The 144,179-nt window shown below is 35.4% G+C and overlaps 3 protein-coding genes and 1 long non-coding RNA gene across 4 annotated transcripts; 2 read left to right on the top strand and 2 right to left on the bottom strand.

Moving 5' to 3' along the window:
- Window positions 1-26,040: 26,040 nt before the first annotated feature.
- Window positions 26,041-47,926, bottom strand: LOC142617449 (putative callose synthase 8). Its single transcript, XM_075790324.1, has 41 exons — window positions 47,402-47,926; window positions 46,449-46,549; window positions 45,382-45,500; window positions 45,185-45,272; window positions 44,923-45,021; window positions 44,667-44,786; window positions 44,394-44,486; window positions 44,227-44,318; window positions 43,796-43,922; window positions 42,226-42,363; window positions 42,036-42,112; window positions 41,797-41,956; window positions 40,780-40,905; window positions 40,571-40,688; window positions 39,102-39,430; window positions 38,420-38,472; window positions 38,273-38,333; window positions 37,330-37,411; window positions 37,184-37,233; window positions 36,875-36,961; window positions 36,680-36,811; window positions 36,499-36,593; window positions 36,327-36,411; window positions 36,085-36,245; window positions 35,720-35,843; window positions 35,526-35,617; window positions 35,274-35,409; window positions 34,730-34,881; window positions 33,151-33,257; window positions 32,866-33,057; window positions 32,689-32,757; window positions 32,339-32,507; window positions 32,120-32,231; window positions 31,870-31,989; window positions 31,684-31,799; window positions 30,183-30,266; window positions 29,384-29,496; window positions 29,076-29,305; window positions 27,708-28,556; window positions 26,687-26,872; window positions 26,041-26,593 (listed from the first exon to the last, which is right to left on the bottom strand). Exons 1-41 carry the CDS (start codon window positions 47,652-47,654, stop codon window positions 26,363-26,365), a joined length of 5,928 nt encoding a protein of 1,975 aa, XP_075646439.1. The 5' UTR covers window positions 47,655-47,926; the 3' UTR covers window positions 26,041-26,362.
- Window positions 47,927-58,254: 10,328 nt separating this feature from the next.
- LOC142616185 (uncharacterized) lies at window positions 58,255-60,452 on the top strand. The gene is made up of 2 exons (XM_075789051.1): window positions 58,255-59,120; window positions 60,179-60,452. Exons 1-2 carry the CDS (start codon window positions 58,255-58,257, stop codon window positions 60,450-60,452), a joined length of 1,140 nt encoding a protein of 379 aa, XP_075645166.1.
- Window positions 60,453-70,374: 9,922 nt separating this feature from the next.
- Window positions 70,375-75,111, bottom strand: LOC142614881 (uncharacterized). The gene is made up of 5 exons (XM_075787526.1): window positions 74,882-75,111; window positions 72,511-72,674; window positions 72,259-72,416; window positions 71,405-71,471; window positions 70,375-70,476 (listed from the first exon to the last, which is right to left on the bottom strand). The coding sequence occupies exons 2-5, from the start codon at window positions 72,643-72,645 to the stop codon at window positions 70,378-70,380; spliced, it is 459 nt and encodes a 152-aa protein (XP_075643641.1). The 5' UTR covers window positions 72,646-72,674; window positions 74,882-75,111; the 3' UTR covers window positions 70,375-70,377.
- A 2,054-nt stretch (window positions 75,112-77,165) lies between these two features.
- Window positions 77,166-79,460, top strand: LOC142618061 (uncharacterized). Its single transcript, XR_012841148.1, has 3 exons — window positions 77,166-77,848; window positions 79,087-79,174; window positions 79,268-79,460. It is a non-coding gene; the product is annotated as an uncharacterized LOC142618061 (long non-coding RNA).
- Window positions 79,461-144,179: the final 64,719 nt, after the last annotated feature.

The following is a 144,179-nucleotide window of genomic DNA, read 5'->3' as shown; positions in this document are numbered from 1 at the left end:
AATTTTCCTTCATGTACATGTTGATTGAATTCTTCTCATATGGATTTTTAGATAAAAGTTCTATTATCTTACTCTAATACCATAGGTCCAAAATAGAGCATGTAAGTAAAAAAAAAAAAAAAAAAATCATTTGTATTATATTCTTAACAACGTATGACCATAGCAGAGCTTGTACTAAACTACTAATCACTTTGTAGTCATCAGATATATCAAAGTACTGATGTTGGTTTGGGTCTTTATGAGTTTCTTAAGTTCTACCTTCGTTTTGAACCCGAAGTGTTAAATCCTTCTTTGAAACATTTTATATTTTAGTATTGGTTAGGCATAGCATTGATAGATTACTGTATAAATTGATTGACTTGATAATCTAGAAATCCTATGTTTAACTTTGGAATTTTTTTATGGTTTTAATTCATAGAAAGACTAGGATTTATTTACTAGCAGAATCTGTATTTATTTACTGGAAGAAAGACTAGGATTTAGAGGAAAATGAGCCACGTATTTAAGCTGCTCATGCTAAGAACCAATTTATTCAGTTAGGCTTAAATTGCTTTGTAAATAGGTTTTCTTGTCTTCTTCACTTAAGTTGAGTAGTTATTTAGAGATTCAAGTGGCCTATTCATAGAACTATTAATATACAAATATTTTAGCATATGCAATTGTGTTGGGAAATTTGTATTAGATGGCACAAGAAACTCAGGATGCTGACAACAAATTGTGGCCTTCCCACATTGAACAAATTTTCATTGACATTATGGTTGATGAATAACGAAAGGGGAATATGGAACATTGTGTCTTTAAGACCAAAGCTTGGCTATCAATTGCGAAAACCCTAAATGAGCAAACTGGGAAGAGTTTCCCCCTTAAGCAAGTGAAAGATAAGCATAATAGGCTTAGGAAAAAACAGAGAAAGTGGGGCCAGCTTTTGAGGCATACCGGGTTGGGGTGGGATGAGACAACCCAAACGGTTATTGCTTTTGAGGAGGTGTGGGCTAACGTGGTTGCGATATGTTATATTTAGTACCCTAATTCTTTTCATATTTGTTTGTAATTTTCTATTTCATATTAGTGGGATTTTGATGTATATATTGTCATTTCAAGAGGATTCTAAGGCAGCTGCATTATGGAAGAAAGGGTGTCCTAATTATGAGAAGCTGAAGCAACTTTTTGCCCCTAATATTGCAACTAGTTCCCTTCAAATTTCCTCAAACACGGCATCCCTAGATAGTGATGAAGGGTGTGCCTTGGAGGAGGAACTTGCCAATGAGGCACGTCATGCCCAGTTGGGTGATGATGACTGCTACAATCCTAGCATGGAGGGCATAACCCAAGACGATCCCCCTGTTGATGAGTGTGTGGGCCTTTTTTGCAAGTGTTGGGCTGGGCCGCCTGCCGCTACACCAGGCCTAGAGTTTTCTGGATCGAGGAGTTGGGACTGGTTCGGGAGAAAACCTTCCTGGTTCGGTTTGTGCACAAACAAAGCCTCTGTTGGTCAGGTCCTGGTCGTATGCTTTAGGCAGGCAAGACTGTTGCATTAACTATAGCAGGCAGATGTAATAAAACAATAATAGGGATCTAGTTAACACAGATAGTGGGCCCGTACGAGGGGTGCCCGCTTTGCACAATGATAACAGAAAGAATAAATATTGAACAGAGAAAATCAAGTGTATTTAAAGAAATAAAAGTCAGCTTGCCATGTCAAACCATCCTGCGGAATCAACATCAGGAAGGGGAACCACTCCTTCAACGCTACCAATCTCCCTAAGAAAGAGATTAGCCGCTTTGAAAGAACGGGCCTAAGTGACTTAGGTTGAGTAGAGTTCCCTTTTGTGGCCAGAGGGCATGGATTAGAAGGGGAGAGGGAGATTAACCCATTCAGTGCATGCCAATCATTCCCTTCTCTCTGCTTCTCTCTTGTTTCTTTTAATCCTTTTTCCTTCTTTTTCCTTTTTCTTTTGTTTTTACTCTCTTTTTGTTTCTCTCGCTCCCTTGTTTTTTGCAATATTAGTGATTATCTCACAGAGGTTTTGTTGTCCCCCCCTCCTTTTTGGTCTTGCACAGTAAGGCTCCTTATATAGGGCCATCCGTGCTTGAATTTTACCATTTTAGCCCTTAACCGTTTCTAGCGTGGGTTTTCTTTACCGACCATCACTGGCTGGTCAGTCACCCAGCTAGCACCACTCCGTTTCAGACAGAGAAGGCTTTTTTCGTTTTGCTTGCTCCTTGTGGCACTCTTACCTGCCATGGTGTGAATACTCTTCTTCTCTCTACCTCTCTCGGCATGCACCTGGTGGTTCCCACCCTGTTTTACCTCTTTTGGACAGTATGTCATCCCAGCAGGACAATACTTCCAAAAGGGCTTGAGTAGGAAAGATGAAAATGGGTTTTCCCCCCTCCCCACTGCCAGACCATACCCCCTTACCTCTGACCCATGACCTCACCATTTTCTGTATTGGCTGGGTACAGGCTGGTGGTACCTGAGCCTTGCGCGTGCCTTGCCTCCGTGCTTATTCAAACTCTGCCTGCTGCTCGTTTGTCTACCGCAATCTGATCATCAAATCGTCCAGTCTGCTGCTTGTTTTGGCTTGTTTTGGCGTGGGCTGTTTCGCCTGACTCCTCATTTATGGCTTGCATTCTCTATGGGCTGGGCTTTGCCAGATTGTGGGCGTCCCATGCCTTTATTCCTAACTCCTGTTACTTGCTTCCTGACGCACAATTTTTGTTGTGTCTGCTATGGAGTCAACTTGACTCAAGCCTGCTAGGCCACTTTAGACTTTTTTCTGTTCATTCTTTCTTTGAAGGCCCAATAGTCTCACTAGGCCCTTTACAACTCGCGGGCTCCCTTGTCCCACCTACTTTCATTTGGGCGTCCTTGGCCCACTTACTTTCCTGGGCATCCTCGGCCCTTTTTCAAATCTGTGTTTCCCATGAGCTTTTACTAACTTCTTGGGCTTCCTCGGCCCAAGTTCTTCTCACCTTTCCTTTGGGGCTCACGGGTTCTTCATAGCCCTTTACTTTCTTTATTTGCATTACTTTGGGCCTGCTGTAGCAGCCATGACCCATTCTCACCTTCCCACATCCATATAGCCCATGGGTTTATTGTTACTTTCTTTTGGGTCTTTTTAGGCCCATTTACTTCCTCAGGATCCATTTATTTGCTTTATAGACCCACTATTTGTCATTCCTGCCACTCAGCTCAATGGCATTTCCATACTACTTTCTTTTGCCCATTACTTTGGGCCTTCCTCCTAGCTAGGCTTGCAAAAAATGAGCGTCTACATTTATCCCCTTGAACATATGAAATGTTTCTGCAGTTCATATGTGAAGAAAGGCTTTTCTATCCTTTTGGCTTTCCTCTTCTTCTTTTCCTTCGCGGGCTTTTTTGAAAAGTGGACCCCAACCCATATATGTCTCTCCCCCCCATTTTTTTTTGCCGTGAACAGTGTTGTCTCTTTGAATTTCCCAGTTTAGCAATTATTCTGAACCATAGCCTCCACTTCATTAACTTCTTTCCTCATTTCTAACTGACCTATCGCATCCTTTCGCACCCTTCCCCATGGCGTGGGTATTTAAGGCCGAGTCCTTTCGAATTTTGGGCACGAAACTCCTTATTTTTTCTTTTCTTTTCTATGTTTTCCTTCCCAATCACCACAAATTTTCCTCTCCTACGAATCGATACACTATGACTCCGGTGAAAGGTCAATCATCTTCTCGCCGTAAAGGGAAGGAGATTGCTGACGATCCTGCTGTGCACGAAGAGGTCACCTATTCCGAGTCAGATCATTCCGATGAAGAAGCAGGACGACGCGATCCCAACAGCGAGTGCGCACCCCTTCTAGACTCTTGGTATGATGTTCACGGCCGCTTCCCTAAAGTTCCCGGTGACTACATGCCGCCGCTGCAGGGCCACGTATGGCTCGCTCTTTGCCGGCGCAACCCCGACGTCTCTTGGGCTCCCTTGCCTTCTTCGATCTCTAATCTCTCTATCTGCCAAGGCGTCTCACTCCCTGTATCCATCCATTTCGAGTTTGGGTCTGGTGCTGCCTCGGGTTGGAAGGAGTGGGTAGACCGAGAGTTGTTGGATACACACTTTATGGGTTTGCTCCAGCGGGCCAGCATATTGAAGGCCATCGTTCAATCCAGTTGTTTGGCCAACTTTAGGGACCTATTTAACCTCCGCCACCTGGTCTGCCGGTGGTGCACCACCACCCATACCTTCTTTCTCTCCTGCGGTGAGATTACCGTAACTTTGGAAAACGTTGCTAACCAATTGCTTATGCCCGTCCTCGGTGACGTCAATCCTGCCACCCTTGAGCTTTCTTCAGAAGAAGAGGCCATAGGGGCCAAATTGAAGAAGCGGATGAGCGATAACGCCAAATTATCGTTCTGGATTAGTTCTCCCTCAAAGCTTTTCGCCGCCGACAGCCGTGCAGCCTTTGTCGCATTCTGGTTATGTAAGTATGTTTTTGGTTCTCACCCCCATTACGCTGTGAAGCCCCTGTACTTTCGTTTGGCCATTAAGATTGCCGCTAGGGTGAGTCTGCCGCTGGCACCTATGTTCCTGGGGCATTTGTATGTCCAACTAGACATCCTGTGGAGTGACAAGAGTTAGGCAGGTTCTTGTCACTTGATCACTACTTCCGTTCATAGCACCATCTTGCAGCATATGTTGTACGAGCGCTACGCTAAGCATTTGACTAAGTGTAGGCCCTTGCGCTTTGCCAGAGGGAAATACAATTCGTGTCCGGAGGTTATTATGGACTTCTGTGGCAGGTTTGACTCCGATTTTCCTTTGGCTTTTCGTTGGGCCAGTTTAAAGCTGATTGGGCATCCTATCGTTGAGTTTTTTGATAAAGGAGTTGGGTTCTCTTGGAGGGCGTATAGGGATTTAGGTAGAGGTTATACATGTATGGATTTTGTTATGGGCACTTTCACTGATGTTGCTGGCACTACCACCCTACTAACTGAGTTTGATGAGAGGGGTATAACATATTTGATAGCCACCAACGCTGGGTGGTTACCTTATCTAGCTGATGAAGGTGTCAGGTATGTACATTATCCTGCCAACGGCGTGCAAAGGCAGTTTGGACTGGACCAAGACATTCCTGATGGCCCATCCTTTCTTGCGGAGTCTCCTACTTCTATTCGACCTTTCCTGCAGCATACTGCCTTTGAGTTCTGGAGCCAGCACTTCACAGCAGTTACTATCCCAGGCTCTCAGAGGGAAGGTATGTGTATTGTCGCTATGCATGGATACTGGCAAGCAGTGATGATCTCTTTTGAAAAAGAGTTGTTGGGTAGTCGTGGATTTTCCCTTACTCCGCCTAATGGACTTAGCATGGTTGTCTTCGCCAATCCCTGCCTGCTTTTGCCTTCTACATCTGTGCGGGCTTATGCTAGGAAGCAAAGCCGTTCTGCCATATTTGAGTGGGTCGAGGAGGAGAAAGGGTGGTATTGGCATGACGGTGATTACCTCACAGGCTGGGAAAAGAAGGCGAGAGTGATCAATGTCCCAGTACCGGCGAAGAAAAGTTCTGTTAAGTCTAAGCCTGTAAAGAAGAAGGTAGGTGATGATTCCTCTGAAACTTGCTTAGATATGGTCCTTTTCGAAAGCGATCTGCCTCCCATGAGCAATATAGTGTTAGAGAGCACCACTCCTCCCCCTGTTCGCACTCGTTCTAGCAAACGTTCCACTGTAGGCAAGACCAAGCCTGCCCTTCCTCGGCCATCCATTGACGCTCCTCCCTCCAGTAGGATACGAGGCAGTAAAAGGAGGACTTCTCCCTCCCAAGTGCCCACTACTACTGAGTAGAGGGTATGTCGTCTCTAACTCTCTCTTCCTTATTCTTTGTCATTCTTGTTTAGAATTTTTTTTTTTCTGCGGCTAACCCATGTTGGCTTCTTCCCTTCCCTTTGTTTCTTTTCTTGCAGTCGAAGTACAAGGAGGACTTGTCTGCTACCCATCCCATTCTGCTGGATGAGCCTGAGCTTGAAGTATGACTTCTTCCTTTTATTCCTTTATTATTATTATTATTATTATTTATTTGCGTCTCTGACCTTTGTCTTTTTTCTTTTCTCAGGCTGACCCTCAACCCATCTCCGTGTACCGTCCCATGTCCACAGAGATTTTTGCCTCCCAGGGCATTCCAATGAAGGGCTTCTTTGATAAGGCAGACACGGTGTTTCCTGCTGGAACCCCTGTTACTCCTGCTACTCCACAAAGAGCTCCTGCTGAGGGGGTCAGTCCGACCGTTCTCACTCCTGCTTCGATGCCCACTTCCTAGGTGAAGGATACTCTTGCTGCTGCTGTTCAGGCCGAGGCTGCTTCCCCAATCACCCCGCTCATTATCTCTATTAGTAACCCTTTTGCATCTCTATCCCAGGCCGCGAAGGATGGCTCTTCTTTAGTGGTCACCCCTTCCTCCATTCCTGATTCTGCCACACGTGGTCCTGTCGCGGACTTGTCCTCCGAGCAATCCGAAGATATTCTAGAGGATTCTGATGATGAACCGGCCAAGAAGAAGAGGGTCTCGGAATCTGAAGGAGAGGAGGAATATCCTGGGCATGAAGTTGAATACATGGGTATGTATCTGTATGTGTTGCCAAATTTCCCTCCTTCTTTTTTTTTTTTGTTATCTCCCTTCTGTGTATAACACTTTTCCTACTATGGTTTCCCCGTTATTTTGCATGCCCATTCCTCCTTATTGCAGAGACCTCCGAAGAGCCAGAAGTGGCAATAGACAGGGACATGCCCACCGTTACTTCTTCTACCACACTTGTAGCACCTGTTTCTGCCATTCCTACAGCCCCCACTCATGTAGGCCCTGGTGAGTCTCTCCTTTTCTCTTATCTCCATTCTTCATTCACTGTGTGTTTCAACTTGCTTAGTCGCATGTTCTTATATTACTTCTGGTGCTTTCTGCTAGGTTCGCTCCCTACTTTTCCTTCTTATTTTGAGGTGGGTAGTAGTTCTGCCGTGGCACCTGATCCGGCGAGTGAGGCTGTGGCCTACTTTACCTGATTTGATCAGCATGAGGTTAACGACCTCGGTCCTACAGATTTTTGGGGTTCCGGGCCTCCCTATGTTGATTTCCATGGCTTTAGGATTCCTTAGGATTGCGCTTCCTATCTCGAGGCAATTTACAATAGCTGCGGTGACTTCATGCGAGAGTTCAGGTTTGGCCGTTCTACCAAGGAGCACTTTCTGAAGTTGCTAGGGGGTGTGATGAACGATAATGAGCACAACTTTGTTGACACCGTCTCGACAGAGAGGATTCTCCAGTGAAGGGCAGCAATTCAGGAACTTGTCAGTGTGGGGTTTGCTGTGGAGTTTGTCTTGGACCATCTTCGTGAGATTGCCCGTGCTTATTTCATGAGGAAGATTCAGCCTGCCATTGAAGCTATTGATGCGCGCCTTGAGGTTTGAGGAAGGAGGTGGCAGACTTGGAGGGTCGTCGCGAGCTCCTTGTTTCTAGCACTAGTGGTTCTAGCCGCTTTGGTGACCAGATTCTTATCTCCGGCCTCCGTTGATGTGATTCCAGTTCCTTTTCTGTTTAATCCCTTTTATGTTTCCCTTGTCTTGTTCTCCTTTTTTTTTATTTTATTTTTTATTTTTTATATGTACTTATTTGGCGGGTTTGCCACAACTAGGGTTTTGTAACTATGAGATGTTACTGCTATCCTTTCTAGCTACTTATTATGACGTGAGATGTTTTTATAATGCTTCATAATTTTCCATTGCATATTCTTTTCATGAAAGCATATTACAATTCCTAGTTTTGTGGCATAGCCACTTGGAAGATAAGAGAAAACAAAGGAAAATATAAAAAAAGAGTAACGATATCCTAAAAAAGGAAAACGGAATAAAGGTGGTTTCGTGACCTTGCACCCTCCTTCCTTCTATGCATAATAACACTTCAGCCATTTCCCATTGATTGGGTCCATCAAGTCCTTGCCATCTGTCTGAGTTAGGTGGTAATACCCAGTGGGGTGTGCCTCCCTTATCACAAAGAATCCCTCCCATTTAGGTGTGAACTTAGATGGTCCTGCCATGCCTTTTCTGACATAATCTGCCACCTTCAGTACGAGTTGCCCTTCTGTGAATACCCTTTCTCTGGTCATCTTGCCGTAAGCTTCTGTCATCCTTCGCCTGTATCTGTATTTACGTTCCTAGGCTTCTTCTCTCTTCTCATCTAGCCCTTCTAGGTCCTCACATCTTTCTGCCACGAAGAACTCTTTCTCCTTTTCCTTTCCTTTCGTTTGCATAACCCGTAGAGAAGGGGTCATTATTTCTGCAGGGCCCATCACTTCCATTCCGTAGACTAGAGAGAGAGGTGAAAATCTTGTGGCTGACTTTGGCAAATTCCTATAAGCCCAAAGGGAGTCTGGCAGATGCGTTTCCTATCCTCCTGTATACTCTTGGCTCATTATACTGATGATTTTTATGAGGACTTTGTATGTCGCCTCTGCTTTCCCATTTCCCTGTGGATAATAAAGTGATGATCGATGATGTTTGACTTGGTAGAATTCCAGCATCTTTCTTACATCCCTGTTGACGAACGACGTGCCATTGTCGCTGATAATTCTATGGGGCACCCCAAACCTCACTATTATATTTTTCTTGATAAAGTTAGCCACCACTCCTCCCGTGGCTTTGTGAAGCGGCATTGCCTCTGCCCACTTGGTGAAGTATTTAGTAGCAACCAGGATCCATATGTATCCATGCGATGGCGGGTTAACTGGCCCCACCAAATCAAGCCCCCAAGTGTGGAATGGCCGCGGGGTGACCATACTGTGCAATTGCTGTAGGTGGGTGTGAATCAAGTTGGCTTGTACCTGGCAGCTGTGGCATCTTTTTACAAATTCTGCCGTGTCCTTTTTCATGGCAGACTAGTAATAGCCCATCTACAGCAGACACCTGTATAATTTCTTCTTTCCTTGGTGTTCTCCACATTCTCCTGCGTGTATCTCCTTTATCATACTTTTTGCTTTTTCGGGGCCTAGACAACGCAGTGGGTCTCCATCATAGCCCCTTTTGAAGAGGACCCCATTGTATAAAAAGTAGTGTGTTACTAGCCTTTTAAGCTTGTATCGCTCACTGCGCTTCTGCGGTAGGATACCTTTTGCTAGGTACTGAGTGAATGGCTCTCTCCAGTCCTTGCTGACAAACACAGTGTAGCTCTCCTCCCTGTTAGCCACAAGCTGGTAGATTCTGCATTGGACTTGGACTTGATCTGCGTCTTTTCCCATACTAGGCCAGTAAAAGCCTGCCCTTTGGAGCCTGTGGTAAAGGCTGATCTCCCCGCAGGATCCACAAGTCTTATCGTGTATCTCCTTCAGCTTTCTCTAGACCTCTTCCCGCCCCACACATCTTGACAGGATTCCTCCTGGCATCCTACGGGACAACTCTCCTCCTACTAGAGCATTATCTTTCGGCGCCTTTAATTCCATGTGCTCACCTCCCTTTATCAGTACCTCCCTTATGGGATTTCGCCAATCTTCTTCGCACTGTTCCTCCTGGAACTTTTCTTCCAAAATTTCTATAATCGACTCTTTCCTCTTACTGACTTCTATCTTGGCACTATTCCTTTCAAATACTATTTGCGAACCCAACGCGGCCAGCGCATCCGCGAACCGATTCTCGCCTTTTGGCGTGTGTTCTATTTCAAAGGTTAAAAACCTTTCCTCCATCTTCTAGGCCATCGCTCGGTAAGGGGCTAGGCTGGGTTCCTTCAAGGAGAAGCTCCCTTTGGTCTGGCAGATAGGTTCGAGTCTCCTATCACTTTCAAGTGTTTGACCCCCATCTCTAGGGCCATGGCCAACCCAGTTAGGTAGGCTTTATATTTTGCCGTGTTATTTGAACAGGGGAATTCCAGTTTAAATGATAGCGCTACAGCCTCGTTATCTTCATGATACAGAACCACTCCCACTCCCTTTGATTGGGAAGTAGAAGACTCGTCAAACTTCATTAACCACCGTTTCCCAACGTCCTCTACCGCAGCTACTTCCCCTGGGAATTCATCATCCAGCGGGAATTCCTCTTCTCCTAGCAACTGTGCCAACAAGTCCGCTATAGCCTGGCTCTTCATCGCTTTGGGCGTTCCCGCTTTCAAATCGTATTGTGATTATTGCAGCAACTATTGGGATATCTTGCCGGAGAGAATTGGCTGTTGCAACAAGGCTTTAATAGCATGGGACTTAGTCATCAGCCACACCTCATAGGCTAGGAAATAGTGTCGTAACCTTTACGAGGCATACACAATAGCCAAACATGCCCTTCTGCCCTTGGGTAGCGAGTTTCTACGTCTTTTAGGGCTCAACTGATGTAATATACTGGCTGTTCCACTCCGTTTCCATCTTCCTGAGCGATCAGCGCACCCACAGCGTATTGGTTGGTGGCTAAGTACAGCAATAGTGGCTTCCTGTGGACTGGAGCTTGCACGGTAGGGAGGTTCATCATGATCTGCTGTAACCTTTTAAAGGCTGCCTACTGTGCCTCCCCCCATTCGAAGCTTTGCCCCTTTTTTAGTAGTTTCCCGAGGGCAGAGGTGATTGACGCTAGCCCGGGGATGAATCTTCGAATGTATGAGACCTTTCCCAAGAAACTTTTTAACTCCTTCACTGTGGCTGGGGTTTTCATAGTGGCTATGGCTGTAGCCTTGCCTGGGTCCACATCTATTCCTCTGCTATGGACCAGAAAACCCAAAAATTTCCCTGAAGATACTCTGAATGCGCACTTGAGGGGATTCATTCTAAGCTTGAAGGTTCTACATCTTTTGAATACCTTTCTCAACACTTGAATGTGTTCTTCCCGCCCTTTTGACTTCACCACTATGTCGTCCACGTAGTCCTCTAGCTCTTGATGCATCATGTCATGGAATATGACCATCATTGACCTTTGATAAGTTGCACCTGCGTTCTTCAACCCAAATGGCATTACTGTATAGTAAAAGTTGCCTATAGGTGTTCTGAAGGCAGTCTTCTCCGCATCCTACGGCGCCATTCTGATCTGGTTGTATCCACTGAACCCGTCCATAAAGGAGAACATGGCGTTTCTTGCTGTAGAATCTATTAATAGGTCTATGTTTGGCAATGGGAACTTATCTTTTGGGCAGACCTTATTAAGATTTCTGAAATCTACACAACACCTTATCTGTCCATTCTTCTTCTTTACTAGCACGATGTTGGATAACCAACGTGGATGCTGAATAGGCTTGATAAACCCTGCGGTCAACAATTTCTGTACTTCCTTGACTATTTGCTCCTCTATTTCAGTATGGAAAATTCTGGCAGGCTGGGCTACTGGCTTGGCCTCCAGGTCCACGTTCAACGTGTGCACTACTAACCCAGGATCCAATCCTAGCATCTCATTGTAATTCCATGCAAAGACTTCTTTGTATTCTTTTAACAATAGTATAAACTCCAATTTTTCTTTTTCTGATAACTTTGAACTGATTAAGATGGGCCTTGGCTCGTGCGGGCTAGGTCCCAAGTCGACTTCCTCCATCTGTTCTTCTGTTGCAACTTGCACATCTTTATCTGCCGTAATTTCTTTGTCTCTTTCTTCACAACTTCCTCCTTTTGAGTTTTCCTAGGCTATGCAACACATCAGGCTTTTGCGCTGCTTCTCACGTCTGGGGCCTGCTTGTGTTTCACCCGTGGGCCCCATGCACCTTCATAATTTATACACAATCCTGCCGTCGGGTCCTCAGATCCTGACGCATTGTGGCGTATTGCCTAGTTCTGCAGTAGGCGCTTCCTTTCTCCTCTTCTTCTAAGAGAGTAACTCCCTTAGATCAGGCTCTAGGTCGTCTCGAACGTCCTCCCACCTGAGGACAAAAGTACCCTTCAGTTTTGATACTGAGTTTTCCCCAGAGGGTGCCCATTGGTCATAAAACATTATTTCCACTAAATGAGCCTCTGCCTGCTTAAATGGTGATGGGTTTGCCGCTATATGTATCATGCAGCCATTTAGTCTCCCTTTTATGCACTGGTGGTAAGCAGATGGTACCAGCCGGTGCTTGTACAACCATGGCCTCCCCAGGAGCACATGGTACAAAACCTTCATTTTCACCACATGGAATCTAGCCAAAGAGGCTATGGGACCTACTTTTAGCTACAGTTGGATATGGCCGTAGTGTATTCTCCGCTTCCACCAAACCCTGTTACTTCCATTGGGCACCCTTGGATTTTTCTTTCTGAGATTCCTGCCACTTGCAGGGTGCTTAATGGTACCAGGTTCACCGAGGCGTCAGTATCCACCAAGGCTCTCTTGATGGGGATCTGATTTATAGACGCAGCCAAGTAAAGGGGTCTCTTGTGGTCAGGACGACCCACTTCCATATCTCCATCACTGAAGGTGATTTCAGTTGACTTCTGTAGGAGAGCCTTATCCTCTACAACTTCTGCCGACAAGCATTCTATTCCTGCCCCAAAAGCAATGCTTACCAGAGCTTTTGTGGCCGTTTTTCGCTCCTTCCCTGTAAGACCTAGTTGGTGAAACAAATTTTTGAACTTAGAGCTTTTCTGCAAGGTGGTGATGGCCGTGGCAGGCAGAGTTGGGTTTTCCTCCTCGTCTTCCCCTAGGTCTACATAGATTACCACTGCTGCCATGCCTTTCCCTTTGTGGTTTGGGAGAGGGTTCCTCTGAACTTCTTGCTGCGTCAGCTTCAAGGTCCCTTCTTTAATCCTGCGATGCACCAGCCTGCGAAGCGCCTAACATTCTGTCGTAGGATGTTGCACATAATTGTGAAAGCGACAGAAGTATGGGTCCCTTCGTTCTTCCTCTGTGGGCTCCCTAGTAACTTGATTGGGCTTAAAAACTCCATTTGCTATCTACTTGTCTAAAAGAACGTTCAATTCCTTAGGAGTACATGGTATTGGCAGAGGGGTATTGTATTCCCTCCCGTCTGTCTTCCTCTTCCTTTCATTGGTGTACGCTACCATGGCCTGCGGGGTGTTCCTTTTGTTGGAACTTGGCTTCACCGATTGGGCGGTCTTCCTGGCTTTTTGCAATAGTTGTGCAAACTGGGAAATTTCCAAGTTCTCCAGAACAACTCTGTAGTCTCTGATCATATTTGTCATACACATCTCTATCAATGTCTTCTCCTCACAATGGTCATAGCAATCCAGCGCTATGTCCCTAAATCTCTTGATGTACTCTATCAAGTCTTCTCCGTTTCTCTGTTTAGTAGCTTGTAAGGTGGCAAACGTTAATGTTTCCTCTCCATGGAAGTACTTAGTACTAAATACATCCACCATATCATCCCAGGTTGGGATTGATCTTGGTTTTAGGCCTATGTACCATGTATAGGCACTGTCGCATAGCGATTTTGAAAACTCCCGCAGACACAAGTCCTCATCTGCCGCATATAGACCAAGAGTATCAATGAATTTGCTTACGTGCTCGACAGCGCTGCCCTTCTTGCCGTCGTATTGTGCAAAGGCGCGTGGTTCATATCTTTTTGGATATGGTTTGCTAAGCACCCTTAGCGGGTAGGGGGGCTTACGTGCGTAGAACCTTTCCTTGGGTGTTCTGGCCCTCTCTTGCTCCAAGAGAGCTGCCACCTCAGCCATGGTGATGTAGCACTGTCCTTCAGCCTATAGGATGCCTCCGACTGGCGTCTCTTCTTTGTTAGCCGCATGGTCAGGGTCATGCTAGCTTCCTCTCTTCTTAGTCTTTCTGTCTTTAACTGGCGTATTTCCTCCATCATTTGCTGCTATGAGTGCTGCAGTGCTTGTAGCACCTCAACAAAAGCATTGATCCCGTCAGTGGGATTCTTTGCCTGCGGTTGGGGCTTAGACCCCGGTTCATTGATGTTCTCTGCATGATTGGGCTGATGAGGCATTGCAGGCCTTAACTCAGCCTACGAGGGGATAGCGCTCATATTGCGTGTTGTTTTGGATCTTGGCGGCATTTGCTTGCGAGGATCTTTGTATCCGTCTGTTTCCCAATTCCCCAGGGAAGTCACCAATTTAAATGTGTGGCCTTTTTTGCAAATGTTGGGCTGGGCCGCCTGCCGCTACACCAGGCCTAGAGTTTTCTGGATCGAGGGGTTGGGATTGGTCCGGGAGCAAACCTTCCTAGTCCGGTTTGTGCACAAACAAAGCCTCTGTTGGTTAGGTCCTGGTCGTATGCTTTTGGCAGGCAAGACTGTTACATTAACTATAGTAGGCAGATGAAATAAAACAATAATAGGGATCTAGTTAACACAGACAGTGGGCCCGTACGAGGGGTGCCCGCTTTGCACAATGATAACAGAAAGAATAAGTATTGAACAGAGAAAATCAAGCGTATTTAAAGAAATAAAAGTTAGCCTGCCATGTCAAAATCCTGCAGAATCAACGTCAGGAAGGGGAACCATTCCTTCAACGTTACTAATCTCCCTGAGAAAGAGATTAGCCGCTTTAAAAGAACGAGCCTAAGTGACTTGGGTTGAGTAGAGTTCCCTTTTGTGGCCAAAGGGCATAGACTAGAAGGGGAGATGGAGATTAACCCATTCGGTGCATGCCAATCCTTCCCTTCTCTCTGCTTCTCTCTTGTTTCTTTTAATCCTTTTTCCTTCTTTTCCCTTTTTCTTTTGTTTTTACTCTCTTCTTCTTCTTACTCTCTTTTTTTTTCTCTTGCTCCCCTGTTTCTTGCAATATCAGTGATTATCTCATAGAGGTTTTGCTGTCCCCCCCCTCCTTTTTGGCCTTGCACAGTAAGACTCCTTATAGGGCCAACCATGCTTGGCTTTTTCCATTTTAGCCCTTAACCGTTTCTGGCGTGGGTTTTCTTTGCCGACCATCACTGACTGGTCAGTCACCCAGCCAGCGCCACTCCGTTTCAGACAGAGAAGGCTTTTTTCGTTTTGCTTGCTCCTTGTGGCACTCTTACCTGCCACGGTGTGAATACTCTTCTTCTCTCTACCTCTTTCGGCATGCACCTAGTGGTTCCTACCCAGCTTTACCTCTTTTGGGTAGTATGTCGTCCCAGCAGAACAGTACTTCCAAAAGGGCTTGAGCAGGAAACATGAAAATGAGTTTTCCTCCCTCTCCACCGCCAGACCATACCCCTTTACCTCTGACCCATGACCTTACCATTTCTTGTATTGGTTGGGTACAGGCTGGTGGTGCTTGAGCCTCGCGCGTGTCTTGCCTCCGTGCTTATTCAAACTCTGCCTGCTACGCGTCTGTCTGCCGCGGTCTGATCGTCAAATCGTCCAGTCTGCTGCTTGTTTTGGCTTCTTTTGGCGTGGGCTGTTTCACCTGACTCCTCATTTATGGCTTGCATCCTCTATGGGCTGGGCTTTGCCAGATTGTGGGCCGTCCCATGCCTTTATTCCCAACCCCTGTTACTTGCTTCCTGACGCACAATTTCTGTTGTGCCTGCCGTAGCAGCCACGGCCCATTCTCATCTTCCCACATCCATACAACCCATGGGTTTGTTGTTACTTTATTCTGGGCCTTTTTAGGCCCATTTACTTCCTCAGGATCCATTTATTTGCTTTATAGACCCACTTTCTGTCATTCTTGCCACTCAGTTCAATGGCATTTCCATACTACTTTCTTTTGCCCATTACTTTGGGCCTTCCTCCCTGCTGGGCTTGCATAAGATGAGCGTCTACAATGAGCAAACCCAACGTGCGGACAAACGTCCCATGGAAGAGCCTACTACCAAGGGGAAGAAGGTTGTCAAGAAAGTGGATGGGGCTAGTGAGATGACCATGGCTCTTCAAGAGTACACTGCCTTGGCAAGGGAAAGGTTTTCCAACAACAAAAAGGGAAAGTCTAGTGGTAGCTCTCATCATGTTGCACAATCCGCCAGTGGTGGCGATCCTTGCTTACTTGGGAAAGCTTTAGAAGTGCTGAACCAGTATGAAGATCTTAATGATGACACCTATGTTAACATCGCCGAGACTCTCCAAAAGAAAGAGAAAAAGGGTGTTGTTCATGGGCATGCTATAGAATAGGAGGAGGAGGTGGATGGAATGCCATGCTTAATAGCCAGCTAATTAATGGGGATTGCTTTTGTGATGTTTTGTTATGTGAATTCAATGTGAATCACTTGGTTTAGTTTTTAAGTACTATTTAATGACTTTATGTGTGTGTGCTTGGACAATGTTTGACGTTTGGTTTTATTTCTCTTATTCAGTTGAACACTTTTATTTAATGTAGTTTTATTGTAATGTTAAAGTGTTGTGAGCTATGTTTATGAATTTGATGTTATTTAAATTAGTGTGTAGGCTTTGTTATGTACTTGGTGTTTTTTTATAGGATTATATATTTGTTATAATATTTGTTATTTAGTTCATGTTACTTACATTGTAAGGTGAGTTTAGCTAACATTATTGCAATTAAACTAATACTTTATGTTAATTTTTCCGTTTATATATTGCAATATCTTTGGTTCTAATGCTTTGGTTTTTGCAGGGTTTTGAGTGATAATGGTCTCCCCCAGTGATCCTTTTTGGCAATATGATTTTGACGATGCTTATTTTAACTCCGACGATGATGACATGGACATTGGTGGTTGTGGTGATGACATGGACACTAGTTTCAGTGATGATGACATGGATATCAGTGACTGTGATGATGACATGACCACTGGTGCAAACACGGACTCAGAGTATGACAGTGAGGTGGAGGAGTTTTGGTTTGTATTTCCACTTATTGGCGAGATGGTGGCATATTTCCAACGGCATTACAACAAGCGCCCACAACGTACTAGCATTTTGAGTGGAAGCGATTATATGGCTGAAGTGAGAGATGGCAATCCTACCAATTGTCATGAAATGTTTCGCATGACACTAAATCTATTCTATCAATTGGTTGATGAGCTGAAACATTATGGGTACTTGAAGGAAGGGAAGTGGTGTGTTGACATGCAGGAGGCAGTGGCCATATTCTTGTACATCATTGGCCATAATATTTGTATGCGGCCTGTGGCAAACATATTTCAGCATTCCACTGAGTGGACCGCAAGTTCTGTAGGGTGTTGCGGGCTGTCCACACATATGACAACATTTAATCAAGCCCGATCCGAATGTGGTAGGCCTTCTAGAGCATTTGTAGGGGAACAACAAGTATGACCCTTGGTTTGAGGTAAATGATTTCATAATATTAGCTCTTCCAAAATTGTTGTTCACATGTTACTGTATAGTTTTTCAACTAATCAGCACTATTCATTGTAGAGAAGCATAGGAGCTATCGATGGAACACATATTAGTGCTCGACCTTTAGCGGCAAGACTCTAGCCTCACAGGAGTTGCAAGAACACTGTTACAACCAACGTCATGTATGCATGTGACCATGACATGCGGTTTACGTATGTCTATGGTGGTTGGGAGGGAAGCGCCAATGACTCCAGGGTGTTTGAAGAAGCTATTAAAGATTCGAAGCATGGCTTCCCATGGCCACCGGAAGGTATGTGTCTTTAACTTAAATTCTACCTCATATGTATTGCAGCCTTTAAATTTTCACTGCTACAAGCAAGCAGCAACTAGTCCTTTGTTTCTGTGACCAAGCTGTGCCCTTGGGCTTTAAACCTTAATGGCAAACCAGCAATGAAAGAAAGTGTTCCTTGAATTGACCCAACTTGCCAAACCTGCTGTTCTTGTAATTTGACATTGATTTCCTCTTTAACCTTATGAGAAACTGAATTTGTGATTGAAAATGAGAATTGTATATTGATTGAAGTAATCTGTACATACATATACTAAAGGACCCAAAACAGAGCTGTAACTCTTCATATCTGCTGCACTGTGTTGCAGCTTGGGCTGCACTGGTGTGGCAAGTCTGGTGCACCATCTGCTGCACTGTGTTGTAGCTTGGGTTGTACTAAGCTGCACTGGTGTGGCAGCTCTGGTGCATGATTTGTTGCACTGTGTTGCAGCTTAGGCTGCACTGGTGTAAAGTAAAGTAAATCCTGAAGAATGAAGTAGCATTTAAATAAAAAAATCACTCACTTTATTTATTCTGCCTGTCTTTTTAAGCTCATCATGTTCAAGTTTGTATTACCTTTTTGTTTATAGCTATCAGCTGGCTATAATACTTGATTAGTGTGATGGGTATTGTATTGTGACAGTGTTGTATTATACACTATTGTGTTTGTATCACATAATAAAACTCCAAAGCCACAGACACCCCCCCCTAAGTCTAAACAATGGGATTAACTTAATTACATGTAAGAGTGTTGAGAAACTATTTGTTGTAAGCTGTCTTGTGGCTGAACAAGTACAAGATCATGTTGCTAGTACCTGAATTAGAATATAGAGGCTGTGGTGATTATTTTACTAATTTAATCCCTTTATTATTACTGATTTAGATATGCTATTCTTGTAGGTTCCTATTACTTGGTTGATTTGGGGTACCCCATTGCTGCATCGTTTCTTCTACCACATAAGGCCACTCGATATTATGCCCAAGAATTTAGGAGGAGGAGTACTAGGCAACCGAAATCGGGGAAAGAGTTGTTTAACTATAGACACTCTTCATTGCGCATGGTGATTGAGAGGGTTTTTGGAGTCCTGAAGGCTCGCTTTCCCATCTTGAGTTGCATGCCAAAGTATTTGCAATATCGTCAACGCTTGGTTGTTTCCACGTGTTGTGCGTTACATAATTTTATAAGTATTAATAATCGAAGAGATGTAATGTTTAACACGTGGGAGAACCTTGACGTTGATAGGGATGATATACAAATTGGAAACAATGAGAATTCTCCTGAGTCGAGTGCAAGTGGCAAAAGGAGGCATGTGAGGGAGACGTCTAATGCGGCAAAGAGAGCAATTGATGAATTCAGGGATGATATGACTAATTGCATGTGGGAGAAGTACGTGTGATGTCGAGGTTAATGGTTGGCATGTCTAAGGATTCACCCTTTTTGTTGGGACTTTTGTATAGAGCTAGTACCCATTCCTATGACTTTTTGTTGGGACTTTTGTATAGGTCTAGGTATTGTGACTAGGAGTCACTTAGCATGATACATGATGCTTTTGGACATTATGATGCATTTTTTTGTAAATTTAGATTAACTGTGGACAAGCTTACATGTAATGGCTAATGTCAATAACCTATTGACATTTCTAATGTAATTCCTTTCGGCAATTTTAAAGTAGGTGTATGTAATACCTATTGGTAATGTAAGTGCAGGTGGACATGCTTATATGCATTTGTATGTAATACCTTTTCGCAATGGAGTATTTTTCAAGGACCATATATTGTGTATGTGATATGGTTATAGGTGGATAATTATGTATGCGATATGTATGCGATATGTGTATGTGATATGGCTACATTCAGTTTTATTAGTCTTTTGTGAGGGGCTTGGACTCATGAGCTTCCTCTTGTTCATGTTTACTTGAGAGTTGTCAAAGAGATATGACAACAATTTGATAATTGGGTTGGCAGCTTATTGGTGTGACACTATCAGTAAATTTTAGTGGATAAAGATAATGGATACAAGTTTTTAGGTGGTATTAGAGTTCTGCACAACTTCACAGTAATGGATGCTTGAACTTGCAATTTGTTACTTGTTGGTAAACTAAGAAAAACTACAGCAGATTGTTGGATACTCTTATATATGGGGCTTGATAGCTATGATACCTTTTTTAACCAAGTTGAAATTAACAGGGAGAAAGATATTCATCAAAGAGTCATTATATTGAATTAAAATGTCAAGTGTTACAACTGATTGTTGGAGTTATGTGTCCAAACTCAATGGGTTACATATTGCCTGTTACATACACCACTTTCATGGCAGACACAATTGACTCCTTCCAACATCCCTAAACCTAGTACTAAATAAGTAGAATACAATAAACAATACCCATGAGATAACTAGAACTTGTTTATACGTGTTCATCTTCTCTTCAACAATCCTTTGTGCAACCTTACATTTTTCTGCCTTTTGCTTTGCAACTCTTTCCCTTTCTCGTGCTTCTTCAAGCGATGCACATGCTTCTTTCTCACCCTCAGTAGCAAGCATTGCCTCATTCTCTAGCCTCTTGAACTTTGCTATCATGATAGGCGTTGTTTCCGTGCCACGCTTGCAGGTGTTGCTGTCTAACCATGTAAAAAATGTACAATGTCAGTCATCATCCTGTAGCATACATGACAATATCAATTAAGGAAAAATGAAGGAATTTATTAAAAATTTACAAACAATGTAACTAAACACAAATGTAAACTCATCGGTGTCCATTCCCTACAACCATAAAACCTCCTACCAAAGTTATGGAGCTTCAATGATGTCCTAACCACACAGCAATCCATGTCGCATAGATAGCCATTATAACTGGAGTAGTAGTTACTTCCTTCCGACATTAGTTCAAACACCACAGCCTCTACACATAGCACAAAATAAACAATTATAGTAAAAAGAAACAAATACCACAGAGGCAGCAAAAGAATGATTGACCAGGCCATTCTTGAAGTGGGACCTCAACTCAACAAACAAATTCGTCATCAAAAAGGGAAAATCGTTTGGCAAATTCCTGCTGTAATATGTATTGGTTAGGCATAGCATGTCTGATAAATATATGCATAATCAAATCCATGACAATAAGCTCCTACATATAACTGAAATCCACATATAATTCCAGCCATTTTTATAGATTATGAAACTCAAGTATACTACCAACAACTATTGACAATACCAAATTCTTCAGACTTCCACCTTTACTAAAGTAGGGATGGCATTAGCAGAAGGCCAGGCATGGTGAACCTTATATTTTACTTTCACTACACATTGCAATATTTCTGTGATGATAGTATGGAGATTAATCATGATGCGGAGGCAAAATCCAATTCACTCAACAATTGCAGACCAACAACAACCATTTCACCAACAAATAGTTCCCAACAAAATCACAAACAAATGAACAATTTGTCACATTTTTAAGAGTAAGGTTGGGCACCAAGTAAATCAATCTATTAAGCACTAATCATAATGCGTACATCCCTTATTGAGTATTAATCACTGAGTATACAAAGTACTAATGTCTTAAGTACAAATTACAAAGTGTGCATCCCAAACAAAAATGAACAATCTCACTCTCCAGTTTCTAGCAATCTAGGTTCCAATATTAGTTATTTTTGCATGACATGGTTGAAGCACCAAAATATTAGTATTAGATTAAATAATCTTGCACTTCAAGAAAAACCCAATATTTTTCATATTCCCAATTTCCAATAATGGAGAAAATGAAATGCCAACCACTACAAATACATTTGTAAATGCCCATAATCAGTGAAGATTCCACCACCACTTCAACAACAAAAAATTCCAAACAGACACTCAAACAGAGCATGATGATAGTTTTGACCAAGTTGTAAAAATCAGATGAAACAGAGTTTTTTTTTTAATAGCAAAGAGACCGATCATAGTCTATGTTTTCCCGGAGAGTGTGGAAAATAAAACAACATTGTATGCCGACCAAACTGGTTTTTAGATTCGGCGATATGTTTAGTGAAAACTGGTTTTTAGATTCGGTGATATGTTTAGTGAGAAACGAAAACAAAAACTCACCGATATGGGTCTTCGACTTTTGCTAGAGATGGTCTTCTACTTATTCTGGAGAAGTCAAGTAATGGATTAAGGTCAAATCTCAATAATCCTTTTGGTTTTGGGCTTGTTCAAGTCTCTTTACTTGAATCAAAGCTTGTTTATGATTCTAAGTAAATTATTTTTGGGGTCATGGGCTGTGATTATTGCTTTTGAGGTGGGTGTGTGATATATGGTATTATGGTGTTCAACCTTGGGGTTTGGACGCCATGGTCAAATAGAGGAAGGAACAAACCCTTTTAAAGTGTGTTTTAGGTGTGTTGAGATGAATTTGTTGTTTTGATGTTAACTATGGAATTGTTTAAATGATGTAAGCATGTATTTTTTGCATGTAAAGTGTTTGATAAATTCCCTCTATAAGTTTTGAGTTTCAAAAGCTTGACTTGTGGTTATTATGATTGGGTTCTTCTACTGAACCAATTTGTGCACGATTAAAACTCCAGACAAACACAAGGCACATAAGTGTATGATACCTTTTCAACATTTTTTTAAAGCGATTTAAGCACTTTGGAGTTGTGATTAGTTTCGAATTATTGAGAACTCTTTAATTACTCTTAGTTGATGTATGTCAGGCTCATCCTTAATTACTCTTGGTATCGTCAAACCATGTCAAATTATGTGTCTTTTATTGAGTTTTAATGTGTCTTAAAGTTGTAATTGAAGATTAAGTTGAAGACACAAAGTCTACTCAATAAAAGTTCAAGAAACATGCATTTTTAGCATGTGCCTCTCTACTTCCATAATCTATCGAGCCCTTCTAGGCCACCTTTTGTAAATCTCGAAAACTAGCTCGATACATCCTCGATATCTTTTAATTTATTGACTTCACGTTTCAGCAAAAAATAGCAATGTAAAAAGGCTCATAAGTTGTCTGTTTTATGCCCGATTTGAGATCTATTTGAACTTGTATTTAAAGGATGTTATAAGCCATCTATTAGAAGGCTTTTGAGAGAGAGAGAGAGAGAGAGAGAGAGAGAGAGAGAGAGAGAGAGAGAGAGAGAGAGAGAGAGAGAGAGAGAGAGAGATAACTTCATTTGTGTGGCTAGGGTTTTTGTAACTAAGTAAATCTGAAGATGCTTATAAAAAAAAAGTAAATCTGAAGATCGTTTGGTGAAGAAGCAATAAAGCCATAGCAACAATCACAAACTTGCTTCTATAGAAAAAACCTTCAAGAAGTTCTTAGAGTCAATCAGAGGTTCTAGTTGTGATTGTAGGTGCATCGTCTATCAAGACATTCATATATTGAAGAGTTCAAAGATTCTAATAAAGTAGAAGGTTTCTACTATAAGTTCATTTACTAGTAATATATGGTTTAGGGGCAAAGGTTTTTTACTAAATCTTAAATTTCTCTTTACTATAGTGGATTGTTACTAGATCTCCCAATTTTTTTTACTATGAACTAATTTTTTTAATTGGTTTTCATGTATTATCATATCTTGTATTATTTTCTATTCCATTGTGCTTGATATTGATTTTGATTTTTTTTTTAAACAATGGAATATTCACAATATATTTAATTAACAAATTGGCTTTAAAACTTGTTAATACTATGAACGGGGGTCTAAATTTCCCAACAATGTACATTGCTAAATCCTCCCAAGATTTTCACACCCCTCTCATGAAATGATGCTTCTCTCTACAATTTACAAGAGAATAAACTCAAGAATACCTCAATTTTTTTCGGTAATCCATGAAACAGCCACTTGCAGTTCGAACCCAATGGAGACCACAATAATGAAAAGAGTTGGTCCAAATAAGTCAACAAGCTCGGCTTTGTTACTGTGAAAATCACATGCACACGTATGAACAATGGCAACGTCGGCTTTCTCACGTGCATACGTATGAACAATAACTGACTTAATACGCATTACTCAAAACGACACCGTTTAAGTCTTACAAACTAGTTTTTTTTTTTAAAATATATATTTATGATTTAGTTTATTTTTACTATTATTCATGAGTTTTATTGCACTTTTTGGTATTATTCATGAGTTTTACTTTACTATTACAATTACTTTTTAACCTTATTTATAGTTTTTTTAGCTTTATCTAACAAAAAATTTTCAGTTTCAACTAAATAAGCCGTTCCAAACAGACTCTTAAACTAACCAAAAATGGGCAGCGTTTTATTGAGAGACGGCATCTTTTCTCTTTAAGCGAGACACAGTTCGGGCTATTTGTTTAAACGACACATTTTTGGTGTTACCATTGGAACAATGTCTTCTTCTTCAAGCTCTGCAATTCTGCTACTTGGGCTTTCATACCCATTGATTTGGGATTCAATTACTTGGTGAGGCTCCATTTCTGTGAAACAAACCCCCAAATAAACTTCCTAGGCAAAAGGTGATTCATTATCTATATAGACTATCTGTTAGCAGAAGTGAGCGCTGATGTAGGGGTGGAGCTAGGATTTTTTGTTTGGGGTGGCCAAATTTTGCTACTAATATATTAGTCTCGAGTTAAGTAAACTATCACATACATGCGTAAACGCATACACACAGATATAAACATTAATATTTTTTGATACTAGAGTAAATCATAATTTATAAATATATTGTATATAAAATTAACAACTTTCACACACACATATATTCACAAGATAATTTCTTAGGGGAACTTATCATTTTTTAAACTCTAATACTATACAAAAATTGTCTAGTTTGATATTAAATATGTACAAAAAATTAAAGAAAACAAAAACTATATTGTCTCAATAACTACCGGACCAATTGACAAATTCTATTGGCTTTTAAGAGCATCATTGGATTAACTCAAACATTTGGGGGGTCAATTTCTATTTTTGTAGCTAAATATTTAAAGTTTTTAATACTTACACATATTATAAAATAATTTTTTAAAATTTTGGGGGGCCATGCCTTGCTATAGCTCCGCCCCTGCCGGCTGATGTAATATTGTGGACTGACAAAAAGGGTACGCCATGTTACAAGGACTACGTAGTAATGATCTGAAAGAAGGGAGTTGAGGACAAGAAGCATAATCTTTTCATTGATCTACACCCTCGTTATTCAGAGTCTTCAGGCTCTCACTTTGATGCCATTTTAAACGGTGTGGAAGTGTTCAAACTGAGTAACGCAGATGGTAACCTTGCTGTATCCAAGTCCTGAAATGGTGCCTTTTCTACCTGCAACCTCGTCCAAAACAAAGAAAACAATAATCATTGCCATCGGAGGCTGCGTGTGCTTCTTAGTCGTACTCACTTCAGTGTGTTGCATGGTTCTGGTGCTGGCCTTATTCATACAAAGGAAAGTTAGAATGGGCAAAGCTCGTTGCCTGAAGAACTATGCCTCCACTTCTCACTAGAAAAAAATCAGTACAGCAATCAACAACTTCCAAGAAGAACTTATTGTCGGCCGAGGCAGGGCCGGTCCAAGCATTTCGGAGGCCTAAGGCGAAATCTTCAAATGGGGCCTTTATGACTTAAATAATATTTAACTAGAATTTTATATAATAATTTCTTAAAAATCCATTCTTTTTACTTTCTAATATGATTTTTTTTTTTGTTGAGAAAATGCTGAAGTTATGACAAATTTTATTACAAACTGGTATTGTAATAAATGTGATCAATGACATGAGGCTTATAAAAATACTAGAAATATTATAAAATTTACAATATGAGAATTACAAAGATATATCACCAATCACAAATATTAATTCAAAAATGCACTCAATAGTTTATTAAAATCTACTTATCATTTTCATTGTCACATAAAATTATAAAAGTTATGGAGACCACCATGCACCCTTGGTGTAGTGATCACTCTACAAGTATAAGTTCTTGCGAGGTGTGGGGTGTGGGGGGCAATTGCCGAGATTTAAGTCTCTAGAAGAGAATTTCGCACACATATATACTTAAATTAAGTTAGAGTAGAATTTTTATCTTGTATAAAAATAATTAAATAAATAAAATTTATGCAGTAAAATTTATAGTATTTTTAACATTTTCCTATTTGAATTATTTGTGATTAGTAACACGTCTATTTGTAAGACCTATTTATTTAAATTTGTCTTATCTCTATCTCTAGCATTACTTAATTCTGTAAGCCTTCATAATAGTGAAAAAAAAAGGTAAACTAAAATATTTTAATATCTTTCAAAAATATTTATATATAAAAAATAAAAAAAATTTGCCTCCAAATTTGGGGCCTTCTCTAGTAAGGGGGCCCTATGCAATGGCCTAATTGGCCTAAGCCTAGGGCCGGCCCTAGGCCGAGGTGGTTTTGGGAATGTGTATGAGGGTGTCATTGACAATGGCACCATCATTGTGGCCATAGACAAGAACTTTGTTTTAATCTGTTTAAACTAGCATCTAGCAATGTAGTGATACATATGGTTGTTTAGATACAGCAATACAGGTATATTATGACGCCAATATATATAGCTATCCTGTACTTATTTCTCACTTTTTTTTTTTCATAACTGAATTGACGAAGTGTAAAATTTTGATAACCAAGAAAACAAACATTTTACTATTCCTTTTGATTGGGTGCAACGGCAGAGTCAAGAATATTTTCCAAGGAGGGCCAAGTTAAATATAATAAATGCTTAAGTAAAAAAAAAAAATTATGACTAAAAAATGCTTTATTTTGTAACTTTACTTTAATTCAATATCTTCTAAAAATAAAAATAAGGTTTTCGACATTTGAACTCATATTTCTATCAGGTGAATTGTTAATTTTGAGTGATTACATATTTTGTAATACTTCTTACACATGTTAAATGTCTATGGGGGTTTGTTAGTATTAACATGACTTTACATATATACTATAAACTCAGCATCAGCTTCCAATTCCAAAAAAATTATTTTTGCTTCTTTTTCCCTGCAAGAATTGGTTTGATTTGCAAGTGCCTTCTGTATGCTTCATTGAAAAGGAAACGAGTCTGGAATGCAGATATGATTGGGAGCCACGCCAAAATAGCTATTGGTGCTAAAAGAACGACACCCATTCCATAGTCAAAAGCTTTAGCAAGTACACGGATGAAGTACCACAATACAGTATTCTCTATCTTGGGCCTCACAGCTTGTGCAATCTGAAAAAAAAAAAAAATGAAACTATCAGTTGACAAATGACCAATCAAGAACAAATGTGCCCAGAAAAAAGTTTCCTTCCAACACAAGCTTACCAATATCAAACCCCATCCGGTCGGAAAAAATGCTAGACAACACACAATTAAATCCATCAAAGATAGATCACAGATGTTGGAAAGAGTAAATATTATGGACAGAACACCCAAGAAGAGGAATGCTTTGAATAGTCTAAACCACAGGTGATGATCAGCACTGAACAGTTGTCTTCCCAGGTTGACTGCCTGCATTGTATATTCCCAATTATGTTACTGACTCGAGAAAATCATGCACTGATGTTATAGCAACTATTGTATAAGAAAACAAGTATACCTAAAGGGTTGTATCACAAAATTTTTATTGCCAACTGGATGTTGCCAAAAAGAATTATTTTACAAAAAAGTAGTGCACTCTTACAGGAATGCTCTATGTCAAATATGGTCGTTATTGTAATAGATAACATGAGTCCTGGGTTAATATGCAAGAAAATTTTAATTTCTTGACCTTTTGGTGCACTGGAGAACATCATTACAAGGATGCGGTCAGAATAAAGACTATAAGTTGGGTTTAGACAGTGTCTGCAGATAAGTTTTGAAACTAGGTCTGCAGAATGATGTTGTCATCATACATTCACGCCATAAATAGGTGGTTCTTCAGATATTAAAGAAGAGTTCCCAGAATCAGGATCTAAAAAATATATATGTTATTTGGTAAACTGTGGTAATTAAAACATAAAATTCCAATTGCATCTGAAGACAAAAGAGCATGCATGTTTGTTTGTGACTTTGTGTCAAATCACCAAAAAGATTATCTAAGACATGCACTAATCTCAAATGCCGCCAATATCTCATAGGTCAGAAATGATTTCAAGTAAATAATCTAATTATAAAATTTTAAAACTATTAACTTTTCATGTTTTCTTCATGAAGTAATTTCTGCTAATCAAATAATTTCAATAAGTTCAACCAAAATAGCTACTGAGACTATGAGATGAATTTCATGTACACAACATATTATGCAAGAAGATTAAGTAAAGCATATAGACTAATTCTCTGGTTAAAGGCCAAGGCAAGAGTTTACCTTGAATAGTAGGAAAACTGCAAGAATCACAACCCATGAAAGCACATACACCAGAAAATTTTTGCTCTGTTGGGATATGTCAAGGTGATAGACCAGACCATATTGATATATGAAAAACCGAAAAGAGAGAAGTATTTCTATCAACCTAGAACCCAGCCCTGATCGTCGAAGATGAGATTGTTCATCATCCCACCAAGATTGCCAACTTTTATCTTGTTGAACTCCTATACCACCCTGCTGCCTGATCCACTTATTCCAATCTTTCCAGTCATCAACTATCTTGTCCCAACTGAACCCTGAGGGATTAAAAAGAAATGGTGCAAACAACCAAGTGATTGACATGAACCAAATAGAATAAGTGATTAACACATAAGCCATGCTGCTCTCGTAAGACCTCCTAAACAAATCATAGACAATCAACAAGAGCAATATTTCAAATCCTTTGACAAAGTGGCTTCTTGAATACAATCTGTAGTTTTCAGTGAAGCTAGTGTGAAATACCACGACCTTACGCCCAGTGGGTCTGTACTTAGCACCCCCATGCAGAATTGTTCGACCATAATAATGAGTTTTTGTTCCAAGGGAGAAAGTAAAGAAAACAGAAGCCAGCTGCAATTGCATAAGTATAAAATCTTTAATGGCTGTAAGAAACCCTTTCTCAAGTCCAATCTCCATCACCATTGGTAAGCCTGTTAGGAGCCCAAGCTGAATAAATGATTGGGAGGCAAGAGCTGTATTTAAGGATTGTATGTTCCGCACTTTAGCCTCAATAAGAAGTGCTTTCTCCAACCCACTAAGAACAAGGTACAGCTGTCCGTAGAGGAACACATAAATTCCAATTACTGATATCTGTGGATTTGTAAAGCAAATTTCAAGTCAACCACAGAATGACATCAACAGTGAACAGAAAAGCAACGTATAAGAATGTTGTATCAACCCCTCAAAAGGCACACTCACATTTTCACATATAATGAAGGGAAAAAAAAAACATGGACTTCAATAGAACACACAACTTGGATATTACAATACATCATTTCCCCTTTACACAATGCATCTGCATATGTAGAAAACCAAAGCACTGACGAACATCAAGGATGTTGGCAACTCAATATTAATATAAGTATTCTCTGATTACATAATTAGTATCTTTTCAAATTTTCACTCCAGCTATCATATTCCTAGCCAAATCTATTTTCCTTGTAAAGCCAGATATGTTAGTAGATACATAATTTTAGGGAGTGAAGTTCTGCATGATAAGAAATTTAATAAGTAATCTTCTCAGGGGGGTGGAAAGGAAACTTTAAAAGTAATCAGTTAACTAATGCTAATAGAAATAAAGGGATGCTTTTGCAGTGTGAAATGGTTTACCAGGCTACTGAAGTAAAACCCAACAGTTGTGAAATAACAAGATAGCATCCGGAAGAAATCAAACTGCCGTCCAAGGCGGTGTACATCACGACTTATAGTTTGTTCACTGTTTCCATTAGCTACCTTGGCTTCAAACTTTGAGATCTGATTTAGGCCTACATCACGACCTTTCCCAACTTGCATGTACTCATGATATGTAATACATCCCCGTCGTAAAGTAGAATTAAATCCTACACGAGATCAGATGCATGTAACTGTGAATCAATTTTGACTATATGCTGGGAATGTAATATTACAGTAATTCTTACCTGCAAAAACATCTTCACTTAAGTTAATTGTTTTGGATGCTTTACTTATACCACCTCTTGTGATGTGAAATATCCTATCAAATACATCTGGATGTCCATAGTGGAATCGTACCCTGATATTAGAACAAAATTATAAGAATGAGAACTAAGCAGGAGCACATAGGTAAGCGCAGTTGAGTTAAAAAATACAACCAAAGGATCTAAGAATACTTAAAAAGAATATATAATGGTTGCAAATATATAACCAGTAAATGTTTATGCTGTTTTGAGATTACCAAGTCAACCAAACTTGTTTGAGGTTACAAAGATAACTAAAAATTAAACCACTTAGATTCTATTGGATTGTTGGGCTTGCAATTTCAGGCATCATCACAATATAGTGATTTGGAGGATGGTGCCGCACTGTTTGATGTGGTGTATCTGGCGGGAACGGAATTCTAGAAGTTTTGAGGGTCGCGATCGGTCCATTCTTGAGATTAAGTCTTTTTTCTTTTTTACTCTTCTGGAATGGTGTTTAGTTTTACCATCTTTTTCTTGTCTTTCCCTTCCTATTTTGCTTGATCATTGTAATTTGGTTTCTTGATGTTTTTGCCTCTTTAGTACATTTCCTATGTACGGGGCTGTGTTCTTCTCTAATATATTTTTATCGTTACTTATCAAAAAAAAAAAATTAAACCACTTAGACAATGCTTACTTGACCATACCAAGCAAATAATCTACCCAACATAGAGACATGCACATGTACACATGCATGCCTTGTCTTCTAAGAATGAGCTCACAGAAATGATGTATCCCATACCTGAGAGGACTGGCAAGAATCCGTTGACCGATGGTGACAAAGCTGGTCTCTTGATATGACATGAACCATGCTAGAGAAGAAACACTGCAGTGGAATAGAAAAAAGAAGACAGCCTATAAGTTCTGATATTTCTAATATAAATTCTCAGAGATCATTATATTTCATATACAATTTAAAATAACATAAATGCTAGTTGGCGATAGTTTCACTATAAGCTGATGATTATAAATTTCCTTCTTCCACAAATGTCAGAATAACAACAAAACTTGAGCAAGATGTGTCATGCACTTTGAAGCTTATCCATTAACAGTTTTAAAATATCATTGGGTTGAAAAACACCTCAATAAAACAAAAATTCAGATATTCTTTCCAGTGCATTTAGTAACTCACTCAAACAGATTATTCAAAGGTTTTACAGGTGAACAGACTAAGTCATAATTTTTCAGGCCTAGAAATTACAAAGCAATTCATTTAGAAGCCTACTGACAAAGACTTGGTGTTCATATACACGCTAGTGTCATCATCTTTAAGTCCTGCATTAGAAGTGATCACATAGAAAGGTGTTTCTGAATTCCTAGTGCTTACACCAGCTAGTTAGAAAAAAAAAAAGTTTGCTTATGTATGAAGAAATTCTCAGCAGAAAGAGAAAGAAAAGTGAAAAAATAATAATGAAAAAAAAAAAGCTTAGAGGAGAAACAGAAGAGAAAAAGCAGTAGAACAAAGGATTTACTATCTGATATACTGCCACTTATCCCTAAAGCTTAAGTTATTATGAAATGGTGAATTTAATCATTTAACCAATATTTTAAGTTCTAACACTCCCCCACCTGTGGGCCCATATTCCCACTTATCCCCCAACATGTGTGATTTTTAATCTTTTTTAATGGGAGGTAGAGTAGAGATAGGGTTTGAACTCAAAACCACTTGCTCTGATATCATGATAAACTAAAATTTGTCCCAAAAGTTTAAGATATTAGGAAATGATGAATTTAATATTTTGACCATTATTCTAATTTCCAATACTATTCTCTCAATAAATTATTTTCATGGAACACATTATATTGTTGGAGTAAAAACTACTCCTGTAAAGTGATAAAACCTCCTCCTGAAATGATATATGCTCAAGGCCATATATTTTATATTCCAGTCATTGTATTGATATATTTTATACATCTAAACACCCATGGAGTCCATAAAATGGTCATGATGCTTATACCATAGCAAGAATTAAGTTCCCATATTGAACTACGGTACTGAACTTATCATGAGCTTAGTGAGTGTTCTTGAATTTGTTGTTTAATGTGAAAAATTATTAAATTCATTCAACAGCCTATTTGGGGTTTACATATCATTTCAACCACTGCAACTCATGAAGTTGTACACTTCTTGGAGTTTCTTATCCGACTCAATTGACCATCACTCATATTCCCATTGAATGGTAGTGACCACTTAGGTATGTGACACAGTAAGTGAAACATAAAACACAAGAAAAAAATCGAACCTTCCTGTGAATATGTGTTCCCTCAGACCAAGTATTGTAGGAGGCCTCCTCCCTTGGTGAGGATGAAACTCTTGCAGTATATTTCTAAATTTCAGTGCTTCTTCCAAATAATTATCCTGAAAAACCAGACAGCATAAGAACAAAGATGGAAATTTTTAATATTTAGTCACTTGATAAGGAGCCTACTTGGTTCATATCAATTGCTTGGAGAGCTTCACCACGAGTGAAGATTATGGCATGGTTTTGATTTTCAGGCTTCCCTTCTCCAATATCTGGTGGGCCTGGAAGCTTTATGCGATATATAACCTATAAAAGATAACAGCATACTCAACAACTAAATGTTTATTTATATATGTAATTAGATTTAATAATTCACTCTAAGAAGAAACAGTGTGAGGATGCAATCATGCATTTAAAGTACAAAGCCTAATATTACCTGTTCATAACCATTGGCAGCTTTAACCAACAATGAAGAATAAACCTTTCGAGGTTTTCCTGAAACAATCTCTTCTTTCTCCTCAACATAAGCAACACGGAGAGATGGATACCTTCAAGCAATAAGTGCATATTGTGAGTTATATGACTTCTACTTTTATATATAACATATACAGATTGAATACTTCTGCAATCATTTCTTTTTTGGGTAAAGGAGTACTTCTTCATCAAGTCAATTATGTCATCTGCATGGGGATCTCCAGAAGCTTTTTGTGATCCAAATGATTGACAAGAAATAACGTATGTGAATTTCATGTCTGCTAGTGCATCTAGTTGAGCTGAGAATGTAGGGTTTCCTTTTCCAGCAGTATCATAACCATCAAGAATATCTGGACGAGAATAATCAGTAAGTGGCAAAAGATTGTAGTCAAACCATTGTTCAAAAATAATCTCAAGCATAGCTAGTAAGGCATCATATGGCCTATCACTCTATTAAAGATATAATGCATTGATGATCGCATTTCAAACAAAGACACCTGAATATTATGAGCCATATTTACAATCACAAACCTTCCTCTGGAGCCATGTCAATAAATGCTTGTAATTTTAAGGCTTCTCTATAGTACATCATTCCTCTAACTGCAATAACCACAAGATAAAATGGAGAATATAATGAGTACAATTACATAATCTTATGTTTAGTATAACTATCCAACGTTACAAAGATTTCTAGCCTTTTTCATTCACCTGTTCTACTTAATGTTTGTCCTCTGAATGAAGCCCAGTTTCGCACTTCCTCCCTAAGCTCCTCCTTTGGCTCTTCCTCCCCAAGCTGCTCCTTTGACTCTTCCTCCCTAAGCTCCTCCTTTGATTCATCATCCTTTGATTCAACATCCAGCTCTTCACAACCCATGCGTTCCAAAAAGTTTTTCCACTCATCTAAGAAAAAGGATAAGAAATAGCTGTGAGCTAAGAGTTGAATCAGAATAGATATGACTAAAATATATGAACAAAATCCAATCTTATAGTAACCTGGAAATATCTTTTTCATATAAAAGATTATGGAAACCCCTTGCTTGCTTGAATAAAGCTCCTTTTTTGAAAAATTAATATCTTCCATGTAGTGTGGAGTTATGACACTGTACCAATAAGAACAACTATAAAGATTAGAGTAGATGTTTATATAACTCCACAAAAAGTGGGGAAAAGAATAGAATAGAATGATAAGATTTAAGAAATTGCTTTATTGTATATTAAAATCTCATCACTTATGAGTTATGACATACTAGAATTCTTATACTACTTTCACAGATACGCCAAGTGAAAAATGAACATGTGTTACTCTTTAAATGCATAAACACTGGCTAGTTAGTGATGTGCCTGTGAGGGAAGACATTCAACAATTTGGACTCTAACAGTGTGAATACTTTAACAAGGATTTTGCTTTCTTCCTAAAAGAGTATGATATTTATCTGATCAATTTTCACAATGCCTGCACCTAAATAAACTTTTTATTTAAACACACAATTATTAAGCTATTATTTCCAGCAATCATTGATTTGTAGCAGATTGAACAAGTTACATAATATGAGTTCTAAAACTGTGACCTACCATATCATCATGTTCCAAAATACTTGCTTATTGGGCATTTTCAATATGAGCATCTTGTAGGAACTAAACAATTTTCAGTTTCCTAAGGGGTGGGTAAACTAATAAGGACTCTCAACAGAAATGGAAAAGAGATGTAACTTCTGTTTCTTTGTAAAATGCATTCATGCAAATAAAGGGGTTGATTACATGGTTCTACAGATACCATAATACATGTCCTTCAACTCTTATTTTGGTCAATCTATTTTAGTGACTGATTAAATTTTAAATTGAGTCCTTTGCAACCCAATTTGTTAAAGTGGCCTTATAATTTGGATGTTTGGTTTTTCTCAATGAAATAAATTATAACATAATCTTACCACCAACAACTCACAAGAGCTCTCATAATATTTTAATAAGTCAGCTCTCTCTAATAACCTTGAAAAAAAAAAAAGGCATAGTGCTTTCTTCTACCTACAAGTGCTCTTTGAAATCCTATGAGGTGCAAGTAATGACAATCACTCCTCATCTTGATCCTATATGGAATGTTATTCTTCGCTGATTCCAAAATCTAGTGTTTGCCTACTTAGCCTTCATAATTTTTTATCCTTATATTTTAGTACTTTTAATATTTCATATTGCACCATAACTGGGAAATTGTACAGATCATATGGAAAGGAAAACAAATTATGAACTTTAGACCCAAGCATCAAGAACAGGAAAAGTCATAACTAAAAAAAAAATATTTTAGATATATTTCTTCTGAAGCATAAGTCGGAGATATGGACCACATGGTGCCCATAAAAGTAGGATAATTAGCATTAGTTTCAATACTTTTGACAATTATATTTTCATTCTATTCAGCAATTTAAAAAAAACAAAAAACAAAAAACAAAACAAAACTTCTGCAAAGAGAACTAATTACATTGTTGTATATAGAAATGAAGTGGCCTAGAAAGTACATACATGAAGTAAACACATGTTGAATGTACCAAGAACAAAAATGGGAGATAACAAATTTGACCTGAATGAAAGCATATTCCGTACTTTAGGAGCACTGGGCATATCCATAAAGAGAGAAGTAGCAAAGAATGAAATACGCCTCCTTGCCTCTAAGTTTGAAGGAATGTCCATTGCAGTGTCTTTGATGGTAAGCAACAAATGAAAACGCTTGATCTGCCATTGAAAACTTTAATTAGTATTTATCTAATTCTTACACACAACTGCAGGCCGCATATTATATAATGCTAATCCATGTATTGAGGAAGTGGACAGGCAAAGCTGTGCATGTAAAAGATAACAAGCCATGAAATACTGATGTGAACAAGAGATATGGATAGATATGACTGATGCAAACATCAAGCAGCAGTGGTGTATGCCAATGTGATGTATCAGATACATATCACATACGGCCAAACCGGTACAGTGGCTATTATAAAGAAACCATGCTTCCAAGATTACAAACCAAATAAATGATTGAAGCCTAGGTATGATGAACAAGCCCAAGCAACTAAAAAGAAGAATTAAAGGAAAACATTATTGAAAGAAGTAACGAACATCACAATCACCTGTTCATCCAATGGATTGCTATCTGGCAAGGGGAAATGGATAGATTTCTTGTCAGCAAATGATGCAAATAATTGTGGTGCAATATCATTGAAATCACCCTCTATCTTCTGGGATGAGTAGAGAAAGTCCAATATTCTGCCCACATTTAAAATGAAAAATAGTGAACTTGAGCATTAGGAATTAATCTATCTTGATGATAATAATAATAATAATAAACCCAAAGATGGTACTAAAGTCTAAGCACACCAAACCTGGAATCATTAATCACATCATTGGTTACAAGCTCAAAAATATCTTGGAGAGCTTTCACAACTTTATCATGATGGCTTTCATTTCCCTCGATCTTAAAACATTTGATACTAAAAGTCAATCTGATATCAAGTATTGACTAAAAAATTCATTATAAACATTATTATAGTAGCTTTGCGGTGGATACAACAATTACCAGAAGTTCAGCTAATTCGATACATTTTGTTAATACAGTTGGTAGTTCTTTCATCTTGAAGTCCTGAAGAAGACTTGATCTTCCAATGCTTTCTTCGATTGCATTTACTATGGCAGATATTATCCTGGAAAGTGATGCAGAATATAGCATTGCATTCGCAAGGAAAAAGGTTAGAAGTGAGGAGCTAGCAAAATGGCATACACAACTCTCACTACATTTGCCTACCAAGGACCCACAGGGGTGGGAGGGGGGACAAAAGAAGTAAAAATTTGCCATAAAATACTAGCTAAATCTATAAAAAATTTCTATCCACAAAAAATTTTATATGGAACAGTATTTTTGACCAAAAATGTTGTCATCTCTACCTTTTTTCCAGATTGCCCACAACAAGAATTTGAAGTATGTACTTCAATGACTCATAGCACTCCGTTACAGCAGAATACATGTACTTATCTTTCTTAATCTTTTGGAAAAGAGCCCCATCCTTTCCCTTAAAATCTTTTGCAATGCTCAAGGCTGTTGAAAACTAGTATAAATAGGAAGACATGTTTACAAGTGAAAAACAACACAGAGCAAAATCAGAGACAGTAAAATATAAGCAATATACCTTATAAGCAAGGAGGAAAACAGGCCAACGAACAATGCCAGAAAATATTTCTGCTGACATAGGAATTCTCATCAAATCCAACTCCCTGCTCATAAAAACATACCCGCTTCATGTATTTTCTCATGCATCACACAACAGTGCAAAAAAAAAAAAATTGAAACAAATAAATCACCTGTTGCTTATCAAATCCTCTGATCGAAAATGACTAACAATTTGGTTCCATAGTAGAGCAAACCTGGAATCGTCAATTTTTCCATTTTTCAATACCTGAGACAATCAGTTTAATCATCAGACAAGTAAAGAAAGAGATACTTAAAGTAATTCTATAACATTGCATTGTGAAAACCTCATACCCTCTGAAATCGTTTTTGAAAGAAACCAATTCTTTTCTTCTGATCATTCCTGGATGAGGGTGGGATAAGGCATACATTGAATGCATGAGGCAAGGAGTGGAATCTGCTTCTCAGCATTCCCAATGTCCGAATCTGTAAGAAACAAGAAGAGTGAGACCATGATCACATTACTTTGATAAGAAATGTACTTCTTACCTCACCAAGGTGATGCAAAATTCCATAAACTCCACCAAAGATTGTACAGAAAACAGAATACCATATCTGTGTGTCCATAAAATACACCTAGAATAAACAAAATACAGAATAAATGAATGTCCAAGTATCAGAAATATCATGCAAGATAAAAGTATGCTTTTCCCAGAGCTTTCAATATCATTCTAAGAAGGGTTCAGTTTCATTGATTGACTTTTGTACTTTTATAATTGACAGCGATCTTGTTTCCATCTCAGACTTCTAAATGTAGACCATCAAAAGGACTGTTATAGATATTGTAATCAAACTCACAACTATTATGGGAGCCCATACAGCAACAATTGCACCAGCATTACTTTTGACTGCAACAGGAGAACAAATTTTTATCAGACATGTTGACATCAATGGTATTCAAATTTACTCTTTTGGCTCACAACATAGAAAGAAATAACAACTACCTTTTGGGAAGAGCTCATGCCATTCATAATTTTTCACACCAATTTTCATGATTTGTTTTGTTGGTGCCATGAGTGGTCTTATCTGCATTTTTATATTGGTAATAAGAAACAACTGATAATTAGAGAACTCGCATGTGAGCATTTCTAAATATGGTTGAAATGAGAAAGATAGCATATACTGTTTGACACAATAAATCTGACTAATGAGAGATAACATTGCACTTTTAAAGCTTCAGTAACAATAATATGAAAATTAAAAAGAAGAAAATATTTAGTGAAGATTCAATTTCTCCTCAGTTGAATACTCTTTTTTAATTTTTATGGTTTTTTTAATTTTTGGGAGCATTGGAGCCCCATGCTAATTTCTTCGTTAGTATGTGCATAATATGCATTATTGGTCTACTTCCTGACAGCTTAAATTCTTGGTACTGATTGTTTCTAACATTCTGAATAGCTTAGACTTTAAAGATTGATACTTCTACCATAGCAAGGTTGCAAGTGAGGCCTTTCGTTCAAGCTTAGTGATCCTCATTAGCACCAACCTTTTTTTTCGGGGAGAGAGAGAGAGAGAGAGAGAGAGAGAGTTACTTTGTGACCTATGCTTAATAGCTTAGAGTTTTGGAATTGATGATCCTCAACATAATTCTGAGACCTTTCCCTACAGCACTCATAATGGAGCCAATGAGAAATGGGTGCTACCATGTTTGAAAATAGTAAACACATCAAGTCTTTGACATGAATGCTGAACCAAGTACCAGTTTATGTGGATAGGTTTTGCATATTCTCGAATTACACAACCATGCAGAGACATTAGATTTACAGTCATGAATAAATATAAACCACTGGAGAAGGTGGATCAAGTTTAATTTATCTCATGAGACTTATTACAAATCACAATATTTTATTGTCATCTCATAATATAGACAGTCACATTACTACTCACCTCAAAAAAGTAGCTGAACAAAAATTTGCTTAACAATACTAGTATCCAAAAAATTGTATACCTATATAGCAAGAAAAAGGATATATTAGGAAAAAATTTACATAAGTACAGTACCAACAAAATGTAGAATGGCTATATAGTATATACTTCACAACTGAAACTTGGCTTTCTTGCATCCCACGTCCAACATATATTCCAGGCTACATGATAAAAAACAAAATTTTCAAAAACAAAAATCGCAAAGTCAACAAAACCAAGCTCAATAAAATTGAAAACATAAGATAACTCATATGCATCATAAAACTACGAAGTTGGAGGGGGGGGGGATGGGGGTTAGAGAAACTCAAGTATGATAATGATTTATCTTCACCGCATTTAAGAAGAAAACTCCAAATGAATGCCACTTTTGAATTACTAAATTTTCTCGTATGACATATGTATCAAATTATCAAAAAAATTTCAGTTAATTTCTATTGTACCACTTTTTCCACATCAAACAATATCCACAAAATTCTCTAGAGAAAAGAAGGCTGAAAGAGGAATGTGTGACTAGAAGTACACATAGCTAGTCCCACCATCCTGTCATAGTGAACAATGAAGAAAGTATGATAAAGAATCAAAGATACATTAATTAAAACTGAAGTTCTGAGATGGATATAATCTCAACGATATTAAAAGGGCAAATTAGATCTTCCTAGTGATAACAGTAATTGTATGGCATCATGATCTTATAAGTCGCATCTTATTACATGTATGAAACCCCAGATTCAACAGCAAAATATTGACTTGAATATTGCAAGAAAGTCACTAAGATATATTGTGAACTTACCTGAGTCCACCATCTTAAAACTGTCCATATCCGGTAGTTTGAGACCTCAATATACTTGCTAACAGCAGGAACGAAAAACAACACCATGTCAACCGCATTTGTCGTCAAGTAAATTGCAACGGCAACCATATAGGAAGAAAAGCACCATTCTCCAAGCCAGCTCCCATATTGTGTGGAATAACAAGTGTATTTTCTTCTAGATTTAGCATAGCACAGAGGAAGAATGAGAGTCCAAATCAATGCAACAGCCATCTTCATCACATGTTTCCTCTTCTGAGAGAATCCCATTGTGCCTCTAGCTTTCCATGTACAGGTAATGTCAAGAATTGCTGCAAGCACATATATCTTTTAGCCATCAATCTAGGCTAGTAGCTCTTACTCCCTATCTGGCCAGGTGATAGATGCTTTTCTGAACTCGGACTTAAATAAATATAAAAATAAAAACCAAAAAATTTCAACCAAAACCTCCGACTTTTTAACGTGATGTTGTTACCATACCAGAGAAAGACCTCATCTGGAATATTGACTTAAAAGTGAGAAATGTATAATATGTCTCTTGACTTTCTTCCATATAAAGAAATCTGTTCGAGAGTTTTAAAAATTGGCTAGTGCATAAAGCTTGAAAGACCACCTTTTAGATGAAATTTGAAGGGTGCATATGGTTTGAAAAAGAAATAAACACTTACAGATGTTTTCTTTACTTCTTTCTATACTTCTTAACATTAAGTATAACGTATTTAAATTAAAAAAAAGGACCATAGTAGAGAATGACCTACTTAAAAGATTTACTCAAGTAACAGATGATATTTTAGATAGCCTACCAGGATTAATTAGGTAAAAAAAAATCTTAGGTGGTAACAATATCTAAAATGGAAAGATGACTAGAAGATATGGCACTAAAGAGAGCCCACTATCTTCAAAATTTATACACTTTTCAGAGAAACGAAAAAAGAACATGTTCATGAAATAGGTTAGTTTTTATGAGAAAATATCTTTTTTGTTTGAAGGATAATAGTACAACCATTACACATGCTAAACTATCCTGCCAAAACAAACAATGTTACATTGCTGTAAATACTGCATGTTGTCTTCTGATACCAGAACACAAAGTAGGAAGAACAGCCAAGGACCTTTAGGGAAATTGGGAAAAGAAGACAACCAGTCAGTGAATTTCATAAGGTACATTGAAGTCTAAGAAAAAATGGGTTTGATATATAAAGCAACACCAAATATAGCTGCTTCTGACAGCAAACCCATTAAAACATAACAGGCACCTTTAAAAAAGCTTTTGTGATGGTTTATGCACATAAACCAAACATATGGTGACTCAATGCCAATCTTTTGATAAATATTACAATTGGGTTAAGAGGAAATTAGGAAAAAGAGGTAAAATTTTGTAGAACCTAGTAAATTTTTTTTTTTCACCTTATCTGTTTTAATAATCCCACAGTAAGATGCTGGTATCATACCTTGAATGAGGTTAAGTATGGCAGAGGTAATGAAGATGCTCAGAATGTCCTCAAATATTACTGTGTCAAACATCTGAAGTGGAGATGCCACATCATGGTACGCCATAATTATCATTGCCTAGGAAGAACAGAAATTATCAATCAATATGGCAAAACCATCACAAGAAGCATGCAATCCAAAAGGCATGCATAATAGGTTCTAGACACACCTGAAGGGATAGAATGAAAAAACTCCACATTCTATCAAAACTCCTAAAAATCTGCCAAAATGAACGGATCTCTACAAAATTTGTCTTCCCTAACCATTTTTTTTCTTGAACTTCCTCCATAGTTACCTGTGGGAAAAGAATATGCGAGAGACTTTAAGAATAGAGTATCAACTAAAGCAGAAGAGTCATGCAATTGGAAGAAAAAATCCATAAATAATATTCTTTTTCCCATGCCAATTGGAAAAAAAAAAAAAAGGCAGAACTAGAAGTATTGGTCTTGTATTTACAAAAGATAAGAACAGCCTTAGCTGAGGAAGAGTAGGTGAAAGCAATCTTACTGTTCCATACTAGTCACATAGGATAAACTCCATTGAAATTCATGCATCCAATAACTTGAAGCAAGATAGTTCTATAGTGTTTATCAAAGATACAAACATTTTTTAAAATTTTGGTTCCAAATGTGTTTCTATAATGAATATGCTATAATATTTATAATGTTGATGCCACAATCTATTTCCACCTAAGAAGGATCACGCATAATATATTAGATCCTAGCATTAGCTGAGAATTAATTCCGGAATCATGTATCATTTCATGTGATAGAAAAATGGCCAGTTTTTTAAATTACAGGTTTCCATCTCTTAAGCAAGCCAGAAACAGTGAATTTTGCTATCAAAATTCTTGAACCCAGAGACTTCTCCGAGATTCTCACTGTGCAGACCAAACAGCCATTCATGTCATATTATATCCAGGTAGGACATAAGAAAGTACTAGAAACTAGAAAGTAAATTATTATATCACGTGAAACAAAACAGAAACTTATATATTTATTTTTATATAGATAATTAATATTTTATTAAATGAAGACAGAATTATACAACCACTTATATATCTATGTCTATACTAGTAAAAACATGCTTTGTCTCTTTAACAAGTTATATATATATATCATTTAGAAATAAGGAAAATATTATACTATTTATTGCAATAATAGTAGTAGTAATAAACATAATTTACCCCTAGTTCTTCATCTTCATTCACTTCTCTATTCATCCTTTCTTCTACGGTATTATGTGATACCGGAGTTTTCTTAGCTTTAGGTTTGTTTGAAGGTTGTACACAAAAGAAATTGTGGTCCAGACGCATGGGCCAACCAATTTGAAAACAATCAGGAGACCTGCAGAAATTGTAGATATAACTACCTTCTTCTAATTTCTTGAACCCAACTTGGCAAACACACACAGAATTATTCTAACCAGAAATACTCATTCAGATCATCGTAGTTTCTCCATGTAGAATGGTCAGCTGTCCCATTTTTGCTTCTCTTTGCTTCCTTCAGTTTTGGACAAGAAAATTAGTTACATAAAATAAGACTAAAAGAAAAAGACAAGAAAATCAGTTCTAGGTCAGGAACAAATACAGTAATAGTGTACAATCAAGAAGTACCTCACTTATAACCCTGTATATGGGGGTAACTACATTGTTAAGGAAGGATTCTGGCTGTCCTCCATATGCTGGCATAACCTTCTCCCAAGTTGTTAAGTTCAGATCACCACTTAACATACCATGCAACTCATATGCCATCTTAATCAAATAACGAAATAAAATGAATAATAAGACATGAAACATTAATCTGTAAATTAATTTTCACATGCATTACGTTAAATGTATAACTTAAGAGTGCAAAGGAAAGCATCAAGTTTAATAAAGACACTAGTTGCTCAATTAGTGAATAGCTCAAGAGGTATATCTTATCGTATACTTTAATTGACCATTAGACTAAATACTAGTTCTATGTACTAAACTATAGTCATGCTCAAAAGTTAATTATCATGTATGTTAATATGAAATTTCAAATAGTTTGATGATACAATGGCAGAAGAATTAAAAGAATTCAGATTTTCTTGCCACATATTGTATGCGGAATTGAAAGTCACTATATAATGAAAGGCTTCCATAATTCCTTCAAACAGATTCAGAAGTTAATTCAAAAGAATTATAATCTAGAAAGACAGAACAGACCAGACAATGATTTTTTGGAAATTAATAAAGCAAATGTGTCCTTAGTGCTGTTTGCTCATAGCCAAGCATTTATATAAGGCATCATTGTTGGGTTACACGTGTGAGTGAAGTCCCAAATTGAATAATAAATGGAGCCTAATGAATGGGTTTTTTAACTTATGAATAGGAGGTAGAGTGGTATCAAGAGATTTGATACCATGATAAATTACTAATTCTCCCAAAAACTTGAGCAATTAGAAAATGATGAATTCAATTATATAACCAAAATTCTAATGCTAATAATAAGAAACTTAGAGATGTCTTAATGTGCCTATGTCCTTCTGCATTGTTGTAACAAACTTTTGTTTAAGTTCAATGTAATAGAACTGGTGTATTCTTAATATAAATGCTGCAAAGATGTAGGTGAGATAATAATACAATGGAGCCTTTCAGAAACCATGGTCTAATATATTCCAACAGTTTCCAGGAGTACTCAAACAAACAGGTTTTGTCTGGATTTTTTGGTTAGTGTAGTTTGCTTTCAAACCCAAGAATAAATTTTCTAATAAACTAAGAAGCATGGATATTTCAAACTAGCAGCTGTGTATTGGAGACGTATCCAATTATTTTAACTCTCCCTCTCACTCACTTTCTCTCTATGAAAAGCTTCTAAATTTGTTTCATTATTTAGACATATTTTACACCCTTTAGAATTTGTTGTTGATCGTTAAACTCTAACATAGCATAATATGTTTTAAAAATACTTATATAATGATTAATTAAAGTATCCCTACAGTATCATATCCTAAATTTGAAAGAAATGACATATCACCATGTCCAGAATGTATCGTATATGTATCCCATATATGTATTTGAGCTTCCTAGCTAATCAAGTTAACAATATTTTGTACTATTGATATGAAAACATTTAAAGGTGTACTTCAAGTTCAACCTACAATAAAAAGACCAAGCTAAGATTATTTACACTGAGAACAGCAATAAAGTTTCAGCTCACATGGTGAAAAATATAACAGAGGCACTCTGGCATGAAACGCAAGTTTGCAGCCTCCCCCCATATAAGAACGTAAAGCCCAATGTATAAGAGTTTATATTGATGTGCTTCCTGTTTCACCAAAGGCAACCTGCACAGACAAATAATTTATTGTAGGAAAAAAATAAACTGAAGAACTAAAATAAATTATTAAAAAAAAGTTGTGAAAAATAAAGAGAGAAGTGGGAAAACAGACAATGAGCATATGACAAAAAGGATATTTAACAAAATAAACAAGCAATAAGAAATAAATTAATTGCAATATTTTTCCAAAAATAACAACTACGAGTAAGAAAGATAGGAAGTTACATTATTTTGTTAACATAAGAACAAAGGACTAAGATTTATATTCTCTTTGATGCAAAGAAAGGAGCACACTAGATCACATATCTTACTTGATGTTGCTTTCTCTCCCCAAAAATTTGCACCAGTTTATGTAATTTTTAAAGAACTTTGCCATCAATTCATCCACAGCACCATCTACTAACTGTCAAAATAAGATTATCAGACATTACAGAGTAAAAAAGTAAAATCAAAATTTACAAGCTAATAAAAAAGACACCTTTGAGTTAGATGTCTTCAGATTTGTTTGCCGAATGTGCTTGTTAGCAAGGAGTAGAATCAGATGCTCCCTCTGGTTAGCTACATTATCTTCCTGATCAAAACACAGTAATGATATCAGGGAAAATCTTCAGTGTCTGAAAGCGGCAGCTTAGAAAATTGAGGACTATTTCATCAAGTTCCAAGTTGTTAATTTCATATGTGTTGTGAAACCATGTGATACAGTATAGAAGAATAAGAAAGGAAGTAAAACTAAAAATCAAGAATAAATAACCTGAAATCCAAACCAATACTGAAGAAAGTCAAGCAAATCTCTAACTCTCCCCTGTTTCTGAAAATCTTGGACTGAAGGTAAACCACGAATATTGCGGATGGCTGCAATTGCAGCCACGATCTGTATCATTTCATTAGTGTATTAGCATACTTATTCGACTGTACTACAACTTAGGCAAGAAGCACCATGCCCTGATATGATCACTCAGCAGATTAATGGAAAAAAAAAATTTTAGATTATCCATACAGCAACAGACCTCAGGTAGTTGCATAATCGTTTGCTGGATGCTTCCATTATCAAGTGGCAGAATGTTGTACTCAAAATTTGTGTGGATGCTCTCTCTACCAGCAAGGGCCTATTGTGAGGTAACAAAAAAATCAAACTAAGAAAAAAAATTATATCTCATTTGGAACTGTAAATGTTTTGTTAAGTCCAAAAAAACTAGAAACAAAATAAAAGAGAAACGAATACACAAGAGAGGAAAGGAAGGGGGGGGGGGGGGTTGGGGGGTGGAGCACCTGAGGATCAACTGCATTCGTAACTGCCTCCAACACTTCGAACAAAACAGAAGCAATATAACGTGCATGAATCCACCTCTCTTTGTCACTAATTGAAATAAAGCCCTCAGATTAATTAGGCTTGGGGTACACAACCTGGAACACTTTAAATTTACTTGAACAGAAGCACACATAACCTAAAAAAGAGTCTTGATTACCTGATTTCTAAATCAAGTACTCCACCAGGTTTGATCAGATCTTTGTATGCATGATATACACGTTTGAGTTCACGTATATCAGTCTTTTCTTTCCTTTTCATATGTGTGATTCTTTCATCCTATGATTTCAACAAAGACGAGAGACATGGAAATTTAGAACGGAAAATGCTGAAATGAAACAAAGAAATAAAGGGGAATAGACACGGTTGGAAAATATGATACTCCAGAAAATAATTATGCTTGGTAATGCTCTTAATGTTCCAAAAGCTCACAAAAAGGGAAACTGCATTGCTTCACAACTAAGGAAGTTCTGCCTAAATTGGTTTCCAGATAAGGAGCATAATACAATGACATGTAATCCAATATAAGCAGTTGGTATGACATTAGTGGTGAAAAAGTGATTTGGAGCATCATCTCAACCATCAATCTTAATTTGTACTTCTCTTAATCACTAACATAATCACCTTCTGAAAGTTTAAGAGAGGTTTAAGTTATGAGCTTTAACTTTGACCATGGATTAAACTTTAAGTAACTAAAAGAAACTGATTTAGTGGAGATTTTTTTTTTTTTAATTTCATTAAGTAATTTAGTGGAAGGTTTTGAAAGAATGAAAGTAGTAAACGGGGAAGCTAGAAACATTCCCCAATGGATTAAGTTTCTTTGTTACTTCTGTGGCTAGAACAAATATGTTTTAAATTAAATGTTAAACTATTATAGATATGTTACAGGTTCATCTTACTCTTGCTCCACTCTTTTATTCTAGCATGGACAAACTGTGTGAGAGGTAAGGAAGGGAAGCATAAAATTATGTTAAAGACAGGGCTATATGCTTAAGGTAAGCAGCAGAGATCATAACCATGAACCTTAAAAAACAAAATCAAACTTTCATTTGCAAACTGTAAGTATTTATATTATCTGGTGAATACAAGACAAGACTAAACAAAAATAAAGCTAGTTGACCACATATCAATATGCAAGCAAGATGTAAGAAAAGAAAATCTATGAAACCACCCAAGAAGGAACTTCCCAGATTTATAGGACAAGCTAGCTTCAATGAGGGTTACTACCTGCTCAAGTCGTTGAAGTAGTGACGTTTTGAATTGTCGAACACGCCTTCCGCTCGAATTGCGGTCTGTGTAATGTGCTATTGTAAAGGCATGGAAGCGGCCTGCCAAGGAAAATTGTCTAAGCAATGCAAAATACACTATACCATAGTTCTAAGTAAAACTTCAATCTTTTTCAGGATAAAGTTCTGCTGGTTTAGACATAGAGCCCCTTCTTCTAGAAAAATTATTCAATACTCCTGGAGCAATGTTCTCTCCTCTCATAGTGAGACACACCATTCATGTGAGAGGAGAGAGGAGAGAACATTGTTCCCGAGGTGCTGAATAATTACTCATCTTACTAAGTGTCAATTCAAAGAAAAGAAAGAAGCTACTGGGAGGCTCCCTCAATCTAGATCACATTAATTCCAACTTCTTATAAGAAAATGTTTTTTTTAAGTACTTTAAATTCATGTGAAATAATGCCACACACATTATTTGTCTCTTTTGCTTGTTGAGGAAAAAGAAGCAACGATAGCAAAAATAAGAAATGCTACTTCAAAAATCATTAAGCTTTGAAATTCAGGTATACAGAAAATCTCTACTCCAGTTGTTCCTAATCCAATCATTTGGCCTTGCTCCAAGTTTAATAAAATACCATTTATGGAAATGGGTTTGTCCAAAATAGTGATTAAAATCATCCCATTCAACCTCAATTAGGACAAGAATGGTATAGCCTTGTTTTTTTTTCCTTAATTTTTGACAATTATAATTGAAAAAAAAAAAAAAAACTCTTTGCTCCCATTGTTCAATACTTGTGAACCAACATAACATGCATTAATTAGCCTAAAACATTCTATACCTTCTTTCACATTCAAAGCTAATAATATCCAACAAAGAACTAGTAATTAACACAATAAAATCAATATATAGAACAAACCCAATTGCCCAAAAACTCACACAATTCTTGAACTTACAAAGATAAGCAATACGAGGCTCCTCTCTTTCAATCAAATTAGCAACACGAAGAAACCTTTGGATTCCGGATTCCAAAGTGGGAGGCAGCCTTTCACTCTCAAATGGCTCAGGGACATATTGATGATCAATATCATGTTCAGAACCAACAGTAATTGACCTTGTAACAGTTGTTGGTGCTGTGTACTCTGTGACTGTGCCAGGGTCACCTTCATAATCATAGCCAGGGTCTGCAACCACAATCTCTGACGACATTGGGTTGTTTGGAATATTGAGAAAGAGTAAGAGTAAGAGTAAGAGTAGGAAAGAGACATGGGTGCAGTGTATATATTACTACTATTATGAATGTATGTGTGTAAGATTTCTTGGTGAATAAACGTTTGCTTAATGGGTTTGCTTTGGCTTTGAGTCTGCTTTTCTTTTTCTTAAAGCTTTATGTTGTGATTGGAAAGAAGATTGTGATCTTTAGCTTTTGCTTTTGAAGCTTTTTTCCTCTTTGGTCTGAGAGAAGGAAGGAAGGAAGGAAGGAAGAGAAAAAGTAAGGAGTTTGGTGTGGTTGGCCTTTGGGATTTGGAGATGGGACTTCGTAATTTGTATTGTAAAGCTTTCGAAAGTGGACGTGTGCGAGACAGCGAGTGCGAGTGATTGTGAGAGAGACAGAGATACAGAGAGAGAGAACCCGAACTGGCTGTCGTTGTTAGTTACGTGAACTTTATGACGTTTGTTTGATTGATTTGAATTACCACGTTCGTCACATGAATATTCATGCCCACTTTTTTTCTCTCTCTCAGTTGAAAATATTTTTCATTTTTTGTGTCAAAATAAACCCAACCTAAGATTGGGACATCAGGACATGGTATTTTTCCTACTGTTTTCCAAATTATTAACATAGTAACATGTGAATTCCAGTTAACTCAATTAATGCTTGTTAAATAAGAGATCAAAAATGGAATTAGTATCTTGGTCTGATGATAGAGAGAGTATGGTCACTTATGGACTAGAATAAAAATAATGTTATTCTCGTTACAATAAACTATATCAACAATTATGAAAAATATTGTATCTCATTTTTCTTTTCTTTCTTTTTTCTTTTTTCGTTGTTCTTTTAAACTTTTTTGTTACTAAATTTTTTTCTCAGACTGTCTCACTAATTAATCCTGATCAAAAAGTGACAATGTTTTAGCTGGCGTGCATCCAAGGTGCAACTCACCAACTCAATCCAATCCAAATCAACTTGACACCTGATTGGGTTTGATTCATTAGTTTGGATTATGTTGGATTTTAAGACTTTGTTTAAATATGTTAGTTTGATTAATTTTAGTATCTTGATACTTAACTTTGATAAAATTAGAATTTTATGTACAGTTTTGTAAAGTCATTAATTAAAAAATGAGTTTAAATAGTTGAATGAAAGCCTAGTTATTATATTAGGCTTAATGAAATGTCCTCAATTTGACACCACTCTCTGATCTAAACTGATAGGATGGATCTTGCCAAATGGGTTAAAATAATAATAACTCTGGAATCTACATCTAGGTTAGGATGCAACGGGGTCACGGTATCAAAATTGTGGTTCTGTACAGTACTGTTATATTAAAGAAAAAAAAGGTGGACGAATTTTACTTTACATATATATTTTTTTAATGAGAGAATTTTATGTAATTAGAGAGAGAAAACATGGTACGATCATGTCTGGAAGCATGTATACATCGAAGATATTCATTAAAAACAGTATCTTGTGAGAACATAAAAATTAATGTTATTTCATGGCTTTGTTTAAAAAAGAAAAATAAAAAATTTAGTTGGGAACCTAGCCAAAAAAGGAAAATTTTTATTTATGAAAATATAATGGTTGACTCTTTCTTAATTTATCATATAAGTTTTTAAATGTTCACATCTTTTCATATAATCATTTTAATATATATTTTTGAATTAATTTTTATTGCATATATTAGGTAAAAGTTAAAACCAATTAAAATTCACTTGGAATAAAATAACTCAAAACTAAAAAAACTTTGATTCAATTATGTTTGAGCTTTCTAAACATATTTTGATTATGTTACATACTCTTTATATATAAATTCTCTAATTTAATTTTTTATTTATTAAGAAATATTTAAATTTGGATAATTTATAACTATTATTCTATTAACTCTCCATGCGTTGACACATTGGTGAAGGAAAAACCCATGGCTAAAAATTAGCTAGTAGGATTTGTTCGTAATCTACAAAGAGGCAATGACACACAGTAGAAGAGGAGATTGTTGGGTACACATATACAAGTGAAATTTCACATTGAATAACATTAACAAGAATGAGTAGTTTTATATATATATATATATATATATATATATATATATATATATATATATATATACACACAAGATAGAATTTCTACTCTAGCTTAATCTAAGTGTATATGTATATGAAACTCTCTTCTAGAGACTTGAATCTTGACCCTTGACCCTTGCCCCTTGCTCCCACACCCCACAAGCATGGAGTGACCACCGCACCAATGGTGCACGGTGGTACAAGAATGAGTAGTTAATATAACATAGTTGAGTCTAAACTCATAATTTAATGATTTTGGATAAGTAGTAGTACTTTCCTATGTATTATATTAACCTCTAAATTGGTGTCCTTCTACAGTGTTATCTCACCAACATTATGTAATACATAAATCAAGATAAGGAGTATGTAAAAATATATGGGTGAACTAAAATACGAGTCATGCATTTAATAATTATGTTAAAAAACTTTTAGATCATATAGTAAATAATATCTGATTGACACAAAATTTAATGTATATTAAAAGCATGAAGAACATACAAGTTAATGGTTAGATTTTTAAAATATGTAATGATGTTAATTTTATTGAGTAATGTTGTAACCATAAGTTACAAACTAATTTTGTAGCTAAATTTTATTCATATAAAAACAGGCATTAGTTTAGAATCGAAAAAGCTTATCACTATAATCAATTATAATTTCATAAGCAGTAATTAATGATCTTGAAGGCTATTGTTGCGCATGTTGCCATATCATATAATGAATTGCCTTTCAATTTGTCCAAAACCAAAAACCATTTTTGTTCTCTCTTAGTTGTCCTCCAATACCACTATCATTAATTAAGAACCAAACAAAACGAAAGCTCTAGTGCTAAGGAAAGCAAAGACAGTTAAGCAGATTAATTTAGGCAAAATATGTGAAATTAGCCGGAGTCATCAACCTTTATGAGTGGAATAGCTTTTGTTCATTCACTTTTTCCTCGCAGAAAAAAAAGAATCAGTAAACAATGGCCACGTTCATGGCATGGTTGTTTTTCACTATTGAGTGCGCTGCATGGTTCACCAACTTTATTGTAACCCCATATAATTGAAAGAATTATTTAAATATTATCCTTACTTTAATTAATACTTTTTGTAATACTACAAGCCAAGAATGAAATGAAAAAGAGTCAAAGTCTTAAAAGGTGGCCTAGTGCTTTGTTTTGGGCAAATTTCTTCCTTGTTAAGATTGCCATTGTTTCTTGGTAAGTCACTTAGTCGAAGTCTTACTATAATACTTCTTGTAATACTACAACGCCTTGCATTGGTTTGAAATTTGAATGACAAGTTTTGAAGCCTATACAGAGCTTGAGATCGGCTATAATATTTCACTCACGAACGTTGTACTCAAAAATAATAAGAAAAAAGGAGCCCCTTTTATTTAAGCCACGTTGGGATTGGCACGATTTCACTTACAAAAGGTCAAAGAATGACATATATATATATAGAAAAGTATATAAGTATATTTTTATGTAACTTATTTTTCAACTAAAATAAACAATCACATATGCTGTTTTACGAAGATTGGTACATGCAGCACATGCATAAACAATTCTATGAAAAAAGCCCAGCGCATACAGCATATTGTTAAGCAAGTAAAAACAATGAGAAAATTTCAAATTAACTATATCCATAGTTTTGAAAATTAAAAGGTCAAAGAACCAAAAAATGATTTGGTTCCAATTTTTACTAGTTGAACAAGTGGTTTTTACAGTTGAACCTCCGATTTTTATAGGTTTATCAAACGATTTGAAGGTTTGATTTTCAATTGAACTAGCCGATCCATTTTTAAAACCATAACTATACCTAGTTGTAGAAATTATTTAATACAATAGGAAGATAATCATGAATCCTCCCAACAAATAAGAAGAAGCTATGTATTATCAATATTTAATTTGAAATCATTAAAAATTGTAATGGTTTACTTATATTGACTTGGTGGACCACATTATATAATAACAAGATGTTAATAATTACAAGAAAGCTAATTAATTAGTGTGTTAATGCACTAGCTAAGTTAGATTTTAAACATTCTGTTACTTTTGTAACTTTTGACCACTAATCTGCTATGATGAAAAATTTGTTGACTCTAGTTAGGATAGCCAACATATGTAATGCACATATTTCAATTTCAGTTTAATCTACTATTTTAGCTCCTTTTAATTAAAAATTAAAAATGAAATTGCAAGAAAATTTCGCGTGGAAATGGATGGCATTTAATAGCAGAGGGTTGAGCCATGGACCACAAATGGATGCTCCACACCTTTAAAGCAATCCATGATGGCCCAAACTCTCTCTTTCCACCCAAACTTTGTTTAAAATAGCATTGGTTATTTTTGTTCTTTATATAGACAATACTCACTTCGTTTCGAAACATTTCCCCACTTCCCCCACCCCTCTCCTCTCCAAAATCAAATAAAGCCTAACCCATAAAAGTATGTTTGGTTGGTGTGTTTGAAGGTGGATAGAAAATAGATAAGAAAATGAATGGGGAAGGTGTTTAGTTGGGAGGGGAGAGAAAAATGATGGGGCCCAACTTTTTTTCTCTAGGCCCATTAAAACTCAATCTCCTCAAAATGGGGAGAAAATAGGAGTGAAAATATGGTGCAAAATTTTGGACTAAAATGCCCATATGCATGTTGACAATGTTTCTTTGTTTTGCTTCTTTTTTTCTTATTTTTTTTGGCGCCATTTTTTCATTTAATTTTCAACATCAGTTTTGTCTTTTTTATTTTTTCTTTTTTAGGTGCTCTCTCTCTCTCTCTCTCTCTCTCTCTCTCTCATCAATTTCGGTTTTTTGTTTTTTAATGTGTTATTTGTTTCATTTTTTCTCCCATCAGATTTGGTGTTTTTTGGAAAGCAATTTTAATGTTCTTGAATTTCTTGTGTTTTTTTAAAAAAAAATGAAGTGCCCATTCATACTCTCTCTCTCTCTCTCTCTCTCTCTCTCTATATATATATATATAATAAAAATATTAAAAAGTTTTTTTGCTTTGTTTTATTTAATATGGACACAATCGTAAATTTATACAAATAACATTTTCTATCCTCCCATTTTTCTTCTTAACTTAACAAAAAAGCTTTTCATCTCTATTTTTCCACCCCTCCAACCAAACACAAATGAGGGAAACTAAAAATTCTTCTATCTTCCTACTTTTCCATCATCTTTTCATTTTTAATCCTCCCATTTTTCCGTCTTCCTAACCAAATAGACCCTAAGTGATAACTCTAGTCAACCTAAAATCTCTTTACTATCACATATATAGTTGCAATATGTGTTGACCCAATTACAATTCAAAAAATTCGAGTTCAAATTGTATATTTTCCTTTGAGTTCAGATCGAGTTATCGGGTCAAGTCCAATTTTGCAACCTCTAAATCTCCTCTTGGGTCTTTGTGGATACGGAGTGAGAGGATCTTTCTATTTTCTTTTGTTGTTAAGGCAATATTATATGTGTATTTTAAAAAACAAAACCATTCTATCATTTTTATTAAAGGAGGAAAAGGGTCTATCCTTACTAATTCTACTTGGGACACATAAATTTTCACATCCTATCTCACATTACGGTGGCATTTGGATTGCGTCCACGTTTGGACGTTTTGCATTTCAGGCTTCTTCTTCTTTTTTGAACCAGCACCTGGTGCACTGTTTATGGGACGTGAACAGTGTTTTCTAGTATAAACAGTAACTGGAAATTATTTTTTTTATCATTTTCAGTTTTTAGTTTTCAATAAAATAAACAGTATCCAAACGCACCCTACATTGCGACTTCACCTCGTCTAGGCCCATCACAACACAAAAGCATAAGTTGAATCAAATCATCTCCCACTTTCTATGTTTTTGAGATTTGAATCAGATTAAAAAGGCGCTTGCTATCCATCTCCTTATAAGAACCAAGTCTTTTTGCTGTTGGGTTTAGAAAAATGGAAACCTTGAATTTATTCTTGGTTGGATAATTGGATTAGCTGCTTTAATGATAAATTTGAGTAATTCTTTGACCAATCTCATTTCCTAAGTTTATTGAAGTGAAAAGAAACTGGCTAGCCTTGTCAAAAAAAAAAGGTATTTTTTATTTTCTCTCCCTCTATAGGAGCTCCTCTCTCTCCCCTGTAAGAGCCCTTTCCTCCTCTCCCTTCTGGAAGAGATCTCAGCTCTCCCACTGTGGGGCACTCCACCCCTCCTCAAAATACACTCCACCTCTCAAAACACACCCTTTCTTCCTCAATGGATCAAGCAGTGATTGATGAACTACAAAGCCTCTGCCTCACTAAAGAGGAAACAGAGGAAATACAAATTACAACACAATGCCATGCTGACCTCTTGGAAGAATGTTCTCTAAGTTTATTTGGTCAGCTTCTCTCAAACAAGCAGCAAAATATAAGAGCTTTGAAAAGTACGTTGAAAGCAGCTTGGAAGATGGGTTCAGAGCTACAAATAGTTGATGTAGGAAGTAACATTTTACAATTTAAGTTTGGTTCTAAATACCAGATGGAATGGGTGGAAAATAGTGGACCATGGAACTTTGAAAATAATTTGCTACTCCTCTGTAGATGGAAGAAAGGCCTCACCACAACAAACATAGTCTTCACCCACTCACTTTTCTGGGTTCAGCTTTGGGGCTTGCCTTTTGAGCTTATGTCAGAAGAGGTTGGACAAGGTATTGGAAAGAGCCTGGGGCGCCTAATTGAAGTAGACAAAAGGGCATGCCAATTCGATCAAGCAAAGTTTATGCGTATTAGAATGGACCTTCCAATAGATAAGCCTCTCCGTAGGGGCGGATATGTAGTAAGCAAGGGTGGTGAGAAGTTTTGGGTTCATTTCAGGTATGAGAGGCTTCCAACATTTTGTTACCTTTGTGGAATGTTAGGTCATGATGATAAGCATTGCCAAGCCTTTGTAGATGGACAGAATTCTCCAAAGCAATATGGTGAATGGTTAAAAGCGAATGGAACTTTCAAAGGAGGAAATACCAAGCAAAGGGATTTTTCTAGCAGCAGCCATAATGTAGGAAATGAGGAAAGAGAAAGTGGAAAAAATCAAGCCACGGAGAGTATGCTCCAATCCACTCTGGCGCATCACAGGGGTGGAAGCGTCGGCAACAGTTGCTTTCAAATTTCAAAAAATACGAAAAATCAGAACATGTCCACTCAAGTATGGGAAAGTGGCGTGTCAGTTGCCCCAACGCAACAGGTGGCAGAAGGCAGGACTAGATTAGACAATGGAGAAATTGGTGACCAAGACATTGGGCAGAAGAAGGGCCCACGTGATGAAGGGTCAACTCCCATCCTAATGGACAAGTCAAAATCAAACATGCGGGAAGGGGTAAGCAATGTTTTATCCAATAAAAGCCAATCTATAGAAGCGGAAAATTACACAGAAGTCACAAGCCCGCATAAGCCCATGAATTGGGCCCAAACACTTAAGGAAACTGCGGACCAAACGACAACCCAAGAAATTGGGAGAAGCAACAAAGGAAGATACAAAATAAAGAAAATTGCCAGAGAGCAAGGTCTAGCCCAAAGTGAGGAAAAAGAAGGCCAAAATCAGAGTATAGGTTTAAAACGTCAAATGGTTCTACTCTTCCCAGAAGGTATTGAAAACCCATCTAAGAAAAAGAAATGTGAAGGCTTGACTGGAGGTCTCAATGAAGAAGAATTATTGGCGGTGGCTGCCATGCAGCACCCACCGGAGGCCATGAATTCCCTAGGATGGAACTGTCGGGGACTTGGGAACCCCTGGTCAGTCAGAGCATTGCATGATCTTGTGCGATGCTGGGATCCCAAAATAGTCTTCCTTTCGAAGACTAACGTAAAACAGAGGCATATGGAGAGAATAAAGGAAAGAATTGGATTTTCTAACGGGCTCTTTGTTCCCAGTCAAGGTTGTAGCGGTGGCTTGGCACTCATGTGGACGAGAGAGACAAATTTGGAAATTAAAAGTTTTAGCTGCCATCACATTGATGCAATTGTCACGGAGAAGAACTCAGATTTTAGGTGGAGAATCATAGGCTTCTATGGCCACCCCCAAATGCACTTGAGACAGAATTCATGGGATTTGCTTGCTTTTTTGAGGAATCAATTTCAGCTCACATGGTTTTGTTTCAGTGACTTTAATGAGATTCTATCTATGGAGGAAAAATCTGGTGGAGCTTTGAGATCTCAAAGTCAGATGGATAGATTTTGTGATGTGGTCAATCTCTGCGGCTTCAAAGACTTTGGCTATTCAGGGCCAGACTTTACCTGGTGTAATATGCAGGCTAGAGACAATACGGTATATTTAAGGCTTGGCAGAGCTTTTGCATCGACTGACTAGATTGACAAGTTTGGCGAGGTAAGAGTGAACCACCTTGTTGAGTCCACCTCAGATCATTGTGTTTTATTCATCTCTAACCCCCAAACTCCTAAACAGCCCAAGGATCGATGCTTCTATTTTGAGGCTATGTGGACTAAATGTGAGGAGTGTAAAGAAATCATAGAGGCAGAGTGGAGTTTTGGGGGCAACTTGAACATGCCAGAAGGCATGGTCTCTGCCCTAAATGCCTGCGCCACTGATCTTAAGGTACGAAGCTCAGCAAAGTTTGGCCAAATCCCGAAGAAAATTCAGGAGAAAAAGAAAAGGTTGAGTTCTCTAGTGCAGTTAGATAGAGATGGTTTGTTAGGTGAAGAAATAAACCAAGAAAGAAAAGAAATCAATGCTCTTCTTGACAGTGAAGAAATTTACTGGTGTCAGCGTTCAAAGGCTCACTGACTCAGGGAAGGAGATAGAAATACGAAGTTTTTTCATGCCTGAGGTTCAAAAAGAAGGAAACAAAATACTATATTGGGTATTTGGGATAAATATGAGAATTGGTGTGGTGATCAAGATAGTATTGCAAAGGCAGCTATTTCCTATTTTGAGGATATATATTCTACATCCTTCCCGAACCAGACTGAGATGGTAACTGATCTCATCCCTGTCAAGGTGACAAATGAAATGAATTTAGAACTAACCAGGGCTTTCACTAAAGAAGAAGTTGTTGCTGCCCTCAAGCAACTGCACCCTACAAAATCGCCTGGTCCCGACAGTATGTCAGCTCTTTTCTTTCAAAAATACTGGAGCATTGTAGGCACTAATATTTCTAATATGGTTTTGAATGTTCTTAATTCTTGCATGTCTATATCTGAAATTAATAGAACTAATATTGCCCATGTGCCAAAAAATAAAAATCCTCAAAGAATGACTGATTTTAGGCCAATCAGCCTCTGTAATGTGACTTATAAGCTCATTTTTAAAACTTTGGCTAACCGACTCAAAGTTATTCCTCCCTATATCATTTCAGAAAACCAAAGTGCGTTTGTGGCTAATAGGCTCATCACTGACAACGTCTTAGTGGCCTACCAGATTATGCACTACCTTAAACACAAAAGGGGTGGTAATGATAGCTTTATGGCAACAAAGCTTGATACGAGCAAAGAATTTGATAGGGTTGAGTGGTCCTTTATTGAAAATGTTATGAGGAGGATGGGTTTCAATGAGTGCTGGATCAGTTTAGTAATGAAATGTATATCCTCAGTATCTTATTCAGTCATTATTAATGGCACGGTTCATGAAAATATTGTGCCTACCAGGGGGCTCAGACAAGGGGACCCCTTGTCCCCCTACTTGTTCCTATTATGTGCTAAAGGTTTCTTAACTCTTATCCATGATGCAGAAAGAAGTCAGCACCTAAATGGCATATCTATTTGTAGGGGAGCCCCAAAAATCTCCCACCTTTTCTTTGCTGATGACAGCCTTCTCTTCTATAACGCCAATAGTAACAAATGCCATAAGCTGAAGGAAATCCTCAGAATTTATGAATCTGCCTCGGGGCAAAAGATCAACACTGACAAATCCTTAATTTTCTTCAGCCCAAATACTCCTCAAGAACTCAAAGATGAAATCTTAAACATTCTTGGACTTATGAATGACTCAAGGCACCAAAAGTACCTTGGCCTCCCCTCTATTATTGGTAGGTCTAAAAAGCAGGTTTTTGCGGAGATAAAGGAAAAGGTGTGTAAGAAGTTGGCTGGTTGGAAGGGCAAATTGCTCTCTATAGGAGGAAAGGAAGTCCTCATCAAAACAGTGGCTCAAGCCATACCCACCTATACGATGGGATGCTTCCAACTTCCAAAGGGCCTTTGTGATGACCTTGAAAGAGAGATGAGAAGCTTCTGGTGGGGGCAAAAACAGTAAGAAACTAAATTTGCTTGGGTTGGATGGAAGAAAATGTGTCAGCCAAAATCCCTTGGAGGAATGGGTTTCAAGAATTTACAAGCTTTTAATCTCGCCTTGCTCGCAAAACAAGCTTGGCGGATACTAACGAACCTGTGTTCCCTGGCAGCCTGCATCTTAAAGGCAAAGTATTTCCCTTTTGGTGACATCCTCAATGCAAATTTAGGCAGCAGCCCCTCTTACACTCGGCGAAGTATTTTTAATAGCCTTGATATTATCAGGAATGGAACGTGCTGGAGGGTGGGAAACGGACGATTAATCCACATCTGGGAGGACAGATGGCTCCCAACTCCCTCTACATACAAAGTCATCACACCCCTAGGGATTTTGAAGATTTTCCTATGGTCTCCTCTCTCATTGATCCAAGGACTAAATGGTGGAAAATAAATGCTATAAGAGCTCTCATCTTGCCTTTTGAGGCGGACACTATCCTAAAAATTCCTCTAAGTCAGAACTTAGTGGAAGACAAGCTCATTTGGCTTGGAAATAAAAGGGGAGTGTTTTCTGTCAAAAGTGCCTACTTTATAGCTGCTAAAATTCTAGAAAAAAAGGATAGGGGGGAAAGCTCTTCCGGAGACCCAAATACTCAGCTATGGAAAAATTTATGGAAGTTAAAGCTCCCTGCAAAAATTAAGATTTTCGCTTGGAGAGCTTGTGTGAATGGTCTCCCTGTGTTTGTAAATATGGTGGAGAAAGGTATACATTTTGGTTATGACTGTCCTGTATGTGGGGAGGAACCTGAAAGTCTTCTCCATGCTTTAATTTCCTGTGATTTTGCTCTCTCGGTTTGGTCATTATGGCAAGACTGCCCCATGCACTTACTGCTGAATATGAAGGACTTTGCAGGTCTTGTTCACCAATTCTGCTCAAGCTCCAACGTAGCACAGCTTGAACCCTTCTTTGCGATCTCCTGGTATATCTGGTACAATAGAAACCTGCTAGCTCACAATGAGGATGGTCTGCCACCTCTGCAAATCTGGGAAATGGCAAGAAGCATAGTGGAGGATTATCAAGAGGCCATCTCAGTGAATCTCATCGCGGAACAGCAGCCTAATGGAGGTTGGGAGGCCCCTAGTTTCTTCAAAGTCAATGTCGATGGTGCATCATCATTGGATGGCCTTGGCAGTGGCGGCACCACATATAGGTCAGGGTGGTCCCAGGACCACCCTGACCTGAATTTTTTTTTTTTTTTTTTACATATATAATAAAAAAATTTATTTATCTACCTTTAAAAAAAAATTAGGAACACCCTCAAAAAAAATTAGGAACACTCTCAAAAAAATTTTATGTTAATAAAATTAAATTTTGGTAGATTATTTGTTACATTTTGGCTGGTACCAGTTTTTAGAAGAAAAAAAGAAAAACTTTTAAACTAACAAACTCGTTAGTACATAATGTCATTACTTGCGTCGAATGCCTAAAAAACAAATCCAACTATCGCAAGGGTCGCCCTTTCTTCTTCTTCCTTTTCGTCTTCTTTGTTTCGTCTCAGACATTCTGCTAGTCTACTTCTTCTTTCTTTTTTTACTCTAGTTTTTGCTTTGTCAAGTTTTTTCTTTAGTTTGTTTTTTAGACTTTTAGCTTGCTAACCCCACCCACGTGACAAAACTCAAAAAGCTAACAAAATGTTTTGATTTCAAACTTATTTATTGAGTCTTGCCTCTTCCCAATATGATATACATATATATACTATATTTTTTGTTGTTGTTTTTCATTATTTAATTACATATTTATGTTTTAATATTCTAAAACAGTAATTGTTATGTAATAACTAAATGATTTGAGTGTCAAAAAAGAAAAACTAAACGATTTGTTTTATTTGAGGTCTACTTATTTGGATCAATAATTTTATGTTGTATAAGAAAATATAAATATATATTATTTTTAATATTTTTTAGAAATCCCGAAACACCCCAAAATGGTACGTCGAAATAGATCTGTACCGAAATATTCCGTTCCACTAAACAAACCGAAACATGGTCCAAAACGGTATTTATAACATTGCTTTCAAGCAAAAAGAAAAAGCTAAAAAAAATTCGAACTTAAATCTAAAAAAGAAAAAATTGTAACAGATAATCTGAAGAAAAAAAAAATTGTAACAGAGCAAGCCCACTAAGGAACACCCTGAGAAACAATCCTGGAGCCGCCACTGGGCCTTGGGACCTCGGGTGTGGGTGTGATCATCCGTGATGATGGTGGAAGAGTGGTTGCAGCCCTCAGTAAAGCACTGCCTTTGCACTACCCTGCTGCCTGGACTGAGCTTTTTGCTATGGAACAAGGTGTAATCTTAGCCCAAGAAATGACCCTCTCCAAGGTCATCTTTGAATCAGATGCTATCTTGGTCATTCAAGCAATCTCCCAAGATCTGTGGCAGCGAAACAAGCCATTTGGTTCAAAGGATTCAACTTGCAAAATCATCGTTCTTAAGCTGCTCCTTTCGCCACATGAAAAGGGACTGCAACAGGGCAGCCCATGAGCTTGCCCAGCTTGCCAAGAGTAGCCGTGCCAGCAATGTATGGAAGGGTGTTACTTCACCTTTTTTAGTTCACCTGATTCAGTCAAGTCTTGGTTGATGTTGTAGGCTCTAGCCCTGTTGTACTCCTTTTCTTGTCTCAATGAAATAATACATTTTCTTCTCGAAAAAAAAGAAAAAAAGAAAAAGAAAAAAAAAGAAACTGGCTAAATTTGTAGGAACAGGTCAAACTACGCTAAAAATAGCTAATCTACTTATTTCAGATTTTATGGCAATTTCGAATTTTGTGGCAGATACCACAGGCCAGATTAGTGTTTTTAGCTGTGTTTGTGATTAGTACATGGGCTTGCTCATGGACCTTTAGCTTTTACAAGTGTTCCAGCCTTGTAAAACTTGAGTTTAGGATCATCATGGGTAAGCTCAAATAGCCCACTCTTTACACTCCAAACCACACTCCTTAAATTTCAAATAAATGCATGTGCTTTTAAATTTTTGAAAGCAAAACTTTCAAACTACACAGCCTCAGGTACTCATGGTTATCTTAGATAACATGTCAAATATTCTTCTAGCATGTTATAAAAAATAAAAATAAAAATCATGTAGATAGAGCCGGTCACTAGCATGTCAACATGCAAATCTCCAAGTCTAGAACTTTTATATTTGAGGTCGAAACAATAAATAATTAAATTGTCAAACACATGATCATTTGCACATTTTTGAAAAGCGAAACAAATTAACACTAGTAGTACTTAGGGCTTAGTTTTTTTTTTGGGTAGTGCTTAGTCTATTACTACCGGCCACAGTAATGGGTAGGGTGACCTATTTTTTGGGTGTTTTATTATTAAAAAAATTAAAAAATTAAAGACTTTGGGGGGAGAAGGATCATAAGGGGATGCCCCCCTTTAGTCTATTAGTAGTTAATCCTTGTACTCCCATACTCTCTTGAAAGTTTGACTGGCATCCTAGACATCTCTTTGGATAACTGGTGGCTCCAGAGAGGAAATCTCTTGAGGGTAGAAATCACACCAGAGAGACTGTTTATAATGAAGAGAATTGAGTCACTCTGGTCTAAATTTCTTGCCCTCCATTTATAGAAAGCAACATGTCTCTTTACAGAGAGTTACAACTATTGTAAGGTGTTGTCTCTTAGAACAAGTGCAACCATGAAACTTATCATCATCTTTTCTATGAGAAATAGTAGGAGATTGGGTATAAGGCAGGGTGGTCGATACCGTACCGGTACCGGCCGTACCGGCCGGTACGTACCGTACCGGTCAGTGCACCGGTACCGGTACACTTCTATTTTGTACCGGAAAAAATACCCGCCGTACCGGTCGCGTACCGGCCATACCGGCCAATTTCGGCCAATACCGGCCGATACCGGGCGTACCGGCCGGTATAGAAAAAAACCTTTTTTTTTTTTTTAGTTTTGTAATTTTTAAATTTTTGTAAGGACATAATAATAACTTATTTACACTAACTTATTAGTATTATTTGTTTTCTTAATATGCAATGAACAACTAAGTTTTCTATTTTTTATATTGTGTTTTTTTTTTCCTTTTAATTGATACTAAAGTTTAAAACTATGAATAATTTATTCTGAATTGAGGTAATATTTTTTGATAAACTTTTATATTTACTATAATATAAGTGAAATATTATATGCTTATAACCATGGTTCTAGAGATTTTAGTTTGTGTATATAATATATACATATATATATATGTATATATAAAATAGCGGTAAACCCGAAACGGTACACCGGTATTGACCGGTATCCGAAATATATCGTACCGGTGGCCAAACCGGTACAGCCTCCGGTACGGTATTGACTTCCTTGGTATAAGGGGCACACTAATATGGATAATCACTCCTTGTTGCTTCACCTTCCACTTGATCAGTGGCGATTCCAGGAATTTTTTTTCAGGGTGTTCCTATTCTACTTTAAAAAAATTTCGGGTCATTTCGGTCTATTTCGGGTGTTTCGGGAAATACTAGCCGAAATTTAAGATTTGGCCGGCATGAAGTTTGTGCTTAAAAAAAATGTTCTTAAACCCAAAACAAATTTGCATTCTGTACACCGAAAAACCTCAAAAGGAAAAAAAAAATGAAAAGAAAAGAAATGAATAAAGGTACCTATATAATAAACTATAAGTTCATTTGAAATATTAATAAAACTATTAATTATTGTTGTTTATTTGTTTCATTAATTTTTTTTTGTCATTTGAATTATTATTATTGTTTGTCTTTTATAATGTATTGGTTAATTAAATGATTAATTATTGTTTATTAGTTGCTTTCCTCAATTAATTATTAGTTAATTAAATTATTGTTTATTAGTTGCACTAGCACACATTTATGTGCACATTATACTAAAAGAGCCAGTCATATGCACATTACACATCCTATGGGCTGATGTACACATTACACTACTTTAATTATTGTTTACCTGGCCTTATGTGTTCATCCATCCCCACCCCACTCAACAAACAAGCCAGTCAAGCCTCAAGAAAATTTCCCTAATCACAAGAGCTAGCTGCCAATCAGAAAATTTCACCATCACAAATCACAATACACATTACACTAAAAGACAATTAATAAGTTAATATCTCACAAACACACACACACACCAACACCAACACCAACAACACCAACACCAACGGATAAGATATTTAGATAAAGCCAAATTCAAAAAGTCAAAAACAACCAAATATTAATAAAGATAAAGTTAAAGCTTCAGCAGTTCAGTGGCCCAATCACAGAATCAGATAAAGACAAAGTATTAAAATTAGACTTAAAGAATAAAGAGAGAGAGAGACTCATAATTTTCATTTCAGTGATTCAAATAGAGAGAGAGAGTGAGAGACTGAAAGAGAAAAAGAGAGAGAAGTTAGTTTAGTAAAATGAAATACCTTGAGGGAGAGAGCATTGGAGCAGCCGAGCAAGGAGGCCTAAAGGCTAAGGCCGCTGAGGCAATGATGAGGCAATGAGCGATCTCCGATGAGGGAAGTGGCGAGCGACGAGCGACGACGACAAGGGGCGAGCGAGCCGAGCAACATGACTGATCCGAACTTCGTGACTCTATCTGTTGGCAGTTGGCTTGAGCCTGAGGCGTTGCTCTAAGGGACTGAGGCGTAAGGCATTGCTTGCTCTGTCTTTACTCTTTAGGTTTGCTTTAGGCCTTTAGGGATTTCTGATTTAGAAGTGATTTCTGATTTGATTTGCTCTGCAGCTCTGTATTGGGATTTGTTTTTTTTTTTTTTTTTTTTTGAGAATCCGTGGGTTTGCTACCTTTGTAATCTGTTGGGCTTGCCGAGTTACCATGGGCTTGCCAAGTTGCCATGGGCTTGGATTTTTTTTTTTTTTTTTTTCAGGTCAGGGTGTTCCTGGGAACACCCTGAGTTGCATGTGGCATCGCCACTGCACTTGATCACACTAAACGATAGGTGATAGTCAACCGGAAATTCCCTTGTGGACCTTTAATTTGTGGACATGGAGTGAGAAGATCGTTCTCTCTCCTTTTGTTATTAATGCAATATATAATATACGATGTTGTACATGAATTTATATGAAACTAACAATCATAAGTTGACATCAATTCCCATTAGCTCAATTCCTCCACTTGAAATCTCGTTTGCACTTAACAAAACAAAATCCTTATTAGTGTTTTTTATTTCTTTATAGAGAAAGCCCTTATTAGCGTTTTAATCTAATTATAAAGAACAATCCTTGTGAAACCATGATGATCAACAATTTTATTAAAACTAAAATATAGTCAACAAGTCCAGAATTACAAAAATTTTCACAAAGGTGATGAGTTGTAAATAGTAGATAATAAAGTGATGCCAATGGTGGATCAAGATAAGGATCAATAATAACTTAACAATTCAACGGTTTACTACCGCACACTCTAAGTGTGATGGTCACTCCACAAGTATAAGTGCTTGTAAGGTGTGGGGATAAGGGCTGAGTTCAAGTTTCTAAGAAGAAGTTTCACACACATTTACACTTATATTAGGATAGAGTAGAATTTCTATCTTGTATATAAAAAAATAAATAAATAATTCAACCGTTTGAAAAATTTTGTTGTGAAAAATATCATGTAAATAGAAATAGCATTGCTCAAATATAATTCTCTGCATGGGTAATTCTACCGTACCCCCTTTTTTAGGGGGTAAAATACCAACTAATAGGCAACTTGCTATACTATGTTACCAAAACATCATATTTGATGTTTCTATCCTCACATTGTGTAGCTCCAACATCACATATGACAGTTCTTTTGTTACATTAGGTGGTTCCCTTATTTTTTTTTTCCTCACATTTGACAGTTTCATCCTTACATTGTGGAGTTCCAATATCATATTTGACAGTACTTTTGTCACATTTGGTGGTTTTTTTTTTTTTTTGTGCTCACATTTGATTGTTTTATCCTCACATTGTGTTGTACCAATATCGTAGACTACTGTATTTTTGTTACATTTGGTGGTTCCTTCATTTTTTCTCACATTTGATGGTTTCATCTTCACATTATGCAGTTCCAACATCACATGTGACTGTTCTTTTGTCACATTTGGTGATTCTCTTATTTTTTTCTCACATTTAATGGTTTCATTGTCACATTCAGCAGTACCAACATCACATTTGACAGTACTTTTGTCATATTTAGTGGTTCCCTTATTATTTTTTTCCTCATATTTGACGATTCCATCTTTACATTGTGCAATACTGATATCACATGTGACTTTACTTTTGTCACATTTGGTGGTTCCTTTATTTTTTATTTTTTCACACATTTGGTGGTTTCATTGTTACATTAAGCAGTACCAACATCACATTTGACCGTACATTTCTCATTTAGTGGTACTTTATTATTATTTTTTCTCATATTTGACACTTCCATCGTCACATTAGGCAGCACCAACATTACATGTGATTATATTTTTGTTACATTCGATAGTTTCATTTTTTTTTTCTCTCACATATGATGGTTCCATTATCACAATAGACAGTATCAACATCACATCTAACTGTATTTTTGTTAATTTGGTGGTATACTTTTTTTTTAAGGGCGCAATATTGCCTATTAAAGAGGAATTCACTAAGGCACTTGGACTTTTATTGGACTCTTATCTAGGGATGACAATTTATATCCGACCCGCGGATACCCGGCCCGGCCCTAATGGGCCAGATTTTACCCGGCCCGACCTTAATGGGCCGGATTTTACTCGGCCCGATAAATTATAGGGTCAGGTATGGGTCTTTTAAAAAAAACCCTAAGTGGGTCTGGGTTTTATCCATACCCGGCCCGAACCCGGACCTGACCCGTTTATATATATATATATATATATATATATATATATATATATATATATATATATATATAATTTAAAAACAAAAGAACCCTAATCCCTTAATCCCATTTCACTCAGCCGCAGCCTTTACATCTCTCCTCTCCCACTTAGCTACTCTCACTCTCCTCACATCACTCTCATCTCCCCAACCTCTGATCTCTGTCACCACCGGCCATCACAAGCACTTGCAGCACCTCCGATCAGATTGTTTTTTTTCTCTTTCTCTCAATCTCAACTCACATGGTCTCACACCCTCACTCACTCTCAAGCACCGCCGCCCAAGCACCGCCTCCCAAGTTCCCAACCTCTCATCGCTGTTCCAAGCATTCACCACCGCCGGTTCAAGCTCTCACTCACTCTCAGTCTCATCGCCGACCCAAGCTCTCACCACCGTCCCAAGCTCTCACCACCGATCTGTTCTCTACTTCTCTTCAATTTTTTATTTTAATATCGTATTTAGTCTAAGTCTGTGAGAGTATGAGATGTTTGTTTCAAGTTTTTTGTTTGGTTTTTTCTACTTAAACTTTGGACTTCAACAAATGGGTTATGCTACTTCTAGTTATTGTAGTTTAAAGACTTGAAATTATGAGACTTTGTGGTGTAACTATAATATATTGTGAGGAAATTGTGTATATTGTGTTTTGTGTTTGTTGTAAATGCAGTGCCTAAACGGAGATGGGAGAAAATTTCGGGGCTTGAATTTGGGCTTCACTCAAAAAAAAAAAAAATTCGTTGGGCCACAGATTGGCCGAAATCAAGTAGGACAAAATGGGGCCTGCGGGGCCCGGCGGGGCAGGTATAGGCTCTGCATAAAAAACCTGTTTATGAAACGGGCCGGGTAATGGGTCTAGACCCGCGGGCTGGTTCCAGGTATGAAAAAACCCGACCCGTTGTCATTCCTACTCTTATCTTATCAATAACTTTTACTCCAGCCAAAAGCACTCCTTAGGTAATGCTTCTTCAATTTTCTCCTTATCATAGCTTCATTTGTATTACCAAAAATCAAGTATGTTTGAACGAAAAAACAAAACAGAAAAACAAAAGGCTAAAACGACCAAAAAAAAATTCTATAATGAATATAGATCATTATAATTTTTTTTAAACAATCTATCATGAAGATAATTTACCTATCTTTATTTCTGATTTAAATGATAATTTACCGATCTTTATTTCAAGATGTCTAATAGTTTGTATAGTTACAATTCAATGAAAAGATGTCTTTAAGTTCCAAAAATCTATAGTTATCAACCCCAACCCCAACCCCAAAAAAGAGTCAGATAAGCAAATTATTATTGTTTCTTCTATTCCCACCCTTTGTCTCTATCGTATCATGAACCTAACACTAAGATTACTTTTTTGCCCCAACAATAACAACCAGTAACATCCTGCCACTTAGGATTTGTTGTAAAAATGTTGTGGACATATCATTTCTCATGAAAGTTATGGTCGGTTTCAAAAAAAAAAAAAAACTAACTAAATTGGAAAACATTATTTGAATTAAAGTTCGATCCTATCAAATAAAGAGAGAGAGCAGTGATTGGTTGAAATTAGGGAAAGCAAACAAACATGCCAGCCATTAATTCAGTGATTTCTCAGCTTGCACTTATTAGGGTTTTATCTTTTTTTCCTTTTCTTTTTTTTTTTTATAAAAAAACTAAAAGGCCAATTATATTTATAAATATGAATATTCTTTTGGGTGACATATAGGCTATTGTATGGTACATTAAAATGTAAATTTAAGTAGAAAATTTCAATCTTTTTTTCATCATATTTGACTATGTCAATTCATAAAATGTCACGCCATTATTTGTCTAGAAGTTAAAATTTAAACCATTAAAATGGTTAATTTAATTATTTAGCCATTATTCTACTAATAATGACAAAACCATATAAAATGTAAAAGATTGTCATTGATCAATTTACTGTTTAAGTAGTACAAGGTTGATGAATCTAGTGGGTTTTAGTTAGCTCAACTAGTAAAGTTTCTAATGATTGTATAAGAGATTTGTGGTTCAATCTCTGTCTACACCAAAAACTGATTGGTGTCTTGGTCTGATAATAAATAGCTATTATCAGGAACGGACGTCATAGGTTGAAACTCTCTAAAAAAAAAGGTTGATGAATCTAATTTTTATAAGTTTATAACAAAAATCATTCTAATTAACTCAAAAACATAATTTCAATTAGAATTTGTTATTAAACATTACTATATCTATGAAGGGATTAAAAACAATTTATTCATGGTGTTTACCGTATATAAACAAAGATTAAGTTTTAAAAAAATAGCTTAAAAACAAGCTTGAACTTGTTGAACAAAAATATAAACCAAACTTGAATATGTGATTTGCTTAATATTGAGATTGAACTCGGCTCATGTTCAAAATAAATTATATAAACTAATTTTTATCTTGTAATGCTTGACTCAATTCGATTTCTGCATGATCTTACTAATAGAGAACTAGACGAGAATCAATAAAATATATATATATATATATATATATATATATATATATATATATATATATAATCAATGCATAAAAGCATTTGTCATGCATTGGGTGGAATAAATGTCCATAGGCATATGAAAAACTTGGTTGGAGGAGTTATAAAGGTCTTATTGAAAAACGCATTAAAGAGGGGGGGGGGGAAAAAAAGGTTATAAACATGGTCCCACGAGTCTTGATTCCATGAGTGCTACTTTCCTTTAACAAATGATATGTCATCTGCATAAATAAATAATAGAATTATACTTGTGTCATATGGCAAGTTGTAAGTGGTAGAGGAGTGTTTTTTTATGGATCTACTATCACCCCCTACCATAGGTCCATATAGGGACACTTCTTTACCACTTACAACTCGCCACATGGGTGAGTTGTTGCACAAATTGTGCCACTTTATGTGACACTAACATAGCTCTAAAGCATAGCACATTGACGAGAAGGACTTGGTAGGAAGACCTAAGACTTATAAAAATCTTGTCCGACTCAGACGCTTCTTTGGAAAAGCCATAGACATGGTCTAAGGTTCAAAAGAATGAAAAGAACCTCTTGAGCAGAATTATAGACTCCACCTAACGAGTGATACAAATATAATACTATAAATTTTACTATATAATTTCCATGAATTAATGTATCACTATTTTCATTTAATTTAGGTTTTCATAAAAATTAAATGAACCAATTTTTATCTTTTAATGTTCAACTCAATCTGGTTTCTTCACAACCTTACCAATAGAGAACCAGATGAGAATCCATACAAAAACATATAAATAAATGAGCACTAGAAAAACTTGGAAGGAAGATTTATAAAAGTTATCAATACTGCCAAAAAAAGCTTTATTCTTGTCCCATGACAGACAATTATTGAGTACTCTCGAAATACCATAAATGCGTACTCTTTCCTCTTATATAACTGTGGGTTTTACTAATTAAATTTATGATAAGAGTCATAATTCACGTGAAAAAGAAGAGCATACATTTAGAGTAATCCCGGAATATTCAATAATTTTCCGTCCCATGACCCTATGAGTGCTACTTTCCTTAAACAAATTAATGATATGTCTTCCAATAAGTTCTCATTTCTTTTGGTGTCTTTTTATATCAATTTCCCTTCCTATGTGCTCTAACTGGCTGTCCAGGTTTTGTGATGAAATTGGCTGTCCAGGTTGACACCAACAACACGTCCTTTGCCATCTTCCGATAAGTCCTCATCTCTTTTGTTTAATTACTAACAATCTACCAGTAGGAGCCGGTCCTTACGCAAGTTTACTTTTTTATTTATTTATTTATAGCTGAATCCATACACAAGTTTACTAAGTTATAATTAGTTTTGGATTAACGTTGATTAGGATTGAGGTCGGTAGTGTAGTTTTTATTTGTTTATTTTATTTTATTTTATTTTAATTTTTTTATAGTTTTTTTCTGCTAAAACATGGTTTTCAAAAGTTCAAATCACAGAGATTAGGACTGTGGCCCGAAGCCAAGAGCCTTAAAGCTCAAATGACATCTCTTGGTGGAGATGTCCAGGTTCAAATCATCTTCCATTGTTGTAACTATTGAACTATCAAAAAAAGGAAAAATTTATAAGCAGCATTAAAAAAAGTAATCCATTCTACCAAAGAACCTCTATACATTTTACAACTCTGTAAAAGGATCATATAAACCTGGCATTCTTGAAGTCACTGTGTACACCATATAGGATAGTAGAAAAGCTTCAAGTATCTCTAATTTCACCTGGATGTTGTACGCCATATAGTTACTCTATATACATCAGCTGGATGTTCTCTGTTCTGTTGGATTCACAGCAACTTCAACAAAGCTGCCAATGCCCTAACTGGGGTCTTCGTGTAACTCTAGTTCCTATTCTCCTTTAGCAATTTGCCAGATGTGAGTTCTGCTCTCAGGAGGGTTTGTGAGTTGTTTTTGGTGCTGCTGATGGCCGTCTTTTCTTACAGAGAAAAAAAAGGAAAAAAAAGACAATTATGAGTAGACAAAATTAATTGAACCATCCATACAGGACAATTTGCAACGTGTTTTGATTGTCTTATTGGTGAGTGTGTAAGGCTAATTCACCTTTTATACATCCTTGTATAACAATTGATACTTCGGTATACGCTCCGGTGGCAGAGGGCAACTCACTATCAGCTTGCCTTTCATGGCCCCTCTATATATTGCCTACAAGAATGTTAAGACAGGGAAAAACATTATGCATCCTTGAATTATAGAAACATCTAGAAGCATCAGTCATTCACAAGACGAAAGTTGTTCACATATTATCCTTCATATAAGCAAGGACTGTAGTACATAAACAGAGGAGTGTTCTACTTTCTTAGCTTATGCCACAAAGTTTTAAATAAAGATGTGAAGAAAGAAATGCTACCACTAAATCTGCAATGTTGCCCAAAGATATACCAGACTTTCCACACAACCATACATCAATGTACTTCTTGTTACATTACACATTTTTTCTGTTGAGAGATTTATGTTGTAGGCCATATGCCAATGCCACAACAAATATTAACTGCTAGGGCTGATGCTTGCCTCATCAATTTAGTCAATGAGGTTTTCCCATATTAATCTAGCACCTAAAACACCTCCAACTTTTAATTTTCAAGTATCCAATATCTACACCTGGAAAGAAAATTTTCCCCATGCCTCATCATTTTAAGTGACAAAAGTCTTTATCGCATTGATTCAGCACCCAAGATACTATTGATAAGATCCTAGTTGTAGTTTAAATTTTCAAGTACTCCACCTCTACTGCTCAAAAGAAATTACTTTAAATAAACTTTGCTGCAAAATCATGATTTAGAACAGAGGACTGAGTCTTGCAATTAACTCTACAAAGGATTGGTGAAAAGAAAAGGTCTTCCGGATATTGATGTCACTGCAAGGCAAGGTAACTCACAACAAAACCTATGAAGACTTACATTTATGCATGTGCTAATGGAGATTGGAAGCAGCTTAAAATTGTTTCAGTAACAAGGCAGACTAGTTTCACACAAGTGTAAAAAAGAAAACGATTTTTCACTCCAATGGAAGACTAGCAATTTATATAACTGACAGCCTTAAAATCGTTCAGTTTCTGAGGAGCTAGATATACCTCTACAACATCAATAAAATCCTGCTTCTTGTGAAATGCGCCAACCCATTTAGTGTGATCTGCAGTCCTGCCAACCAAAGAAAACAAACACAAGAATCTGAGATTTTATGTCCCTAAATTCTTAGCTGCATGACATCATTTTCAGAATTCAAGCCATTTAGCTTATAATTTTAGTTCAGAAACAGATTCTCATTCTTCAAGGGCATGATCAAATATTTGCAATGTATAATAAAATTCACAACATTATAACACCTACACAGATTCACCACATTGCCTACAAAAATACAATGTGACGGAGACTATTGTAAGAATAAAATTCCACAGCAGCTCAAAAGAAATTACGGCAAACCAATTTAGGGAAGGAAATTATATCAAGTTTGTGAAATTCCAATGAAAAGGAGATCTTGGTGCAAACTTTGTTTGAAAATCAAGTGCAAGAGATCTAATTAATTGTTCCACTCATCTTCCAGAAACCCAATCACCATGTTTCATAGGAAAATTACAAGTCTAAGCAAACAAAAAGAAAAAAGAAGAGAAAACAAATCACACACATTAATTACAAGAACTCACAGTTTATAGTTCAAACATTGTATATGATAAATAAACTACTAGTCAGCAATATTAGAAAGGGTTTTTTAGACATCCAACTCGGTTGTTGGAATAATTTGATATCAAACAATGAACAAAAAAACAGTCATCATATGTACAATTTCTCAAAATAAATGCAAGATAATCCATGTACTCAAATAGATATATATAATTACAATACCCAACCTAGAGTTTTGTTAAAAATAAATAAATAAATAATAACAACAATAAAAAAATAAGAAGACAGGGGAAGATAATCCATGTACCCGAAATCCATTTTCATGTGATGAGCATTGAAAAAGAAAACTGTTGAAGGTATGAAAGTAATGTCAAAATACTTGACATAAACTTGAATTTCATTGGAATCAATATCTACAAGTGCTACACTTCCAAATTTGGATACCTCCCGAGCAGATTTAGAAAGCTGCATAGAGAAAATAAATTGAGTTCATTCACTTCATAATATTTAGAATAAATAAAAACTCAGAGAGAGAGAGAGGGAGAGAGAGGTGGCATACAACGTCATCAAGTTGAAGGCAGACGGGATCAGAAGCACGGCCAAAGCGGAGGACAAGGACCTTGTCAATGGTGTCTCTGATGATTGCGTCCACCTCTTGTTTCTTTGTCAACACTGTCAATAGGTAACTACTCATTCTCTCCACTTCAAGATTTTGGGGCTCGTCTGATATATTGTCATTTTTTTTCCAGGCAAAAGATTACTTATAAAAAATATATATTTATAGTATCATATTCCACTATGTAGAAGAAAAACTTATAAATAAACAATAAATATTTCTAGTCCCCAACACCCCATTCCAAGGATGTAAAATGCAGAAGGTAATGGCATCTCAAGAAATATAGAGATGTTGTATATAATTAGAAATTAAACTAAAGTGAGATTCCTAACCAAGTTCTCATAGTCTAATATTTTACCTATATATCAATTATAACCATTGAACATATCCAAATTCTTCCCAAAAAAAGTAAACACTTGGTACTTTTTTTCTCATAAAAAATAACAATAATAATATAAGCATTTATTAATATGATCAATAAGATATACAAAGAATTGAAATTCAAATTGTTACCCAAATTTTGAATCATCGCATGTGATCAAATGGCATTGAACAACCAAAAGAAAATAGTCAAAAGAAATACAATGTGTAAATTACCAAAGTAAAATTGGAAAAAGCTTGTTGAACCATATGTATATTAATGAAATGACATAATAGAAGGCAAATTTAAGGATATTCAGTGGCAAATTATAGATGAGCATGTACCACTTTTCACACCTCCAATACAAATCCAGTAAATAATTCTAGCATAATATGGCTTGCTAGAAAATCTATCAACTATTTTACTTATCAAAAAAAAAAATCTATCAACTATTTTCCTCAAAGCTAGAGTACAGTGACAATCTCACAGTTGTGTTAATGAAGTCAAACACCCTTCTTCCGTCTTCGCTCACCCTTGAGTCTGGGAGTATCATATACTAATACCAATTTTATTACAGGAGCTTTATAGTTAAGCATGGCAATGAATGTGATCAATGCTACATCAACAATATAACATATTTCTTAATTAAGCTATTAGATTGTAAGGCTTATATAGTAGTAACTAGTAACCTTAGCATCCCTGATTCACTAAATACTAAAAGGGGGAAAAAATCTTATAGCATGAAGATCAAGAAACCGAAACAAACTTATAGGTTCACATACAACATTTCATGCTCTGATTAGTAGCTGTGACAGCGTAGGGAGGACAAAAAATAAATTTAATAAAAATTCTAATAGAATCTTCAAATTTTAAGCTTGCACAACAAGGGAAGGAAGTGTTGAAGGCCTACTAAATTAAATCATCCTTTTCTTCCAAGCGTGACGAGCCTAAGGTTTCTTTTCCACATTGGTACTTCACCAACAACTTTCAGCCAAAAAAAAGCTGATCTAAGACAATATTCAAACCCATAAAATAAAATAAAACAAAAGATAAACTTAGGAACAGTTTCTTAGGTTCTGCAATTAAATTCAGCCATGTGTCTGCAATTAAACCCATACAATTACTATTATTATTTCTTCAAAAGACCCACTTATGTTCCAGTTCCCAGTCTCAGAACACAGGCATCCATATGTATCATAGCTTCCATAATTATTGATCAAAAGATAATTACCGCATAAACCTTATGGTGGCCTTCATGCAGGCAGAATCATGTGTTTATTTTCTCAGGCAGAATGAAAACGTATCTCTTTTTTTTTTTTATGAATCCAAATAATATTATTGATATCAAAAGCATAATACAGAGCAATAATACAGAGCAAAGAGCCTAAGAAGACTCAAGAAACGAGCAGAAAGAGAGTACACTCATGTCTGCAAAGACACATGAAACCCATTACAAAACAGCTCACATCAACTCTAGCCAAATACAGCACTAGACAAGACAAACTAACAGAACTATATTAGCCCATCATTGAGCAAGATAGAGAATAATGCCCCAGTTAACAAAGATTTAGATTTAGTTCAACATTTGGTCATTAGAATAGGATATAAAAAAATAATAGCAAGCATATACATCAAATAACAATCATGCACCATAAGAACAAACCCAACAAAGTCAATTTCCCCATCTGAAGGTGGGCCTAATTATAAAATTTCACAAGATAAAATTTAAGAAGAATTTTTTAAAAATCAGATACATATTTCTAAATTATCCAATGGGAAAAGAGCCATAGAGATGAGCCAAATCAGTAATATTTATCCTAATAAGTAAAAGTCCAGTGGGGATTTATTCGTATCTTCATGAATGACTTGCAAAAAAACAAAAATGAAGACATGGGTTTGGATGTTTGGTACTTTTGGTATCAAATTAAAATGAAAAGTTTAGGAATTGCATACCGTTTGTGGAGAGATTCCCTCAGAAATCTGTCAACAGAGAGAGAAGAAAGCTCTGATTCACTCTTCTCCCAGGTCTTGCTGTAGCTGCGTTTGCGTTGTGGTGAAGAGAGAGTTTCGCTGATAGAGAGAGCAAATTCGGGAGGAACTAAGAAAGAGAGGTAGAGAGGGTGCAGAGCTCGGCCAGGGAGAAAAAATATAAAATTAAGGATAAATTTCAAAAGTCATCCTTCAATTTTACCAAATTTTAGGTTTTAATTTTATTCAATCTTCATCAACCTCAGCTTTTTTTTTTTTTTTTTAATTTCTGAAAAATATTTTTTAATTAAAAATTTAAACAATTATCAACAACATTTAATTGAAGTTAATGGAAGACTTAATTGAATAAGCTAGAAATTTAGAAGATTAAAACCAATGAGATTTTTGATCATGTTAGAAATAAAGTCTGATTGGAATGTGTAAATTTTGGGCAATAAAAAGGTTACTTGAGATGTATAAAGAATGAAATGTATAAAGCCTATAGGGAAGATGTATATCTATAAATGTACTCATTATTACAACCGTATCTCGTAAACCCTACAAGCATTCTAAGGTCCTATATATATGTGAGATTATTTTAATGTTATTGTATACATCTAAGAGAGATAAAAAAAATTGTGGATGACCAGTTGAATATAAGAGAGTTTATCAATATATATTTCTTGTTTCTTTTACTTTGTTTTATATATTTCTATCATTTCACAACACGTTATCAGCACGAGCTTCTACCTAATCTTTGTAAAGGAAGTTGTCCTCCTATTGTTCTTCAATCATCAAAGATTATTTGTGTAGTTCTCTCAACTCACTGTAAGTTTTCTTTTTAATGAAGTAGTAATTATCCTATTTTTTTGTCTTTAAGTTTTATGCTCATAATTTTAGTGATTTTTAATTAATTAAATTTTTTTATGAGATTCACGTTATTCTATTGTTATATATTGTTATGAGATTCACATTTAATTGATTAAAAATATTTTGTTAAAAATGGTTTGTGATAAAGAAACTTAATAATAGTTATATGGGTCATTCTACTATACCCCTCTTTTTTTTTGGGGGTACGGTACCCACTCCAATCTTAACCTTTCATATTACTTCCTTTTATCGTTAATTAATTTTAGCGTGGATACAAGTTACCGGCTAATCTGGTTAGCGTATAAAAACAAAAAACAAAAAAAAAAACAAAAAATCGAAGAGGTCTCAAGTTCTATTGAAAGAGAACCTTGAGAGGCGATGTGCCACAGCTGATGCCTATCTCTACTACACAGCAGCCGCCACCGCAAACCTTCCGCCATTACTATCAGTAAGAATTTTAATGGGCAATTGAGAAACTGTGTTTCTTTTTATTTGATTTGGGTTTTACTTTTGGTTAGATTTGATTCAGTATTTCATATTCTAGGTTTTGTGTAAGATTTGTGCGTTTATTTTTAATTTTTGGGTTAATTTGTTTTGGGTATTTCGCCTTTCAATTTCCTCGTATGCCCTCACTACCTATTCCTTCATCGAGCTTGCTGAAAATTTTGTTCCCAAAAACCATGTCTCAAGGAGAGAGACTTGAAAGGCGACTGTTTTGACAAATTAGTTTTATTCCTCTTGTACTGGTTTCGTATTTCGGTGCCAAATATGTAAGTATCATCAACTTAAAGCATTGTAGTTTCAAATTTCTAATTTTGGATTTGATTTTATTTTTTAAGGCACGCTTGGTGAGAAATTCGTCTGAAAGTATGTTTCACCATTGCTAGTTATCTTGTCTATCCATCCTATCTTTTGTTTTCCTCTCATATATGTGGTTTCAACATCTTGTACTGTAATCTATATAATATTAAATCTTCAAGCTATAAATTACATACAATGATGAGTCTTTATAATAACTTGGGGCTCTATTCAATAGATTAAGAGCTTCTAATATGAGAGATAAACAAATCTAAAATATAATTCAAGTTCTTCTTTCTACCTATCAAAAATTAAATGCTTCTTTCTATGACAATGTGGCAACTATGTTTTAGCTTGGACATGCCATACACAATTACAAATTAAGCATACAGTTCAACTTGCTCTTAAGCAAATTTGAAAGATGCCCACCTTTATAGTTTGTACATTTATCCCTGCACACACAAATGTAATAGCCCGCAAATCAAATACTTTGGAAGTCCAGGAGAGTCAAACTTAAGTTTTGGTTTTTAAGCAAAGTCACCCAACAGTTCTCCCTTTGTGGGCTTTTAAAGGAGCATAATCATGATCTTGTACCTCATGAACAAGCTCACATGTTGCCCTCACAAAGAAAAGTAACTGCTACCCAAGCCATTGAAGTGGATATGGCCTGTAAGTATGGGATTCAACAGAAACTTTATGAGTAGTCAAGTAGAGGTTCAAGAAAATTTGGGTTATCTTTTATTAGATTATAACAACTATTTGTGTTCAAGGAGGAGAAATGCTATGACAGAGGAAAATGCAGGAGGCTTGCTGATTTATTTTCAGAAGCAACAAGCTAAGAACCCTTCATTCCTTTATTCGATGCAAAGGATATTGAAGATGCAAATGTACTTAAAGATAAAGATGGCAATAATGAATTAATTATTGTAGATAATTTGAACAACCTAATTTAAATGGGCTGAAGAAAAGGATTATGCTCCTGGTGGTAAACATCAGATCAAGAGTTGTCATGAGAAAAGTTCAAAGAAAGAAAAAGGTGGAAGTAACCAGTTGTCTACCCCAAATACTGTTCCTGGCAGCTAGGTTTTGCTTTAGCCATCCCTAAATACCTTTCCTCTTGCCTATATAGTTAGTTGTTCATATAGTGGCTGCATTAATTTTTTTTTTTTACTTTAATGTGCAGAGTTCAAGTTCCCAGCCATCAAATTTGGTTCATTCCTTGTCATATCAGCATCCGCTATATATGACCATTGGCAAGCACCCTTCCTTAATCCACAAATGGAAGTATGGTAGAAAGGATTTAGTCCCATTATGGTTATTTTAAATTATATCCTAAAGTCACTTTCTTTTTTCTCTTTTGACATAATGTTTACAAGTTCTCGAGAGAGTACTAACTTACTAATGCTAGTTATTCATTAGCACCTGGCCTAATTATAGGTCCAAAAACAATTTTCCATGCCAAAACAATCATCAAGCTTTTGTATGAGCAACAGATCCAACCAATTTTTTTCCTTTTAGGTTTGCATTATTAGTTTACTCTGTTCGTATATATTATTTATTTTTATTTATTTCCTCTCAATGTTATAATTTATAATTTCTTATGATTTCTACATTTTCGTCGTAGTTCTATGTATATATATGGTTAAATTAGAGGAAATTAGTTAAGTTTGTTCCCATGGAATGCAAATAGAGGAATAAAATGTCTTGGTGCTTGATTTTGATGCACAGGGTTATGTGTCATTGGCGGTTGTAAGATGAGACATTGTAGGCTATTTTATTTTTTATTGTAGAAATTGTGTAATGTGGGAAGTAGATTAGGTATATTCTGCGAATTTCAAAGAATCATCCCAAAGGAGTAGGAACTCACTTTCCATTTTGTAGGAATGCATATTTTTGGCAAAGAATGTATGCCCTTGTGGTGACATATATAATTGAAGTCATCAAATTCCATTTCATTGAATTTAATTTCCAAAAACCAAACCATTCTTGGACCTAAAAATTTGAACAATCTTCATTTCGTCACATTATTGCTGTTATTTTTTAATAAATTTCCTTCCTAGACTTCCAGGTTGGCTTCTCAAAAAAAAGAATTTTGCAACGTTATAGTTCTGTCAACTTTAGGATCCCAATTATGATCTGTCTTCCCATAGATGTGTGTGTATTCTCAAGCTTTGTGTCTAAGTTTCCCCAACTTGGCAGGTAGTTTGACAGTAAATTGTGCTTTAGTCGTTGAAGTTTTGATTCAAAGTTTAATAACTTGGGTTTTGCTTTGTGAAGGATCTTCTTTGTCATCATATTCCTGGTGATAACCAATTGATTTTCTTAATGTGAAAATTGATTTGTTAATATGTTCCTTGGTTTAAACTTGGAGTGTGTATAATCTTAACATTGATCTCTACATATTAGATTTTTAAATATATTTTATTTTATTTTTAATTTTGGAAATGCATAGGAGATATTTGTAAATTATCTGTTAGAAACTTTAAAGTGATGTTAAGCTATTTTATATGCATGTTATGCAGTCTTGAAGGTGATTCGTCAGATTGAGAAATGCACCAGATTGCAGGAGCTCTCAAAAGTTTACTATGCTCCTATTAGACCCTTGGAATGGTAATTCAGGGAAATCTTGGACTGCCCTAGCATAACCTCCTACACCATGTCTAATTAATAACTCTTTTTTTTATTCCAACTGGTCAATTGCAGTTTTGGCCTTAGGGAATGCAAGAATCAGGTTTGGCCGCCTTAGGGAATGCAAGAATTAGGTTTGGCCCTAGGAAAAAAAATGTTGAAGTATGGACTATGGAATAGACTTGTCATGAGTCATGACTATGACATTATTTTTGCCTTATATTGTTGCTATTGTATAATCAAATCATAGAGCAAGTTGTTGCATCTTTATGTCGGAGTTAATCTTGTCTTGATGAATATATAAAATGTTTTTTTTTTTTTTGCAGATAACATATTGTGAATGAGTTCTATATATGAATCACTAGAACTCGATCATGTACTCAGTCTTAAAGGCTTGCTTAAAGGCTTGAGTTTCTTAAGCAATCTCGAGTCTTTAAGACTTAGACTCGATACATGAATATATGGGAAACGAAAAGTCTCCCCCAAGAAGATGCATTCTATAGCCTTAATTTTCCTATACAATATTTTCCTTTTACTTGAAAAAATCATAAAGAATGATGTATTCATGTGACCAAATCCAATCTGGTCATAGAAATATAATTACAAAGTTAAAAAATGATAATGATATATGTGGATTTCAATTTTTCTATTCCAAACAGTAAGTAAAATTGATAATATACAAATGAGTCAACTCGTGATAGGGATATTTGTTCCTTAATATTTTTTTGTATGTGAAGCTGTTTCTCTGCTGTGGTTTTGTGTTTTTAATTGTGTTCCTTTGATAAATAATATTACTTATTAATTGTTTTTAAAAAAAGAATAAATCTTCATTCATTGGAATAATATCGTTTTCATATAGACACTCATCATTGACACAATTTTTATCATACCGCAATGAAAACTTGTTTACATAAGTAGTTGTGAGATTTTTTATTTTTATTTTTTTTATGGACCTTTATTATATCTGTACATATCTATTCTATTTACTTTGGTTAAGTTTACTACTTATAAACATTTAGTGTCAGTCAACTATTTGCGTTTAAAGTTGATAGCAGATTATTATCTCATCCCTAACTTTACAACAACAACAAAAAATCCTTGATCCCATGAATCAATGGTTGGATTCCTCATCTCTTACTAAGGAGGAAATTTAATGATCACTGATTAAGTTACGTGATCATCAATAATCATAGAGAAACTTGGATCCCAATTAGAAATTAGAATTTGGAATATACTAATATACCTTTCTAGCTAGCTCTTCGAAAGGGTGATAGACTTTGTTTCTTGTTGAAACAACATGTTACTAGATATTTTTAAATTAAAATAGTTTTATATCTTGACTCCCAGCTTTGCCCGAATTTAATCCAACTTGTATACTTTAAAAAAAAAAAAAATTATGAAGATGCAAAATTAAGCACAGAAAGAGTCAAGAGAAGGGTACAATCTAAAATAAATTTAGTTATAATCTTGAATAAATTAGTTATGTCAGCAAGACAGATGTGACATGACAAAGCCTACTTCTTAATCATTATAATATGTTGTCTAATTAGATAGAAGCATCTTGGTGAATATGGCACTTTAGTGAAGGATATGATCATCCACAAATAACAAATATTATTTCCATTTTATAGTAGTGACACAAGTTATTGTATAAAAAATAAATAAATAAAAACGTTGATCATCTATGTTGTCCAGGACAAAGTTTGCAAGGAAAAAGTTTGCAATTCCCACAGCTTTCAATTGTGATTTTTTTTTTTTCAAATGTATGTTATTGCTTACCTTGTTTTTATTTCATGTTATATTGAGATAGGAGTATGGGGAGAGTGGAAAATATTGAAGAGCAGGGTGCTGTCCAAGTTCCCCCCCCCCCCCCCCCCGAAAAGACCCGTTGGACCATTTTTAATTTATTAGTAAGATTCATTTTCATTATATATTTCCTATTGTTATATTTAAAATAATATGTTTCATTAAATTTGGATTTTCAGTAAAAAGCAATTGGAATTAATGAAATCTAAGGGCATTGTCGATAAGATAAGCACAACTGTAAGTGAATAATATTTATAGTTTTTAGATTATTGTTATTGTTTAGTTGACATGACATATCTATTACAGGTTAAGAAGGAGATTAGAGAAAAGTGGATGAATCTTGATGAAGACTCTAAATTAGAGTACAAGAAGGAAGCGCGTGAGAATTTTGAAAAGTATGCTAATTTGTCACATAATATTCCTCACAAAGCACGTAAAGTAAGTATTTACCTATGAAACTTTTAGCATTCAGGATTATGTATTAAATTCATAATGAAACCCTTTTTATTCATTATATAATGCAGGTTTCATTATATACTCGGTGTGCCCCTAATCATGTTCATTCGATGGTTTCAAACTTAAATGAAAGACAAAGATTTGTTATTTGAGAAATGGGATTTGGTAGTATGTTGGATTTAAGGTCTATACAGTTGAATAGAGATTTTTGCAAATGGTTAGTTGATCATTTTGACCACAATTCTTGTGCATTGGATATTTGTGGAAGGAGGTTACCAATATCCACTAAAGATGTAGAATTTATTCTAGGAGTAAAATCAAGTGGGGTAGATGTGTCTATTGTTGCAAGCGCTGAAGAGATAAATCATATATGCCAACAACATGGATTAAATGTGGTAGGGGATATACCAATTAACCTCTTAGAGGGTAAGTTGAAGGAGATGAAAACATCAGGAAAAGAATTTGTTGGTTGTTTTGTGCTGTTTGTATTGGGTACTTTATTATGTCCCACTCCTAAACCTTATATCAAACGGTCCTTTATCTCAATTCTCCTTAATATTGATGAGTTCAAAAGCTTGAATTGGGCAAAGTTGGTGTTGGATTTTCTTATTCGAGGTGTATGCAAATATAAAGAAAAGAATCGTGTTGGCGTTAGTGGTTGCTTGCTATTTTTAATGGTAATTTGTAGAAAATAATTACTTTCAAGAATATGATTTTCTTTTTTATCAAATTTGTAGGACTCTTTTGACTAAATTTCTATGACATACATATTGCAGTTGTTTTATTTTGAGTATGTCAATGTTGAAACGAATATTGAACATGTGTCCAAATAACCTCAATTATGTATCTGTTATTGGGGGAAAACAGAAGTTAACCAAAGGATGCTTAAATTACATTTAATTGGAAGTTTTGACAGTCCTAAGGTAATAATTGACTTTTGTTAATGTTTGACTATTTATTGCTAATTCCAGAAATCCAAACAAGAAAACTCATTCATCAAGCTAATCAAAACTGAAACAAAATGTTATTCATCAAACAAAATCTCATCACTCTCACCCCAAAATCAGTGAGCAAACAAGAGGAAAAAAAAAACCCACATAGAAAAGAAAATAAATTAAGGAGAAAGAGAGGGTACCCGATGGCCACCAGCGTTGGTGATGTCGTTGAGAAGCACCGCCAGAGATGGTGGTGTTGGGGCAGGCAAAAGCTTGGCCACGGCTGGACTTGAGAGAACGAGAAAAGAGAGGGGCCTTAAGAGTAGAGAAGGTTAGACCGGCAAGCACCGCCGGTGGTGGTCGGTGGGCCTCGGAGGCTTCCAGTTGTAGTCATGGTTATGGAGATTAAACTTGTTGGAAGAGAGAAAAGTTTTGAAAATTGGATTTGGTGAATCTGAAGACAATAGAAAAGGGAGAGGTGAAGAAAGGTAGCCCAACACTAGGTGAGACACGGATCGATGACGTGGTAGCTAGTTACAACTGTTGGATTAAACCAAAGGCTGAGATTATGAATCCAATTTTTCTTATATGAAAGTGCAAAACGGTGGTACTACTCAATAGGGAATTCCATAAAAGTGCACTGACATGTGATATTAGTATTGTATAATGTGAGGATAGTACCATCAAATGTGAAGAAAAATAAAAAAAAAGAATTATGAATGTGATAAAAGTACAGTCACATGTGATGTTGGTATTATGCAATGTGAGGCTGGTACCATAAAATGTGAGAAAAAAAACAAGGGAACTACCGAACGTGATAAAAGTACAGTCACATGTGATGTTAGTACAGTCAAATGTGATGTTAGTATAGTCACATGTGATGTTGGTATTACGAAATGTGAGGCTGGTACTATAAAATGTGATAAAAAAATAAGGGAACCATCAAATATAACAAAAAAATAGTCACAGGTAATGTTGGTACTGCGCAATGTGAGAATGGTACTATAAAATGTGAGAAAAAAAATAAGGGAACTACCGAATGTGACAAAAGTGCAGTCACGTGTGATGTTGGTACTGCACAATGTGAGGATGATACCATAAAATGTGAGAAAAAAATAACGGAACCATCGAATGTGACAAAAGTACAGTCACATGTGATGTTAGTACTGCACAGTGTGAGGATGTTACTATAAAATGTGAGAAAAAAAATAAGGGAACCATCGAATGTGACAAAAGTATAGTCAAATATGATGTTGATACTGCACAATGTGAGGATGATACCATAAAATGTGAGAAAAAAATAAGGGAACCACCGAATGTAACAAAAGTACAGTCACATGTAATGTTGGTATTGCGCAATGTGAGGATGGTACTATAAAATGTGAGAAAAAAAATATAAGGAAACCATCGAATGTGACAAAAGTACAGTCACATGTGATGTTGGTACTGCGTAATGTGAAGATAGTACCATCAAATGTGAGAAAAAAATAAAGGAACCATCGAATGTGACAAAAGTATAATCACATGTGATGATGGTACTGCACAATGTGAGGATGGTACTATCAAATGTGAGGGGAAAAAAAAAGGGAACCATCGAATGTGACAAAAGTACAGTCACATGTGATGTTGGTACTGCACAATGTGAGGACGGTACTATCAAATGTGAGAAAAAATAAGGGAACTACCAAATGTGACAAAAGTACAGTTACATGTGACATTAGTACTACACAATATGAGGATGGTACCATCAAATGTGATATTTTGGTAACTTGGTATAGCAGGTTGACTACTAGTAGGTACCATACCCCCAAAAAAAAAGGGGGGGTACGCTAGAATTACCCTAGTTATATATACCGTGTATGAATCAACTTTGAATACATATATATATATATATATATATATATATATATATATATATATATATATATATATCTATGTAGCATTCTTTCATTAGAATTTTGTATGAAAAAAATATTTGTTTAATTACTTACGTAATTATATATTTGATATAAATGTCAAATCTTACCAAGCTTAAATTTGTTGTCTTTAATATCTTAGGCAAGAATTTCTTACCATGGATATCATGGATCCTCAATACTAAGATTCATCTAGAAGTAATGAATCTTGATGAAATTTATGTTAATGTAATAAATCCTGAAGATATTATTATGGACTCTAGAAGGATCGTGCAAAAACAATAATTTTTATTTGTCATTATTTATATAAAAATTGAGTACTTTACTATAAAAGACTCCTTAGAAAAATTATAAGTTCTAGAAGAACTTGATCATCCTAAAAGCTCAGTATGGTGTACACTTAAAGTTGCAATAAACTAAAGGTGTAAGTGAGTTAATCTAGTACTTTAAAATCAGCCCACAATTAAAATTGTATAATAGAAGACACATATATTATGTTTCGAATGTGCCCTTGCAATAGTAATATCGAATGAATATGTTCATAAAGTGTTATGAACTAATATTTTATCTTTTAGTGGCTGAACAAAATAATAAGCTGTTGTTGAAAACCATCAAATGGTCATGAAAATAAGTGTTATAGGTGTGGAATGGAAGGTCATTGGTCACATACATGTTGTTCTCCTAAACATTTGGTAGATCTGTACCAAGACTCCATAAAAGAAAAGGGAAAGAGAATTGAAACAAACTTTGTTGATCACAATGATCCTGAAGATCCCATGAATTATTTTGACCTTCCAAATGGAGTGGATATGACTCATCTTGATGTCTCTAATTTCTTTAAGGATGTTGATGAAAAATTTGATAATTTGATTGGTGATGGAAATGTCCATACCAATAGATTATTTTATTTTATTATATTATCGTGTTCTAATAAGTATGATTGGTGATGGAAATGTTCATACCAATTAATTATTTTTCTTTCATTATATTATGGCATTGAAATAAGTATTTTTATTTTGATATGTTTTATTTATATTTAAAGTAATAAAGTTTAATTTATGTTTTGTATATGTGAAGATGCATGGATCATACTAGTAAAATCAATTCCAAGATGAATTGAGAAGATTTTTGTCTAACAGACAGCGCAACAACTCATACGATCCTTAAAGATAAAAAAATATTTTTAAAATTTTAAAATTATGCAAAGTCAATGTCAATACCATATCAGGTTCATTAAACTTAATTGAAGACTCTGGAAGAACGATTATCATGTTGTCAAAGGGTACAAAATTTTGTATTGATAATGCTTTGTATTCTTCTAAATCAAGTAGAAATTTACTCAGCTTTAAGGATATACGTTATAATGGTTATCATATTGAAACTAATTGTGAAGGCAGTGAAGAATTTCTTTATATTACTTCAATAATATCGGGCCAGAAGCTCATATTAGAAAAACTGTCTATTTTCTCTTCTAAGTTATATTATACTACGATGAGAACAGTTGAAGCAAATGTTGCAATACACCAGAAGTGTTCAGACTCAAAGGTTTTTATGCTTTGGCATGATCATCTTGGACATCTAGGATTAATAATGATGCGTCGAATTATTGAAAACTCCCATGGACATCCCTTAAAGAACCAAAAGATTCTTTAATCTAGTGATTATCCATGTAGTGCACGTTCTTAAGGTAAATTAATTACAAAAACATCACATTCAAAGATTGTTGTTGAGTGTCCATCTTTCTTAGAAAGAATTCAGGGTGATATATGTGGATCAATACACCCACCTTGTGGTCCAATCAAGTATTTTATGGTTTTAATTGATGCATCAACCAAATGGTCACATGTATGTTTACTTTCTACTAGAAATGTTGCATTTGCTAGGCTTCTTACTCAAATAATTAGGTTCTGAGCACAATTTCCTAATTATCCATTTAGGAAAATTCATTTAGATAATGCTGGTGAATTCACATCTCAAGCTTTTAATGAATATTGCATGTCAATTGGAATTGATGTTAAGCATCCTATTGCTCATACACATACTCAAAATGGTTTAGCCGAATCACTTATCAAGAGACTTTAAATTATTGCTCAACCTTTGCTTATGAAATCAAAATTATTAGTTTTTGCTTGGGGTCATGCAATTTTACATGTTGCATCATTAGTTCGCATTAGGCCTACTGTTTATTATAAATTCTCACTATTGCAACTTGTACTTGGCCAACAACCAAATATTTTTCATTTGCACACATTTGGTTGTGCTGTATATGTACCTATTACACCCCCACGACGCACTAAGATGGGTCCTCAATGTAGACTTGGAATTTATACGGGTTTTGATTCCCCATCTATCATTAGATATCTTGAACCTCTAACTGGTGATGTTTTTAAGGCACATTTTGAGGATTGTAATTTTAATGAAACAATCTTTCCACCATTAGGGGGAGAAAAGTCGTTGCTTGAAGCACCACGTGAGATTACTTGGAATGTTTCGACATTATCTCATCTTAATCCTCGTACAAATCAAAGTGAACTGGAAGTTCAAATGATTATTCATTTTCAAGGAATTGCAAATCAATTATTGGATGTATTCACCGACAATAAGAAAATAGTGAAATCTCACATTGTAGTTGCTAATAATCCAACACGGATTGAAGTCCCTGTAGGACAATCATTTAATACAGTAGCAAATGAATCAAAGCCACACTTGAAGCATGGAAGACCTGTCGGTGTTAAAAATAAAATTCTCTGGAAGAGAAAAGTACAAGAAAAACAAGTTGTAGCCTATAAAGAGGCTATACCCAAGAAACAAGTTACAAAAATAATTGATCTATCCAAAACTTATGAAAAAAAATCTTCTAAAAATAAACCTCTTGAAGAGTTATCTCCCGAAGAGGATCAGGTACTTGAAAATAACGAGATTTTGATAATAATGTACATACAGGAGAAATATGAGATAGAAATAAAATCATTGTCGACAACATATTTTCATATAAATTTGCTCTTGATATTATCAGAAATAATGATAATGAATATGAACCACAAACCGTTGATGAATGTAAACGTAGAAATGATTGGCCAATGTGGAAAAAGCCAATTCAAGCAGAATTAAATTCACTAAGTAAATGTGAAGTTTTTGGACCTGTAGTTCGAACACCTAAAGGTGTAATGCCTGTTAGATACAAATGGGTATTTGTACGTAAACGAAATGAAAAAAATGAAATTATAAGGTACAAAGCGCAATTTGTAGCACAAGGTTTCTTGCAGAGACCTGGTATTGATTATGAAGAAACATATGCTCCTGTAATGGACGCAATTACATTCAGATTTTTAATTAGCTTGGTAGCAAAAGAAAATTTGAATATTCGATTAATGGATGTTGTTATAGCATATCCGTATGGATCATTAGATAATGATATCTACATGAAAATCCCTGAAGGATATAAAATTTCTGAAACATATAATCCTACATCCCGAAGTATGTATTCTATTAAGCTACAAAGATCCTTATATGGGTTAAAGCAATCCGGACACATGTGGTATAATCGCCTCAGTGAATATCTTCTGAAAGAAGGATTTGAGAATAATCTAATTTTTCCATGTGTTTTTATCAAAAAATCATAATCCGGATTTGCTATTGTTGCAATATATGTTGATAATTTTAATCTTGTAGGGACTCTAGAAGAGTTAAAAAAAAAAAAAAAAGCAGTAAATTGTTTAAAGAATGAATTTGAGATGAAAGATCTTGGTAAGATAAATTTTGTCTTGGCTTGCAAATTGAACATCTTCCAAATGGAATTCTTGTTCATCAATCAAAATACACAGAAAAAGTCCTAAAGCAATTTAAAATGGATAAAGCTCAACTTTTGAGCACTTCAATGGTGGATCAGTCACTTGATGTCAAGAAAGATTTGTTTCGACCACAAGAAGATGATGAAGAAACTCTTGGTCCTGAAGTACCATATCTTAGTGCAATTGATGCTTTGATGTATCTTGCAAATTACACACACCTGATATAGCATTTGCAGTTAATTTACTAGCAAGGTATAGTTCTGCATCAACTCGAAGGCATTGGAATGGAATTAAGCATATTTTACGTTATCTTCGTGGGACTACTTATTTGGGATTATTTTATCCAAATGGATCAAAACCATAGTTAGTTGGATATACTGATGCAGGTTACCTTTCTGATCCATACAAAGGCTGATCACAAACGGGATATTTATTTACTTATGGAAATACTGTTATTTCATGGAGACCTATTAAGTAAACAATTTTTGCTACTTCCTCAAATCATGCAAAGATTATCGCAATTCATGAAACGAGTCGTGAATGTATTTGGTTGAGATCGGTAATTCAACATATTCATGAGAACTGTGGAGTATCATCAATCATAAATAGTCCAATGATATTATACGAAGATAATGTTGCTTGTATCACTCAAATTAGGGGAGGCTATATCAAGGGTGATAGAAACAAGCATATTGCACCAAATTTTTTTTATACACATGAGCTCCAAAAGAGTGGCGATATTGATGTCAAGCAGATACGATCATGTGATAAGTTGGCCGATATGTTCACTAAGCCATTACCAACTGCGAATTTTAAGAAGATGCTGCACAACATTGGTATGCGTCGACTTAAGGATATTTTTACCATGAACAATGGAAATTCTATGTACTCATGAGGGGGAGTAAATTTTCTAAAAGATGTGTGCTGATTGTATTCTTTTTCCTTCGCCAAGGTTTTTTCCCACTGAGTTTTCCTTTGCCGCATATTCTTAGAAAGTGGTCATCCAAGGGGGAGTGTTAGAAATAAAGTCTAATTGGAATGTGTAAACTTTGGGCAATGAAAATGTTACTTGGGATGTGTAAAGGGGGAAATGATATTTCTTGTTTGTACTAGTTTGTACATGTACTCATGGGTTAATTAAGAAATTAATATTTCTTGTTTGTGTACCCTCTATAGCTTAGTTTAGCACTTTTATGCATTGTTTTTTGCATTTTATTCATTTAGCATAATGTGTGCTTTTGTTTTTTGTCACAAAATTTTTTTTAAACCAAAAAGATTTTGATTTCTTTTGTATTACACATCATGGATATGTAATTGAGGTTGGCCATAGTATCTTTACATAATTTGTTTATGTACTTTGTTTAACTTGGATGAGCTTATTTTATTACACTTTACTAGTTTGAGCTTTATAGTGCATGTTGTGTGGGAAGATGTTTATAGTTTTTTATCACTTTGTCTTGATCTTGAAGTCACATGCCTTTGATTGTCGGACTTGAACTTGTTGAGAAAGGTATAAATAACCATCTCACCACTGTTTACTGGCCAATCATGAATACCTTAGTGCATATCATAAGATTTTGTGCTTGAGAAAGTGTGGCACATGTACAAAAGAACATAAGGTGTAGCCTTGGTTTAAATGCTAAAATTGGTGTGTACATTATTGGACTATAATAACTTCAATCAATTAAATTGGTGTATACATTATCCTGGCTAATACTTAATAAGTTTCTGATCAAATAAAATTGGTGTATACATTATGAGGCAAATTCAAGAAACTTACATGATTGCAAGCTTTTATTCTAGGAGATGTGAGAGTTATATAATGTAACTCTTTAAGGGATAGTCTCTTTTAAATTCATGTGATGAATTTTGTAGAAATTGTGGTTGATTACTATCTACTTATCACCTCACATGTATTTCAAGCTCTACTAGTTGTACACACTACACAAGTTACTCTTTGTTAAACATGATACATGATATTGTGTGTGAATTTGGTTTGGCCATCCAAGATTATGTTTTCTATGGTGTTTGATGCAAAATATGTTTAAGGGTTGGTAAAAATTGTGTTTTTGATGATTCAAAACTTTGTTTTGAAAATCAGGGTTGAATTCTAGTGTTTTTGGAAAACTTTTAATCTTATACTCATGCATTTTATTCGTAAAATTCTATGCTTTGAGGAGTTTCTACATAAACATGCTTTGTTTTTCAAAAATCTGTTTTTTTTTTCTTTAGAATTTTGATCGATCGAAGCTGTTTCTCGATCGGTCGAAATTGTGTTTAAAATCTTTGGTTAGCTTCTGCCTAACTCAATTGGTATCCGATCGATTCTCGACCGATCGAAACTGGAAATTTTTAGTTTTTTAAGTATTTGACCAAATTTTTTCATGCATCATTTGTGTTAGGATTCACATGCATTGCATTGATTTTTGTATTCATCTTGCAGTTTTGTAGTCATATCTCTCATTGTTTTCATACATAACATTATACACTTTGCTAAATTGGGTACTCAACTTGATTTAAAAATTGATTGATTAATTTTTGAGTCGTTTGTACATTTTAGTATATGCTATTTATTATGTGTGAACCACAAAAAATATATTTCTTAAGAGATATGATGGATAATCAATGTGCAAATATTTTCTCTACTCATGCAACTTTTTATGGGTCACATAGTGTCAAGTTTGCATTTATTGAAAGAGAGAATATTTTTCTTCATGTGTATTTTCAACTTAGTTTTTGAGTTTGGTTTATGTCTTTTTATTTTTCCCCACCTCCTATATTTTTCCCAAAATTGTTTTTCCCAAAACTTGTTTTGTTTTTTCCTATTTTTATAGGGGGAGAAGCTTGTTTTTAATCTTTGTTGTTCATAGGGGGAGCTGTCTCTATTTTCTATAGAGTTGAATTGTTTTGTGTTCCCTTAATTCTCTATCATTTGTTACGTATGTATTTTGTTTACTCTTGGTTTAAGTTGTATTTGTCAATACGTGACAAAAAGGGGGAGAAATAGATGAAATGTGGGAATCCTGTTTGTTTTGTTTAGGGGGAGTGGAAATTGTTTTTGAAATGGGAGAAAATAAATTTTTTGATGTATCTAACTTAGGGGGAGAGTTAGTTTGCATATTTGTTGTTTTACTGTTTTTCTTTCTTTCTTTCCACACATGTGTTTATGTGTTTGTTAAGTGTTACAGGAATATACAGGTTGATTCAGTCGTGCTGCTGTCTACACTTGCAACTGATGGATAGTAGTTAGGTTGAATTTGTTATGTTGGGCTATGTTTTTATAATGAGTTGTTTATATATAAACTTTGAGCATTTTGTTATGTTTGTGTTTTGTCACGGATTGCTAAAGAGGGAGTTTGTTAGGTTCTAAGTACTTAGGAACTAATATATTAGAACTCTAATGTGTATTGTTGGCAAACCATTATCAAAACAGATGTTTAGTCTTGTTTTAGATTTTCTTAAAGTATGTCATTCATGTAAAGTTGGAATTGAATTAGCTGCAAAAATTAGACTCGACCGATCGAAAATCATGTAGATTGTTTTTTCTACAGAAATTCTAACTTAGCCCTAAGCCCATATGATGTGCAGGGTTTTATGTTTTGCCCTAGGTATAAAAGGCAAACCTTAGCCACATTTTTTAAGTTGCTCATATTATTGTTTGTGTGAATCTCTTGTGAGATCTGAGAGATGCTGGCCTTCACACAAACTTAGGATTATCAAGAAGGAGATTTCTTCAAGAGCTTGATGATCATTCAGTTGCTACCATAGGAGCTTAAAGATATACAAGTGAGAGTGCTTGTACTTGCTAGAGAATCCAAGAAAGAAGGAGTCTATGGTCTCGAAGCTTGCACGTGGTCATGTCAGTAAGGTTTCTACTGGTGGGTAGCAATAGGATGTTAGTGGTCTAAGTCGTTATTGTAAAAACTTCGATTCTTTCATAGTGGATTCAGGTTTACCTTGAGGATAGCTAGGTTAAATCCTCTCCAGGTTTTTTACTGGTTTGGTTTTCCTGAGTCATCAAATCTTTGTGTTTTTATATTCCGCACTTTACATTGATATGATTATATGATATATTTGTGTTAATCTAGATCTGTTTAATTTACCTAAGTTAATCACTTGGCTAAATAACTAGGTTAATCTGATTGTTTTAAGAGGTCTAAATAACTCAACAAAGCTCGATAGCTAGCATCTATCAAGGTTTAAAAGAGCTGTTTAAGCCTAAGGCTCAACAACTGCTCAACAGCTAAGGTATCTGTCAAGGTTTATGAAACTTAGTTTTTCTGGACTGATTTTCATCCAATCCGTGATTATATGTTTTGGGTTTTCTTTTCTCACAACCCTAAACATATATAAGGATTATTTTAAGGGTCATATCAAATTGCATAGCCAAGAGCACAATTGCACAAGAGCATAATTCCTTAAGTGTGACCGGAAACCTAGTTTGTCATAGTTCTTGGAGAAGCTGTTGTGTTTGTACACCATAGGGTTTTATGACCAAGCAACTTCGTGATCTTCATGTGTTGAAGAACATAAGAACTTTGTAGCTAATATCCTTCTCAAGTTCGTGATCAAGTCGTGTACTGGGATCCGCGCATTTATTGGTTAGTCACATACTAGAGCCGTGCATTGAAAATGAGAGATTGTCACTACAGAACTGTTAGGGTTTGTGCTCTAAAATTCAATTTATTGTCGTGTTATAAATAATTAAATTGTTTAATTATATGAGACTATTTATAAATGAACTAATGGGATATTATCATAGTCCATGAGATACATTGTATGTGATTTATGTGAAAAGTCACAAAAGATGTAAATCACAAGTTCCTTGTAAACTCAAAATGTAGTTTGTAGTCGGTAATGAAATTTGGCGTTTCATTTGCAAAGACTATAACACATCAATTAAGATGATTTGTCTTGATCATGGAAGTGGAGACTTCTAGTTGATGTGTTGATGTGTTTTAAGAGTTAAGACATATTGAACTGGACCGTTATGCGATTAATTATTCAATTAACAATTGTCACTTGAATAATTAATCTCACGACTTCTATTTTCATAGACTCTCAATCCTGAGAGGGTAGTGAACCCAATCATAAACTGTAGCTTACTTTGATATATCAGGAGTGAGATTTAATATTCACGGTCAAAATCTCAGTATGTTGGGTAACTACACGTAGTGTTGAGAGAACACATATTCTCAAGATGGAATCCATAATCTCTTTTTATAGAGACACGAAATATCCCCTTAAGATAAATTTAATGGGAACAGGTTATTCAAGGTGCCCACTTTAGTAAGGAGTTACTAAAACTTATATTTATTGAAATTGGATTTCAATAAATATGAATAGCTAAAAGATTAAACCGGGTACTCAAGGATAAAATAGTTGTTTACAAAGTGACAGTTTATTATGACTTTGTTCACTATGGATATTTCATGGAGGGGTCGAATGATATTATTAGAGTCTTGAGATATAATTTATTAATAAGGTCTAGAGTATAATTATATTTATATAGTGGTATTAAATATAATTAATAGTAATTTTGGACTTGTCAAGAGTTGACAGAAAAGTCCAAGGCCCATTGGAGCTAGTGTCTTATTGGTTTTTTTTGGTCCCATTCCAACCCACACACTAAAGCCCTATTGGAAAGGCCCAATAGGCTAGCCCAATTAGATAACCAGTTAGTTATAAAGGGAGAAACATATAGAATTTTTTCATTAGAGAAAGAGAGATATCATTGTCAATTGGTGTGTATGTGTGAGTGAAGCCACTCAATTATTCTCCCTTGGAAATTGATTGAGAAACCACACTTCTTGGGCGTAAGTGGAATTGGAGTGAAGATTAAAAGTGTTCTCAAGTACTTCTAATCTTTTGTTTTGAATTTAACCACACCAAAATACGCTTTCTTGTTCTTAAATTCTGAAATTTACATCATGCATGTTATCAATCATGAATGAAATAGATCCATGTTTGTTGCTTCCGCTGTGTGTTTTGTAAGAGACGCAAAACCAAATTTTCCAACAATTGATATCAGAGCGAGGTTTTCATATCATACTTGTATAACAAGTGATTGAGTTTTAGAATCAAAGAAATCCTTTTCATGCTTTAATGGTGCCGTATTCATGGAGTTTGAATGCATCAAGGATTCAAATACTTTATTCTATATTGAATCGGTATATATATTATATTGATAATGTGAAATCCATATGATATAAGTTTGATATGGCAAAAGGTTGAATCCGTATGTCATAATATGGAATTAATCTATAATCTATAAGGATTCAATAAACCAATTCCATGTTATCGCATCAAGGTAATAAATGTCATGTGTGTGAACTGAGTCTTAATGGTTATTGCATGTATATGGTTATAGAATGTTAATGTAATAACTGTTAAGTGGCCAATGATTATAATGTTATGGTGCCGAGTCTTATTGGTTATTGCATGATATATAGTTATTCAATAACCGTCCTGTGCGTAAATGATGTTTTGCACCTCTTGGATGTTATTGCATCACTTGGATTCTTCTTGCACCACTTGGCTTGGAGTGCGAATCCTTGTTGGCCATCATGCATGTAAACTTATATAATGTAATAATTTGCATGGGTCAAGGCCTAACTGCATGTTAATTGCCTTGAATGTATCCAATCCGTATATTATATATATGCAAATTTTTATATACGATTCATGATGAACGTAGCATTGTTGCTTGCCTTGGTCTATAGATTTATATATATTAATGCTAGGATTATGAAATTTATTCCTAATGAGATTAGGAATATGTTTTCAAGGATTTTTAGCATTATTAGGGTTCTTGATAATAATCTTGAAAACCTTAATGTTTGATCTATAAATCTTCGTTGGTAAAATCAAAAGGTGTTTTTGATGGAAGAACAATGAAGATGTCAAAAATGGTTACTTGAAAATTCTTGAAAATTTTAGTTTTGCGAGTTTCAATCGATTGAGAATGTACTTTTCGATTGATTGAACAGGAATCTAGAACCGATCGAGTCAGGCAAAAACTCTATGATGAAATTCTTCATTGTCTCAATTGATCAAAATTCCCTTCGACTGATCGAATGTTAATTTTGATCTATTGAATAGGAATTGAGAATCAATCAAATGAGGGAGAAGTTTTGTGACAAATTTCTTCATTTTTCGATTGATCGAGTAATAGGTTCGAGCGATCGAAGGCACTGAATTTTGAATTTTCACTTGTTTTTGACTAAGTGTTAAAACTTTGATAAAAAGCAAGGCTATGTGGTTAATTTTATAGTCCTTAAAAGTTAAGGATATTTATTAATCATTATCTAACTAAAAGACCTAATGAGATCAAAGATGTTAGTTAAATAGAACTCTAAGTCCTAAATTGTCTTATGATTAAAAGTCTTAATTTATTTTAATTAGAGGTTTTTAATGAGATTAAAATTTTAATTAAAGTTATATAGTTTCTAATGAGATTAGAATACTTTATCTAGTAAATGAAAGATAGAGTTCTTTATAACTAATTTTTGATCCATTAGGGTTTAAGGAATCCTAAATAGTTTAGGACTTAGATTTTAGTTAGTGATTCTAATGAGATTAGAGTCTTTAACAAGTGCAAGGTTATTAGTTGTGATGGGATCACAATTATTTAAGAAACGAGTGGGAGTGTTGAAATAACCCTTTTGTTAAGTTTATTGTAATGTGAATAGATACCTTGTCTTGACTTCAAGTCTTGCATTCCATACGGAGGGTATTTACTTTACGGATTACAAGATTAAACTTCTTTGTGATTACATGAATGTTCGTTACGCTATTGTGACGTGACTTAGTCAGATCACATTGAATTTAAACTATTAAACACATTTGATGTGTAGGGTTAAAATTGTGATAAGATCACAATGATTTCAATACAATCCACTTGTTCTAAAATTTCTAGTGGGAGAGAGATTCAAGGGTTGGACTCACGGTCTCCATTGTCGGTTCATAGTGGTGTGGGGTAAACATCTTGTTTTGGCCTCGAGCCTTGCGTTCCATGCGAAGGGTGTTTATTTCATGGTACTACAAGATTGAACTTCTCGGTTTATAGTGGTGTGGGCAAGCACCTCGTCTTGGCCTCAAGCCTTGTGTTCCATGCGGAGGGTATTTTGCATCATGGTACCACAAGATTAAACCTTACAAGGGTAGAGTTATGTGGCTACACATGGGTCTAGGCAATGGTGTACACTAGACTAAGTTTGATAGTAACCTCTATGCTGAGTTCTTGCTATTATTACTTAGAGGCTAAAGGAAAAGCGGCAAATTATTCTTGTTTGGTAAGAGTTACCATGATAGCATTATTAATGAGAGTAATTCTCGCCTGATCATAGTGGTTGGTATTCACTCTATGCTGAGGAATATTAATTGCGGGATTAGGTTGTCGTTGCACCTAGTGTAGTATGGTTTTCAGGTTCCATATTATATGGTTATGGTTGCAAAATATAATGTCCTTGTAATAAAGTTCGTAGTCTCAAATTAAAGTTGTCATAAATTTTTGTTCTCTAACTACTATTTAATAGAATCACATTAACTAAGATATAATTTTGGACGTGGTACTTAAAGGAGCTGAAGTACATATTTATGTTTCGATTCAGCATTGTCATAATTTTCTATACATGATGCATTTATGGAAGATAGCTTATGATGTGATCATAGTCTCCATAGAAATACTAAAATGTTACATTGACTTCTATCTCAATTGTACTAAAGCATGAGATGCAAGAGTTAGTGCTAGATTTAGACTTTATATTAAGTCTAAATGAGATGTTTGGTATGAATCATATTGAGTGCTAAGAAAGGCTTAAGGAGTTCCAATTCTATATCATTTTATGAAAATTTTTTATATTTTAAAATGAATTGGAATTCTTGGATGTAGAGATTAAATGTTAATCTCATTTGGATATGATCCACAAATACTTGTTAGAATAATTTGATCAATTCAGATTGTTTTTTAAAATAAATTCTTTTTATATTATCTGAATTGATGAGTGAGTTCCACGCAAATGAAGACATCCTAAAAGCTAAGGTAAAGATCAATATGATTTAATTCAAATTCTTAGCATGGATTGAAAGGTAAGGGTGGTAAGAAGAGGAATTAAACTACCAAGCAATTGGAGAAGCTAGTTGCCCTAGTAGTTGCCAAAAGGAAATTAGACTCAAAAGTATGATCAAAAGGAAAGTGTTTCCGTTTTGGTAAAGCTAAGCATAGTCCATGATTGTTTTCTAGATGGAAATGTACATGTTTTACTTTTTAAAGAGAAAGTTTCATCATTTGGTATTGTATGTTTTTGCACTTATGTCTAGATCTTATTAATCTAAATGATATTCAAGATTGGTGAAAGATAGGCTTTTAGAACCATTATATTGTTATATTCCCAATCTATGAATTCTATTTAGAGGATAATATGATCTATGACTCCTTTTTGTAAAGAAATAAAGATCCAATGACTTCTTTAAGTCAGTGCATACATAAATGAGGAATAAGACTCTTTTAAAGGTAGATTGTTCTAGAAGAAAAATGTCAGAATTTGTTGTAAGACAACTATAAAATACATTTAGAAATGAGATGGTTGTATTCAATACACCACAAGACATTATTCTGTAGATAACTATTACACCGGTACAATATCGTAGTGGGAGGATTGTCAATTACCAAATAAATTCATACTTTTGGGATAAACTTTTGAAGTCATTCCATAAGGATATGAATTTGATCCTTGGTCCTACGTAAAGGCAATAGATGATATGAATATGGATTACTAGATCAAGGTTATGTAAATAGAATTGGATTCTATTTAAAGTCTAGAACTTGTAGAGGCGCCTAGTGGAATTAAGCTTATTGTTTTCAAATAGGTCTACAAGAAACTGAGATTGATAGGTTAGAAGGTGAAAACCTTCAAAGTCAAGACTAGTGGCGAAAAGATTTATTCAGAAAAAAATGGTTCAACTATGAAAAGATTTTTTCACCAATAGTCAAGTTTAACTCTATCTAGATTCTCTTATTCATTATATTTTATTTTGATTAAATATGGCAATGGATATCAAGAAAGCTTCTTTTAGAAGCAATCTAGAGGAAAACATCTATATGATGTAACTAGACTTGTTCATAGCAAAGAACTAGTAATATTTAGTATGCAAGCTGCTAAAAGTTCATTCATGGACTAAAGCAAGCATTTGAATCATAAAATATCATCTTTGATCAAGAAATCAAGTTGTTTGACTTTGATAAAGTATTAAAAGGCCTTATGTGTGTAAAAGTTATATAGAATAATAAATTTCTTAATGTATGTTGATGACATTCTAATCATTTAGAATGATGTAGAATTATTGTCATCAATGGAATTTTTAGTTGTCTAGTCTAGTTTGTTATAAAGTACTTGGGAAAGACTGGTCACATCCTAAGAATTAAACTATGTTAAAATTCAGAAATTAGGATGTTGGGTTTGTCTTAAACTGCTTAAATAGATTAGATTCTAGCCAAGTATAGCATGTAATACTTCATGAAAGGATTCTTTCCTTTTAAGTTTGAAGTTCTTTTATATAGGACTATAATCCTAAGACATATAAAAGGAAGAGAACATTAAGATGGTTCCTTATTCTATTTCAATAGGAAGTCTTTATGCTATGCTATATACTAGGCTAAATATCTATTTTGTGGTAGGCATGGTAAGCAAATATCAATTGAATCTAAGATCACTTAATTTAGTGAGAGTAAAGCATATACTCAAATATCTTAGGAGAATGAGGAATTACATTTTAGTATTTCTATTGATAAGGCCTAGAGTGAAATTATATTCATATAGTGATATTAAATATAATTGATGGTAACTTTGGACTTGTCACGAGTTGACTAAAAAGCCTAAGACCCATTGGAGCTAGTTTCTTATTGGTCCCTTTTGGTCCCACTCCAAGGCACACACTAATACCCATTTGGAAAGACCTAATAGGCTAGCCCAATTAGATAATTAGTTAGTTATAAATGGAGAAACATACATAATTTTTTTTTTTAGAGAAAGAGAGACATCATTGTTAATTGGTGTGTATGTGTGAGTAAAGCCACTCAATTATTCTCCCTTGGAAACTGTTTAAGAGACCACACTTCTTGGGCGTAAAGTGGAATTGGAGTGAAGATTAAAAGTGTTCCCAAGTACTTCTAATCTTTTGTTTTAATTTCACCACACTAAGGTACACTCTCTTGTTCTTAAATTCCAAAATTTACATTGTGCATGTTGTCAATCATAAATGAAATAGATCCATGTTTGTTGCTTTCACTGTGTGTTTTGTATGAGATGCAAAGCCAGATTTTCCAACAAGAACAAGTCCAATTGGGTATTGGGGTAAGGGTTCAACTGTAGGTTGATATAAGGTACTGGGATTCTTTTACTAGTAACTGTTTGTTTTGATAATAGTAGATTTTCAAGAGTAGTGACCTTAAAATCACCTGGTGGGGTTTTTGCCATGTAAGTTTTTCCCATTTGTAAACAAATCACCCTGTCATTTAATTTCCACTGCATATTTAGTTAATTGGTGATTTGTTTGTGCTGCCACGCTCATTGCATGTAATTGAATCTAATTAATTAACTTGGCTAATTAATTGGTTAATTTATCACAAGGGGTTAATACATTCTTGGCCTATCAAAGTGCTTTCACAACAAAAGCCATTTTCTGACAAGAGCGGCTCAAGATACACCGGAGAGGCTAGTTCAAGCAACAATGTGTCCAAGGAGATGAAACTTGTAAAAGCAAAGGAACTAGTGGTAACAACATCAGCTATTGAGAAAGTGAAGTCTGCGAAGACGTCAAAAGTGATTGCTCAATGGGTTTCAACAAAGCCTCCAAACCCAACAGTAGTCAAACCTAAGGTTAAAGGAAATCACTTCCAAAGTCACAAAGAGGTTTAAGAACTTAACATTTCTACCATTATTGTGAAATTCAAGGACACACCAGACCTAATTGTCATAAGCTTCAAGTACTCGAAGGTCAAGAGTGATAGGCCAAAAACGAATTGACCCCTTATGATGGATTAATTAATTAATTATCCAAATTATTAATTAATCAAATTAACATGCAAATTACGTGGTAGCACAAACAAATCACCAATTAAACTAAAGTGCAGTGGAAAATAAATTGACACGGTAATTTGTTTACGAATGAGGAAAACCTACACGGCAAAAACCCCACCTGGTGATTTTAAGGTCACCACTCTCGAAATTTCACTATTATCACAACAAGCGGTTACAAGTAAAGGAATCTCAAGTACCTTACCAACCTACAGTTGAACCCTTACCCAAATACCCAATTGGACTTGTTTTGTAGTGACAATTTCTCCTTTCAATGCATGGCTCCCAAGCACGTGACTGACTAATTGCGCAGATTCCAGTACACGACTTCAATCACCAACCACCAACTAGAGAGGATTGTTGGCTGCAAAGTTCTTCAATTCATCCACACGATGAAGATCAAGAAGATGCTTGGTTACAAAACCCTACGGTGCACATTACACAGCAACTTCTTCACAAGAGAGATGAATAAGGGCAAGAACTTTGTCTCTAGTCACAATTTGCTTGAACAAGGATTTCTTAATGCTTGTGTAACTTGTGTACTCTTTGACAGTCCTTAAAATAATCCTTTTATATGTCTAGGGTTAGGAGAAAAGAAAGCCTAAAGACACACCCACGGATTGGAATCAAAATAGAACTCAAAATCTATTTTTCTTAAACCTCGACAGATAGAGGTGTCGAGATACTGTTAAGCAGCTGTCGAGCCACAGGGCTAGAACAACTCTTTAAACCTCGACACATGCTAGCTATCGAGCTAGCTGTCGAGCTTTAATGAACTTGTACTTCTCAGCTTGTTTCTTGGACAGACTTGATGACTTCAACACTTGATCTTGAAACACAATTTCTTGAAGCATAAAACTCATCCTAAATCTATCCAATTACAAGTAAAATGTGTTTTGTCAAAGGATTAGCCAACTATATAAAATAATGACATATGTTCTAAACAAGTGAAACACATATATCCTAACAATCTCCCCCTTTAAAAATTCATGACAAACCACAACCAATAAATGAACATATAAAAGAAGTCATAAATCACTCAACTCATATTCACTTGTTGAATACAATAAAATCTATCCTAACACAAACTCTTGAAAAACTTTGCAAGAAGAAAGTTTATGGCAAGTAGACTTTGACAACCTGTATTTCTGAAACACTTTAAACAAAACTCATCAAGGCATCTTAGTGTGAAACAGAAATAATAGATTGTATACAAGTAATAAAAATCATGTGTATAAAGAGAGAAAAGAAACAACACGTGTAGAGATAGGTAAAGAAAACATACATCATCACATATATATCAAAGATAAGCACAATGTATATAAAAATGGTCACAAGACCTAGGCACAAGAAAAAAAATGTATCTAAAGTAGAGAAAAGAAAAAGATACAAGTAATCCTCACTACATCCCTCAAAACAACAACACTCCCCCTATAAAAAATGTCCTATACAAGCTCTCCCCCTAATTATGACTACTTTCATAGCCCAAAATTACTCCCCTTTTTTGTCATGAGTGACAAAGGGTAGAGTGTTAAGTAGATATCTCATCGGTAGAGCTAGCATTTCCATTATCATCATCTGAAGCATCATCGTCATCACCATCGTCATCCTCAAACTTGGAAGCCACAGGAGGTGGTGGAGGAGAAACCTCAGGAGCAAAACCATCCATGCGCTGAAGCTGCGCCATGATGTCTCCTAGTGCCTATATATCTTCCCACCCTTTTATTTTTTTTTTTTTACTTAAATAGCTCAACCAATGTAAATCTCAAAATGAAAAGAGATAATGAGCTGCAAAAACCTCGCACATAGTAGTATTTGACTAGGAAAAAAGGAAAACGACTTTTATAAAAATGTATGGTGCCTAAAAGCCAAAGGCTTGTTCATCAAATTGAAATATTAAACATTTCAGGCATCGATCTCAAAAAGAGATGTAAAGATAAAAAATGATCAAATGTTATGAATTGTAAAGAAGCCAAATGAAAAGCTTCAAAGTTACATAATCAAGTTGTGTGGGAGGTCATATATGCATATTTCTATAATGGAGATTGGTCACTCTTCCTAGTGCTAATTGTGTATGTCTTGGTTGAATTGATCATTGAAGCTTCACATTAGACTAAGGACTATCTCATATTTGATATCCACACATATCACACATGACTATGTTCAATTAATGCCTTATTCATTTGTGTGATTGTACTTGATTAAATGTGTTGCACATGCTCAATCATATGTTGATCAAACACAAAAATATTTTTGAGTGTTTTCATTTTTTTTTTGGAAAGTGTTTTTTGTTTTAAAAAATTTCAAAAATGGTGCAACTCTGTTTTAGCGACTCTATCTCACGGGTGAAGCCAGTCGCGAGCCCTCAGTCGAGAGCTTACTCAAAAGCTTTCACGACTCCTTGGTGGGTCAAGCCCTCAGTCGCAAAAAATACTTGGAAAAATTTCAAAATTTCAAAATTTCTAGGATTTTGTCATCTTCGTAACTCACTTTGCCGACCGGTTCACAAGTGGAAGCTCCAGTCGCGAGTTTACTCAGAATGATTCGCGACTCCCTTCACGACTTACTCACAGGTGGACCTTCCAGTCGCGAAAAACACTTAGACAAACTTTTCAAAATTTGTCACATGGGTTTTCGGCGACTTGACCTGGCGACTTGGTCGCGACTCATCCCAGTCACGAAAAACGCATGTTTTGCACAATGAGGGTTATTTTCAATGCGGTTTTTCAAAAACTTTTCATTTTTCCCTTGCATCTCGTGACTGTTCATCGTCTTGTCCACCTCTCCCTCTTCCAAAACCTCCATTTTCACTCGTAAAACCTCCATTTTCTTCTTCAATCTTTCATCAATCTTTAAGAAAAGGTATGGCTTCCTTTTGATTTCAAAAGTATTTCATGTTTCTAACCCTAGATTTCTTGGATTTTGTGTGTGTGATGTGATTTGAAAATATGATGTTGAATATGGTCTATGGATATTTTGTTGAGTTTGATGAATGGGTTGTGTTAGTTTTTGGTAATATGATGCCTACAATACATGTTTTCATGTTTGCTTCTCATTTTTTAGTAGTATGTTCTGTCTGTTTTGTATTGTGCATATCATACCCATGGTTAAATGTCTAATATATGTTTTCTTGTGTTTCTAAGGACTTCATGGAATACAATGTGCTTAGCCCTATCTGCATATGCATCACATATGCACACCACATGCACCTTTGTTTTCTAAGTGGTTCATTTAACATGGCTGAGTGATATTTCTCCCCGTCTATCATTATGTGCTTATTTCATGGATTGACTTAGATCTAATCAAGTTTTTGTTTGTGTCTTGTGGCTTTGCACTTGGTTCTCTGCTCTGTGTCTGTTCTTTTATAGATGTCTCACAGTTCCTCTGGTGGAAAAGAACCAGTGATAGATGTTTCATCATCCCCTATTTCTAAACGGACCTGTCATTCATCCCATGACTCAAACAGTGAAAGATTCAAGACTTCCTTCGATTCTCAAACCTTTTCCAGAAGTTTTGAAAAAGCACCTACTGTGGTGGAACGGATTATGAGATTTGATTCCCTAGGAACAAATTTTATTCCTAGGATTTTTGAAGAAAAAGATTGGGCTAATCTATTCGGAAACTTCGAGGATCTAATTGATAAATTAGTTAGGGAGTTCTACTCGAATGCTAGATTCACTGGAGTTGAACTAAAGTGTTGGGTATGAGGAAAGGAGTTCATCCTCACTCCAGATTACATTGCAAAGGTCCTTCGAATCACTCGACTAGCAAATGCAAACCTCACTCCATATGATGATAGACTTCCTCAAGTGCAAGATATTCTTCAAATTCTCAGACTAGATCATGAGATTTCATCCAAAGGCATGTCCATTGGAACTGCAAAGTTTGCACCTGAACTAAAAACTCTCACTTCGATCATGTTCTTTAACCTTTATCCACTGTCTAACACTGGATTCATCAATCTTGGAAGAGCTCAGTTCTTATGTGATCTCATCACTGGGGTTCCGATTGATATTTGTGCTCACATTTTCCAAACAATAGGGAAAATAGCAGCACGAACGGCAGCTCGAACATGTCTTCCTTTTTGTAGTCTTCTCATGAAAATCATGGTTCTTAAAGGCATTCATCCACCAAACGATAGACAAATACTAGTTCGTCTTTACCCAATATCCATGGTGTCTCTTCAAGTGAGCAAAAGTCTCTCTTCCAAAGTACCTAAGAGTGAATCTTTCCTTTATGCCACTCCTTTCGGTCATGGCTCAGCTATTCACACTTCGCCTGGGCATACAGAGGCTACATCTCCTCACACTCCTAAGTTACAGAAGACTAGCACTCAACATGTACAATCTAGCTTTCAAGTTGACAGGTTGCATCAACATATTTCAGGATTTGAAAAAGTCATCTACTCCACCAACAACCAAGTTCAAATGCGTCTCACAACCATTGAGACACAGTTAGATGTTATTCAACGCAAACTAGAGGAGAGTCTTTAGCTATTCATGCCAAAAAGGGGGAGAGCAACACAAGAAGGGAAGTGTGCATATTGAAAGGGGTAGTCATGTGAGCTCAAAAGGAGATAACTGATACATACACACGTACTTTTGGATAGTCTAACCATTGTTTGGCTAGCCTTATTTATAGCATATTTGTTTACAGTTTTTATACATCGTGGATGTTTATGTTGCTTTTGTTGCTTTTGTTTAAAGTTTTTAGTGCATTGGTTTAAATCTTATAGTTCATGATTTGTACCTTTGTTTTGTAGCATAGTACTTTAAGTTAATGTTATGCATTTTCTTTAGTACTTCACTTTTATGCCCTTATTGGATTTTATATTCTTGATGCAACTACTTTGGGTTTTTGTATCGGTTGAGTGTTGGACATGCAAATGATACTTTGCATTGAGCTTATTAGCTTGCATGTCCGGATGTTCATTCCTTGTGTGAATGTTCATTTTCCGGATGTTCATGCTTTACTGCTTTAATATTTACTACTTGATCGCTTTGTGCTTGCTCCATATGCATTTCAAGATTTTTTCTTACAATGATCATCTTGTGTTATTTTTTTAAGGAAAAACTTGTTTCTATGGTTCAAGAGCTTCTCAGTTTCTAGAGTTAGGTGTGAGTGAATTTTGGCAACTGTTCCCAACTCACATATTAAGTCTAGAGTCTATGTTAGAGGTTTGTCACAAAATAGCCAAAGGGGGAGATTGTAAGGTTGAATTTATTCAATCATGTGTTGATTTTATTCCGTGCCAAATTTACTTGTAATTTAGAAATTAGATACCTTGTATTTAGGTGGGAATTATGTAAGGGTAGTGTGTGAAAAAGAGTGAAGAAAACTCAAGATGTGTTCACTCTAGAAAAGCTTCGCGACTTGATCTCGAGACTGGCAAGTTGCCAAAGGTGACACACGTGTGAAGCATGCAAGGGAGCTGAAGGGTCACGACAGTTGGAGCACTACAAGACAAAACTTCTAGTCTGGCTAGGCAGTTAGCTCGCGACTTAAACTCGAGACTCGTTCCAGTCGCGAGGTTGAGTCGCCCGAATTTCCTGTTTGGATAAAAACTGACCTTTCGCATTTTGCATACACACTAATATAAATACCCTTATACCCACAAAGTGTAGAGAGCTTCCAGAGAGAATTTTGAGAGAGAAACCATAGAGAAAAACAAGATTGACTCATCCACAATCTTTATCCTTTGATTCTCCAAATTCCTTTACTCTCACCCTTTCTATTGACATATCGTTGAGAGGTACATTTAGCCAAATCCTATCTCACCATATCCATATCAGTGAGGAGGTATTTTGGTGCTTGGGAAGCAATTCAGAAGGGACCAATTCATTTGGTTGATACAATGAGCAATTGCGGGATTCGGTAAGCTAGAGAAGATAAGGTTCGGCGTAACCCTGTTGGAGCAAGAAGTTTGGAAAGCTTCTATGCACTGGGTAGATTAGGCTTGGAGGGTCTTCTGCTATTCATGTATCCCAATTTTATTCTCTAGTGGATTATTGACAGCTTGGAGGGCGGTAAAGAAGTTTTTTGCCGAGTTCTTAGGTTTCCTTTTCGATAACACATCGTCATGTTATCCTTTGTGTAGGGTTTCTTTTCTCACAACCTTAGACATATATAAGGATTATTTTAAAGGCCGTCATGCATGCATTGTGTGATTGAATGCAAAAAGTGGCCTAGTTCATTATTCTCTCTGAAGAAGTTATTGTGTCCTTACGCTAAGGGTTTTGTGACCAAGGAGCTTACTGATCTTCATTGTTGATGAACTGAAGAACTTTGCAGCCAACAATCTTCTTTAAGTTGGTGAGTTAGTCACGTACTGGAATCCGTGCATCATTGGTTAGTCACATACTGGGATTCGTGTATTGAACGGAAATATTGCCACTACAATACAAGTCCAATTGGGTGTTGGGGTAAGGGTTCAATTGTAGGTTGATATTTCGGAATAGGTCAAAGGGGTTGGTAAGATTCCTTATACCTGTAATCGCTTGTGATTGATAAAAGTGGATTCTTAGGAGTGGCGACTTAAAATCACCTGGTGGGGTTTTGCCTTGGTGGTTTTCTCCAATCGTAAATAAATAACTTGTGTCAAATTTAATTTCCGTTGCATTTAGTTATTTGGTGATTTGTTTGTACTACCACACTATTGCATGTAATTTGACTAATTAATTAACTTGGGTAATTAATTAATTTGCGAGGGGTCAATTCATTTTTGCCTTATCAAATTTAATCTGAATAATCAAATTTTGGAATTAAATACTTAGCATATTATTTTAAATAGTTTTGTACAAAAAATAAATATACATACCATGTGAATACATAACTTACATATAAGTATTATGATCTATTGTTTGCAAAGAGTATGTACAAAGAAGAATGTGAAAAAGTATATAAATATTATGAGAGAACTATTTACTATGATGCAAGAAATATATATATATTACTCTACAACGTAAAAAGGAAGAGAAAAGATAAAAAAAAAGTCAGCTTATGCATTCAAAAGCAAATTAAAACAAATTCATTTTCCATGTCATTCTCATGCACAGGACACATAAAACCAAGATGGTTGATTGGTAAGACTAATTCATTCAAACTAAATTAAGGACACATCACAATCTCTTTAAAAATTATGTCTTAAAATCACTTTATTTGTGGAAAAAAAAAAAGAAGACAATTCCTTTGGAAGAGGTTTTTTATTTGCTTATAAACATGTGAATATTCCTTGTATCAACGAAAATGGCCCACTACCACTATTTAGTAAAAAAATTAGAAATCTACCACTGTTTTGGAAATATGTAGGGATCTACCACATTTTTGAAACTCAAGTTTGCCTCTTTGAAAATATATATTTCAAATTTGCTGGAAAATATTTTTTGGTACTTGAGTTTTCCATGAATTCAAGTACCATAGAAAACTTGATTCGTCAAATTTGAGTACTCAAAAAGTGGTAGATCTCGACATATTTCCGAAACAGTGGTACATTGCAACATAGTTTACAAAAAAGTGTTATTTGGCTATTTTCGCCTCCTTGCATCACTTAAAAAATGGAAATCTCTTTACATGAAAAGATGAGTATTTTCTCTTTGAAAATCTCATACCTTTTCGGAGAAGCTTATTTTGAAAAAAGACAATCACTTGAGTTTTTGAGAAAATGGGGTTTTGAAAAAGGTTATCTCATGAGTTTTTAAGAAAATGAATTTATTTATGGGAAATCCTTTAAGAAAGAACGATTTCTTTTAGAAAAAGAGATTTTTCATGTACTTTGGAAAATAATTTCCAAGATCAAATTCAAAACCTTTTGAAAGGGAGTTTTTTCAAAGAAAATGTCTCCATTGCTATCGATAGGAAAAAAATAAAAATTTGTTTTATAGGCAAAAATCCATGCCTTGTTTTGTAAGTCTTGTACAGTCACCAAGCCCATAAGTTGAGCACAAAGGGTTTGCTTCCTAATATTGCATCTTGTCCTAACACGTATTAGCCAATAGATTAAGAAGATGATGAACCTGGGTAAGAGGAGTGATAAGCATGAAATATATACAATAAATTACTCTCATATTTGCATTTTTAGTTGTACTTTTATGCTATCTTGTGACTGATTATAAATAATATTTATTTTATAGGTGATAAAGGTTTTACATGATAAAGGGAATTAGTGGAAGAGAAGGAATAAAAAATTTATTGAAGAAGCAATTCATGTGGAAATTCAATGCTACAAGATGGGCCCAAAGTCAAGCCGAACGTTGAAGAGATCCAGTGAAGCAAAAGAAAAAGAAAAGAGAAGAATGGAAGAAAGCCCAATCTAGGCATGAGGTGCAGAAAGATTAAAAGAAAAGAAAGATGAAAATTGAAGAATGAAAAGTGAGGCCCAAAGCTAATTTCTTGGACGTGTAGCCTACAACTATTGAAGTTCCAGTTCCACACTATAAAATTTCACAAGGAGCTGCATCCTGAGCACACCAATGGCATGTACTGTGCACAACTGTAAGGTTATTGAGATAAGGGAGATAGTCTTTCACTAACTAGGTTGGATACCGAGCACTACCTTGTACCTTATAACCGGAAAATTAAAATTGTTGTAGGTTTTGAGGATGAAGGCCTAAGGGGAAGGAGGCTTGTAGGCATCTTCATCCTCATCCAAGCCTTCTTTAGGAGTGTCCAGGCCAAACTCCGAGTCTTGGCTGTTGGAGTCACTGTCGTCAAAGGGGCCTCTCTGTCTCCCCCTCTTGCACCTTAAAAGACTTATCATAGGGTTCATCAGGGGACAGTCCATGCCTCTAGAGGTATGCTTCATCTAGAGAATCAGCATCTAGAGTAAATAAGGGGAAGGAATTCTGGCATAGGTTAGTGGACGGGAGAGGTAGGGTTAATAGCCGAGGTAGGGTGGCCATTTGACTCGTAGCCCACAGAGTTGGAATCTATGGTAACGGGATGGAAGCCCAAAAGCTCGGCACATCTTCCCAATATTACATCTTAACCTTACATGTATGAGCCAAAAGATAAAGAAGATAGTGAAAAGAGTAAGAGAAGTTGCACTCTGACGAGGTATACTGGACTCCGAGCACTACCTTGAGAGGCACTGATCCTTTCCTATTTTGGTGCTGCACTAGGTTGCCTCATTGGTTTGCACCTTGCTTGGACAACATAAAAGATGAAAGCTCATATTTGTGTGAAAACAAAAGAGCTTGTTTAGACCCTAATTAAAAATTACAACTCGATTGCTTTTACTCTTACTTAATCAAAGTGCGGAATAAGAGTAAATGTGCACAATGAATTGATAACTACTCTAGTGCATAAACAAGAATAACAAACAATAAAAGTAGAGCACAAAAGTAAGGGAAGAGAGATACAAACACAAGATAACACCATGACGTGTTATCAAAGAGGAAACCGAAGAACTCGGCAAAAAAACCTCTCCGCAACCCTCCAAGCGGTAAATCGATCCATTAGAGAATAAAGTTGGAGTCCACGAATAACAAAAGATCCTCCAAGCCTAGTCTACCCAATGTACTTGAGCTCTCCAAACTCCTGCTATCAACGGACTTCTCGGAGTCATGTCTTCTCTAACTTTCTGGATCCCGCAATGCACCCGATTGCATCCGCCAAGCCTTACCGGCTTCTTTTAGCAAATCCTCAAATCTTTCCAAGCTCTAAAACACTCTGGATAGGTGTGAGTTGTGTTTGGGTACAAATCACCGCTCAAGGTATGGCAATGGGAGAGGGAAGAAGAAAAGACTAGAATGATTTCTCAATAAGGATTTGTAGCTCTCTCTCTTTCTAACGGATGGGTGTGTGTGTGTGTGTGCTGTAGAAAACCTATCTAGGGTTTTTCTATTTGAATGGTCTCTCAGACTTTTATGTGTAACGAGGGTATATATAGTATGAGTGAAGGGTAAGAAAGTCACACTTAAAAATTCTCCAAGCAGAATGTTTCGTGAGTATTTCATGGTTAGGCCTTACCCACGAGACACTCGCAAAATTGACAGCTTGGCATGACTCTTCAGCTTTCAGCATGTTCTTTTCACGTGCTATTTTTGCAGGATACTCTTCTCGTGAGTTAGTCGCAAAATTGCACTGATTCTTCATTTTATGCTCGATTCTTTACCAATATAATACTGAACCCAATACAATAAAATCCCACAAAATACAAGGAACAAAATAAAAGCAATTACAACACTTTTTGTCATGGAATAAAGTCAATATAAAATATAGTTGTAAATCACAACTTTACAAAAAACATGTATATCTCTCTATGGCCTATGGAAAAGAGAGCCCATGACCATGGTTGGCATTTTCCATTCCTCACATCCTTCCTCCTTCAGCAGATTCTCTCTCTCTCTCTCAAGAAATCTTGTACATCAAAATCCTTGCTTTTCACAGTGGTTTTTCACCCCCATTGTTCTAGGGTTTTACATGCAATCTTTTATCTATGTCCCTTTTCACTGTGGTTTTTCACCCCGTTCTTCTGGGGGTCTTCAAACATGTATATCAAAGTTGATCATTTTTTTTTTGAGAGGAAAGACAGCGTACTGATTGTCAGCATCTACAAAACCGTCGATGTCCAATGGAACAAACTCCATCCAAGAAGAAAAAGGAAAAGATAACCTTGCTCTTTGGGCTAAAGCATGCACTACCACATTACTTTTCCTTACAACACGAGTGAAAGAAAAACTCCGCACGGAGCTTACATGAAATAAAATGTCTCTAAGCAAGTGCCCAAGAGATGAGAAGTTCATACCACCTTCCAGCAGTCCTTTGATAACTGTTTCGGAATAACCTTCAAAGTGGGATTGTTGTAACCTAATTTCCTTTGCAAAGATCACCGCACACCTTGCTGCCAGCAACTCCAAGCACTCCACAAAATACGGTTTGATGATTTTTTCTGACATTGCCACCACCACTAAACCTCTTGAATCATGTACCACCACACCCACTCCCGCTTCAGCACTTTCATTGAACATGGCGCCATCAAAATTTACTTTGTACTCACCTAGGTTTGGAGGTATCCACCTACATCGCCTCACTATCTTGGTTCTAGCAAGTGGTTCATGACAGGAATGATATAAGTGCAGAAAATTACATACTACCTCTCTAATGTCGTTGAGAGGCAGAGTTCTTTCATTCAATCTTGACTTGTTTCTATATGTCCATACAAACCAAGTTGTTGCTGCAAACGCTCTTCTCATTCTCTGTTTTGACAAAACCTTTGCCACTAAGTCCTGAAAAGATCCTTGAGCCATCTCAAATTGGTTCACCCAGATGAAGTCATGGTCCCAAACCTGCTTAACAGCCTCACATCCCCACAATGCATAAAGTATATCTCCATCAACTCGTCCACACAGATGACAGACCGACTCTGTCATAATTCTCCGCTTCACCAAATTGAGTTTTGTTGGCAAACTATTTGTACAAGCCCTCCAAAGGAAATGCTTAACTTTCCCTAGTACCCCTAGCTTCCAAATTTTCATCCAAAACCTAGCAACTAGCCCCAAATTTGAACTTGAATCTTCTTCTCTCCTTGCTTCATCACATAGTGCATGGTACCCAGACTTCACCGAGTAAATGCCATTCCTTTCAAGAGTGCAGTACATAACCACAACTTGTGGTAAATCAGACAAAGGCAATACCTTAATCTGTGAAGCATCAAAAGGCAGCAGGCATGAGTCAATTACTTGATTATTCCAACCTCCCACTCTAGCATCAATCAAATTAGCCACTTTCATATTTTGATCCACACTTGGGACCGAAGTAATCACTTTCCCACCCGAGGCATCAGGAAGCCAATTATCTTTGAATACACTTATAGACATGCCATCCCCCACTCTCCACTTAGCACCCATGGAAATTACTCTTTTAGACTTCAAAATGCTTTTCCAAGTAGACGACCCCGATGACTGTTTTGCATAAACACATTATAAAATAATAAGTTTTTATCATGGATAAGTCTCCATACCTGTTTTGCCAACATAGCATCATTGAACTTTGCTAACTCCTTAAAACCCAACCCACCTTCTTTCTTTGGTTTACAAAGTGTTTCCCATTTTTCCAATGAATTTTTCTTCTATCTCCCCTTTGTCCCCACCAAAATTTTCGAAAAAGCATCTCAATATCCCTGCATAACCCCACTGGAAGCTTGAAACATCCCATTGCAAATGTAAGTATGGCTTGAACCACCGCTTTTAACAACATCTCTTTTTTGGCTTGAGATAGGAGCTTTTCCTTCCACCCTTGCAATTTATTCCAAACCCAATCTTTTATGTAATTCAAACTTTCACTTCTATTTTTCCCAACAATTGCTAGTAAGCCCAAATATTTTTCATACTGTTTTATCTTTGGTACCCCAAGGAGCTCTTTCATAGAATTTTTTACTTCCTTACTAACTGACTTGCCAAAGAAGAGAGTGGTTTTCTCCTTGTTTATTTGTTGCCTAGATGCAGTTTCATACACCTCCAAAATATTTTGGATGGTTGTGACTGTTAGGACATATGTGATTAGATGTTAGGAACATATGTCAACATTTTATATATTGGCTAATCCTTTGACAAAACGCACTTTACTTGTATTTGGATAGATCTAGGATGTGTTGAATGCTTCAAGAAACAAATTTTCAAGTTCAAGTGTTAAAGCCATGCAAGTATGTCCAAGAATCAAGAGAGTAAGTGCTAGATTTTAAAGCTCGACAGCTAGTATCTATCGAGGTTTAGAAGCTGCTGAAGCCCGTGGCTCGACAGCTAGCTATCTATCGAAGTTTATGATACTCAGTTTTTCAGGACTGTTTTTTCATCCAATCCGTGAGTATGTGTTTAGGCTTTCTTTTCTCACAACCCTAAACATATATAAGGATTATTTTAAGGGTCGTATTAGGTTGCACAGTCAAGAGCACAATTGTACAAAAGCATAATTCCTCAAGTGTGACCAGGAAACCTAGTTTGCCTTAGTTCTTGAAGAAGCTGCTATGTTTGTACACCGTAGGGTTTTGTGACCAGGAAACTTCATGATATTCATCGGTTGAAGAATAGAAGAACTTTGCAGCCAACATCCTTCTCAAGTTGGTGATCAAGTCACGTACTGGGATCCACGCATCTATTGGTTAGTCATGTACTGGGAGCCGTGCAATACAAGGAGAGATTGTCACTATAGAGCAACTCCAATTGGGTATTGGGGTAAGGGTTCAACTATAGGTTGGTATAAGGTACTGAGATTCCTTTACTTGCAATCCTTGTTTTGATAATAGTGGATTCTCGGGAGTGATGACCTTAAAATCACTCAGTGGGGTTTTTGCCATGTAGGTTTTCCACATTCATAAACAAATCACCGTGTCATTTAATTTCCACTGCATATTTAGTTATTTGGTGATTCTTTTGTGCTGCCATGCTTATTGCATATAATTGAACCTAATTAATTCACTTAGCTAATTAATTGGTTAATTTATCACAAGGGGCCAATACATTTTTGGCCAATCAGTGACATCCCCCAAACTCGCTCTACAAAATAGCAAGCTGTCGTCTACAAAAAATAAGTGAGATATCTTTAGACTAGTCCTACATAGAGAGTAACCCTGAATTTTTCCTTCATGCACCGCATTATTTATCAACCCATTAAGCCTTTCAGAACATAGCAGGAAAAGATATTATGATAAAGGGTCCCTTTGTCTCAAACCCCTAGATGGGACAATATGCCCCCTAGGCTTCCCATTCACCATAATAGAGAAAGAAACAGTGCTCACACATTCATAAATCCAGCCAACCCATTTTTGATGAAACCCCATCCTTTCCATAATTTTTATCAAAAAGTTCCACTTAACCCTATTGTAGGCTTTACTCATATCCAATTTCATAGCCATATAACCATATTTTCCGGATTTCTTAGTTTGCATGTGATGTAAAGTTTCGAAAGCCACATATATATTATCAGAGATAGCTTTATCTGCTTGAAAGGCACTTTGAGGCTCAGAAATAATTAATGGCAAGATATTTTTTAACCTATTTTCTAGCACTTTGGATATTAATTTGTACAAAGTATTACAAAAAGCTATAGGTCTAAAATCAAAAAAAATTTCAGGACTCTTCACTTTTGGAATAAGAGTAAGGAATGTGTGATTCAAACCTGATGGTATTTTACTGGAATTCAGACAATCCAATACAGCCTCAGAAACTTCATCTCCAATGCTTTTCCAGTAGTGCTGATAAAAGAGTGGTGGCGTCCCATCCCGTCCCGGTGCTTTCAAAGGGTGTCATTTGATTAAGTACTAAATCAACCTCAGCATGTGTAAACTCTCCCACCAACTCCCTATTCATCTCCTCTATTACTACCACCCTCATGTGCTGCAATACTTCCAACAAGCCTGCCACATTATCATCACCCATACACATGACACCCCTTGAATTTTTTAGACCCAAAATTTGGTTCCTCATATACCTTTGGGAAGCTCTATGATAGAAATACTTTGAGTTTTTATCTCCCCCTTTCATCAAATGAGTTTTAAAGCGTTGTTGCCACAATATTTCTTCCTTTACCAACAGTCCTGCTAATTCTTGTTTTAATTGAACCAAGGCAACCCCATCACCACCATTTATCATAGCTCTCTCTACTTCTATCATCTGCTTCTTTTTCTCTGCTATTTCCTATGTGATATTGCTAAAATAACACCTACTCCACTTTTTTAATTTTTCTTGGCACCTCTCTACCTTCTTTACCACCTTACCCATCAGCAAATTCCCCCTACCCTCATTCCATGCCGCTGCCACTGTATCATGATACCCATCATCCTCAAGCCAAACTTGCTTGAATCACCATGGCCTATTTAATATTGTAGGTACCCCATTCAGATGGATGAGAAGTGGTTTGTGATCTGATGAACCACACTCCAACACCTTAACTTGTGCAGCTAGGTACTTATCTAGCCAATCCGTGGTTGTCACCCGTCTATCTAACCTTTCCTACACATAAACATCCATTGCACACTTCTTAAACCATGTAAATCTCCACTCATCATCCTTCCCTTTATTTATTAGAACATCGATGTGGTTTAACAAAGAAGATTCTACATCCACCATAACATCATTTTCCCAAAAAAGGACTAGATCACCCCCAAGAAACTTTTGAAACTCCAAAAAAAATACCCCATCCATAAATTTTCTTTTATTCCTCCTAGCCTTGCATTAAGCAGCCATGTCCTAGCTAAAAACACAATTGTAGGATCTTGTGCCTGAACCAAGTCCCCGAGCTCTTGAACTGTCTGGTAGTTCCTAAGCCCCCAACAGTTCCAACATAATATACTCATTGTCCTTGGCGGGGCTGGACACCAGCCTCCACCACTTCATTGTTCTATTTTTTCTCACCTCGAGTGACTATCCTCTTCTTTGATTGAGTTTCTGACTCATATAAAGTTGTTTGCCTACTCCTCTTTTGTCCTACCACCACATCCAAAGAAACAGAGTGATCAAAGTTGATCATGTAACATTTCCAATGATTCCACACTCAAACAAATTGGTAGTTGTTTCATTATAATTTAATTGAAATTAAATTTTAAGGCTTTTGATATTTTTGTGATATCTCATCAAATTCAACTTCGATTTGGGCTGGTTATTTGTCATTTTAAATGGAATTTCATGATATTTAAGATGGGCATAAATTCATCTTGATAAGATGGTAGGATTGGTCAAAGTTGGTCACACTTAGCCAAAAATGGCAATTTTGGAATATTAAAATCTTGAACCATCAAAATTTTTTATCCAACATATGATCAGGATAAATAAAATTATTTCATGTAATTCCTCATATTTCCATGTTTGAAAATGCAATTTTTGGCTTTTTATGACTTTATTTGGCATTTTGGCATGCAAATTGAGCCCCAAAAAATAAGGTATCAATAGTGCTTTTCGCACGCTTGCATTTGGTTCACCTTTGTTGCCTTTGGTTGGAGGTGACTACAAAAGTATTGAGCTCCATTTGGGTTGAAGTTTATATTACTAACCCATAACTCATGTAAATGTCTATATTGGATTTTAATTACGATAAATGGTTATCTACCAATCCATTAAGGTCTATTTTGGCCTTTAGTTGAGCATGATCCCTATAGTTTTTAGTGACCTACTGGATCGTACATTAAAGATCATACACACACTTAGAGTGATCGTAGACCTATTCCTAAGAGGTATCCTAATACATGTGTTTGCTCTTTTATCAATTAAATTTAAAATTTATGGATAAAATAATGGGTAATAAGAGAATGAAATGTAAGGGATGACCTACAAAGTTGTGGCATCACCAAGCTTTAAAATATATATATATATATATATATATATATATATATATATATATATATATGAGAAAAGAGTTTTTCAAGAGAAAAAATGTTTATTTTTAAAAAAATGTCTTTCTCAAGGCCCATGGGCCTATCATGACTTGAAGTCTAATCATGTTATAATTCGTTGTATATCTTGGGCCCAATCGACATTATTAATTTTTTAAGCCCAATAATATATTTTTTTTTTGAGAGAGAGTTTCAACTTATGGTGTCCGCTTATGATAATAGCTCTTTATCATCAGACCAAAACACCAATCAATTTTTAGTGTAGGCGGAAATTGAACTCTTGATCTCTTATACAACTATCAGAGACTTTACCAGTTGAGTTAACTAGAACCCACTTTTAAGCGCAATAATATGAATGCAAAAGAAAGTGTGAGATTTTTGACCAAAACCTCCAATCACAAACAATTTCTTCCACTTAATTTTTCTTCTTAAACTACGAATTTAAATTGAGTTTTCTAATATTAGACTTTTAAATGGCCCAAAAAATAGAAAGTTTTTTCCTTTTTAGGAGTTCGTTTAAATATTTATTCCAAATTACAAGAAATGCTAATAATATTTTGCGCAAACCAAACAATCAAAAAGTATTTAACTTTGGTCTCATTTTCCTAATTGTTGAAAAACATCCGAAAAAAGCTAATATTTTTGAGAAATTTATTTCCCAAAAAGGGTCATTTTAAAATAAAGATTTTCCTTCAAAATGCATGATATGTGATATTTAGTATTTCCAACCTGAGATGTGAGAGATTGAATTCATGCATTTAATGGGAATTTCAATTGCAAATTTTGTCAAGCAAAATAAAAAAATTGGCAAAAACACTATTTTGATCCCTATATTTTAAGGTCACAGTCAATTTGGTTCTTACATTTTGATAACAATCAATTTGATTCCTGTTATTTTGAACTTGCAATCAATATTGGCTTTACCATTAACTCACTAACGAAAAATGCATACGTGGCAAATTGTGTGCATTGTTGACACACTTGGAGCCTATGTGGCAACTAAGATAATAATAAAATTTTTTTTATTAACTAACAATTCCACATCATTAATTATTTATCAATTTTAAAGAAATTAAAAATTGAATTCAAATTTAAAACACGCTAATCTTAAACTGAAACCAGAAAATCAAACCCATATCAATTTTCACAAATCTAAGTTCTTCACTTTAAGAATCTAGGCCGACCAACCCAATTGAAACTTTATTATATAAATAGAAAAAGGTGTGTGGAAAATGAAGTGGATTGCCTGTGGAGGCTCGTTTGGCAGTGTTGTGTTGGGTTTTAGATCTATGCCTTGAATCATCCTAGTCCACCCGTCCAAAAGCTTAAAGAAAGAGTAGTGGATAAGTTTAGATTTCAACGTTGAGGCTTTGGCTCTGTAATTGTGGAGAAGAAGATTAGTGGGTAGTGGGCATATGCTAGTTTCTCTCTCTCCATGCCTTTGGATTGATTACTTGATTGAATATTTTTAGATTTGGGGTTTATTTAGTTGTGGATTATAGATGATTGATTTTGGACTGTGGATAGCTATTGGGAGATGGGAAAGAGAAATTGGAACCATTGAGGGAAAGAGAAATTGTAGAAGGTTAAGCCACACGATGGTGTGTATAGGTGAGGATTGAAGAACTGAGATCTGTGAAAATTGATTTGGGTTTGATTTTCAAGGTTGAGTTTAAAATCAGCATGTTTCAAATCTAATTTTTAGTTTTTTTATTTTCTTTAAAATTGATAAATTAATTACTGATATGAATTTGTTTGAAGTCAATAAAAAAATTTGCTATTATTCTAGTTGCTACATAGGCTCCAATTGTGCTAACAATGTACATAGTTTGCCACGGAGGCATTTTCCATTAGTGAGTTAACGATAAAGACCAAATTAATTGTTACCAAAATGTAAGGACCTAATTGATTGTGACTCCAAAATGTAGGGACCAAAATGATGTTTTTGCCAAAAAAAATTCATGAATATTTGATGTTTATGTACACCACACACACATACATACATATATATATATATATATATAGAGAGAGAGAGAGAGAGAGAGAGAGAGAGAGATTGTTGGCTGGATTCACGTGGTCAACCATCTATTTCTTTGTTAGGCTTGATGGGGAGGATCAAAGTTTCACCTAATGATAAATTACTAATTCAAAAGTATTGAATTAATAATTTAACCATTATTTAAACCCCTAGTACATACATGACATTAATCAAACCATTATTTGAACCCTTATTTTTGATTCATTGTAGAATATAGTAGATCCATGATACTCTACCTTTTAGTAGAGTACTAGTATGTAATTCGTGCTTACACACGGGAATGATTAATTGTAGTTGTGCTATTGATGTTAGCTTGAATTATTAAATGTTGGCAGCCTAAACAACCCTCTAAAAAAAAAAATCAAAAAATGGTTATTAGTTGCTTAAACCATTTGAAACTCATCTGGATTTCAAACTTTTTAATTTATACCATGAAAAATATTATACACATTTGTCATGAAGTTAAACCAAGTATACTTACAATCAGTAAGTAAAAGAATATATACAAAAAGTTTGAAAAATGATATGGTTAGTTGACTACATGTAAGCCATTTGGTGAGTAAAATTTTGCTTTAATAATCACCCATAAAACAAATTCAATTATCATCAAACATTTTTTGTTGTGCTGTATAACCATAGTATTTTTGTTTCAACCAAAGTTTAGTATACCAAAACCATAATAGATGATGCACACTATCAAATATTACACAAGCTCATAAGTGAACTTACTAAAACCTTGCACATAGGCCATATGAAAAATTCATTAACAAAAGTCATATATTTTAATAACCTAGTCCGAATCTACTAATTTTTAAGATTACCTTTTCAATATTCAGATATAATAAAACACATAAAATAGTTCTTGACAATGTAATAAACCACATTAAATAGTTATCGCCAACGTTATAAGCCAAATAAGCTAAAATAAAAATTCGAAATAATGTCTTCTTTTTTTCTAGAACGCCATGAATTTTCTCTGTGTCCTATCCCAGGTGACTTTTGGGCATTTGGGATATCTTCTAGATCTAAAATGCAACAATTCACGTAAATTATATTACTGATAAAAAATTGGCTAGCCTAATTACAATTATTAATAAGATAATGGAAGGTTAAAATGTCAAAATTAAAGTGGAATACAATCGAAGAGTTTATTATTGGGCTCCTTTGGTGCAATTAGAACTTCCTAGTGTGCTACCTAAACTACTTATTGTGGACAGAGGACAGTCTTTAATTATACCCCCTTCATTTGATAACACTAATTATGCATACTATAAAGTACGAATGAGAGTTTTCTTGCAGTCTTTAGATGAGAAGATGTGGCAAGCTGTGGAGATTGGTTGGACAAAACCAAAGGAAGCGCTGGCTGATTGGGATGATGCCAAGATCAAAGCGGTAAATTTCAACAGCAGAGCATTGAGTGCTTTATTTAGTACGGTCACCAATGAGGAGTTCAAGTAGATATTCTCTACTAAAACTGCTAAGGAAGCATGGACTATCCTCTAGGCAACTTATGAAGGGACTAAGGCTGTCAAGGATTCAAAGCTTCAAAGGCTTGCCACGAGCTTTGAAGAAGTTAAGATGGAGGAGGATGAGGCGTTTGATGAGTTCTATGCCAAGCTGAAGGACATAGTCAACTTTGCCTTTAATCTTGGAGAAACCATTCTCGAACCCAAGATTGTAAGAAAGGTGCTCAACTATCTATCGGAGAGATTCCATGCCAAGATCATTGTTATTGAGGAATCAAAAGACATTGACCAAATTCCTTTGACAAAGCTAGTTGGCAACTTGCAAACCTCTTAATTAGGTTTGACTAGGATTGGGAAATCAAGCAAGAGCATGGCATTGAAGGCCAAAAGTAGTGATACAGATGAGTCCTCTGATGATGAAGATTCCAAGATGAAATCTTACATCACTAGGCAATTCAAGAAGTTTATGAAGAATGTCAATGTGAAAAGATTCAACAAGGACCGTAAGTAATCTAGTTCTTCACAATTTAAGAGCCAAAATAGAGGGAAGAAGGTTGCTAAGGAAACATATCAACATGCCAACTAGAAATCTCCATTTCCGTGATCAAGACAAATCATCTTACTTGATATGTTATAGTCTTCGCAGATGAAACGCCGAATTTCATCACCGACTACGAACTATAATTCTGAGTTTACAAAGAACTTGTGATCTATATCTTCTATGACTAAATCACATAGATTACATACTATGCATCTCATGGACTATATGATAATGTCCCAATATTCATGTTACCATTATTTTAGAAAATAATAAAACAACTTTATTAATCACAACATTAAATCATACATAACGTCATACATAGCATCATACAATAGAATTTAAGGGCACACATCCTAACACTTTCTTCATGGAGTGAGCACCAAAACACCTCATGCTTGGGCTTTGCAAAAGGTCCAAAGTTCCTAAACATGGTGATGACATTTGTTCTCCATCCTTTGTCTCACTATAACTCCATTACAGAGCCTCGTGCTCGATTTTCGCTATCCCTCATTGAGGACCTCTCTATAGACTTTCCTTCTCACTTCGTTCTCTCTCTCATAAATGTATATAGGGATACGGTGGCCCGTGATAAGCTCATTTTCCCTTCGGCTATCACGCGGATTCTTCACCTTTGTTCCGTCCCTATTCCTGAGTCTCCTCACTTCACCGTCTTGGGTGCCATGTGTCGCGTCTATTCGACGAAGCGAGGCCCAACTTCAACCGAAGCGGCCACGGACTAAGACGACGACTCCTCCAGCCCCTTCCATTCCATCCACCTCCACTCCTTCTTCAGTTAGTGGTGTGATGCTTGAGGCCGTCATGGCGCAACTTGAGTGCATAGATGCTTGCCTTGATACACTCACTACTGAGTTGTATCAGGTGAACACCCATGTTAGTCATATCGTACGATGACAGGCTTGCATGGGTGGCTTCGCAGCGTCTCCATCTCCCTCTCCCTCTCCTACTCTAGAGGCTTATGAGGACAAGGATGCTGATGATGAGATGACGACCTCTTGGTAACTTACACTTTGTCATTCATGACAGAAATGGGGAGTAGTTTTGGGATGTGAGTAATCATGTATTTAGGGGGAGAGTTAGCATATGACATTTTTTGATAGGGAGAGTGTCTTTTGTTTTTGAGGGATGTAGTGAGGATTTATGTACTTTTTCTTTTCTTTCTTTTTAGTTACATTATCCTTTTGTACACCGGTCTTGTGACCATTTATTGATAACATACATTGTACTTATTTCTCCTTTATATATATATGATGATGTATGTTGTTATTCACCTATCTCTCCATGTGTTGTTTCTTTTTTCTTTTTATACACATGTTTCTTTATGTATGCAATCTTTTATTTCTGTTTCACACTAAGATGCCTTTATGAGTTTTGTTTAAAGTGTTTCAAAAAGATAGGTTGTCAAAATCTATCATGCCATGAACTCTCTTCTTGCAAAGTTTTTTAAGAGTTTGTGTTATGATTAGATTTTAGTGTACTCAACAAGTGATTATGAGTTTAGTGTACTCAACAAGTGTTATGATTAGAGTTTCTCTCATACTTCATTTGTTTGTTGTGGTTTTGTCATGGATTGCCCAAGGGGGAGATTGTTAGGACATATGTGAGACTTGTTAGCAACATATGTTATGTAAATTGGCCAATTCTTTGACAATACGCACTTTACTTGTAACTAGGTAGATCTAAGATGGGTTTAGTACTTCAAGAAACAAGAGTTCGAGTCTAGTATTGAAGCCATAAAAATTTGTCTAAGAAACAAGTGAGAAGCGTTGTTCATTAAAGCTCGACAAATAATATCTATTGAGGTTTAATTAGGAATCTCGACAGCTGCTTAACAGAAACAGTATTTATCGAGAATTATGAAATTCAGATTTCCAAAGCTGTTTTTTACGCATATCCAAGTTATTTATGTAGGGTTTCTTTTCTCACAACCCTAGACATATATAAGGATTATTTTAAGGGTCATCAAAGGTGATGTAAAGTGATGTAACTCAATGCAAATTGTTTGTGCATGCAAATTGTGACCGAAGACAGAAATTGCCCTAGTTCATCATATTCCTTGTAGAAGCTGCTGTGTCTTTGCATCAAGGGTTTTGTAACCAAGGACCTTCTTGATCTTCATCGTTTGAATGAACTAAAGAACTTTGCAGGCAACATCTTTCTCAAGTTGGTGTGTTAGTCACGTACTTGGATCCGTGCATTGAAAGGAGAGATTGTCACTATATTACAAGTCCAATTGTGTACTAGGGCAAGGGTACAACTGTAGGTTGTTATTAGGTATTGGGATTCCTTTTACTTATAACTGCTTGTTTTGATAATAGTAGATTCTCGGGAGTGGTGACCTTAAATTCACCTAGTGGGATTTTGCCTGGGTGGTTTTCCCCATTCGTAAACAAATCACCTGTGTCAAATTTATTTTCCGTTGCATTTAGTTATTTGGTGATTTGAATCTAATTAATTAACTTGACCAATTAATTGATTAGTTTACCAAAGAGGCCAATACATTCTTGGCCTATCATAAACACAAAAATTTTGAAATGAAAGCATGTGAAACATGTTTATATGATGCATGAACAAAAACTCATGGTTCAGATTTGATCAAAAACCCTATTATCATCAAAAACCCCCGAAATTCAAAATATGCGAAAATTCCTAAAATTTCATGAAAAATGCATGTAATCATGTAAAAAGATGAAAAATAAAGGCTAAAAGAGTCTTACCTTAAGTGTATGAAGAAAATCTTTGAACCTTTAACCACGAAAATGACCAAAAAAAAAAATTGAGAGAAAGGATCAAGAAAGGAATTGAAGAGATAGACAAAATGTTTCTTTGAAAAGGTCAGATCTGATTTCTTTTTGTTTTTAAAATTTGAAATATGATCGGTCGAGAGGAATCAAGTAGGAATCGAAATGAACATGAAAATAGTCTCAATTGATCAAAAGGAATTGGGAAAGAATTGAAGGGACCCGAAACTTTAAAAAGAAAAAGCTATTTTTCTCCTTCACATTTCGACTGGTCAAAAAACAGGCTTGATCGATTGAATTACAAAGAAACAGAAATTTTGAAAAATCCAGGAAAATTTTTCAGTAGAATTATTTGAAAAAGCTATTTTTATGATATGACATGAATATTCATGACTTCAAATGATCTTCAAAATCAAATTTTGCAAAGAAAAATTCAACTTTATCAAATTTCTTCACTCTTTTCTTTTCTCACACCCCAAAAATATGCATTAAGCACATCAAGAAGTTTAATTTTGGAAGACCACAAAAATCAACACACAATCACATGTACCAAATTTAACAAAGTTTTGCTTGTGGTGTGTGCAACTAGCAAGTGCATGAGATGCTCACAAGGTGATATGTTGACAGAGAATAAATACACTTTTTACATTATTCATCACATAAGTTTGAAAGTGACTATCACCTAAAGAGTTACATCATATAACTCCCACATTTCTTAGAAAACACGCTTGCAACCATGCATTTTTTTTTCTTTTGAAGCATATTTTTCTTTTTGTTTTTCATTTTGCTTCTTTTAACTAATGTATAATAGCACCTTAAGTATTTTGCTATGCAAGTGCTACACCTTACCGTGCACAGCTTTTATGATTGGCACACACTTGTTCCTGATTAGCGAGCAACAATGGTGAGATGGTTATTTATGCCTTTCTCCTAGGATTTTTTAGTCCTTACAATCAAAAGAATGTGACTTCAAAATCAAGAGCATGTGTTTAAAAACTATAAACAACTCACACAATATAAGCATTATATAGCATAAACTAGCAAAGTGCAAAAAAATAAAGCTCATCAAAGCTAAACAAGGTACACAGTCATGAAATGTAAATTTCATAGACCAACCTCAATTACACATCTTGAAGATGCATAATACAAAAGCCTTTTTTTTTCTCTTTTTTTTTTTTAAATGAAAAACGTAAAACAAAACAAACCTTGAACGCAATGTATGAATGTTACGTAAATGCAATCCTAAAGAAAAATAATTTTGGTCACAAGAGATAGAAAGAACTAACACATGGACCATGTCAGATAGACTCACTAAGATTGAGTCTTTTGCATCTAGACCCTTTTAGATGCAAACTTGGAGTTGTAATTTGTCCTAATTTCAGCTCCAATATTGGTATAAAGGTTAAGAACCTTCACCAACTCATGAATAAGTGCAGTAGGATCTTGTGCTTTTGGCATAGGCACTTTGTTAGGACATATGTGAATCATGTTAAAAACATATGTCATTTAGAATTGACTAATCCTATGACGAAACACACTTTACTTGTAATTGGGTAGATCTAGGATGTGTTTAATTCTTCAAGGAACAAGATTTAAAGTTCAAGTATTGAAGCCATGCAAATCTGTCCAAGAAACAAGTGAAGAAGTGTTGTATTTTAAAACTCAACAGCTAGCTCGACAGATAGCATCTATCAAGGTTTAAAAGGGATTTTCAGCCCGATGCTCGATAGCTTCTCGATAGATAACCTATCTATCGAGATTTACAAAAATTAGTTTTTCAGTCTGATTTCACACGTAATCCATGTATACTTTTTTAGGCTTTCTTTTCTCACAACCCTAAACATATATAAGGATTATTTTAAGAGTCGTCAAAGGTTGCAAGAGAGTAAGGCAAAGTTTTGTTTATGCAAATTGTGACCGGAAACAAAATTTGCCTTAGTTCATCTTTCTCTTGAAGAAGCTGTTGCGTTTGTATGCCATAGAGTTTTGTAACCAAGGAGCTTTGTGATCTTCATCGTATTGATGAATTGAAGAACTTTGCAGCCAACTTCCTTCTCAAGTTGGTGGTTAGTCACGTACTTGGATTCGTGCAAAGGAGTAAGCCTCGTACTAGGATCCGCGCATCAATTGGTTAGTCACGTACTGAGAGCCGTGCATTGAAAATGAGCCGTATTGGGATTTCTTTACTTGTAACCGCTTGCTGTGATAATAGTGGATTCTCGGGAGTGGTGACCTTAAAATCACCTGGTGAGATTTTTGCCTTAGAGGTTTTTCCCATTCATAAACAAATCACCGTGTCAACTTCATTTTCAGCTACATTTAACTTAGTTGGTGATTTATTTGTGCTACCATGTATTTTGCATGTTAATTGAATTACTTAATTAACTTGGCTAATTAATTGGTTAATTTATCACAAGCGGTCAATACATTCTTGGTCTATCACACTTTTTGTTTGGGAGATTGCTTTAAAACTTGCAACTTAAGCAATTTGGTCTAGTATGCCGAGCTCTACCACAAAAGTGACAAAACCATTGAGGTTTATGGTTTCTCTTGCTTCCAAATTGATTAGAATTTTTAGTTTCAGACTCACTCATATCTACCCTAGTTCTTCTAGAAGCAAGGGCTACTTCCTTATGAAAATTAACTTAGAAAGAGTTTGATGAACAACAGAAGATGATGTAACAGGTACAAACTTGGAAGGATTCACTACAGTAGTAGATCCATTCTCAACAAAACCTAAACCCGTCTTATCAAAAACAGACTTTTGAACATGTAACATCTCATCTAGTTTAGAGGTAGAAGTTCTATCTATTTGTTCTCTAGCAATACGTAATTCTAATTCTAAACTTATAACCTTTTCAAGCAAAAACATGTTCTCAATCTTGATAGAGTTCAAGAGTTCGCTAGCATCAAACAATTTTAACAGCAAATTCTTCTTTTCTTGTTCAAGAGTGTTTATCATTTTCAAACTTGATTCAATACTCATAGCATCTTTAGTTGCTATCTTACAGAGCTTGTTGTAAGATTCCTGCAATTCTGCATGCTTAAAGAGTTCCCCATCAGAAGGGTTCTCATCAGCAATCTCAATTTCACTTACTACAGCAGTGGCACTGAAAGCCATGAAGTTTGCTTCTTGATCACTTTCAAACTCATGATCAGAAACTTCATCATCACTCAAAGTAACAGCCATAGCCTTACCTTTTGACCTCAAGAAAGTTGGACACTATGATTTCAGATGACCATAACCCTAACAACCATAACACTATTGTCCAAAAGAATTATTTGAAGATTGACTTACTTTTTCTTTTGATTTTTCAGCATTATTATTTTTGGCAGGGTCATTCTTTTTCACATTCTTAGTATTAACATTGTTTCTATTTCTTGTCCTCTTATTATTATTTCTCAAATTTTTTTTGAAGTTCTTGGCAAGAAAAGCAATCTCAGTTGATGAGTGTTCATCATCAAATCCACAATCATCAACATCATCAACAGATTTTAAAGCCATAAATTTGGATTTATTAGTCTTTGGTAAATCAGATTCATAGGACTGAAGAGATCCTACAATTTCGTCTACAGGGATAGAGTTAACATCTTTACTTTCAGTTATGGTAATCACTCTGGGTCTAAAATCCTCAGTCAAAGATCTATGAATTTTTCTATCAATTTTAGGTTGACCATAAACTTCACCCAAATTAAAAGCAAACTTGACAATATTATTCAACTTAGCATAGAATTCATCGAAAGGCTCATCATCAGACATTCTAATACTTTTAAATCTAGATGTCAACTGCTGTAATTTATTAATTTTTACTGCCTTAGTGCCTTCATGCACTGTTTGCAGGATGTTCCATGTAGTGTGAGCAATCTCCACATTTGAGATTCTCTAAAATTCTACCATAGACATAGCATTGAATATCGCATTCATAGCCTTGCTATTGAAGCTTGCTGCTTCCTTTTGAGCAACAGTCCATTCACCAATAGCAGTGGTTGGTCTTTCCCAACCGTCCTCAACAAACAGACACACTCTTTCATCAATGGATTTCAAGAAGGCTTTCATCCTTACTTTCCAATAAGCATAATTATTTCCATTAAAGTGTGGGGGCATCACAAGAGAGTAACCGTGTTCCATAGCAGCAGGGGTCAATGATCAACTCTAGGTTAAGAACCTATAAACAAGAGCTAACTTGCTCTGATACCAATTATATGTTCGTTTAGACCCATTTAACAGATTTTTTAACGTAATTTATTAACCAAGTGATTACTTAGATTAATTTTCAGATCTAGGTTAAACACAAATAAATCATATCATGCAAAGATACGAAAAAGTAAATAACACCACGATATGATGACTTAGGAAAACCAATGAAACTAATTGTTTCAATGTAAAAACCTGGGGAGGATTTAACCTAACTATCCTCAAAGTAAACCAAATCTACTATAAGAGAATTGAAGTTTTTACAAAAGATTTATCCCTAAATCTAATGCTACCTCCAATAGTAACTTACTGACATAACCACGTGCAAGTTCCAAATTCATGGACTCCTTCTCTTCTTGGATTTACAGCAACACAAGCCACCTTGCTTATGACTTTGAGATCCTACTCAAAGGTTTCAAATCACCCTCAGTAATGATCTTGATGCAGCAACTATGTTCTACCAATGCTTGATTGTAGTTTTGGCCCTAGTAGATTCTTATGTAGTTAAAAGGTACAAAACCTTTCAAATCTCACAAAGAGTAACACACAAGTCTTCTTTAGCACCTTCAAAACATGGCTAGGGTTTGCCTTTTATATATGAAGAAGTTTAGATGAAACCCTAAACCTTTTCGCGGGCTTTGGGCCTTTATAAAAATTTTGCGAAAAATTGTGCCTGCGATTTTCAATCGGTCAAGCCTAATTCTCGATCGGTCGAGAAAGGAAGAACTTCACTTCCTTTTTTGCAACCAGCTAGACTTCGAAACTTGAAACAACCTTATTTAAGCAATACCTAAACACCTAGACTAGACATGTTTTGTTCTCTATTTGCCAACACAATATAACAATGGTTCTAAATATTAATTCCAAATCTTTAGAACCTAATACATACAATCGCAAAAGAAACATTACAATAATTACAAACAACTTAGAACTCCACTGTCTTCTTATTGTTCATCAAGCTTTAGCACTCTTAAAAGTATAAAGATAATTGAATTTGTTAGAGTAGATTGCTCTATTTGATACCATGTACATTTAAATTGGTGATTAGTTCATCCAACAATCTGCCTTGAATCTTGGTCAACAATTTCAAAGTCTATATATGTCCATGTGTATCAAGGACAGAACCAAGATTTGTACTTGTGGGGGGCCAAAGCTCAAAACCAAAAAAAAAATTATGAAAATAAAACTAACATCTATTTCATATTCAACAAAATACTACATACAAATAAGTATTTCTTAAACATTTCATATTATAAAACACATCAACAAAGTTTAACATACAAAATAAGTGTTTCTTATTTTATGTGCGATTTTTGTTTAGTCCATATTTATTTTTTTATCTTGTTTTTGTAGTTAAAAGGGCATGAATTTTATTTATTTATTTCTTTTCTTGTAGGTCAATATCTAAATATTTTAGAGGAGGATATATATATATATATATATATATAAAGGAAAATTTTAATTTTTTTTATACCAGTTTTTTTTTCTTTTTCTTTTTTAAGCTTATATGCATATATTAGCTTTTTTTTTTGGGTTGGGGGGGGGGGGGGGGGGGATGGCCCCCCTCTGCCCTAGTGTGGGTCCGCCCCTGATGTGTATCATCTTTTTAGGTGAATAAGGAAGATCGGAAGCATTCTCATGCATTCAGTTGAGATTGGTTAAAGTTTTTATGGCCTTCCAATTTTCTAAAAATCAATCAAAATATGGGGAGATTGGTCAAAGATTTTGAAAACCAATCCAAACATAGATCTGAAGCACTCCCACAAAATAATAACATTAATACAAAAACAAATCATGATTTTTTGTTGTAAAAAATTACTTGAAGAGTTTGTGTGCTTCTAAAAGAAACAAAATACTTCCGTAATCAATCAAGGTCCATAATTCAAAATTCAAAATTAAATATATGGTAGTACCTGAGTTGTAAGAAAGGTCTCAACCTCCATCAGCATTTCACCGGGGAGCATTACTTTACTCCTACCAAGACCACCCTCCTCATTAAACAGATTGTGTATATAAAATTATTTTTCGACTGCGTATAAAATCAAGTTGTTCTATTGCCTTCTATTCATGAAAATCATATAGCAGAATTAGTAAAAATATTTTAGAAATGAGATAAAGTAAGGGTGTTTTTTAGTAAAAATAAAGTAACTTTTTAAAGTTTGAAAATGGTAACCGATGGCTATGCCTTCTTCTACTTTGCTTCTGCTTCTTTATTTCATCAATAGACTTGATCTTTATTACAAGTAATATAGCCTCAACATTGCAAGTGAAGGCTGTGGATAGCTGGTTCAGTTACACACTTTACTGTCTCTGCATATTTGTAAATGTATTTTGCAGACATATAAATGTTCAACTTTTAGTATATTTATAAATTTTCCATGTATTAAACTTTCCCAATAGAACAACAGAATAAAAGCTAGTGACGGTTCAATATTTAGTGGTTTGAAAGTATAGCTACGTTTTTGGTGGGCAAAGATTATGCCCTTGCGCTCAGTTAAATTCGACATCAAATGCCTAACCCTTTGCAAAGTAGAATAGGTTCCAGTAGCAAAGCCTCTACAATGGAACATTGTCCCTATTTAATGGCGCTAATCTTGGCTTTGCATGCTAAACCACCATTCAACTAACCCATAAAAACAACTACAATACAAAACTCAAAACCCAATTTTAATACCAAGGCTTAAAAAGAGTCACTCTAAACAACCTTAAAAACTATTATAAATCTGGGTATGATGTTGTGTAAAGTACACACCAAGTACTTATGTGATCCTCTCAAACCAGTTGGGGAATGTTGATCCAAAGGAGCAACTCTCATTTGCTACAACCTTCAATCATGAAGTTATTGGCTTGCATTACTACAATCTCTATTCATATGAGTTTGGCAACATGAATGTACAATCTTATGCACTAAAAATCATGACAACTTCCAATGGCCCCCTTAGTTTTGTAAACCAATCTTATGCAGTAGTGGCAGCCACTGTTGTTGTCTGGTATAAATCTTTCCTATTTGGACAGATCTAAGACCAATACCACTTTTAAATTAGACGCAAATTCACTGAACCCACAATTCATTCTCAATGGTAAATTTCAAATTTGCAGATAATATCCCAAACTCTAATCTCAATGCACAAACCCACCATGAAAGAAATCATTAAAAAATTAAACCTTCTTCTCAATATCCCTTAAACATTAAAATACATAATCTCAAAGACCATTGTGATTCAATTCATCTCCTTTCTACTATATAAACCTATCCTATTTGCATACTTTTGAAATTGTCTTCAAAGGGTTAAATACCAAAACGTTAAGACCAAGTCCAAGTTCAATACCAATCCCAACACCAATAGTTTACTAAATCAGTAAAAATATCTAACATATGACCTCATATTCACAGATCCGCCTCTAAATCAAACCCAAACCCACAATTCAAAAGAAACCAATACCAAACTCTAATGTCAATGCACAAACCCACCACAAAATGTCATAAAAAATTCAAACCCAAAGAGCAGTTTTCCCTAAAGGTTCAAATGCACAATCTCAAAGTCAGTTGTGGTTCCATCTTGGTTCAAATTAGAACCTATAAATCCCAAATGGAAACCAAAAAGAATTAGAATTTAAAATTCCTTATGAATTTCAAATTTATATCTAGAATAGAAACTATACCCTAAAATCAAGTTTCTAAGTGGTAGCCACATGAACCTAGATAAGAATTCACAAAATTAAATCCAAAAAAAAAAACCTAACAAAAGTAGCATTAACAATACCGAACAACAATATTAGTAAAAACCTAACAAAGTGAGCACTAACAATACCCAAAAACAATATTAGCAAAGGAAACTGAATAGAAAATATTAGCAAAAGAAACTAAACAGAAAATATTACTAACACAATAATAGTAATTTAGTTTAGGAATCAACAAAAAGAAGCAAAGCAAACGAACACTTACAAAACAAATATTTAGAAAGACAAAGAGGGAGGAATAGATTGGACACACATGATCTTAAGAGCATCTCACCTACGAGAATTGAGAGATGCAGAAAGAACGCCTAAAAGAGCAAAAGAAGAAGGGTTTATGGGGTGGGCAAGAAAGAAATACAAAACATAGAGAAAAGGGTTGTTTGAGAACTGAGAGAGATTTCTCCGTAAGGGAAGAAGAGCAGTTTGCTGCAAGGCCGCACCATTTAATTGTCTTCTACCAAAAAACAAAATCCTAAACAAAATCAAATTTATCACAAATAGAAAAAATAAAATCAATTATAAACCAAAGACCTCAATTCAAGCAAAATCTAACCCAAATTCAGTTTTTATTACCAGATTGTTTTAAAATAAAAAATAAAAAATTTATCGGTAGCAGTTTAGGTGATCTGATGTTGGTGACCGATTGGCTTGCCGGTGGATGATAATTTGACACTCCGACGATTCCTCCCTTAATCTATTTTTGTCTCTCTTTTTGTCTTATGGTGAAGGATCCTCAGATTAATTTCTCTCTTTCTCAATGCTTCACAATTTGTGGTTTCTCTCTGTTTGTTTGTTTTTTTTTTTTTTAAGTAGAATGTAGTTGACAGGTTTTTTATTTGTTATTTACAGTTAATTCTTAAAAAGGTATGTTTAAAATGAATTGAATTAAACGTTAGTTAAAAAAGTTAAATCTTGAAAAGTAACAATGTTTGATGATTTTAAATGTTAAAATGGCATACATTTATACCCATGTGGCACAATGATGGTGGTCAACAAAAAGTCAAACGTTTCGACTATTGGTTATTACTAGTCGCTAACCCGTGCGATGCACGGGAATAACTACTGGATGATTTCAGGGGAAAAAAAAGTCATAACCTTTCATATTAGATATACCAAAATATGTCTATTGGAATGTCATAACTCTTTATATTGGATATATATTAAAGGCAAGGTTTTGAAACCCGGACCGTTCATTGAACCGTAAAAAGGAGAGGTTCAAGGTTTTTGAGGTCGAATCGAGATTAAACCATGGTCTAACCATGATGATGTCATAATTAATTAAATCCTAAATATAGATATTAAATTTATAAAACTAGCAAAATTGACTAATATATCTATATATGTGAGGGAAATTTAATGATTTTCAAGCATATATTTAATAATTAAATAAGAAAGTTAATAAAATAAAATAATAACCATGAAAAAATTAAAATTTATGATTAATTTTTGAAGTAAAGTTGGATATCTTTGAAGGATTTTAATTATAATTTTTTTTATTCCTTGTAAGAGATGGATAATTTAATTAAGTAGAAGAAAATTGTGTTAAGTTGTTTTTATAAATAAAAAAAAAAAAATTGCTAAGGGTTGAACTGCACGGTTCTTTATCGGTTTGTGCGGTCCAACCCCGGTTTTAGGGGTTCACGGAATTAACTAAAAATACGGTTCTTTATGCTTAAAAAACCGGTTTTCATCTCGGTTCCCGGTTTTTACGGTCCAACCTCCCAGTCTGGTTTGGTTCTGAAAATAGTGATTAAAGGTGTCTATTGAATGAAAATGTACCTATTGACCGAAAAGTTGCTTATTGACCGAAAAGTTGCTTATTGAACGAAAATGTGTCTATTGAATGAAAATGTGCATATTGAATGAAAATGTGTCTATTGAATAAAAATGTGTCTATTGACTGAAAATATCCATTCTGAATGAAAATGTGCATATTGAAGAGTCATAAACATTTTGGTATGAATAATGGTTCATATTCATTTGGTAATTTTTTCTCAACTTTTTCTTTTTCATCTTTCTTAGAAACGTAAGAAACTTGTGGGTTTTCTTCAAAATCACTATTTGTAGAACCCAATAAACTTGGTTGTGTCATGGGGAGAATTTTGTGCCCATACACTATTGCACATTAAAAGCCAAAAAATATAATTGGACTAAGAACCGATTATATATAAACTATAAATTTATATGGTGAGAAAACCTAATTCAAACTCAAAATAAATTTCAACTAAAACATAAAAATATTTTTATTACAATAGTCAAAGATGAAACAATAAGTAGAATAAATTGTGAAGTGCAAATATGCCAAACACACATTAAATGCCACATGTTTGATTTTAATTGCCGTTATACTTTGATTTTACCAACAAAGTCTGGCCATTCCAAGCATGGTAATACAATCTTATGCAAATTAGAACACAAGTAATAAAACTACCTACAACACAGAATAGTTAATAGGGTATATATTAATATTGAAGACAACGTTTCAACTAATAACAATACACAATACCATTCTTAGAGGAAAATATTAACATAAAGCAAATGCGCAAGATTCAATTTTTTACAATGGCCAACAATTAAAGTATCAGTATAAAGAGGTATCTACTTCTTGATTATAGTGTCGAAACCATGGCCATTTCATAAATTATAATCTCGCTCTATATTATGGCCATAAGAAAATATTAAAACAACATGTAATACTGCTTTAAACCAAATCTCCATTGCAACTACCTGATTCAAACCCAAATGTTAAAATTCGAATGAAGATGAGGAAATACAAAAAAATAATGCCAATAACCAAATATGCTTAAATAAATAATCGAAGCCATTAAGCCTAAAAATGCGAATTTAAACTCGTTTTACAAAGTCAAATGGTGCACAAATAACAATATGTAGTGTAACTTTGGCACACAAAGTAAGGCAAAAAGTATGTAACCGAATAGTATAACACCATCTTCTAAAAAAAAAAGAATAGCATAACACCATAATCAATACTTAGAGCAATTTCTCAATCACGGTTGACCGAATTATTTTCTAACCTTTTTATCAATGGAATATAGTGCCAATAATGTTGTTTTGTTATTTTTGTACTCCTTTGGCAGACAAGAAACTAGGAGAAATAAGAAGTGAATATAAATACACAAAGAGAGAGTTAAAAGATATAGTAACAGTAGTAAAATTGTATTGAAACGGTTTGTTTAATCCACCAAATGAAAAGACACAATTTTTCGGCGTTTTAAAATGTAAACATGTCACAAATTTATATAGTCACGTGGCGCAATAAAGAGTGGTTAACAAAAAGTCAAACGTTTTGACTATTAGTTATTATATAGATATAGATATAGATATAGATATAGATGGGTTAAATGTCGGTTCAGTTTCCACATGAACATGGACTTTGAATAAAAATTTGTATATTTCACCGGGAAAAAAAAAGTTTAAGAAAAAAAGTCCAAGCCAAGTTCATGTCAATGTGAGTACGATTTCATCAAGCACCTAGGTGGCATCATTCATATAATAATTTACAATAAAACTTAAAAAAAATATTGAAATAAAATATATAGTAAGAGATTCAAAATTGAGGATGTCAAATTTTTTTAAAAAAAAAAGAAGAAAAAATGGCCAGGAAAAAAATGATTTTGCTTTTATTAATTATGCATGGAAAGAAATTAAGCATGGCTGTTTGAGTCCACACCAAGGAAGTCAATACCGTACCAGAAGCTGTACCGGTTTGGCTACCGGTACGATATATTTCGGATACCGGTCAATACCGGTGTACCGTTTCGGGTTTACCGCTATTTTATATATATATACACACACACACCAAAATATCTAGAACCATGTTTATAAACATATAATATTTCACTTATATTATAGTAAATATAAAAGTTTATTATAAAACATTACCTTAATTCAGAATAAATTACTCATAATTTTAGACTTTAGTATCAAATAAAAGAAAAAAAAAACACAATATAAAAAATAGAAAGCTTAGTTGTTCATTGCATACTAAGAAAACAAATAATACTAAGAAGTTAATGTAAATAAGTTACCATTATACCTTTACAAAAATTCAAAAATTACAAAACTAAAAAAAAAAAAAAAAAAGCTTTTTTCTGTACCGGCCGGTACGCCCGGTACCGGCCGGTATTGCCCGAAATTGGCCGGTACGGCCGGTATTTTTTCCGGTACAATATAAAAGTGTACCGGTACCGGTGCACTGGCCGGTACGGTATGTACCGGCCGGTACGGCCGGTACCGGTACGGTATCGGCCACACTGGTCCACACAGCACAAGATTTCCCAATCGCGCATCTTCACATCAGTTCCCATTGCAAAATTATATAAGTATAGTCCATCCTCTTTTGCTGTCCAAATACAGAAATCTACACCACAATCCTTTAAGAATCCTAAAGATTCTCTAAATACATCAAAAACTGCATGAAACTTAATATTGGAGGAGTTAATGTTCTAAAAATTGCAAAAGAAGAGTGTTGTGCCAATAATTCTTTGACGAAAAGAGAAGAGATCATCATCTTTAGATTTACAATGGAAGTAAAGCACTTTCTTGTCAAGCTTGTTGACGATTCGTACATGATTCTTTTCAAAATGTTTGGATATCACTATAGATGCACTACTAGTTAAGACAATAACTAGCCAAAAAAATGATAATTGGGATACTGTTCTCTGATTCATTTTTTTCCCCAATGTTTCGAGAAGGTATTGGGTTGCACTTACAATGTACATTCCTTTTGTTTTTATAGCTATACATATCAAGTAGAATATAACTCCTCTAACTCATGCTTTGTTTTCTGCTTTATGCTCTACTAATACGTAGTTTACCCAAATATTAATTGATAGACTATTAGTTGTACTTTAAGGTGTGACCTTAGGGCATTAGTTAACAAAAGTCATAATTATATATATGATTAATTATTGCAATAAACACCTATTAATTATTATGATTAATAATAATTATCATAATAAATATCTATAAAAACAGAATAATAATAAATACTTATTAGTAATTAATAGTTATTTATTACAATGATTAATTATAACTTTTGTAAATAAATATCTATAAAAACACAATAATAATAAATAGTTATTAATAATTACCATAAAAGGGATAGAAAATTTTATTTACTTTAGATAAAATCATCTTTTATTAACTTTCTTATGCATTGCAAAAGTTACTGGCTAGTATACTTTAATTTGAAAGACAATGTATTAAAGATAGATTTTTCTAATTAAATAAGTAAAGCAACATATTTTATTGCATTTAATTTCAAACCTTAAGAAAAAACAGTAATTAAGTAATTTATTTAAGGTAGAAGTTAGTGCCAAAAAAAAAAAACAAAAAAGGAAGCGGGTGATTTACCACAAGATAGGATGCTGAGAAGACCAAAAAAGAAAAATTTGTCAAGCTAAGGAAATTTAATGGAACCAATGAAGACCAATGTTAGGTTCTAAATATTTAGATATACAAGTCAGAATTCAAGGACGTACAGGTTACACAATCTATTGAAAATCCGAAGCTTAGTCCAAAACTACTTGATATATAAGGAAAATCCTAAAGCACGTTTTTCAAGTCTTGGGGAGCTACTTTTCCGAGATCTGAGATATTTTGTACCTTCTACTCTTTCAAATATCAACTGGAGATCACACTCATACTACTTGTACCAATGGAATAAAATTGCAGCCTAAACTTCAACTATCAAGTGTATTGAAGATTAAAGGCATGAATTGGAGGTTCATGTTGGAGTAGATCCACATCAAAGAATTTTAAGGGTTTCAGAACTAGGTTTTATAATCATAGTTAAGCTTACTACAAATTTATATTCTTTGACTGTAAAATTCTATTTGATATAGTGGATTGTTCTCTTGGGATCGTTTCTCCCAGGCTTTTAACCTTGAAACTAGTTTGTTTCATTGGTTTTCTTGGGTCATCATATCTGTGCCTTATAAATAATTAACTTAGATCTACATAATGATCTAAGTAAAAACTTGGCTATTAAATTAGGTTAAACACAGTGTTTTTCAGGGGTCTAAAAACTAGCAAGTGGTATCAGAGCAGGTTAGCTCATGTTTAGATATTTCCTACTTTGAGTTGATCCTTGACCCTTGTTGTCATGGATCGGGGTCACTCTATTCTGATATCTCCCCACTTTCACGGGAACAATTATACATACTAGAAGGTGTGGATAAAAGCCTTCTTTTAATGTTAATAAAGGCTTATTCAATATTTCTTTGCACAAACTTCACGTGGTTCTTTTTTGCCCTTTCACCCCGGTTGGTGATGAGTGGGAAGGTGGAGACTCCATTTGGACTAAAATCTTCCAAAGTTCATCCGACTAACTCACAATCTGTGCCATTGCCTAAAATGAGCTTTTAATACTTTAACGGTTTGCCCATTTAGGCCCAATGTTGGAATCATGGCCCATCTAGTTGTGAGTGACCTACTAATCTATCCTTTAGCTTTAGGGAGCCCACCCACACCTACAGAGATCCTAGATCCTATCAATAAGAGGGTACACTTTACATCTCTTGTTTGTTCAACCATATATCTTGTGTTCACCTAATTCTAAAAGATAACTAAAAGATGTAAAAATTTGAGAATGACCTAAAAGTTATGGCATACCCTAAGATGTTGGTGATAGGCTAAGAATGTATTGACCCCATGTGATAAATTAGCCAAGGTAATTAATTAATCCAATTAACATGCAATATGCATGGTAGCATGAACAAATCACCAACTAAGAAAATAAAGTTGACATGGTGATTTGTTTATGAATAGGGAAAACCTCCAAGGCAAAAACCCCATTGGGTAATTTTAAGGTCACCATTCCCGAGAATCCACTATTATCACAACAAGCGGTTACAAGTAAAGGAAACCCAATACCTTATACCAACCTACAGTTGAATCCTTATCCCAATATACAATTGGGCTTATTCCGTAGTGATAATCTCTCATTTTCAATGCACGACTCCCAGTACGTGACTAATCAATAGATGCGCGGATCCCAATACGCAACTTAATTACCAACTTGATAAATATGTTGGCTGCAAAGTTCTTCAGTTCATCAACATGATGAAGATCATGAAGCTCCTTGGTCACAAAACCCAATGGCATACAAATGCAGTACCTTCTTCAAAGCAAAGATGAACTAGGACAAATTCTGTCTCTGGTCACAATTTGCATGAACAACACTAGTGCAACTATGCAACCTTTAATGGCTCTTAAAATAATCCTTATATATGTTTAGGGTTGTGAGAAAAGAAAGCCTAAACATATACACATGGATTGGAGTGAAATCAAATTTGGAAAACTGATTTTCATAAATATCGATAGATAGGGTATCTATCGAGCAGCTGTCGAGCATCAGGCTAAACTGCCTTTTAAACCTTGATAGATGCTATCTGTCGAGCTAGCTGTCGAGTTTTAAAATCCAATGCTTCTTTACTTGTTTCTTGGATAGATTTGCATGGCTTCAATACTTGAACTTGAACTCTTGGTCCTTGAAGTATTAAACACATCTTAGATCTACCCAATTACAAGTAAAGTATGTTTTATCAAAGGATTAGCCAATTCTAAATGACATATGTTCCTAACATGCATCACATATGTCCTAATAGTTGGGATAAAAGAAAAGAAGTTCTCACATATAAGAGGCTTGTCCCAAAGTCCAAAGGTATATCTTAACATGAATGGTTCATAGGACCATAGCTTAATTGCTATCATAAGCCTAAATCAAAAGGCCTCTTGAAAGGAGAACCTTGGACCTAAGGTAAAAAATATGCTATGGACTTAGCATCCAACATCCTACAAAGTCAATATGAACCTCCCTAATCTTGGACATCCTTGTTGTATGCCAAGGCCAAAAACGATTAGAGATTTATAGACTTTGAGGGGAAAGGTACAATATGTCCTAGCTAGAGGGTTCCTTAAAAAAATGATGATAATAAATAAATAAATAAAAAAGAAGAGCCCAAAGGTGATGGCTACATTGTATGCCCACATTTGAGGCAAATGGTTGAAAATCTCTAAGCACATTCTAATGAAAGCCCACGAGAGTAAGATGAGAGTTTTATTGTAAATAGACTAAAGCGTAAGACAATGATGAGGTGATTAGCTGTTGGAGCGAGGGTGACTATAACTAGTCTCTTGATAAAGAAGAACTCTAATGGGACAGAGCCAAATCCATACATGTTTGGAGGCCTTTAAAAGATGAAGACTGGTTTGTGGAGCTGCAAACTACGTTCAAGAAGAAAAACGAGAGAGAAGACGACGCCTCCTAAGAAGAAAGAGGGATAGAATTCATCATGCTTGCTAATGGGCAACTTAGCAATTGGACTTGGGTCGGGACTTCTAAATGTCTAGAAAAGAAATTTTGTAATGCAAGTTCATATGTACTTTTCAACATTTTCAATAAGAAAAAATTTTGATTTGGCTTATTTTGATGTCCTATAATATTGAAATTCTGCACTTAAATGATTCTAATGAATTTGAAAATACAATTAATAAACAATTGGAAAAAAATTTGAACCTATGGAATCAACTTTTGAAACTCTTTATTCGGGTAATGATGAGAATCCACGCTTAACTAAAATTGGCTCACCCCTAAATAAAGAAGAAAGAAAAGATCTTCAAGACCTACTCATAGAATACAAGAGGTGTTTGCATGGTCTTACAAAGATTGCCTGATATTGATCCCGAGATAGCCTAACACCACATTCAAACCCATGCTCGCATGGTACCCATCAAGCAAAAGTTGAGACGAATGAGAATCGAGTGGCTTCTTAAGATCAAGGAAGAGATCACAAAGCATTTGAAAGTAGGATTCATCAAGCCCGTGAACCAAGCCAAGTGGATAGCCAATGTTGTGCATGTATCCAAAAAGGAAGAGAAAGTAAGGATGTCCATAGATTTTAAGGATCTAAACAAGGCTTGCCCTAAGAATGATTTTCTACCTCCTTATATAGATGTCTTAGTGGATAACACTGCCGGTAGTGCCTTGATGTCTTTCATGGATGGTTTCTTAGGATATAACCAAATCAAGATGGCTCCTAAGGACATGACCAATTACCACCTTTATTACAGAATGAGAGATTTATTATTATACAACAATGTCATTGGGGCTTAAGAATGCGAGTGCAACTTACCAACCCTACTACATGATATGATGCACAATGAAGTTGAGGTACATGTTGATGATATGATAGTGAAATCTAAGGATAGAGGGAAGCACATCACCAACCTAAGGAAGTTTTTTGAAAGGATTAAGGAGTATAGATTGAGATTGAATCCACAAAAATGCACCTTTGGAGTAACTGTAGGAAAATTGCTAGGCTTCTTGATAAGCAGTAGAGGGATAGAGATTAACATATCAAAGATCAAAACCATCTTGGATATGCCTCCACCTAAGAGTGAGAAGGAAATAAGAGGATTCTTAGGCCGGTTACAGTACATCAGCCAATTTATTGCCAAGCTCACTTCCACCTATGAGCCCATCTACAAGCTCTTAAGGAAGAACAAACCCCATGCATGGAATGATGAATGTCAGAAAGCCTTCGAGCTTATTAAGGAATATCTTCTCCATCAACCTATATTGGTAACTCTGAAGCCTAGAAAGTCATTACTACTCTATCTCTCGACCATAGAAAATGTGGTTGGGAGTTTGCTTGCACAAGAAAATGATGATAAGAATGAGAGAGCCGTTTATTACTTGAGTAAGAGGTTCCATGATTATGAGATTAGATACACACCTATAGAAAACTCATGCTTTGCATTTGTGTGGGCCGTGCAAAAAACTGAGACACATCATCCTACCTTTCCAAATATGGATAGTAGCAAGAATGGACCCGTTGAAGTATCTGTTTGAGAAGCTCACCCTAAGTGGAAGGTTATCAAGATGGTTGATCCTATTGGCAAACTGTGGAAGGTTATCAAGCGTCATGTCAGACATTTGTGTCGAGAACCCCATAGAAGTGGAAGCTCACTCTAAGTCGAAGGTTATCAAGCGTCATGTCAGACATTTGTGTCGAGAACCCCATAGAAGTGGAAAACTGTAACATCCTAGCCTAATTGCATTACTAATTTATGGATTATATATTTAGTATTATCTTAATTACTCTAAGTGCATAAAGCTTTGATATTGTGATATTATAAAAATATATGCTCTTTTAATGATATAGAAAGAAGTTTTATAACGGTAAGGATATATATATGCAAAGTTATATTGTTCTTTGGGCCTTTCTAGAAATATAAGCTTATAAGGGGGCAAAAGTAAATTTTAAAAGTTTCAAAGGTGAGTCATCAACTCACTCTTCCTTAGCAAAACACGTGCCCCACCCAAAATCCTATTCCCTTGTCTTCCTTGCTGCTCCAGAATAGTTTCTTAGTTCATCTTTCTTTGCTCCTTTGTTTTCTTTTTTCCTTTGCTCTTACACGGCAGCACCCTCTCACGCACCAACAACCCTCCCTCTCTCACCGAAACCATATATCTCTCTCTAAAGAAGAAACTAAAAGATTAACACTAAAGTTTCAGCTTCAAATTTTGTAGGTAAGTAAATTAATCCTTATCTTATTTTGGCTATTTTGATCGTATAATTGTTTTGTTTATTTTTCCTTCTTTATTCAATAATCTAATTGTAGAAGCTAAAATTTTTGATTCTGTGTTAGTAATTTGAAATTGACAATATTATGGTCAATTGGATGCTTATTAACGTATTTTAATATGTATAGTATAGGTATAAAAATACCCAAATGAAATGAAGGCCAATTGCATTTATTTGATGATTTTGTGAGAAAACTTGTTAAAGCTGTCACTGTGACAGATTTAGTGTTTACAACAAGAAAAATCTAGATTAAATCAATTTCCGTGAATTAGGATGCTAGGAGTATTTTTTATGAATTCTAAGACACACATGGTTGTAATGGAAGTGGTCTCACAGAATTTGGATTGATATAAAAATAATGGTTTAATTTCTAAGTTGCATGAAATTCCATCAGGACAGATTTGAGCATGTTATGTTGTATGATTTTTCATAAATCATGGCTTATTGTTTTGACTCTGAAATTGATATGATATTTACTAGACATCTAGAGGAGTTAGTCTGTAAAATGGAATGAAGATTTGATGTGTTTAGATAGCCCATTTATATTTTATAAATGAGGCATATGCTGCTGTAATGAGCAGTAAATAGTAAATGATAACTCTGACTTTGAGGATTTAATTCTAAAGTTAGTGTGAATTTTTTGAGCTATAAATTAATATGCTTATCTTTTGGTATGTTTAGATCATAGATAAATTTTGTATGCCTTGATTTCTCTATTTTTTGGTATATAATGTGTTTGGCAAATGTATCTTGTTGGGGAAACTTTATGTGATAAGAATTAAGAGTTTCTTGAGTTTGAGAGTTAGGTTGTGATTGAGGTATAAGTTTATATATTTAGGAAGAGTTGTTAGTAATAAGTTTTATTCTTTCATTTAGGTGACGAAAACAAGAACGTGGACACTTGAGCTCCTCTTATTCAAATCTTTCGCGTCTTTGTTTTCAGGTAAGGGATATGTGACATGTACGTTTGATAAGTATAAGGACTTTTTAGAAAATTATTATGCATCGAAACCTTTTAATTAGAGATACTATATATAAGCATGATTTAAGTAAAGATATATGTTCGTGATTTATTGAATCTTATAAATATGATAATTTTAGCATATTAATACTATTACTTATATCACGAACATAATATTTAAGAATGAAGTGGATATGCCACTGTTATGAAATAATTATGTAAAAGCATAGTTATTAGAAAAATATGGTTTTCGGTTATTCCATTTTTATGATGTGAGTTTAGCCAGTAGGGGTTATAGTACTGGTATTTCCATGGAGATTCTGATTGGCCATTAAAAGTGGAGAGCTCTACTGTACCCACCCTTGTTGGTAACAACCAACTTATGGACGATGCCAACCTACCCCCATGGTTGAAGATATGTATTATGATATGATCCCGAGATTATCTAGCATTGTGGGGAATGCTAGATGCCTGGCACTAAGTGCTGGAAGCCTCCCAAAGTTGTGACAGACTTACAATTAGACTGACTAATATGTATCATAAATGAGCTATTAAGCTATTTGAAAATTTTAAGAAAAATATGATGATAATAAAAGTATGTTGAATCTGTTATAAGTTCTAAGGAAAGTTTATGATAAAGCATTTTATAGTCTATTTAAAGAGAAGGTTAAGTTCATAAGATATTTTAAGAATAGTATGAAGACTATTTATCAGAACTAACATATCCATAAAATATTTGCTTTACATGCACTCTTATTAAATGCTCATGGAGCCTAAAACCTTACTGGGCTTCATAACTCACCCTATTATATTTTAGTGCACAAGTTATTTCTTGGAAGCAGTGAAAGTATTAGAGATGGTAAGGAATCTGTGATTATCGTTTGTTAGAATGTATATAGTTTTTGTTGTATAATAGTTTAGCTCTTTTGTTGTATAGGAGGAATCAATATATACTTGATCCTTTTGAGCACAATTGTGAACCTTAGTTTGTTTTGAACCCCAGTTTTATGTCTTTAGGGTTAGGTATTTCAAATAATAGTTTTGCTAAAAGTTTAGTTATGTAATAATTACTTGAGTACTTTAAGTTTCAGCCAAGTTGTAATTTTTGCAAGTTTGAAATGAAATGAAGTTTCAAAGTTTTGACCAAATTTGTATATTATGGCTTTATGCAAGGAAATAAAAAGGAATACAAGAAACAATTTTTGATAAGCACCTTGAGCTTAAGTTGGTTCGTGTTAGTATATTAACATGTCGGTCATGCTCTAAATTCTGAAGTACAGGTTTAGGTCGTGACAAAAACGGTAAAGAAGACTTCCTAGATGAGGATATTTGGGATATCAAACTAGGGGCATGGAGGATGTATTTTGATGGAGT

This window comes from Castanea sativa, chromosome 11, assembly GCF_040712315.1.
Source record: "Castanea sativa cultivar Marrone di Chiusa Pesio chromosome 11, ASM4071231v1".
Taxonomy (NCBI): domain Eukaryota; kingdom Viridiplantae; phylum Streptophyta; class Magnoliopsida; order Fagales; family Fagaceae; genus Castanea; species Castanea sativa.
Note: the sequence above shows the minus strand (reverse complement) of the source record. Positions and strands in the feature narration are given on the sequence as shown.

Excerpts from the sequence above, each read along its gene's own strand:
- LOC142617449 (XM_075790324.1), bottom strand. The coding sequence starts at position 47,654 with ATGTCGTCAGAGATTGTGGTTGCAGACCCTGGCTATGATTATGAAGGT. Across the intron at positions 46,550-47,401 it reads GCCTCGTATTGCTTATCTTT|GCCGCTTCCATGCCTTTACA; the intron begins GTAAGTTCAAGA and ends TTTCCTTGGCAG. Across the intron at positions 30,267-31,683 it reads GAACACATATTCACAGGAAG|TGTTTCTTCTCTAGCATGGT; the intron begins GTTCGATTTTTT and ends ATTCCACTGCAG.
- LOC142614881 (XM_075787526.1), bottom strand. The coding sequence starts at position 72,645 with ATGAGTAGTTACCTATTGACAGTGTTGACAAAGAAACAAGAGGTGGAC. Across the intron at positions 72,417-72,510 it reads GCCTTCAACTTGATGACGTT|CTTTCTAAATCTGCTCGGGA; the intron begins GTATGCCACCTC and ends TTCTCTATGCAG. Across the intron at positions 71,472-72,258 it reads CACATGAAAATGGATTTCGG|GACTGCAGATCACACTAAAT; the intron begins GTACATGGATTA and ends TTTGGTTGGCAG.
- LOC142616185 (XM_075789051.1), top strand. The coding sequence starts at position 58,255 with ATGGCTCCCAACTCCCTCTACATACAAAGTCATCACACCCCTAGGGAT. Across the intron at positions 59,121-60,178 it reads AGTGGCGGCACCACATATAG|AGTGGTTGCAGCCCTCAGTA; the intron begins GTCAGGGTGGTC and ends TGATGGTGGAAG.